We start from the raw sequence: 116,196 nt of genomic DNA on the forward strand, positions 1-116,196 counted from the left end.
GTGCGGCAGGCTGCCTGGCCGTCCCGACGCCCGCCGCCGTGCCCCGCCCCGCGCGCCGGGCCCGACCGGCGCGTCCCCACGGCCGGGGCGGGGCCTCCGCCGCAGCTCCCGCCCGCCCGGGCCCACACAAAGGCCCGGCAGCCGGCCGAGAAGGAGCGGCCCCGCCCGCCCCGGGCCCGGCCTTACCCAGCCGCTCCGCCGCCTGCAGCCCCGGCCGCGGTCACCGACCGCCGCGCCCCGCCCCGTGGCCGCCACGGCTGCTGCTATTGCTCCTCCGGCTGCGGCCGCTGCCGTCGCTCCAGCACCCGCCACCCTCACCGCCCTCACCCCTCCCGGTGCCGCCGCAAAACCAGTCCCGCGGCCGCCAAGCGAACCCGGCTCCGCACGACACTGCGTGCGCGCGCACGCGAGCGGGCGGCGGCGCTCTTTACGGCAATAGCGTCAGTGCGTGGCGCTCGAGCTTGGCCGCAATTTACACGTGGCTGTGTGGGACGCAGGTTGCTGTTGCTGCCTCTACAGTCACTGCCGGCACTGCCCTTGTCGCTACCGGAATGAAGCGACCGAGTGAGTCGGGTCGGGGAGCGGGTGTTGAGCGGCCTCTGTCTCTGATGGTCAACGAACCACCGGGGCGTTCTTCTGTGGGAATGGGTGAGCCTCCGTATAGGCCGTCGTGCTGGTCGCCAGTAGAAGCGAGGGTCGGAAGGTCCCACGCTGACCGCCGGCCTGTTTTACGAAAGGTAGACAAAAGTGAGGATCACTGGGACGCCTGGGTTGTTTAGTCTCGTAAGCGTCTTCCTTTGGCTCGGGTCATGATCCGGAGTCCTGAGATCCAGCCTTGCGTGGACTCCCTGCTCAGCGCGGAGTCTGCTTCTCCCTCTGCCCCTTACCTTTCGCCTCTTGTTCTCTGTCAAATAAATAAAATAAAGAGACAGAGGGAGTTTTTGACGAAGACAGAGAGAGTACAAGCTGGGAGAGGGAGAAGCAGGCTCCGCGGTGAGCAAGGAGCCGGATGGGGGACTCATCCCAGCATCCTGGCGTCATGACCTGAGCCGAAGGCGGACGCTTAACCGACTGAGCCACCCAAGGCGCCCAGATAAATAAAACCCTTAAAGAAGAAAAAGTGAAGATGAGGCCTGGGTCTCCTGCCTAAACAGTGTCTGAGCCAGTTGCGGCCCAGGATTTTCCTCTCTTGGGCCATGTTCAGTCTGGCACTGGCCAGGTCTGAGAGCCACTTCTGAAATCCACTGTTCTGTCCTAACTTGTGATTCAAGGTGTGTGCTAGGGGTGCCCGGGTGGCTCAGTGGGTTAAGCCTCTGCTTTCCGCTCAGGTCATGATCTCAGGGTCCTGGGATCCAGCCCCACATTGGGCTCTCTGCTCGGCAGGGAGCCTGCTTTCCTCTTTCTCTCTGCCTGCCTCTCTGCCTACTTGTGATCTCTGTCTGTCAAATAAATAAATAATCATTAAAAAAAAAAAAAAAGTGCCTGCCCTTTGGGGTCACATGCTCCTGAGTGTGATTTTAGTCTACTGTGGGAAGAGAGGGAGTAAGGAAGCTGGGCTCTGTGCCAGATATACTGAGTCAAATTGTTGGAGGTTTTAGAATGGCCTATATTTACTATCCACCACATATGATTCTTAAATTAGGTTTGAGAGTTGATTAATTGCTAAATAGGAAAAGTGATGTGACGACCCTCCCCACCCCAGCACTGTCACTAAAAACGAAAACGGATCACTTGTGTCTAATCGTTTTGTGATGGGTTTCTTTGTAGAGTTAAAGAAAGCAAGTAAACGCATGACCTGCCATAAGCGGTATAAAATCCTTAAAAAGGTAAGCCTTGTGCTTGAAAGAGCTACATTAAATACAATGCTAAACTCATTTCTGTCCCACCTCTTCTCCACTAGGAGGTTTGGATTAATAAGATTTCACCTCATGAATTTGAAGTTAAATAGACTGTGTGTGGGCACAATCTTAGACATCAGGAGTATAGCTGTAGGAAAGTGCAGTAATTTGGTGATAAGTCTGTAAACTCTGATCAACATGTTAATGTCTGCAGAGAGTCTCCTGATGACATGTTTTTGCTGCTTTATACATAAGTACATATGTTCTTTGTGTTGTTACAGTTTAACTTTTCTAGGTTATTTTATAGGTATAACCAAGTTTAGCCAGATACTGATAAGAATTTTTATAATAGGTTCGAGAGCACCATCGAAAATTGAGGAAGGAGGCTAAAAAACGGGGTCGCAAAAAGCCTAGAAAAGACCCAGGAATTCCAAACAGTGCTCCCTTTAAAGAGGCTCTTCTTCGGGAAGCTGAGCTAAGGAAACAACGAGTAAGATGTTAATTCAAACTTTGACCAAGTGATGTGTGGGTATGTGTAGCTTTTCAAAATAAAATAACACCAGGTTGCTTGGACTCACCCATTTCTCTTACGGCTTGGACACAGCTTGAAGAACTAAAACAGCAGCAGAGACTTGACAGGCAGAAGGAACAGGAAAAGAAAAGAAAACTTGAAACTAACCCTGGTGTTAAGCCATCTAACTTGGAACCTGTGAAAGAGGTACGATTAAGTGTCTTTGTGAATGAGAGTTCTGACGTAGAAGTAAAAACACATACCTATGGCAGGGGCGGCTTTGCCTCTTGAACAGAAAGACAGTTCCAACTCTTACTAAAAGAAATACCACTTGCAGTACCCCTAATTAGCCATGGAAGGTAGAGAATCAGGTTGTACCTGAAGTGCTAATTTTGTGTACTTTTTCCCCTTGTCTTTATCTTGCAGGAATTCGGGCAGGGCAAAGCTAAGGACAAACCCAAGTCCGGCAAACAAAATCCGAAGAAGTTGTATTGTCAGGAACTTAAAAAGGTATTTTAGTCTAGGTTAGTGTCTAAAAATGGTAGTGAGGTTGAGAAGACTAGAGTCGTTCTTTTTCTGACACCAGCCCTATAAGTGTGGAAGTGGAGTTCACTTGAGCTAGATGAATCCTTCAGCAAGTTGACTTATCCTGTTTTGTTTTGTTTTTGTAAAGGTTGAGAGAGAGAATGGGGAGGCAAGCAAGGGACAGAGGGAGAAGGAGAAGCAGCTTCCCCGCTGAGCAGGGAGCCCTAGTAGTAGGGTGCATCAGGGGCTCGATCCCAAGACCCTGAGATCATGACCTGAGCCAAAGGCAGATGTTTAACTGACTGAGCCACTCAGGCACCCAAGTTCTCCTGCTTTTTAGTTTGTTTGCTTATTTATTTATTGTGGTTTATTCTGATTAGGGCCTTTTTTGTTTAGCTAAAGGAAACATTCTTAAGGTTCAAAATTTTTGCACCGGAACAGTTCCCTATAAGCATGATTTACAAAAATGTTATTTTGTGTTAAAGTAACATGTTGATAGTGTGGTTTTTAAAATAGAGGAAAATACGTCCGAGCAAGCAGTGTGGAAAAAATACTCTGTTGAAACCCAAGTGAAGGAAGTCAGGAGTTAGAACTCCCATTCTCAATACCCATTTTCCCAAGGTTACTTCCCTGTGACTAGACCATGATTGCTGCTCAGCAGCTCCTGGCAGGCCAGTGGGGCCTGTCAAACTACATAATTCAGTATTAGAGGGTTATATTTTCCACTTTTCAAATCCACTTTCATGGGAGACCAGAGGCTGCCAAGCAAACCTGTATTTTACTTTGCTGTGAGAAAGGATGAACACGCTAACATTCTTCATGCCAAAGTGAAAATGTAAGACCCAACTCTGAGCTCACCCTGGTGCGAAGTGGAAGATGCCCGTATCCTTGTATGGAGGGTGTTGCCAGAGCAAGGAATCCTCCTCTGATAGTTTCTGCCTTGCCAGGTGATTGAAGCCTCAGATGTTGTGCTGGAGGTATTGGATGCCAGAGATCCTCTTGGTTGCAGGTGTCCCCAGGTAGAAGAGGCCATTATCCAGGGTGGACAGAAGAAGCTGGTACTTGTATTAAATAAATCAGGTGAGCAAAAGGGGATGCCTTTTATGTACCAGTGCACTAGTGAGGTATGAGGAAAACATGTGACCAGTCTTACTTTCACTGAAGACTGATAAGATCCAACTCTGACCTCAGTAAAGCCAGTGCATATGGTCTTGTTGCTAAAGACAGTGCTGGGCAGTGGGATGGAGGTATTTTCTATAAGCGATAATAGGTTTCTACTGGTTTTGTTTTGTTTTTTTTGGCCATTCAGTACTTACCATCTTGTCTTATTTAAGAGTCTGAGTTTCTCTACTTAGCTTACTGTGCAATGTACTGGACATAGGAAGTGATGGTAGTTTGCCATATTCCCCACATCTGCGTAATGTCCGTATATGACGATATGAAGTGCGCTTAGGAAGTACTGGTTTGAGCATCAGGGCCAGGAAAACCCAGAATGCCATCCATAGTTACTGTTGGTCACTTTCGGGTAATTACCTGGAAATGCTCAGGTAATTACCTGAGAGTACATTCTGGAAACTAATTCTAGAGTTAAGTTAGTAGGGTCATAATCTATAGGTTGACTTAATTCTGAAGGGTAAGTGTTGCAGAAGGGAATCAAATACTGAGGTGGTAGATACTGAACTTGGTTAAGGTAAGGACAGCATGGTAGGGAGTTTACCCTCTTCCCATCTTCTACTTAAATCCTTCTGAAAAAACTGTGAAGAGACAAGAGTAAAATCCAAAGTTTATCAGATAGTGCTTATTCATGTCAACAGAATGACCATATTGGGGTGTGTGTTTTATTCCTAATCCCTATTAGATTTGGTACCAAAGGAGAATTTGGAGAACTGGTTAAATTATTTGAAGAAGGAATTACCAACAGTGGTGTTCAGAGCCTCAACAAATCTGAAGGACAAGGGCAAGATAATCAAGGTACTCTTTTCGGTCCGTGGTGGGAAGTATGGTTCTTTCAGATTTTGGATGGCTGAAATATGATGAGTATACAAAATCTTGATTAAAAAATGAGAACTCATAAGATCCAACTCTGATTTCATCCAGAGATAATCTGAAAGATAATAGTGTGGTGATTTTAATAGCTGGTCTCTGGAGCCAGATTGCTTGGGTTTTATTTGGTGGGGTATCAGAAGTAGTTAAATTAATTACATGGAATTTTAGCATTTGAAGGTAAGGAAGAGAGCTCCATTCAAAAGCGAAGTCTGTGTTGGAAAAGATGGCCTTTGGAAGCTTCTCAGAGGTTTTCAGGAAGCTTATGGCAAAGCCATTCAGGTCGGAGTAATTGGTGAGTTTCAGTTCTTATCTCTTACTTGCCAAGGTTTTACTTGTGTTAACAGTGTATTGGGTTGGTGCTCAGTAAAGGGCTTGTTCAAACATTAGCTTCTTGCCCACTTCACCAAACACAAAAAATTTTTAATTGCTGCATATTTCAGTGCTGTGCACTGTAGGAGTTTGGCTTCTGAAAGCTGGTTTGTTAGAATTAATCATCTTTTCCTGCTCTGATTACTTGTGCAAGAAATGAAGATGCTAAGATTGGTCTTAGTGTTTAAGTGAAGACACTCAGATCCAACTCTGATCTTGCTGTAAACATCAGGCAAACCCAAAATAAGGCAATGGAAATTTTATAATTACCAATACATAATCCCTCTTGTCCTGTGGATTTCCCATTTATAGGTTTCCCAAACGTGGGGAAAAGCAGCATCATCAATAGCTTAAAACAAGAACGGATATGTAATGTTGGTGTATCCATGGGGCTTACAAGGTAAAGTGAGTTCTTCCAGAATTGTGATATTTCATTATAGATGAGTAAATATTATTTTGTTTTGGATAGCTCAAGGAAGACCATTTTCTATTTTTTCTTTAGAGGTGTCAGTGAAAGGAGCAGGGATAAGTCAGTGCTAGACTTAGGGAAGAACTGATTAGCGTGGAATAGCTCCCATCTAGTTGGAAAGACAAGTAGATTGAGAGAAGGGGAAACTGCCTCAGAAGAAGGGATGCTTGACCCCAACTCTGAATTGAAGTCAGCCAGGTGGAGGGGAAATTTTCATGGCAGAGCAGATAGCGTGTGAGGTCAGCATATAAGCTGTACCATATGTTTGTCTTCGGTAGGGGAGGAGCGCTGTTAGAGTTTCCGATAAACATGAAGCAGATGATGAGGAACCGGATCTGACAGACTGTGCTGAGTTTGTTCAATCCAACCCTGAGCTTCGTGTTGTCTCTCATCCTCCAGGGAAACCAGTGCTCCCGTCAGTTACCATCCCTCTTGTTCCAGGTGCGTGCAGGTTGTCAGCCTGGACAAACAAATCACCGTCCTAGACAGTCCAAGTTTCATCGTGTCTCCACTGAACTCTGCCAGCGCACTTGCTCTGCGAAGTCCAGCAAGTATTGAAGTGGTGAAACCGGTGGAGGCTGCTAGCGCCATCTTGTCCCAGGCCGATGCTCGACAGGTAGAAGAACCACCCCCCCTTCCGTTGCGCTCTTTTTCATCATAAGCATTTTAAGTAGAGGATTTTCAGGATTTTTTTTTTTACACTCTATCAGATGAATGACATTTTCAGTTTTTCTTCCTTTTTTAAAGGTGGTACTGAAATTTACTGTTCCAGATTTTAAGAATCCTCTGGAATTTTTTACATCGCTTGCTCAGAGAAGAGGACTGCACCGAAAAGGTGGAAGCCCACATTTAGAGGGTGCTGCCAAATTGATGTGGTCCGAGTGGACAGGGTAAGACTTCTTTTGGCATTTTGAGGATCACATGGAATGAAGTAACTGATTTTTGACAAACCTTGTGTTTAATACCAGTGCCTCCTTGGCTTACTATTGCCATCCCCCTACATCCTGGACTCCTTCTCCACATATTAATGAGGGCGTTGCGACCAGCATGAGACAGGGCCTTAATCTGGAAGAACTGGAAAAGAACAATGCACACAGCATACATAGTAAGTTTTGTGTTTACAGTCTTCACTGGCTGGCAGGCCAGTAAAAGGTCTCCTCTATTTACATGAGCACTTTGTTCCTTCCCTAGCTATCAGGGGCCCTCGTTTAGCCAGTAGCATCCTTTTCCAGTCTTCGGGTCTGACAAATGGAATAATTGAGGAAAAGGACATACCCGAAGAGCTGCCAAAACAGAAAGAGAAGCAGCAGCAGGAGGAGGGGGAGGACTACAGTGACCAGGACAGTGTTGAAGAAGCTGCTGTAAGTATGTTGCCTGAGTTGCTTAAACTGAAGGAAGTTTTCTAGCATTATAATTTCTAACAAATGGGAAGGGGCTGAAGGGAGAAATTAAACAGTACGTAATAGATTACAAAAAAACAAAAACCAAAACAACAACAACAAAAAACCAACCCTTAAGATTTAGGTGTTTAAAGCTTGTAATCATTAGTCTCAATTTTGTGCATCCCATTATGTGTACCTTCTGGGTCTTTTTCCAGATACGCAATTCCTTGGATTAATGGCAGACAAGGGTTACTAATCTCATACTATTTCTCTTTGTCCCACAGGAAAAGAGCTCAGACATGTGTGGGGCAGAAGAGGCCTGGGAGGCACTGCCTGAAGAGTCTCAAGCAGGTGGGGCAGCTTGGGTGGAGGGATTTACTAACAAAGCAGCATGGTATCAAATTGCCTATTTTCTTAAAATCTCTTTTCTTTTCTCTAATATAGATGAGTCAGCACTATCTTACATCTCAGATAAAATGACTGAAGAGGAAGATGATGCTTATGACTTCAGTACAGACTACATATAAGAGTCCTTTCATAAGGTGGCTTCTTAGCATTTTGAACAGACTGCTAAGCTGTTATATTGTGTGTGATGGACCAGTTTGTTTTACAGTATGATGTAAACTGTAAATTTTGTAAATATGTATCATACATTTTAAAAAATATGGCAATTAAAAAAGTGTCTAAGTTCTATAAGAAGAGAACTTCCCTCACTACAGTGAGTGAATAGAAGCATAATCAATTATCTGGAAACAAAAAATCAAGATACCTATTGAAAAATGTAGGTTTCACTTTATTAACAGCTCAGACCACAGGTTAAGGTTACAAAATTAAAACCAAGCAGCAGTGTTGAATTAGCTGTACCATCCCTGTCATCCATTCACCTCTGGTCATTCAGCATGGTAGTAAGCAAACACTTGGTAAGGCAGATGGGAAACATTTATGGTCTGTTAGCCAGGGTAGTCTGTCCTCTTTACCCAGCTGAAATGTCCTTTTTTCCATGGGCTGCCGCAGATTGGCTTGGAAGCCTTGCAGCTGTTACTTCCCACACATACTGTCTTCCAGGATTTCCTGAGAAATGCTTATAGCATAAATTACATTTTATTTTATATTTGAGATCTCCATATGTCTTCGGATCAGGCTGAATTTGCCTGTTGGGTCTGGAATATACCATTTTTCCCAGACATCAGAATAGGAAGCAGTTCTTCCCCATGGCTTAAAGTGACCATTCCAATGGAGTAACTTGGCAGCCTTTACAAACTGGGGTGAATATCGTTTTCCAGCACTGGAACCTTACATTGAGAGAAAAAGAGCCAAATGATTATACTAGTATTAGTCAGAAATAAGAATGCTACATCAAACTGGAGAAAACTTAAAGGTAACTAGGTAGATCCCGTCCCTGAGAATAGTCCTTCAATTAATTCCTTATTAGCTTAGGCCTTTTGGTGGATTTTTTTGACTTACCAAGGTGGCGGACGTTCCACATGGGGTCGATGGTAGAGTGTTGTTGATAAAATACGATCAGCAGAGGAGGTGTGGTGGTGCTACCAGCCAGCGTTCTGCTGTACAGCCCCTCTCTTGGGAGAGAGAACAAATGGAAGGTGTTAGTGGAGAATCCTGACAAATTAGTCTTAAGACTCCCCCAGAGTTGAAATAAGGGTCTTCACAGGGTGGTCAGCTATCTACTTACTCTACATTGAGTTTCATCCATTTTTCCAGCTGGTTAGTTATATTCTGTTTTCTCCATTCTGTCAGGTTTGCAACAAAAACTCCAGGATTAAATGAGCAGGTGCTGGCTTTCATGGAAAGTTTACGAATTCTTTCCTTTTTATAGTCAAGATAGCCGATGTAATTGTACTAAAACACAGATGGGATATATAGTATGTTTACTGCTTCAAACAGAATAGATATATAACCAATAGTAAAGAAAAAACCTGCTTATTTAACTACTTGGATTATCAGCAGAGGGTTCCATGTAAAGGAAAGAAAGTTGACATCTCAGATTCCAAGTTAGAGTAGGAACCTAGAATAAACATACTAAGCCAGATATTCAAGGAGAATTAGGTTGTCATGTTCACTGATCAAGCCATAGGAAAGCAGCCTTGAGTTCTGGGATGAACTGAGGAATGTAAAACAGCAAAAAGGAAAGCTCCCTGACTTTGCCGCTTCCCCCCATTACCCTGCGTTATAGAGCATGGAAGTGTCTGAACAAGATCCCCAATAAGTAACTCACTTGGTTCCCTGCTCCACGGATGACAACTTTGGTAGAGGCTGAGTCACAATCTTCTGAAAATGCAGCTGCGTGTCCTGGCTTCAGTGGTGTATTATAAAGGGCAAGAATGTCCCCTGAAATAGACAGAATTTAAGATTTACACTTCTTTGTTAAGATTTACACTTTAAGTTGCCTCAAGATGCCCACTCCTCGGGGCGCCTGGGTGGCTCAGTGGGTTGAGCCTATGCCTTCAGCTCAGGTCATGATCTCAGGGTCTTGGCATCGAGCCTGCTTCCCCCTTTCTCTGTCTCTGCCTGCCTCTCTGCCTACTTGTGATCTCTGTCAAATAAATAAATACAATCTTGAGAAAAAAAAAAAAAGATGCCCGCTCCTCCCAATTAGGATGACCTTTTAGAGGATACTAAACCACAACCGCCCACACTCTGGACAAGAAAAGCACCAATGGTGACAATCTTTGGTACCTTGCACAATTATATCATCATCCATATAAATGGCCTTCTTTGCACTGGGAACCAGAATTGGCAAGTAGAACCTAGCAAAGGTTAACTGGGAAATAAAAAGGAAAGAGGCATTGGCATAAGATGTGTCAGTGGCTGTGCGTTTATTAGAAATTCCCAGAATGCTGCTCGTGCCCATGCAGGAGACAGCAGAAGGGCTCACGAACCACCCCACCTGGGCCCCCCAGGGAGCTACTTGCAGTGCGCCCAGTTACTCGGGCATTCCAGTCCTTTTCGAATACAGCTGACCCTTGAACAATGCAGGGTTTAGGGATAACGGCCCCCTGGACAGTCAAAAATCCACATAAAACATCACTCCCCCAAAACCTGATAACCTACTATGGACTAGAAATCTTACCTAGAATATAAACAGTCAACAGTTTGTGTTACATGAATTATATACTGCATTGCAATAATGTAAGCTAGAAAAAATGTTAAAATCAGAGAAAACATTTACAGTACTGTATCCAAAAAATCCATATTGAAAAAATCTGCATGTAAGTGGACTCCTGTAGTTCAAACCTGTGTTGTTTTAGAGTCAACTAAACTCCCAAGTACAAACAAGGATGCAGAGAACTCACTGGTTTTACGGATTCCCCCTGGTCAGGATCCTCCTTTACTTTCCCTTCCAAAAGTTTAGTGTCAAAAGTCACAATTTTGTACCTGATGCTTTTCAAGGTACTGCTGCTGAGCCAGGACCTGATGAAAATAAAGCACCAAATTTCAGTTTTATATAACCATGTCCCCAAGACTATAGCCTTCTCTGTGCCTTCCAAGGGCACAACGTAAGAGGAACCCTGGTGACCAGATAGGTGTCTTACAGCCCCTTCACCTATGCAAACCTTGGTTTCTTCACCAACAGTGAGGGGATGCCCACCCACGTCCCTGCCTGAACCAAGATTCTGTGGTGATGGATAGAGCCCTTACTGGGCTGACACTTTCGATCACTAAACTCCCTGTGGAGTTGAGAACACCCCATTACCACATGTGGTCCAACTCTTGTCTCCCCACATACATGAAGAAAAGTCAGAATATGATGGCAGTGAAAGCTAATTATCAACAAAGTGGGAATCACCCCATTTTTATAGACTCATTAATTCACTGTAATGACTAATTCTTACAAGTCTAAGGTATTGTCTCTAAGAAAAGTCTATATTCTTTAAGGTAGGTACTGCACATTCTTTCTGTAGCTATTCTAATGTAGTGTTTGTTTCTACATTTTAGATGGGTTTGGAGTTTTTAAAATATGGGGGAAAAAAGTCATCACAATTTTCTCAACTAAACATGAACCATGTAGAAAGCCACAAGGATGGGAATGTTTCAGAACTTCGGCAACTGGGGCACCTGAGTGGCTCAGTTGTTAAGTAGCTGCCTTCAGCTGAGGTCATGATCCCAGGGTCCTGGGATTGATCTCCGCATCCGCATCTGGCTCCCCACTCAGTGGGGAGTCTGCTCCTCCCTCTCTCTCTGCCTGCCACTCTACCTACCTGTGCTCTCTGTCAAATAAAATCTTAAAAAGAAAAAAAAAAAAAAAAAAAGAACTTTGACAACTGTTAACCTGTTAGACAAGATGTTTCTTTGACTAAATTTCATAAATTTGAATTCAGAGCATTTTTAAGACCTAGGTGAGTTTTTGTTAATCAGCTTAGGATTCTATGATTAGTTACAGCAATTGTAGTAAGGAACATTTACTGAATGATTGTTATTAGTGTTTTTTATATATTTTCTCATTAAGTTGGGTATTTTCACCCCACACTTAGAGATGTGGAAATGGGCTCCAAGGGGTTAAATAAGTGTTCCCCGATCACTCTGGGCCAGGATCCAGATTCTGTGTCCGCTCACTTCACCACACCACCTTGCCATTGCTCCCCTGTCCCATCCCACTCTAGACTACTCAGGGTATGTCCATGAAATAAGGAAATTGTAACAGGATGTAAATTAACATACTACATCTTTCACCAAGAAACTCATTACCAAATGGTATCAGCCTGAGTCGACAATGTGTATATGGCACAGCTGATTTACATCTTGGCACAAATTCCTTGTATTGTTTCTCCTACAATGCGGAAATGTTTATGATACAATCACATGGAAAAACATGTCATGTGCAGTTCTGATGTGGCATAATCCCAGCTGTATAGAAAAAGTATATACATATAGAAAAAAAACTTCCTGGATTGGCAGCTGGCCTGTCCTAGAGCATCCTCTAGAAGCAGAATCATCAGGCAAGCAGAGCTCACCGGAGATGGTCTGCTGTACCATTGAGCGTAACAAGGTAGAACATCACATTGGAGCGAGTGTTGTGCTGAATGCTGTTTATAGCTGCAATGGCCCCCCCGAGCCTATCTTCAGATGCAGCAATGACCACAGGAATCTCCTCTTGTCTCCCGTCTACAGCTTGTCGGGGAACACTTGGGACAAAGTCTATGGGCTGAAACCCCACAATTCCTGAATCTGCAAAGAACACACACAAGGAAGGTATTGTGATATAAACAGTCTCATGAGATTTTGAATAAAGAGCCCAAGACATGAAAAGAGGTAAGGTGAGGACTATACTTACCTCATTCTCCCCTCATTGCAATTTGAGGCATATGGCCCAGAAACTTTTTCCTATGTGTAACAAGGCTTTTGGAAAAGCAGAAGCATTAAAAAAAAAAAAAAAAAAAAAATTGGTGGACTGAATTCTGATACACTACACTACTGGTGGGAATACAACAGAATCTTCCTAGAATGTATTTTAGCAATTTGTATCAAGAACCTTAAATGGGGGGGGGTGCCTGGGTGGCTCAGTGGGTTAAAGCCTCTGCCTTCGGCTCAGGTCATGATCTCAGGGTCCTGGGATTGAGCCCCACATCGGGCTCTCTGCTCGGTGGGAAGCCTGCTTCCTCCTCTCTCTCTCTCTGCCTGCCTCTCTGCCTACTTGTAATCTCTGTCAAATAAATAATAAAAATACTAAAAAAAAAAAAAAAAAGAAAACTTAAATGGGGGGTGCCTGGCTGGCTCAGTCAGGGAAACTGTGCGACTCTTGATCTCATGGTCGTGAGTTCTAGTTCCACATCAGGGGCTGAGATTACTTGTATAAATAAGCAAACCTCAAACAGGTACATGGCCTCTGAGCCAGTAATTCCCCTTGTCCTCTCTTAAGGATAAAATCTGAGAAGTTAATCAGAAGTCACAAGTTTGTTTATAATTGTGAAAACCTAGAAACAGACTAAACAGCTGTTTTTCAAACTATGAATTATGTCCCATAAATAGGCATGACATCAGTTTAGTGTGTCACAATCAGAATTTGAGTAGGAAAACAGTTCCTGAATTGGAACAGAATTAGGAACGTATCAGACTGCATCACACACAGCAACTGTAAGTACTCTTCTGTAAGGGTTCTTTTTAGCCTTTTGTAATATACATTCATTTACATTCACTGAACACCTAATATATGGAAGGCAGTACCTAGGTACTGGGGTTGTAGCCATGAATAAAACAGACGAATCTCCGCCATCATAAAGGGCAGAAAATAAGCAAGTACTCATGATTCACTTGTGTGCTCTCTGTAACACGTTTTTGTGGGGGTGCCATCAGAAAAAGTCTGAGTCATTATACCAAGACTTTTTCCTGTGGAGACAAACTACATGGCATTAAAATTATATATGAGGAGTATCTGGGGATGCCTGGGTGGTTCAGTCGGTTAAGCTACTGCCTTCAGCTCAGGTCATGATCCCAGGGTCCTGGGATCAAGTCCCACTAGGGCTCTCTGCTCAGCAAGGAGCCTGCTTCTCTCTCTGCCTGCCTCTCTGCCTACTTGTGCGCAAACTCTCGCTCGCTCTTACAAATAAATAAATAAATAAAATCTTAAAAAAAAAAAAAAGGTACCTACCACCATGGTGACTTGCTTCAGATACAATCACATGGAAAACCTGTCATGTGCAGTTTATAGAGTGCATAATCTCATAATAGAAAAAATATATACACAGGAAGAAAAACCCAGGAAGGTACTATGCCAAACTTTTAAAGACAGTTCTCTCTAGGTAATGAAATCATGTATTCAATGAAAATTTACTGAGCACCTCCTGTGTACTGCCATCATCTATATGCATGTGAGATAAAGGAGTGAACAAATTATTCTCATGGAGCCTGACTGCTTTTTTCATTTTTATAAATGTTCCCACCAGAACATACATTCCTTTATGTACATATAATATGTATATATGTAAACATACCATGTTACAAAACACGCTATCGGAGCACTCGGTGAAGTTCGGGGAAAGCTATCAGTCTTTTCTTGCTGTGGTCAACTACAGTGTGCGGCAACCCCAAAGTGATTTTTGACAAACATCCTGAAGCCTCAAACATCCCTCAGTACCAAAGCAGGAGCAGTGTGAACGACTAATTTAAAAGAACTGACAACAGAATTATACAGTAAAGTGGTTTTTCAATCAGCTGGGAGACTTGATGGTTTTGTGCTTAGTCCCAGTGACACTCTTCCACAGGTTAAAGGAAAGTAACAGATGAAGGAAAGTGACCACACTGACACTAGTAAACAGGACAGGCATCAAAGAGGAGCGTCACTCACCTGTCCCCACCTCTGAAGCCCCCTGTGACATGCCACAGTGTGAGCTGAGAGCAGTGCACAGAGGCTCCCCTAAGGCCTCTGATGTGGTGAAAAGGATCTACCCTTATCAAACCTGTAACAAACCTCCACACGACTGGTAGAAGGGGTCGGGGCGAGGCTGCAGGAGCACGATGAGTACCTCCACTCCCTTTCCCAGAGCCTAACAGCTTCTTTAAGGACAAGAAAACTTTCTTTCCCTTTGGCCTAGTGACGTAACTTGGGATGCCGGGATACAGGGAACTCCGGGCCCTCAACAGATGCCATGGCACTAGTAAGGGCTCCCGTACCTGAAGCCTCATTCCTTAGCAAACTGCTCAGGCCGAGGAAGTTATGATGCAAAACCAGTAAGAAGAGAGCAACAGCCAGGACCAGGATGATGATGTTTACTGAAACACAGGAAAAGCCTGCATTAATCTCTTTACCTTTTGAGCAGCTATAAAAACAATGTAATTTGTACAAAGAGCATACCTTTACGGAAGGACATCTTTTTCTTCTGTCTTATATAAATATTAGTTTTTAACCCTATAAGACAAAAACAAGCCCCCAAAGTCAGCAGGTACATGAGAATTACCATCAAAATGCCTCAACACTTTTATTCAGGTAGAAACAGTATTTTCTGCCAGAAACTCATTTTGAATTAACAGTTTCCAAGAACCCAAATTGAGATCTGAATTTTATATAGTAGTCATGATAATAAAATACTTGCAAATAACTTGGGAGAAACAGATAGCCTTGTACATTAAATGTCAGCAGATGAAAACCAAAATAAATTCTACCAAAAGAAATACTTGGGTGTCTAGCCACGATGAAAATGTTTTCCAAATGAATTTCTACTCAAAATTCCTAGTTAAATAAGAGATGGACTGAGTTATCTATAATCAAATAACCTGAGTTCAGCCTCAAAGGTACAAAACGTCCTTGTTCTGAGTTATATCCCACCCAGTTTTAATTGGAATTAAAGAGAAAAACATTTTCCAAAATCATTTAAAACTGTAACAGAGAGAGGCACCTGGGTGGCTCAGTCAATTAAGCATCTGCCTTCAGCTCAGGTCATGATCCCGGGACTCTGGAATGGAGCCCTGCATCGGGCACCCTGCTTGGTGGGAAGCCTGCTTCTCCCTCTTCCTCTGCCTGCTGCTCCCCCTGCTTGTGCTCTGTCAAATAAATAAATAAAATCTTGAAATAATAATAGGGGCACCTGGCTGTCTCAGTCAGTAGAGCATGGGACTCTTGATCTAGGGTTTGTGAGTTTGAGCCCCACAGCTCAAACAACATAAACAAAAATGGGGCACCTGGGTGGCTCAGTGGGTTAATCCTCTGCCTTCGGCTCAGGTCATGATCCCGGGGTCCTGGGATCGAGCCCCGCATCGGGCTCCCTGCTCATCAGGGATCCTGCTTCTACCTCTTTCTGTCTGCCTCTGTCTACTTGGGATCTCACTCTGTCAAATAAATAAATAAAATCTTAAAAAAAAAAGTAAATTGTAAAATAATCACAATCATAATTCAGTGGAAATGAAAATATGTGTGCAACTAAATTAAACGATCAGATTTCTACATCTACTCTGGATAATGTTTCCTTAAAAGATTTTATGCATCCAGGATACTATGATCTTACCCGTAAGACCTTTACCCTTTGCTACTTCATTATCCCCCATGGGAGTACCTAACATTTACATAAGGCTATTAACTTCAAAAAGCACTTTGAATTATAGCATATTTCTAAAATCAAAGTAAGTTTGAATTAATTTCACTGTAGAAGTTTGTGCCTATCAGACATTGATTTCTCAAGGCCTTTGAAAAAAAGAGAAATATATTGAAGGATTGTTTTAAAAACTGGGGATTATCAATCACACTACAAATTTGGGAGAAAATAATTCAGACTCCCAAAGAATAATAAAAAATACACACACACACTCTTTCCCTCTCTCATTTCTTTCAGAGCACTACATATAACGTACATTATACCAATGAACTTCTCTAAAGAACACACATCATTATATACCCTGAGCAGTGCGCCTCTATCACACGGTGAGCTGAGCCTTTCCTCCAGAAACTGGCTGACCAGGAGCTGCTTAGACAGAACTGTAGCATCTGCTGCTTGGAGCCAATTTCCACCAAGACTGGAAAAAACGACCTCACTTGAGTAAATGTCATTTATTTAATGGTACAAGAGACAGTGTTTTAGCTCAACAATGTCAAGTAACTGTTACTTAACAGATAATATGTGGACTGAGAGATGTATGTATCTGTGCTATTCCAGTTAGCTAGACACAAAAAACCCACAATCCTAGCAGGTACTTGATGTACTTAAGGAGATCAGCAGGGCAGAAACCACTTGCCTTGAAAACTCTTCTACAGTTATCTATATGCAAAATGCCAATTATTATGAGCACGTCTGATCCGCACTTCCTTTGCCGGTGCAGTTCTTTGTAGTGAAATTCACTGACGCCGTTAGAAAGATTTTTCAAAACTTCACAGACGGACCCTGGCATGTCTAACAGTGGCTGTATTTTTCTAAAAGGACACAGCTGTGAACGTGATCAGCCATATTCAATTTTCCCTATGGAAATTCTTTTTTTGTTTGTTTAGAAATTATAAATAAAACCTCCACATTCCCAAATCACTCACAAAACATGCACACACGCATACAGCCAGGACAGGCATATCCAGAAATACGGGTGAAGAAACCTTAAGGAGAAAGAACCCCATTTTTTTAAATTGGCTCGTCCCTGCATTAGTCCCCACATTCTCAGCAGCTGTGCATACCTTTCCACTTTCCCTCTTGTTAATATGTAGCCCTATGAGAGACCATTCCACGGATGCTCTGTAACTTAACCTCTGTTTCCTTGGTGCAGCTTCAGCAAACCCTCCCTCTCTGCTGGATTAGACCCATCAGCGTATCATGCTCTTCGATCTTCCAGTTAATTAAAAAAAAAAAAAAAAAAGCAAAAGACACCATTCCCCACACGCCAGTTGGTCCACAGACCCATTTCTCTGCTCCCTTCCTCTAAAAGCTTGGAAAAATTTCATCTCTCGTTCCACTCCCTCTCCTCTCCAGCCAGACTTCTGTCCTAGGGTTCCATTCAAACTGATCTCGTTGAGGTCACCAAAGACCAAGGCCATCTTTCTGTTGCCTTATCCATCCCCTCAGAGGCCATCAGTAAAGTTCACCACAGCCCCTCCATTATCTCGTTTGCTTTTTTATTTCTGTGTGCCCAGACTAGAAGGTGAGCTCTATGAGAACAGAAACCGCACTGAAAGTGTTTACTGATGTAGCCTCACCACCGAAAAACCATGACTGGTATTTGGCATGTGGTATTTGTTGAACAGTCTTGTAATTAGGAGCAATGGTGGTTCTCAGTGCAGAAAGGGAACACCACCTTTGATAAGTCATGAAAATACATTTCAATATAAGGACCAGCATGGATTCCAACAAAAGAGCTCTCTCCAATGGAACCTGACAGGTAATTTCCTTTTCCCATCATGTCTTATAGCTCCAACAACGTAAAGCCTTTACAGCAAATGCCACACTGTGAAGTGCGTTTAAAAAGGGATAACACAGGGTGACTGGCTGGCTTCAGTTTCAGAAGCCAGTGACTATCTCCAGGTTGTGAGTTCAAGGCCTATGTTAGGTGTAGACACTACTTAAATAAATACAACTTTAAGAGGCGGGGGAGGGATAGGTCTATTTCTACATACAATAGAAAGTCTATTAAGTCTCTGTCAGGCTGAAAGATCTGGAAAGGCACTAAGGATATATCCACTTTCTCCTACCTCTTCATCTGGCTAGCTGCTACTTGGTTTTCAGGACTCACAGGAGACTCTCCCAAACCCCACATTCGGCTGCACGTGCCCTGAGCACCAACATCCCCCAGGCCTCCCTATCCCAGAATAAATCCTGCTGTCACTTATTCCTGGGGTGATGCCGTTGTCTCCCCTGACACGTTCTGGGCTCTAGGAAGGCTAGGGCCTGGTGTTGGTCACGGCAGTATCCTAGGCCCACTGCGTGGCCCAGAAAAAGGTACAGTGAATGTGCCGAATGTGTGGATGAGGGCGGCAGTCCCGGGAGTGCTGAGAATCCCACCGTCTGTGACCACCGGACACGCAACACAGCAGAGAGGCCAGAGGCCCGGGATTCCCAGGACGGTTTCTCTCCGAAACCTAGGCACCCCACCTCGCTCATAGCGACAAGGGAGAGCCTAAGTTTGGGAGGTAAACACCAGCCCTGAGAGAGAGGCAGAGCGAACCCTTGATGGGTCTCTACTGGGAGGGCCCGATGCAGCCGGCGAACACGCAGCACCGCCAACTTAGAGACTCTCCGGGTGGAAGTATCTCTCCATTCTCCTGCAGGGAAGGCCGAGGGCGGGTCCCCTTTTCAAGGGGATACCCCTTCTCTCGAGGATGTGGTCCGAGGTAGTCCCCTCTAAATTCTAAGAGTCATTAGGGCCCCCTTACGCTTAGGGACGACGGGGGCGGTGAGACGCTCCGGAAGTTCCCCCCAGGCCCAGAGACACCCCACCCAGCTCTGTTAGGGTGCAGCCAAGCCGTTCTCTTCGGACGCTCCCCGCGGCCGCCCTTACCTGCAGCCGGAGGAGGAGGAGCCAGCGTGCGCGCCGCGGCCCGCCCCGCCAGCTCAGCGCCCGCGCCGCAGGCCCGGGGGCCCAGTTTGCCGCCGGGCCGCCGGCCTTCCCGCACTCGCGACTGAGCCCGCCCGTTCGCTAGCTCCGCGGCCGCCGCGCACTCTGCCCACCCGCAGCTGGCCCGCCACTCCGACCGCGGGAGCGTGGCGCCGAACAGGCGCCGCCGGGCAGCCCCGCCGCTGGGGTCCTCGCCGGGAAAGGCCGGTCGCCATGGAGACAGGGGGCGCGCCGGCAGCCGTTGTGCCGAGGTGGTGCCGGGGAGAGCAGTTTGTCGGGCTAGGGTCGCGGCTCCGGGCACCCGGCAGCACTGACGGCGAACCTTTCCCGGGCGCGCGATGCCTCCTTTTGGCCGTCACCACCTCAGCCCTCGAGGATAGGGCGCCGGGCTACCGCGGGCTCCGAAAGCGCAGGTGGCCTGGTGATGGCGCGGGGCGGGGCCTCGGGCCGTTCGGGTCTGCGAGAAACATCCGCTTCCGGGGCCACGGCCATCCCACTGCTCGGCTCCGTGGGCCCCCGGAGCTGCCCGTGGTATCGGATATCGGCGTGTGCGGTCCCCGAGTCCCGGCTGCCCTCGCCCGGCTGCCAGCCTTCTCAGCCAGTCATGTTGGAACATCTGAGCTCGCTGCCCACACAAATGGTGAGGGCTCGGCCCCAAGACCCCCGCACGCGGCTCCGCCGCTGCACCAACCCTGTGCGGCGAGGTTCCTGGCTCGGATGGCTGCCTTGCCGTCTCTTTCCTGAATTGTGCTTCCCGGGTCCCCATCTCTCTACCTCCGGGAGGAGCCCCCTGTCCGTGCTTTGCTAGGATGCTTCCGTTTCCCCCAGGAAACCCAGAATTTCATTCCTTGCCCAGTTTGTGGGGAGGCCCCTGACGTTGGGGTTGGCCGGTGCCAAAGCTGGGAGGCCAGGCCAGGAACCGTGCCTCTTTCCGTGGTGGAACCAATTCCCGCTTTGCTCTTCTTCACCCCTAGGATTACAAGGGCCAGAAGCTAGCCGAACAGATGTTTCAGGGAATTATTATTTTTTCTGCAGTAAGTATTGGTTTTGCATAGTATCCTTTCCTCCTTCTCCCCTAACCAGCTTGATTGCAATTAATACACTTCGTTTGTTTCAGATAGTTGGATTTATCTACGGGTACGTGGCTGAACAGTTCGGGTGGACTGTCTATATAGTTATGGCCGGATTTGCTTTTTCGTGTTTGGTAAGAAGTTTGTGGGTGTTCGGATGTTAGTGGCGTGTGAAGCGTTCTGAACTTGGTTACCCGGTTTGGTTGGACCTAGCAGTGGGAACCCGCACCGACGTTCCGAAACCTATTTTTGCCATCAGTGTTTCACCTTGCTGTCACTGGAAAAGTAGAATGCCAAAAAGTGTGAGATAAAGCTGCATATAAAAGGACACAGCTCATTTCTATTGGCAGCTGCTCCAATTAGTAATCTTAAAGTCAGAGCTAGCAGGGATTCTCTATAGTCTTCACAATGCTCCCGCCTCACCTTTTACCTCTTAAAGCCTTATGTGTAAATGGTGAGGGTTGTACCCAGTTCTTAAAATTACGTTGTCTGGGCAGAGGTACCTCGTTTTCATTGGAATGACCGTCTTGCTGCTGTTGTTTTGACCCTTTGCATAGGAGGTATTTGGGGACCAGGCATTATACCTAATGCTCTTTCAAACTTTTAATGCTTAATATTGATGGATTTTCTCTGTTCTGGCTCAGTTGACACTTCCTCCATGGCCCATTTACCGCCGGCACCCCCTCAAGTGGTTACCTGTTCAAGACTCAGGCTCAGAAGACAAGAAACCAGGGGAAAGGAAAATTAAGAGGCACGCTAAAAATAACTAATTAGGTTTTTCATGATTTAGCTTTACTCTTGCACCGGCTTTCCTTTTGCTTGAGAGGAGCTCAGTTTTCATACTCAAAACATGAGCTAAAACCCACTGCTGCTCTTTTGGCACAGCTGCGTGTAGATTTTGTTCTCCTTATAGTTCACTTCCAGCTCAGCTGGCTTTTGATTATAAATACTTCAGACCTCCTCTTCATAATATTCTTCTGAAATGAGAACAGGAAACCCAAGTATGCAAAGTTTCTTTCAGGTCTACCAAAATGATGAATAAATGCCTCTTAAATGAAAGTACAATTTAACTGTCAAAGTTTTATAGTTCACTATGAGTGATTAAATTGTTTTAATGTTTGCAATTAAAACTCAGTGCAAGTCTGTGTCTAAAGAGTCTTTTGTTCATTGCTCTGTAAGCAAACCTATGAGTAAAAGCCAAAGTTAGAAGTTTGTGGTTCTCAGAGCATCATTTCTATTTCCTGTAGCTGAAAGTTCCTAAAAGATGTCTTTCTTGACAGTAAGCACCTATGGAAAAATTTAATGTAAATTTGTGGGAAGGTAATATTTGGGTACCACTAAAATTAGGCTTTTGTTAAGCAGAAAAAATTCAATCCATGCTTTACTTGAGGTGGACCAAAGTAGAAACCTATTCTTTTTTAACTTTTCAGAGGCCTGAAGAGAAAAACGTTCTTAAAGGTTTTGTGTGTGGGAAGGGAGTGGGAGGATTTTTATAGATAATATTCTATTTCTCCATAGGAGTAAAGAAGACTTAATAAAATGTAAGTTTAAAAAACGAGCAAAGACCTTAATATATGGCAAAAGTCAGGAAGTTTAAAAAAAATAAGACAGCAGAAATAAGACTGAGCATATTATTAAGAGTAATAAATGTGATTATAAAGGAACTGCCAGGTGTGCCTGGGTGGCTCAGTGGGTTAAAGCCTCTGCGTTAGGCTCAGGTTATGATCCCAGGGTCCCGGGATTGAGCCCCACATCGGGCTGTCTGCTCAGCAGGGAGCTTGCTTCCTTTCCTCTCTCTCTGCCTGCCTCTCTGCCTACTTGTGATCTCTGTCAAATAAAGAAATAAAATCTTTAAAAAAAAAAAAAAAAAAGGAGGGGGGGAACTGCCAAAAAGCATTTAACATCAAGTTACCTTACGTTTTCATGATGACACCCAAAGGTTGAAAACAGGAACAAGGATATATTAGGCAGATGCAGGCAGAAAGGAGAGGTAATAGTGAGAAAGTCAGATACTTAACATCAGAAGGCATTAAATGGGGAAAAAGAACACTTCATAGCTGTGAAGATGTCACTGTTAAGAATCATTAGGTATTGGGGCGCCTGGGTGGCTCAGTGGGTTAAGCCTCTGCCTTTGGCTCAGGTCATGATCTCAGGGTCCTGGGATTGAGTCCCACATCTGTCTCTCTGCTTGGCAGGGAGCCTGCTTCCTCCTCTCTCTGCCTGCCTCTCTGCGTACTTGTGATTTTTCTGTCAAATAAATAAATATGAAAAAGAAACCATTAGGTATTAAATATGTGAAATTTTATAAAGAAAGAATGTTACATACTTAAGAGTTTGGCAAAGCTACACTCTTGGTAGAACAACACTACCTTTCAGATTTTGTTATATCAAGTGGACCAGTGATCAAACGGACTTCTGCACTTGTTCTCTATACTTGAAACATGTTCCCTCAGATATACATGACTTGTTCTTTCCTTTCATTCAGGTCTCTATTCAAATGTGACTATAAGGAAGCATCTGCTGACCTATCAAACCAAAGTGGTATGGAAAAAAAAAAAGTGGTATGCCTCATTATTCTATATGCACTAACATACCCCACATTATATATTTTTTCCTTGGCCCCACCCAGAATGTAAGCTTCAGGGGAACAGGGATCTCATTACTCTCTTTGCTGTTTGTGTAGTACCTATAATAAGAGTTTGTGACACTTTGTAGGTGCTCAGTAAATACTTAACTGAGTGAATCATTAAGAGCTGCCCTATCCAATAAGGTGCCATTAGTCCTATGTGTCTATTTAAATTAAAACTAAAAGATTGAGCTCCTCAAACTAGCCACATTTTGAGAGCTTAAAAGCCATATATGACCACTGGCTACCTTATCACGATGCAGATAGAGAACATTTCCATCATTACAATACTCTATTGGTCAGGTCTTATAAATAGATTTGAATAATACATAAAGGCAAGTGATTCCGTCTGTGCGTAACAGAATTCACCTGTATTAAATGCCCATAGGGTTGTTACAATAATGGATCATCTACTGAGTGACAGGGAAAACAATTCCAAGAAATTAAAGTTGGGCAGATCATATTCAGTAACACTGCAATGCAGTTGGAGCAAGGAGATAACATTTTCTTGGCTTTCAAAATACAGGTATTCCCCTGCTTTCTGAAAGCTCGTTTCATGCCACTTCACTTTTACAAAAATCTTACATTTCTATAGTGATGGCTTTTTTCATAAAAGCGAAAATCCTCTTCAAATTTCTTTCAGTTAGCAAAAACAGGTCTTACTGTAGGTCTTGCGTAAAAGCGAAGTGGCATGTCACGAACTTTCAGAAAATGGGGGATACTCTTTGCTTTTCACTGTTTCAGCTTACCAAAGGTTTCACAGGAATGCTCTACTTTTAGATAGCCAGGGAACGTTTGTATATGGAAGTTAAGGAACACTACTTTTTTTTTTCTTTAAGATTTATTAATTTGTTAGCACACATAAGAATGGGGAGCAGCAGGCAGAGGGTGAAGCAGGCTCCCACTGAGCAAGGAGCCCAATGCGGGACTCTATCGGGGACCCCGGGATCATAACCTGAACCAAAGCAGACGGTTAACTGACTGAGCCACCCAGGCATCCCTAAGGAACACTTCTTAAAGAGAAAATCAAAACAAGAATTACTATTTAAAAATTAATGTCAAAATAATATCAAAGTCTGAAATGCGGCCAAAGTTATACTGAGAAGAAAACGCATGCTGTTAAAGGTGTTTTATAATGATAGAAAATTAAAAATGATTAAGCACTCAAGACAGAAAAACCACAGAATATCCAAAGATATTGGGATGAAAACTGAATGAATGTTTAAGCAAAATAAAAATATACAGAATGGGAATAATAACATACGGGGGGAGAATTTTTCAATTCTAAGAAAATAATATGTACATTATGGCCACAAGTGAGAAAACTTATGTAAAACTGATGTCTCTCCAGAAAGATGTAGATTCATAAAACATTCAAGAAATGGTGAATAGTTCAGGGAAGATCCAGTTTGCCAAAGATTTACCTCCAAAATGGGACTAAGACTAGGTGGCTTTACCATTGAGTTCTAACAAACCCTTCAAAGTCAAGCTAAGAGGTCTCAGAAACCAGACCATGAGCACTGTGAGAATGGGAGTATTGTGTTTTACTCACTCACCACTATATCCACAGCTCCTGGCATACAGTAAAACTAAAAGTCTTGTTCAGTGACTGGGAAGGGAACATTTCATTAGAGTATTTTATGTGTAATTTTCAAAAAAGGTCAGGTAACATTTTTAATTATAAAAAGTGAAAACATTTCTGGAACAGTATTCATTTTTAAAGATCCTTGAATATAGAAGTAAAAATTTACTAATCAAGGCTTTTATAAAAACAATTTATTTCCCACATGGGAATTACCCCTTATTAAACAACTAATAAAATATGTGATACATAGTCATACATTTAAAGACAACAAATAATTTGATGTACAAGAAGACAAAACTTCAGGAGATAAGTATGTCCCAACATAACTAAAAGGAGCTGGACCTCACTTAAAAATTGCTTAACTGGAAAGGGAATTAGTGTTTTAGCAAATGTTTTCACCAATGAAAATATTACTCTTAAAAAAAGACCAGTATACAAAAACATTGATTGACAAAGCCAAAATATTTCTTAGTTTCAATTCTTATATACTGTAAATGAAGTTCATATTAAATGAAAATAAAAGGCTAAACATCCATCAATATATAAAAAAGGAATTCCGTTGCTCAAACAGTAGGTACAACTTCATATTCATATTCAAAATCTACTCCCAGAATCATGAATTGACTTAAAAAAAATAATTTATCAACTACTACCTGAAATTATTAACAATGACAATTAGTATCACTATGACATATTTACTTCTATGCATTTATCACAATAGTACAATACAAATCTTCCAATCTAATTTTATGGCCCTGTAATCAAGCTAATTAGTACCTTAAAAAAATAAAGTTCTAAGTATAAAGTTGGTGGTTTAAGGCTCAGTAAACAGTAACCAGACATCTTGTAATAGATTTTCCTCATCAAGAGAGTAAAATAGCCAAAGGTTTTCTCTTTCTTTGTGACATTGCTTCATTCCAAAAGAGAATGGCCTCCAGCCATTATTACAGGTTTCTGTTTAAGCCAAAAACCTTTAAAAATAGGTCTTCAGTTCTGGCAGATTAAATTCTCAAAAATTCACATTTTCTTCAAAAAATTTCAACTGGCGAGCTTTCACACCGTAGGTTGTGTATTTTTCACCCATGTGCTCCTGCAAACGTACCTATTTGGGAAACATAAAAAGAAAATCAGTATGTAGTAGAAGAAAACATCTGTAATCTTAGAAGAACAGCTTTAAAAAGGGGGGGGGCTTTTCTAAGTATGACCCCAGAGGTAGAAATCATATGGGAAAATACTATAATTTCTTAAAAAATTTTAAGCTTCAAGTTATCAAAAACTACAGTCATAAGAAATTAAGAGCAAACACTACACTGGGGAAAATTTGCAACATACATCCCCCCAAATTAATATCATTAATACAAAGAGCTCTTAGTAAAACACAACAATATTAGAATATTAGAATTGATAAAACAACAAAAATCCCACAGATAATTCAGCAAAGGCATTCACAAAAATACAAACAACAGAAATTTCAATCTAATAACCAAAAAAATATACTATGTGATACTCAATATATGCCTGAACTAAAATAACACCTGATAATGTGTTAAACAGATGTCACACATCTCCTGATCCAGTCAGCGCACAGAGAAGGACACAATATCACTTTTGTGGTATTCCTGCTGAAAATGCATAATCTGACTCTATTCATGAGAAAACATCAAAGAAATCCAAACCAAGGGTCATTTTATAAAACACAGGGCCTATAGTCTTCAAAAATGTCCTAACTGTCCCGAGTTAAATGAGATCTAACAAACATAAAATGTAATCCCAATTGGACCTATCTAGCATGATAGCTTGGGGAGTTCTGAAGACCCCACTTCAGTGAAATTGGTGAAAATTATTGTTACTTTTATTATTATTATTATTTTTTTTGAGAGAGAGAGAGAGATAGCATGTGGGAGAGGGAGAGAGAGAATCTCAAGCAGACTCCCCTCTGTGTGCCGAGTTTGACAACAGGGCTCAATCTCACAACCCTGAGATCATGACCTGAGCCAAAACCAAGAGTCAGGCGCCCCAGGTGAAAATCATTTTTAAAACTTACCATTTAAAGTCTCTTGAAGTCGTCCTGAGAGCGTACATAACAAATAAAGACACTTTTTCCCCCAAAAAAGATCTACTAAAAGCTACTAAGAGCAGTGAGAGTGGGTGGTATTTGAACTAAGACCAACTGCCTCCCTCCCCGGTCCCAGCTCAGTGAGACAAAAACTCCACACCAGGCCGAAGCCAACAACACAGGGCTCCCTTTCCAGCAGCTCCTAGTCCAAAGGCAATCTTCCTGGGAGGGGCAGAACAGCAGCATCTTATCCTGCCCCCAGTATCTGTTGTCAAGGATAAGTTTTGAGAACGTGCAGCCAAGAGGTGGAAATTTGTACACCAGGTTGGACTTATAAGACGGAGGCTGTACCTTGAGAGCAGGGCCGATAAAAATACTGGGGCCCCAGTCACCTTTGCCCCAGACCATAATGTGAAGACTCCATGCTGGGTGAAGCATGCCAAGAAGATGAGAGGGCCCTCACCCGCACTGAGCTTCTAAAGGAGGGGTATCACTCAGATATAAGGATGCTACTGTCTTTACTCCCAGCTATGCTCAGGATCTTGCCTGGGGTGAGAAGACCTAAAACAGGACCGAATCGTTTCCTTAATGAACTGACCTCATTTAGAACAGAGTGGAGAAATTCAAGCCTACAAGTGCTCTCAAAAACTGGAAGTAGTGGTGAATGGCAACTAGGAAGAGACAGATTCACGGCTACATAGGCTAAACTGTGGGCCACCTACTTTGATGGAGACAACTAGGAAGCTGGGAGGAGCCCCCTGGAGTCAAAACAGATTTCAAACACTGACCCTGGGAACCATCCCTTCAAAGGAGCCCAGATTTTGCTGGATCAGTCTATGGAGCAATATATGACCCAAGGCACTGTTGGAAACAGAGAGCCATCAACTGGCAACTAAGAAACCTTAACAGCTGAGTGAAGTAAGGGCAAAGGAGAGTTGAAAGAGCTCTGCCAAACCCACTGTCATTCTAAGGTGGCTATGGACACAACCAAGGCCTCGCCAACTAAGGAGCAACATCAGACTTACACTGTGGGGACAGGAAGAAGGGATAAAATAGACATCACTAAAAAATCCAGCCAATCACTAAAGAAGCAAATAATAATAGCAACACCCCTCCCTGGGGAGGCCAGTACCCAGACTTATAACAATATATTTTCTGAAATGTCCAGTTTTCAGGAGTCTGACACATACACTGGGAAAGAAGGCAGGCAAGAGAGGCACTACCTGTCAGAGTAACAAGATGCTGGAGTTAATAGGCAAAGACATCATTATAAACCCATTCAGAGAACTAAAGAAAACCATAATTAAAGAAATAAAGGAAGGTATGAGGGGAATGTCACATCAAACTGAGAATAGTGATATAGAGAAATTATAAGAAGACTAAATGGAAATTCTGGAGAGGAAAAGCACAATAACAAATGAAAAATTCACCCGAGGGGCTCAGCAGTATATTTAATCTGGCAGAAAGAAAAGTAAGTGGGCTGGGGATAGATCGATAAAGATTATGTAATCCCAGGAACAGAGAGAAAAGAAAATGAAGAAAAGTGAACATTGTCTTAGAAATGTGGAACATCATTGGGGCACCCGGCTGGCTCAGTAGGTTAAGCGTTGGACTCTTGATTTCGGCTCAAGTCATGATCTATGGATTGTGAGATCAAGGCCCATGTTGGGCTCCATGCTCAGTGGGAAGTCTGCTTCTCTCTCTCTCTCCCTCTCCCTCTGCTCCTACCCCAGCTCACGCTCTCTAAAATAAATGTTAAAAAAAAAATGTGGGACATCATTAAACACACCAACTACAAATGTAAAGGGACCATTAGAAGGATGAGAGAGAAAAGAGCAGAAAAATTATTTAGAGAAATAATAGCTGACAACTTCCGAATGTACTGAAAAACATTAATCTACATAAGAGATCCACACACAGACACGTGAAAGTAAGTGTCAAGGGGCGCCTGGGTGGCTCAGTGGGTTAAAGCCTCTGCCTTTGGCTCAGGTTGAGATCCCAGGGTCCTGCCCCGCATCAGGCTCTCTGCTCAGCGGGGAGCCTGCTTCCTCCTCTCTCTGCCTGCCACTCTGCCTACGTGTGACCTCTGTCTGTCAAATAAATAAATAATATCTCAAAAAAAAAGTGTCAAAAGACAAAGAGACAATCATGAAAGCAAGAGAAAAATGACACCACTTACATGGGATAAGTAATAACATTAACAGCTAACATAAACAAAGGAGAGTAAGGGGCAGTGGGATAATATATTCAAAGTACTGGAGGAAAAAAACTGTCAAACAGGAATCCCATTGTAAGTAAAACTACCTTTCAAAAATAAAGGTGAAGTAAAGACATTCCCAGACAAACAAAAACATAATTTGTGGCTAGCAGACAACTTTATAAAACTACTAAAGGAAGTTCAGCAAGCTGAAAGTAAGAGACCCCAGGCAACAATTTCAATTTACTTGGAAACACAAAAAGCACTGCTTTCGGAGGAGGTTATGAAGAGGATGTTACCTCTGGTTCACCTGTGAGCCTGACTCTGGCAGCTGGAGGTTCCCTATCCCCTCCTGTCCTTGGAATATGCATTCCATTTGCCTTCCCCACTCCCAAAGGAATGCTCCAAGGACAAAGCTTTCAGATTATGATGTGGTGTTGAGACCATCTGGACAGCATATGTGACTGAACCCAGTTAATATAACATATGTATATATACTACATATATAATATAGGAACTTTTGAGATTTGGCAGGTGGGTGTGGAGATCTACTCATCTTGTGGCTGCCTACACCAAGCCTCATATGTGAGTTCCCTTGCTTATTAGAACTACCACCTACCAATCTGGAGTGTTTGCCTCTTCCTTCCGTCTCTCCCTGCCCTCCTCCTACAGGGGCCAGTTTCAGATTATACCTGAGAGTAATTATGCTCAGTGGGAAGTCTGATAATAAATACAAATAAAACCCAATATAAATGCATATTGTTTCTCCTTTCTTCACTGAAATGATTTTTTTAAAAGATTTTATTTATTTATTTGACAGAAATCACAAGTAGGCAGAGAGGCAGGCAGAGAGAGAGAGAGAGAGAGGGAAGCAGGCTCCCTGCTGAGCAGAGAGCCCGATGTGGGGCTTGATCCCAGAACCCTGGGATCATGACCCGAGCCAAAGGCAGAGGCTTTAACCCACTGAGCCACCCAGGCGCCCCATTCACTGAAATGATTTTTTAAAAAATACTTAAGTAATCTCTATACCCAATGTGGGGCGTGAACTCACGACCCTGAGATCAAGAGTCACACACTCTTCTGATGAACCAGCCAGGTGCCCCTTCTCTGAACTGATTTTAAAAGTAAATATATAAGACAATATATATGAAAGATGACAGAGGAGGACCAGGACTACATCTCACATGGACAAAAACTGTGCTGCAGAATGCCTAATGTAACTATTTTGGAACTCTGCAGTCTACTCAAGGCTTGCAGTTTCTGGGGGGAGGCTTGGAGGTTAAACTGTGGTTAATTTCAGGTCCTGAGGGTGGGGGAGCCCGGGGGCAGGCAGCTGTGCAGATGTTCCTGGAGCAGGCAGCACACAGCTTGTGGGGCCAGAGAAGGCAATAAGAACCTTGCCTCCAAATACTGGGGCTCTGTGTACTGACAGATGACTGCTGCTTCTGATCAGAGAGGTGTACACACAGAAGCCACCAACCATTGTTGCAGTCCTCACTGACACAGTTACAAACCCCTCCCCCTTCAGCCGAAGCAAGTTAACGGGGGCTTTAAAGAGACCACTATATATGCACAGTGGGAGTCCCAAAGGGGAAGAAAGAGAAAGAGAGATTTGAGGAAACAGGCAAAATGCACCAAGTTTGAAGAAAGACATGAATATAAACATCCAAGAAGCTCAATGAACTCTTAAGTAGGCTGAAACTAACAGTTCCTACCCAGACACATTATAATCAAGCTGTTGAAAGCTGAAGAGAAAGGGAAAATCTTGAAAGCAGCAAGAAAGAGGTAACTCCTCACATATAAGGGATCTCCAATATGATTATCAGCAGATTTCTCTCAGAAATTTTGGAGGCCAGAAGGCGACTGGGCAGTATTTTCAAAGTGAAAGAAAGAAAGGAAGGAAGGAAGAAAGAAAGAAAAGATGTCAACCAAGAATCCTTTATCTGGCAAAAGTCCTTCAAAAGTGAGCAAGAAAAAGAAATACTGGCATTTCCAAAAACAGATGGATCTTGAAGGCATTATTCTAAGTGAAATAAGTCAAACAGAGAAAGACAAGTACTGCATGGTCTCACTTATGCAGAATCTGAAAAGACTGAACAGAGAACAGATTGGTGGCTGCCAGAGGTGGGGGTGGGGGTGGTGAGGGAAATGGGTAAAGGTGTCAAAAGGTACAAACTTTAGTTATGAGGTAAATAAATTCTGGGGAATGTAACTAACTGTACAGCATGCTGACTACAGTTAACAATACCTCATGATACATTTGAAAGTTGCTAAGAGTAGATCTTAAAAGTTCTCATCACAAGAAAAAAATGTTATAACTATGAGAGGTGATGGATGTTAACCAAACTTACTATGGTAATCATTTCACAATAAATACAAAAATCATTAGGTTGTACACCTTAAACAATGTTATATATCAATTATATCTCAATAAAACTGAGGGGGAAAAGTGAGTGAAAACTTGAGATATTACTAGATAAATAAAAGATGAAGAATTTGTTACCACCAGACCCAGTCTACAAAACTACTACAGGGAGTCCTGTTAAATTGAAATGAAAGGATACCAGACAGTACCACAAAGCTGTATGAACAAACGAAGATCTCAGTAAAGGTGATATGTTAGCAGTTATCAAAGCTAGTATTATGTAGCAGCAGTGTGTAATTCCACTTTTGTTTTCTACATGTATTGAGAGATACATTCAAAAAATTATGTCTCAAAGTTAGCACTATTGTAACTTTGTATCCTACAAAATTAAAGAGACCAATGCACTAAAAAGGCCAATTACTAGTTTATGTTTTTGTTTTTGTTTTTTAAGATTTTATTTATGACAAAGATAGCAAGAGAGGGAAGAGAAGTATGGGGGAGCTGGAGGGAGAAGTAGGCTCCCCGCTGAGCAGAGAGCCTGATATGGGCCTTGATCCCAGGACGCTGGGATCATGATCTGAGCCAAACGCAGACGCTTAACAACTGAGCCACCCAGGCACCCCTAGTTTATGTTTTTGGATTCACACAATATATAAAGATGTAATTTTGTAACATCAGTAACCGAAAAGGGTGGATACAGAGCTTTAAAGCAGCAGAGTTTTTTATCTTATTGAACATAACTGAACATAAACTGGTATAAATTCAGATTAGAGATAGTGATGTTGTTACAATGGTAAATACTTAATGCCATTGAACCAAACACTTAAAAATGGTTAAAGCGGTAAATCTGAAATTATGTGCATTTTACTACAATTAAATAAGCAACAAGTTTATAATAACACAAATTAAACAACTTAACGTTTTAAAATGATTAATTTTTTAAAACAATTTGTAAAAAGAGTGTATCATTTATTGTTGAGCCTTTAACATATAGAAATGTAATCTATTTGCCAATAACACCACAAAAGAGGTGAGTTGCAGCAAAGCTGTATTAGGCTAAGGAAATGACTCCAGATGGTAACTTGAATCCACAGGAATAAATGAAGAGACACAAAAATTAATAAATAACAAGGTTACTATAGAAAAAATTACAAACATATACTTTCCTCTCCTCTCTTTCAACTTCAAGAGACATAAAATCATATAAAGAAATAATTATAGAAAGATAGTGTTGGTTTTGTAACATTAATATGGCATGTATGATATATAAAATGATGTCAGAATAAAGGGAAAAAGGGAATAGGAATAACACTTCTATGTCTTACTGGAATTAAGTGAGTATAAAGCTGAAGTTGATTCTGATAATTTAAGATGTATATGATAAGCCTTAGAGCAACCACTAAAAAAAGGAAAGGAAAGGAAAATATACAGGAAAAAAATTATTTAGGAAGTTAAAATGCTATATTAGAAAATTTTCACTTAATGCAAAAGAAAGCAGTAAAGTAGAAATACAGGAACAAAAAAAAATGAGACATATACAAAACAAAAAGTAAAATGCAGACATAAATCCAACTGTATCAGTGCTAACATTAAATGTGAATGAATTAAACAATCTAATCAAAAGACAGAATGTTAGGGTGTATAAGAAAACAAGATCCGGGGCGCCTGGGTGGCTCAGTGGGTTAAAGCCTCTGCCTTCGGCTCAGGTCATGATCTCAGGGTCCTGGGATCGAGCCCCACATCGGGCTCTCTGCTGAGCAGGGAGTCTGTTTCCTCCTCTCTCTCTCTGCCTGCCTCTCTGCCTGCTTGTGATTTCTCTCTCTGTGTGTCAAATAAATAAAATCTTTATAAAAAAAAAAAAAAGAAAAAAGAAAAGATCCAACCATATATAGTATTTACATGAAACACATAATAGATCAAAGGTACAAACAGACTGAAAGTAAAAGGACAGAAATTAGCAACCATAAGAAAGCTTAAGTAGGAAAAAAAAAAAAAGAAAGCTTAAGTGGCTATACTAATATCAGCTAAAATAGACTTTCAAACAAAAACATGTTACTAGAGATAAAGAGGAAAATCTTATGATAAAAGTCAATTCATCAGAAAGATATTAACAATTATAAATATATAATACCTAATCAAAAAATACATATATATATACCTAATCAAAGCACCAAAATACAGAAAGCAAAAATTGATAGAAATGGAGGAGGAAAGTAGTTGGAGACATCAATGACATTGATGGAGACACAGGACTCCACTGTCAGTAATGGGAAAAACAACCAGGCAGAACATCAACAAGGAAATAAGCCATTTGGTCAATACTATAAACAAACAAGAACTAACAGACATCTAAAATATACTCCCCACAACAAGAGTTGAATATAAATATTCTTCTCAAGCACATATGGAAATTTTCCAGGTTAGACCATATGCTAGACCATAAAACAAAGCTCCTTAAATTTAAAAGGATAAAAATAATTAGTATGTTCTCCAACCACAATAAAATGCATTAGAAATAAATAACAGAATGAAATTGGGGAAACAAAAATATGTGGAAGTTAAACAGCACACTCCTAAATAACCAACCTTAACAGAAATAAAAAAGATTTAAAGGGATTGCTATTATAATTACATGCTAAGAAATGGACAAATTCTTAGTAAGACACAAAATTAGAAACAGAAGATTAGACAATCGGAGTATAACAAGACACTAAATTCATGATCAAGAAACTATCCACAAAGAGAAGCCCAGGCCCAGATGCCTTCATTGGTGAATTATATCAAACATTTAAAGAATTAATACCAATGATTCACTAACTCGTCCAAAAAAATAGATGATTAGGGAACACTCCCCAACTCATTCTATGAACCCATTATACCCCAATAACACAACCAAAGACATCACAGAAAACTAGATTATCTTGTAAGAATATGGACAAAAGAATCTACAACAAAATGTAAGAAACATGACTCCAAAGTCTTACAAGTAGTAGTATACAACATAACCAAGGGAGGTTTATCACAGGAATGCAAGGATGGTTTAACATCCCCAAATCAATGAAGGTAACACACCCTGTCAACAGAATTAAATACAAAAGCCATATAATCATCAAAATAGAAAGCATCTGACAACCCAACAGCTTTCTGTGATTTAAAAAAACACTCAACAAACCAGAAAAAGAAGGAAACTTCTTCAAGCTGATAAAGGGTGTCTATAAAAACCCACAGTCAACTAATAGTGAAAGACTGGATGCTTTCCCTCTTAGATCAGAAACAAGTCAAGGATGTCCACTTGCACCATGTCCACTCAACACTGTACTGGAGCTTCTAGCCAGGGCAATACGTAAGAAAAGAAGTAAAAGGTATCCAGACTAGAAAGTAAAACTAATTGTCTTCATAGATGACTTGATATTATACAGAGAAAATTCCAAGGAGTCCATCACCACCAAAAAAAAAAAGGAATTTAAACCCAGTAAATAAGCTTAGCAAGGTTGCAGGACACAAGGTCAAGATTTTAAAAATCAAATTTATTTCTATGCATTTTCAGGAAACAATCCCAAATGAATATATAAAATTCCAATAGCATCAAAAAAAAAATTCCAATAGCATCAAAAAGAATAAAATACTCAGGAATAAATTTGATAAGAGGGGTACGAAACTTACACTCTGAAAACTGTAAAACATTGTTTAAAGAAACTTAAGATCTAAATAAATGGAAAATTGCCTCATGTTCATGAATCAAAAGACTTAATTTTATTAAGAAGGTAATACACCACAAATTAATCAGCAGATTCCATGCGATCTCTATAAGAATCCCAGCTGGCTTCTTTGAAGAAATTGACAAGCAAATCTAAAATTCAGAGAACTGTAAGGGACCCAGAATAGCCAAACAATTCTGAAAAATAACCAAGTTGGAGGACTCATCTATCTTGATTTCAAAACTTACTACAAAGCAACAGTTAACAAAATAGTATAGGACTAGCATAAGGACAAACACAGATTAAAGAAATAGTACTGAGAGTCTAAAAATTAACAGATGTGTATATGGTCAACTTTTTTTTTTTTTACAAAGTGACAGAATAGTCTTTCCAACAAATGAGTCAGACAACGGGATAGCCACATACGTAAGAATGAAGGTGGACCTTTACTCTAAACCATATACAAAAATTAACTCAAATACATCAAAGACCTAAATGTACAGACTAAAGCTATAAACTTTTATAGTTTTATAGAGAAAAATCTACAGGTATACCTAAATGATCTTGGATTCAGCAAGGGATTCTTCGATGACACCAAAAACACAAGTAGCAAAAGAAAAATAAACTGGACTTCATCAAAACTGAAAATTTTTATGCTTCAAAGAACACTATCAAGGAAGTAAAAAGAAGAGGAAGTGGAATAGTGGCTGCACTTTCCACCTGAGGTGAACGAACTGCTGAAGGTAGAGCTGGAGAAATTCAGGGGGCAAGGCCCTGCCTAAACCCATCGCGTCCCAAAGGTGGGGGCCTACAAAGGAGAAGCTGGCCCCAAGCACCCCAGCACCCACAGGGAGAACCTGGACCTGCTCGCAGACCAATAGGATTCACCCCAACCACCCACTCCCATTGAGGCCAGCCAAGAAATAAAGGTGAGGATTTCAGGCCTTTTAAAAAAAAGGTTGGGGGGGGGGTAAAGAGACATTCTACCACTCCCACAGAATGGGAAAAATATTTACAAATCATATATTTGATAATAAGACTTCTATCTAGAATATACAGAGAATTCCATAACTCATTAAAATATAAATAACTCGATTTAAAAATCGGCAAAAATCTTGAGTAGACATATCTCCCAAGAAAATATACAAATGGAAAGTAGTACATGAAAAGATACTCAACATCATTAGTTATCTGGGAAATGCAAATCAAAATCACAATGAATACTTCATACCTGGTAGGATGGCTATAAACAAAAAGATAATAGTAATTGTTGACTAGGATGTGGAGAAATCGGAACCCTCTTACGCTGCTGGTAGAAATGTAAAATGGTGCAGCTGCTTTGGAGAGCCATTTGGGAGTTCCTCCAACATTTAAATGTAGAATTACCATACGACCCAACAATTCCACTCTTAGTTATACACCCAAGGGAACTGAATCCACACAGAAGCTTGTATACCAATGTTTACACCAAACTTAGTCACAACAGGCAAAAGGTAGAAACAACCCAAATGTCCATCAACTGACGAAAAGATTGAACAACATATTGTGTGGCATAGCCACACAATAGAATACTGTTCACCCATAAAAAGGAATGAGATATTGATACACGCTCCCATACAGATGAACCTTGAAGACATTATGCTAAGTGAAAGAAGCCAGTCACAAAAGACTACATATTTTATACCATTCTATTAAATAAAAGGTCCAGAATAGGTAAATTTATATAGAAAAGACAGATTACTGGTTCTTTAGAACTGAAAGGAGAAGATAGAGGGCCAATAGCTAGAAGTACAAGGTTTCTCTTTAAGGAGACAAACATATTTAATACTGACTGTGGTGATAGCAAATATATATTCCTGAATATATTAAAAAACCACTGAAATGTACACTTAAAATGGGTGAATTGCATGGTATGTGAATATCTTAATAAACCTATTAAAAACAGTAATCCTTATTTCATTCAACCTGATTGAATTGAATCTACTGAATCCTAGAACAGAAAGATTTTTTTCTTTTGCTATAAAGGATATCAGCATGACAATTAGTGAAATTTAAGTAAGGTCTGTAAATTAGATAACGGTATAATACTTTAAAAAAAATTTTTTTTTAGATTTTATATATTTATTTTAGACAGAAAGAAAGCACAAGTGGAGGATAGGGACAGAGAGAGGAGCAGACTCCCAACTGAGCAGAAAGCCTGAAGTGGGGCTCAATCCCAGGACCCCGGGATCACGACTTGAGCCAAAGGCAGATGCTTAACTGACTGAGCCACCCAGGCACCCCAATAATGGTATTGTGTTTATGTTAATTTTCTGAATTTGATCACTGAGCTGTAGTTATATAAGGACACAATTCTATTTATTTATTTATTTACTTACTTACTTACTTATTTTCAAGAGAGAATCCCAAGCAGACTCCGCATTCAGTGTAGAGCCCGATGCACGGCTTGATCCCAAAACCCTGAGATCATGACCTGAGCCAAAATCAAGACACCCAGCCAACTGAGCCACCCAGGCACCCACATAAGGATATATTCTTGTTTTTAGGAAATACACTGAAGAATTCTGGGGGTGGGCATTCTCACAAATGGATAGAAAAATAATTATACATATGGAGAAGAGAATAATGAAGCAAAAGTGGCAGAATAGTAATATCAGGGAATACAGATGAGGAACATTGAGGAATTCTTTATACTCTTTCTGCAGCTTTGTATTAGTCTAAAATTATTTTATTTTATTTTAAAAGATTTTATTTTTTTGACAGAGAGAGAGAGATCACAAGTAGGCAGAGAGAGAGAGGGAAGCAGGCTCCCCGCTGAGCAGAGAGCCCAATGCAGGTCTCGATCCCAGGACCCTAAGACCATGATCTAAACCGAAGGCAGAGGCTTAACCCACTGAGCCACCCAGGTGCCCCTAAAATTATTTTAAAATAAAAAATTAAAACAACACTTAGATACCATTTATTATTAAAACGCTGGAGAAGTGATATTCAGCAGCCATCCAGGATAACAGACTTTCCAACCTGGAACATGGCTCAGTTTGTCCATAACCTTGCAGGAAGACCCCAGCACTACGGCAACTTACTCAAAGCTTTGGCCACATTTTGGCAGTATGCCAAGGGTGAGCTGGTTCTTTCAACCAATCACTGCTGAGAGTCTTACAGCTATTCAGAGCTGGAAAAAAATAACCAAGAGTGTTCAAACTATTAGCTTCCAACAACTCACAGTTAAGGAAGCTCTGCTGAATGGTTTGGTGGTCACTGAGGTGTGGATGTAGTTTTATGTTGGTGAGATCATAGGCAAGTGTGACATCACTGGCTATGATGTTTAAAGACCAGTCTTTAACATCTATCGATACTTGGTTTGAGCGTTCTTGGACCATGTGTTTTTAGACTGGTATCTGAATAAAATAAGACAACGTAACAAAAACAATAAAAATAGGGCACCTGGGTGGCTCAGTCATTAAGCATCTGCCTTCTGCTCAGGTCATGATCCCAGGGTTCTGGGATCGAGCCCTGCACTGGGATCGAGCCCTGCACTGGGCTCCCTGCTTAGCGGAAAGCCTGCTTCTCCCTCTCCCACTTCCCCTGCTTGTGTTCCCTCTGTATCTCTGTCAAATAAGTAAATAAAATCTTTTAAAAAAGTAAAAAATAGGGCGCCTGGGTGGCTCAGTGGGTTAAGCCGCTGCCTTCGGCTCAGGTCATGATCTCAGGGTCCTGGGATCGAGTCCCACATCGGGCTCTCTGCTCAGCAGGGAGCCTGCTTCCTTCTCTCTCTCTGCCTGCCTCTCTGTCTACTTGTGATCTCTGTCTGTCAAATAAATAAATAAAAAAAAAAAGATTTTAAAAATAAAAAATAAAATAAAAAAATAAACTGGTGGAGAACCAACTGTATTTCCAGGAATTTAAGGCTTTACTGTTGTTGCTATTATTATCACCAAAAAACTAGAAATAAAATATTTCTGAAGTATAACCCTAGTCAAAAAATGTTTGTTCAGGCACTACTCTGAAAGTTTCCATAAGGCAGGTGCGATGTAATGCAAATGACCCAATTAGGAACTAGCCCTGGGAGAACAGGAAGAGCAGTGGTCTCAGCAGCCAGGAACAATCAAGAGAACAGATAAACAAGATGTGGTACGGCCATATAATGGAATATTATCCGACCATATAAAACAATGAAGAATGTGATCTATGCTACAACACGGATGAATCTTGAAAACATTATGCTAACTGCAAGAAGCCAATCACAAAAGACCACAGGTTCTGTATGAGTTCATTTAAATGAAATGTCCAGAACAGGCAGATCTACAGACATCGAAATATCAGTGGTTGCTTAAGGGTAGAGGACTTGGTGGACAACGGAGAGCGATGAGTACAGAGTCTCTTCTGGGAGTATCAAATGTTCTATCATTGGTTGGGGTAATGGCTGTACAACTCTGTCAACATACTTTAAATGGGTGAAATGTACAGTATGTTAATTATATTTCAAAAGTCTGTTAAAAAGAATTCCATAGTGGGGTGCCTGGGTGGCTCAGTGGGTTAAGCCTCTGCCTTTGGCTCAGGTCATGATCTCAGGGTCCTGGGATTGAGTCCTGTATCAGGCTCTCTGCTCAGTGGGGAGCCTGCTTCTCTCTCTCTCTCTCTCTGCCTGCCTCTCTGCCTACTTATGATCTCTGTCAAATAAATAAATAAATAAAAATCTTAAAAAAAAAAAAAAAGAATTCCATAGCATAAGCAGCTGATACAGCTAATGGGACACTCACCTCTCTCTCCAATTCATCCTCTTCTTCCAAAAGATCATACACCTGTTCTAAAAGCTGAATCCCCAGGCCCTGGATTACATCAGCTCTCAAAACTTCAACTATTCTTCTGATTTTTTCAGAACCTGGCATGACAGCTAAAAAGCAATTAACAAAAACAGGAAAAAATAAATACTTTCACCACTGCAGCATGAAGTTGTTTTTTTTTAAAAAAAATGTTGTCATTTTAAGATTCTTTTCACTTTGACAAGAGTTGGATTTAATAACTTCATGTATTTTTAATGATGGCAAATATATATATGAACTTATGCCTCATGTCTCATTACCACCTCCTAAATCTAAAATTCACAATTGTCTAATTTCAGGAAGAGCCACATGAAAAATCCAAATATGCATTTATATTTATTTAAAGAATGCAGCTTTTCAGGAACACAACTTGCTGCATAAAACAAGATATGCCTTTTATCGAGCTATCCAAACAATAAAATAATAAAAAAGAAAAAAATTTGGGGAGCATTATCTTCTTGGTGTGACACATTTCTCCAAAAAGCATGCTCTCCAGTTTGTTGTAAAAGAATAAACTGATCACCAGAAGGTAGCTCTTTAAAATGAAGATCCTCAGCTTCTTCTGCAACTTTCCCATGAAGTATCAGCGTATCCCGGTACTTCCGATGAAGTTTAAATTCTGACACTGGTTCTGGAACCAGGAGATCTTCATAGCTCTCTTTAGACTCCAATTTTAGGGTTTGAGTCATCAACTGCACCAAGTCACTCATTTCATTTGTATGACCTTTCCTGGGGAAAAAAATAATAATTCCCCACTCCCCTGTGATTTCATTGGCTTTATGAGAATTTTTCATTAAAAAATTAGATATAAAACATTTAGGAAGCTCTTCTTCTAAATAACTAAGTAAGCTATTACAGAGACACTTCCATTAATAAGTATAAACTCAACAAAATACAAAAATCTAGGATGTGAAGACAATGGAGAATGTACAAAACCTGTAGGCAGGTTCTGGAGGGGCATCAACATCTCAGAGCCTAAGGGCAGGCCATAGGCCGCTAAAATACAACAGAAAACCCAATCTTTCTGGCCTGCAAAACCGAAGGACAGAGTTCAAGACAACCATAGCCATTAGAAAGTGAGAGTGAAATCTTAGAAAAGAGAGACCAGAAAGTAGCCCCAGGCTCTATGTATAAATTCTGCCCAACTATTTTTTTAAAATTTTATTTATTTGACAGACAGAGATCACAAGCAGGCAGAGAGGCAGGCAAAGAGAGAGGGAAGCAGGCTCCCTGCTGAGCAGAGAGCCCGATGTGGGGCTCGATCCCAGGACCCTGGGACCATGACCTGAGCCAAAAGCAGAAGCTTTAACCCACTGAGCCACCCAGATGCCCTCCCAACTATTTTTAAGTACAAAGTTTAAGAATATTTAAAGCATGGGGCGCCTGGGTGGCTCAGTGGGTTAAAGCCTCTGCCTTCGGCTCAGGTCATGATCCCAGGGTCCTGGGATCAAGCCCCACATCGGGCTCTCTGCTCAGCGAGGAGCCTGCTTCCTCCTCTCTCTCTGCCTGCCTCTCTGCCTACTTGTGATCTCTGTCAAATAAATAAAAATAAAATCTTAAAAAAAAAAAGAATATTTAAAGCAATACAAAAAATATCTCAGCCCCCAATGAGATAAAATTGACAATGTCTGGCATCCATTCAAAAATATCAGACATGAAAGGAAGCAGGAAAACAAAACACATTTATGAAGAGGAAAAAAAAAATCAGGTAATAGAAACAGACCCAAGAGTGATACTAGTGATACAATTTGTAGATAAGGACATTAAAGTAGTTATTATAAATATATTCCACATTTCCAAGGTAGAAGAATGCATTAACATATTAAGGCGATGCACGGAAGTTACAAAAAGACCCAAATAGAACTCCTGAAAATTAAAAAATACACTGTGTTGAATACATGAGATAGGATAAGCAGACTAGATGCTGTAAAAGAAAACATTAGTGAACCCAAAGAAATGGCATTAGAATCTATGAAAAATGAAACAGAAAAGAAGTCTAAAAAACATGAACGCCATCAGTGAGCTATAGGACAACTTTAAACAATCTAATATATATGTACTTAAAATCCTCTAGAAGGCAAGAGGGAGTCCAAAAAAATTCCAAAAAGTTAACAGTCAAAATTTTTGCAAATCTGATGAAACTATAAACCATAGATCTAAGAAGATATTCCGTAAGAATTCTGAATGAAATCAGATGTGTTCATTAGTTTTAGCTCTAACATGTACCAAAACCCATTTATAATGTTATTAATGACAGCACTACAGGTCTGAATACACGTTTAAGACTAATCAAAGTAGAAATTGTTTATGAAAAGAGATAGAAAATAAGAACCTTACCGTTCCTTGGAATCCCCATCTGACTTATCAGTTGAACTTGTAGAAGAACTTAATTCATCCTCAGACAGACAGTGGATGAGTTTCCTTTCCTTTAATGTTTGGAAAAACAGAATTCCACATGACAACACAACCAGAACATAATATACGCAACATTCTTACATGCAATGTCTGGATACCATGTGCACCTGGGTCCAATTTAACCAAAGAAACTAATGATCTAAAAGTTGAAGTTACTTTACCTAAACAATGTCCCAATTCACCCATAAAGTTCACAAGTGAACCCTGAAGAACATGAAGGTAAAGTTTTACAAGGCCCTGGGAAGTCTCAGCTATGAAAAAATGTCCTTTCCAGAAGACAGCACATGAAGAGTTCTGTACTCCACTCCTAAGCAGAGGGCTAGTAACCTAAGGAATTTTAGGCTAGATAAAATGCCACCTCAATAAAAGCAGCCTCAGTTTGCTTATAACTGAGACTCTTTGTTAAAATACCTTAAAGGATTGCTTGATTTAATTACATGCAAACCTTACAACTCTGGAAAATAGAGAGGAGTATCTTGATTAGTGAAGCAACTCACTCAGAGAATACTGTTAAAGCAACAAATCTTCCTTATTTGCAAGAGCAGGAAGTTTCTATCTTTTTAAAATAATTATATGTTCCTAGAAATAATGTCAGAAACTGCAATACAGAAAAATGGATAGTTATTCCCTGGGTATCATTAGACAGAAAATGAACATGGGTTGGAAACCTTGCAACTACCCATTCAGCCACTAGATGCTGCCCTGCATCCTCCCTAGGCGAGGAACTCACACAAACAGGAAACTGGGCAAAGATAAGCAAATGAGACTCAAATTTGGCCAGGCAGGCGGGTATATTCATTGCACAGCATTATAAGCAAAATGTTGCCTAGTGGAACCCTTGGGAAGTCCTGCTGTAAAGACTGCCTAAAAAAGATAGTAACTAAGCTACCAACTGCTTATAAGAGCACCTAAAAACTCATTCCTTTAATGGAGCAAAAATAACCTTTTTAGTTATTATTCACCAGTTCTTTTCCTTATCAGGAGTGAAAAAGTGTAACTTCAGGCAGTGCTGTCCCAGAAATCAACGGAGCTGGCATTTATGAGGTTTACTGTATTAGGCTTGCCAGATGCAGACCCGTCCCCCTTTTCCATGGGACTGTGTAACGTACCTGAGCCACAGTGCAGTCAGAAGACAACCATCGGGCAGGGGCATGCTGGCCTTCTTCTTGTGGTTTCCCTGGCCCTGATGCACTCAGAGAAGCTCTCCTCACTGAAGGGCCTGAAAAAGCGGGCACCCCCAGCAGCTGTTTGTGGTGGGCTGGCCTCAGAAGAGGGCTTTACAGCAAGTGCCAGCCTAGAGGTAACTCAGCATATTCATCATTACTCCAGTGTCTGACACCTCAATTTAAACCATAGTTCTAGGTCCACCAGCACTGTGACCCTGGTCAAGTTATGTAACCTCTCCAAGCCTCAGCTTCCTCAGCTGCAAAATGCAGACAATGCTGCCTACCTTTGAGAGCTACCATAAACAGGAGATGAGATAATGCTCTTAAAGTGCTTCCCATAATGCTTGAGACAGAGTCAGCATTCAATAAATAGAATCTGCTAGTACTGTCTTTATAGTAATAAGAATGATCGCGGCCTTTGACCCAGGGCAACACCATTCTCCCAGCTTTGTTCCTCTGTTCCTGAGAAGACAGCGCTTCCTGACCAGCAGAATCTGAACACAGAAACACATTAAACACTCACTCCATTTCCTGTCTGAAATCTCTCAGGAGTTAATGCCACTCAAAGCTCTCTTGATCTCTTTTTACTATCCTCTTCCTCTGATACACAAGTTCCAGACCCAACAACCTATGCTGATTCTTTTCAGATGCCCAAGAAATTTCAAAAATTCTTCCAAAAAATCTTCCAAGATTTTCCAAAAAATCTTCAAAAATTTCCCCCATGGATCACTGATGCTGAAAATTCCTCACACCTCACAGTCAAAACCAATGTTATATCCATAAGCCAAACCAACAACCTCCAATAGATGAAGGAAAGAGAAAGCTTTACCTGAGGGAAACACCTCTTCCTGTGACTGCTTTAGTCGTCTCCTCTCTCTTGCTGATAATGGTCGATCCTTTTAAAGAGAGTAAGTTATTTTCACTCCTACTCACTATTTTTATAACAGCTGCAATGTCTGATGTCTCATCTAGCACTACAGGACAGGCCCTGCACAGGTCTTTAAAGGAGTATCTGCTTGAAACCAATTCACATCACGGTCACAACTACTAGCTAGGAATGATCACAACCCTCATTTCTGGGAAGTACTCATTTTTGGAAGGGCAAATGGAAAATTTTGCATTTCTCACATTCAGAATGTACTTAGTTTCCTTAATTAAGTGGAAGTGACCATCCCTGGAACTACAGATTCCATCCATTTCAATAAAAGCTTCTGCTGAGAATCACAAATTTGTCCTCTAAGCTGTTTGGCAAAAAGTGGGGTTAAGGTGTTTTGTTTTGTTTTGAGGATTTTATTTATTTATTTGACAGAGAGAGAGTTCACATAAGCAGGGGGAGCAGCACGCAGAGGGAGAAAAGAAGCAGGCTCCCCACTGAGCAGGAAGCCCAACTCAGGGCTCAATCCCAGGACCCTGGGAACACAACCTGACCTGAAGGCAGATACCCAACCGACTGAGCCACCCAGGTGCCCCGGCTAAGATGTTTTAATATAAAACTTCACAACATATGCAGGATTTTTACAACCAAAAAGTTTTATAAGGTTGGGAAAAAATCCAATATACACTCCCGCAAACCTTTGATGAAGACACCTCCCTGCTCCTCAAACAGTTTGCAGCAGACCCAATGGCCACTCCTCTTTGGTTTTCAGCATCTTTTTGTGTTAATGTGACATCCATTTTTCCAACAATGGGAAGAGAAGGCAAAAGTCGAGGAGCAGACTCCTGGAATTTAAATAATTAAAAAAGGAGGAAGTGGGAAATTATCAATTTCCTATACAGCCACCTCCAAAGTTCCCCCACCATTAAGCCTCCTCTGTATTTGTTAATGGTTTGTTCTCAGAAACTTCAAAACATTGAGGTTTATTGAAAAGAAACTCTGCCAAAAGTGAATGACCATCTAAGAAGCTTACAGAGAGGGTGCTCGTGAAAGTCACTTCAAAAAAGGAGGTGTCGACAGGATTTTATGTAGAGGGAGAAACTTTTCATCAGTGTAACACAGGAGGGATCAGAGATCTACTCTTGTTAGCTTGTTCCCTTAACTCTCAAGACGACCTGTCCATTTTTGCTGGGGAAGATAAAATCTTTACTCTGTTTCTAACTCACTGAGATTTGAAAACTAATAGTTAGCATCTCCCCATTGCCACCCCCTCCACATGCTCCCTGCATTTCTTTCCTTCTAAATGAAGTCTATTTCCCAAGCCGCAGAACAATGACTTACTCCACAGAGCTCTCTGCTGACCTGTCTCTCTTCCCCACTGTGCTCAGGCTGTTTTCTTTTCTTCTGTCGTCGCTGTCGAGAAAGGGAAGGCTCAGAGCCAGAGCTCTGTGGCTTTAAACCCGGTTGGGTTCTGTCTGGTTTTTCTGGAACACATTCACCAGGAACTTGATCCTTAAAAATAATAAAATGAAACAAACAAAAAAGAAAACAGAATAATGAAATAGTCTTTTGAACTTCCAAATGGCTAAACTATTATAAAATTATAACTGGAAATGAGAAGGAGGAATGTCTTTCTCAAAATGCGTGCTCATTCGCAGGGCTAACGGGCAAAAACAAAGTGCTGACGTCAGTTACCCACATATTCTGGCTTTTTTTCCTCTTCTCCCAAATAAAAATAAGTACTTACTTTTTTAAAAAGATTTTTAAAATTTATTTTAGAGAGATAGACAGAATGGGGGGTGTGGGGAATGAACAGGAGGGGCAGAGAATCCCAAGCGGGCTCCAGGCTCAGTGCAGAGCCTGAGGCAGGGCTCCAATTTACAATCGACATCTCAACCTGAGCCAAAACCAAGAGCTGGACACTTAACAAACTGCACCACACAGGTGACCCCAAATAAATAATTACATATATTTTTAAAGATTTAAAAAAGATATTTAATGAAGATTAAATAAAGACCTTTATTCATTTGAGACAAAGAGATACAGACAAAGACAGCATGAACAGGGGGAGAGGCAAAGGGAGAGGGAGAAGCAGACCCCTACTGAGCCAGGAGCCCAACCCCAGGACCTGGAGATCATGACCCGAACCAAAGGCAGACACCTAACCATCTGAGCCACCCAGGCGCCCCCCCACAACTAAATAATTAGTTTAATTAAATTACTCAGATTGTTATTAACCTGAGACTACTGATATTTTTTATTTACTTTTTTTATTTACATTTTTTAAAAAAGATTTTATTTATTTATTTGACACAGAGAGAGATCACAAGTAGGCAGAGAGGCTGACAGAGAAAGAGGGGAAGCAGGCTCCCTGCTCAGCAGAGAGCCTGATGTGGGGCTCGATCCCAGGACCCTGAGATCATGACCTGAGCTGAAGGCAGAGGCTTAATCCACTGAGCCACGAAGACACCCCATCGATTTACAGTAAAAAAAAAAAAAAAACAAACTTATTTTCTGGGGTGCCTGGGTAGCTCAGTCGATTAGGCAGCCAACTCTTGATTTTGGCTCAGGTCATGATCGCAGGGTCATGAGATGGAGTCCCATGCTCCACATGGAGTCAACTTGAGATTCTCTCTCTCTCTCCTTCTGCTCCTCCCCCAGCCTGCACACTCTCCCTTTCAAATAAATACATACATAAAATCTTAGGGGGAAAAAAGGATCTGAATAGATATTTCTTCAAAGCAGGTATACAAATGGACAATAAGCACATGAAAAGGTGCTCAACATCATTAGTCATCAGGGAACGCAAATCCAAACCAAAGTAAGATACATTTCACACTCATTAGGATAGCTAGAATCAAAAAACCAGGAAATAGGAAGTACTGGTGAGGATGTGGAGAAACTGCAACTCTCACATACTGTTGGGAAATAAAATGATGTAGTTGCTTTGGAAAACAGTCCTAGAGTTCCTCAAAAAGTTAAACATAGAGTTACCATATGACCCAGCAATTCCAATCATAGAGTATATATCCAAGAGAACTGAAAACATGTCCACACACAAGCTAGTATAAGAATGTTCATAACAGGAACAATAACAACAAAAAGAATGTTCGTAACAGCATTATCCATAGTGACTAAAAAGTGAAAACAACCCAAATGTTCACTAACTGAAGAATGGGTAAATAAAATATGGTGTACACATACAGTGAATTTATTTGGCAATTTAAGAAGGAATGCAGGGGTGCCTGGGGAGCTCAGACAGTTTAGCATCTGCTTCAGCTCAAGTCAGGATCCTAGGGTCCTGGGATTGAGTCCTGCATCAGGATCCCTATTCAGCGGAAAGTCTGCTTTGCCCTCTATCCCTCCCCCCGTTCATGTTCTCTCTTGCTCTCTAATAAACAAATAAAATCTTCAAAAAAAAAAATAAAATTCCTTAAAAAAAGTAAAAAAAAATGTAAAAGGAATGCAATACTGGTAGATGCTACAACATGAGTAAACCCTGAAAACATCATGCTAAGTAAAAGAAGCTGCCACAAAAGGCCACAAATTTCATGATTCTCTTCACAGGCATACCTCATTTTACTGTGCTCCACTTTATTATGCTTCACAGACAATTGTGTGTTTGTTTGTTTGTTTTTTACAAATGGAAAAGTTTGTGGCACCCCTGCAACGAGCAAGTCTATCAGTGCCATTTTTCCAACAGCATCTGCTGACTTTACGTCTCAGTGTCACATTTTAGTACTTCTCACAATGTTTCAAACATTTTCAGTAGTACTGCATTTGTCATGGTGATCTGTAACCAGTGATGGCTGATGTTACTATTGTAATTGTTTGGGAGAACCACAAACTGTCCATAAAAGATGGAGAACTTAATTGACAAACGTGTGTGTTCCGACGCTCTACTGACTGGCTGTTCCCCATCTCTCCATCTCTCCTCAGGCCTTCTCATTCCTTGAGACACAACAATATTAAAATTAGGCCAATTAATAATGCTACAATGGCTTCTAAGTGTTTAAGTAAAAGGAAGCGTCAACAGATGCGGCAAACTTCACTGTTGTCCTGCTGAAAGAAATTGCCTCAGCCCCCACAGCCTTCAGCAACCACCACCCCGATCAATCGGCAACAATCGACCTCAGGGCAAGACCCCCCAGCAGCACACAGATCCTGATGTACTGAAAGCTCAGGCAGTGGTTAGGCTATAGCCTTAATGTAACTTTTACATGCACTGGGAAACCAAAAATTAAATTTGATAACCTTCATTGCAATATCTGCTCTATAATGGTGACCTGGATTTGAAACTGCAGTTTCTCTGAAGTAAGCCTGTACATGACGTGCTCGGAACAGGCAAATCCATACAGACAATGGTTGCCAGGGACTGGGGGCAAGGAGCAATGGGCTATTATTAGTGGGTATGGGGTTTCTCTTTAAGTTATAGAAATGTTCTGGAATTAGACATGATGACTGTACAACCCTACAAATACACCGAAAACCACTGAATCGGTATTTTAAAAATAGAAAAATAAACAGAAAAAAATGAAAGAAGTGAATCTGAATGTAATTTGAGAGCCAAGCAGAACAAGCAGCACACACATAGTTTTATCCACAAAGTACTAAGAATTCCAGTGTCCGAAGAAAGTTTAAGACTTCAATCCAATGGCTTTACTTTGACTTTTCCATAAGAACAAAAACTTATTTAAAACATTAAAACATTTGAATATAGAACAAAAACTTATTTAAAACATTTAAAACATTTGAATATAGGTGGCTCAGCTGGTTAAGCGCCTGTCTTTGGCTCAGGCCATGATACCAGGGTCCTAGGACCGAGCCCCATGTCTGGCTCCCTACTCAGTGGGGAGCCTGCTGCTTCTTCTCCCTCTGCCTGCTGCTCCCCCTGCTTGTGTGTGCTCTCTCTCAAATAAAACCTTAAAAAATTTTTTGAATATATTTGTATAAAATAGTTTTTATATGTCTTATATAGAGATATCAAATATAAAGTTATGTTTAATATATCAAATTTAAATACTTTAGCATAGATTATAAAAATAGTTAAAATATACATCTTAAATATATTTTTAGAATATTTTACATATAAAAATGAAAAGGTCACCAAATGTTCTGGCTTTCTCTAATCCTCAGCTACTGCCATATTTCGTCTAACTTATGCTTCTTTCTAAGTTCAAGTAAAAGTTAACCTTTAAATTTACTCAGAATAGTCTCTTAGTATCAAAATCCCTTTGCTCCTTTCCTTTTCTTTTCTTCCTTCCCCTTTGGTTCCAACACATAAAATACTTTTTTTTTATTCCTTAAGAAGTAAGATCAAGCACTAACTTTCCAAGTGCAAGAAGAAATGTGATGTTACCTACTTGGTGGAACTACCCTTCCATGTGGAAGCCTAAGGAAGAGTGACAAAGAAATGGGAGAAAACATAAAAATAGCATGCTTCCACCAGATACCCTATGGGGGGGCACAAGGTGTCTAAGAATCCTGTGGGTCCTATCCTTTGGTTTCTATAATGTTTAAAATGGCACACAGACTGATTTTCCTAAAATGCCAAATAGAACCCAATGAACAACACAACTCATATCTTTGTAACTGCACTTTCCATTTTCTTTCTGAAACCGGCACCTCATGCATATCACTCACCTGGTCTTTCGGCTTCTGGTCTTTGTTGAGGGCCTGCAGACGTCTCACTGGGTCATTCCTTTCCCCAGTGACATCGTCAGAGGACCATGCAGGAGTCAGGTTTCCGGGTTGAGGACTGGGCTTAGTGCCATCCTGCAGCTTCTCCTTCACTTGAGAAATACTGCGGTTACCTTCTAGCTCATGAACAGCATCTAAGTGTCTTGGCTGACTCTCCCGAACTAAGCCGGCGCTCAGGGAATCCCTTCTTTCTGCAGGTAAGATGTCAATATTCACTTTACTGATTGTGGCTAATGATTCTGAGCTATTGCTCACATCTGGTGTGCAGGTGTGGCCTTTCAGACTTGCTGGTGTCTTCAAGGGGGCAATGACTATGGGTTTCTCCTGGGACAAACATTTGTCTTCACCCTGAGTGAAAATATGCTTCCAACTTATTATAGCACTCCTCACATCATACAAAATCAACTCAAAAAAGGTAGAGCAGGTTCCTCAGAAAGTTAAACACAGAATCACCATATGATCTGGCAATCTCACTCCTAGGTAAATATCCCTAAGAACTGAAAGTAGGGACTCAAACAGGTAATTGCTCACCAATGATTTACAGCAGCATTATTCACACTGGGCAAAAGGTGGAAATGACCTAAATGTCCATTAGCAGATGAAGGGATACACAAAATATGATATACACATAACAATGAAATATTACTCAGCCATATAAAGGAATGGAGTACTGATACATGTTACAACATGGATGAACCTTAAAAACATGCTAAATGAAATAAGCCAGACACAAAAGGACATACTGCATGATTCCACTCATCTAGAACCGGCAAACTTATAGAGACAGAAAGTAGATTAGAGGTTACCAAGGCCTGGGAACAGGAGGAATGGGGAACTGTTGCTTAATGAGTACAGAGTTTACTTGGAATGATGAAAGGGTTTTGGGAGATACTGGTGATGGCTGCACAATATTGTGAGTGTATTTAAGGCCACTAAATTATAGGCTTAGAGGTGGCTCAAAATGGCAAGTTCTGGGGCACCTCAGTGGCACAGTTGGTTAAGCATCTGACTCATGGTTTCAGCTTAGGTTGTGATCTCAGGGTTGTGGGGCTGAGCCATGCATAAGGCTCTGCACTCAGTGTGGAGCCTGCTTGAGATTCTCTCTCCCTCTGTCCCTACTGCTCATGCTCTCTCTCTCTCCAAAATAAATAAATATTTTTAAGCAAATTCTTAAAAATTAAAAGATTAATTTTAAAAATGAATTTTTAAATTCATTTTTAATTTTTAAAATGAATCAATTTTAAAATTTAAAAAATGAATCAACTACCTATATATGAGCTGAAATTATAAAACTCCTAGAAAAAAACACAGGCATACATCATTATGAACTTGGAATTGGCAAGGAATTCTTAGATATGACACCAAAAGCATAAGCAACGTAAGAAAAAACAGATAATTTGGGCTTCATCAAAATTAAAAGCTTTTGTGCATAAAAGGACATTATCAAGAAAGTGACAAGCCAACCTACAGCATGAGAAGAAATATTTGTAAATCATGTATCTGATAAGGATCTACTCTCCAGACTATAGAAAGAACTCTTAGAACTAAATGACAAAAATATAAAAAACCCAACTAAAAAATGGCCAAAGTGCTTAACAGACATTTCTCCAGAGAAGGAATACAAATGGCCAAGAAGTTTGTGGGAAGATGCTATGTTGTTAGTCATTGGGGAAATGCAAGTCAAAACTACACGAGATACCGCTTTATATCCAGCAGGATGCCTAGAATCAGAAAAGTAGAAAATGACAAAATTGGTGAGATTATAGAGAAACCAGAGCTCTTGTGCATTAGCTGGTGGGAAAGTAAAATGCAACCACTCTGGAAAGCAGTATGTTGGTTCCTCAGAAAGTAAATAGAGAACTACCACATGACCCAGCAATTCCACTCCTAGGTATATATCCCAAAAGAACTGAAAACAGGGACCCAAAGACTTGTACCCAAATTTTCATACAACAGCCAGAAGGTGGAAATAACTCAATATCCACCAATGAACAAATGGAAAAGCAAACTGTGGTGCATAGATAGTGGAGTATTAGTCAGAAATAAAAACAGATAGAGAACTGACATATGCTACCTCCGAAATGTCCTGCTCAATGAGAGCAGCCAGACATGAAAGGTCACATAATATGATTCTTTTTACATGAAATACTCAGAACAGGCAAACCCACAGAGACAGAATACACGTTGGTGGTTTCCAGAGGTCGGGTGGAGGAGACAATGAGGATGATTACTTAACGGGTCTGGGGTTTCCTTTTGCGGTGACGTGGAATGTTTTGGAACAAGATAGAGGTGATGGCTGCACAACACTGGGAAGGCACTAAACACAATGAATGGTTCACTACAAAATGGCTAACTTCATGTCATACAACCTGCTTAAGTAACCTATCGCTTTAACGGTTTTTAAAATACTTACCATTCCATATGTCTTGGAGCCCTCAGAAGAGTGTGGCTGGGGGGAAATGGCTTTATGACTCGATTCAGCATTTCCAGAGACCACTGCAGCAGTAAGCTTTGATTTAGAGTCACCATTTTTAATATTACTTTTGGAGGTTTTTCTTTATGAGGAAGAAAAGAAAAAAATTATTATCAGTATAGTGAAGATGAGAAGTTTTTACATATCTGGGAAATGCATGTGTGTATTATAAAAACTGTTCCACTTAAGAGAAAATAGTTTTCTAAAAACCAGGGGGCGTTCTGCAAAACACTTGACTAGTACTCCTCAAAATCAATCAAGGTCATGAAAAACCAAGAAAGTGAGAGACTTGGTTGATTAAGGAGGACTAAATGCAATGTGGTATCCTGGATTGGACCCTAGAAGAGAAAAAGGCCATGAGTAGAAATACCGATGAGAGCCAAATAAAGTCTGGAGTTTAGTCAACAGTCAGGTACTGATGTTGTTTCTTGGTTCTGACAAATGCACCATAGTAATGTAAGATGTCTATGATAGGAGCAGCTGGGGGAAGGGTGTACAGAAACTCTCCGTACAATCTCTGCAACTTGTCTATAAATACAAGATTATTCCACCATGAAAAACCAATGAGAAATTACCTCATGTACAGAAGAACCAGCATAATTTTCAAGTTTCACATGTTTGTAATTATACCACAACTGCTTTGCCAAGTTTGATAGCAAGAATGATGGGTGTGCTCAGCCTGAACTTACAAAATAAAAGAGTACAGGATTAATATTCCCAACTCCTTTAGTGTGATGTTTCTACAACTGAGCTAACTTATCCTCTGGAGAATTTAAGAGGAGCATGAGACCGAGGCTGTAGGAGGCCAAAGGTCTGTTTGGTGCAAACTATAGACAGTGTAAATAAAAAGATGATTTATCTTTATCCCCTGCGGCCTGTCTAGTATTACTCTTAAATCTAACATGTCACAAGGCAGAGACTGCGTCACTCTTAGATCATGGAAGAGCTGTTTAGTGAAGGTAACCCCTGCAAGTCAAAGAAATAAACTTTTCTCTTGAGAACTATAAGTGAAGAAGGAAACTTAGGGAAGCTCTCAGAAATTTGAGCGCTTGATTTTTAAATGTGACTCTCACATAGTACATAACATATAACAGGCTTCCTAGATAATTCATTTTCATGTGCTTTCTAAAACATATATCCTTTTGAAACAATCATACTTAATGTGTCTTGGAACCCTCTGAGGAATGTTAAAGTGATTCTCTAGCTGGTTTTCTAGATTCCTGATTTTACCAATTACATAAACTTCAAACATGCCCTAATCATGCAATTTTCCTTCATGTGGGGCTCGATCCCAGGACCCTGAGATCATGACCTGAGCTGAAGGCAGAGGCTTTAACCCACTGAGCCACCCAGGTGCCCCTTTCCTTCATGTTTTAAAAAAACTCACCATGGGGGAGCCTGGGTGGCTCAACCGGTTAAGCATCTGACTCTTGATTCCAGCTCAGGTCATGACTTCAGGGTCATGAGATCGAGCCCCATGTCGGGGTCTGCACTGGGTATGGAGGCTGCTTCAGGTTTTCTCTCCCTCTTCCTCTGCCCCTCCTCCCTTCTCTCTCTCTCTCTCAGAATAAATAAATAAATAAAACTTCACCATAAATTCTCATATGAGAATTATAGAAGCTACCTTTTTTTTTTGCTTCTTATAATTTAAAAAAATTTTTTTATAAATGTATAATTAGAAGCTACCTTCTTTTATTCAACTATTTAGTCATCTATTTGCAAGGAAGTATCTTACGCCTTTGTGGCCTCCAGAAACAGAGAGATCTGGCGCTTTATGTAAGGCTGCCTCAGGATGCTCCTCACGGAGGGTCTTTCTTCAGGCCTTCTGCTCAGCATTGTTCTTATCAGTTCTGCCAGCTCTGGGCTATAATCTTTTGGCATTGGTGGCAGCTACAAAGAGAAATAATATCACAATTACGACTCTGGTCTTGTGAAGCAAAGTATAAGGAAAAAGTAGATGTTCACCAATATCTCTTTAAAGTCATCATACACAGAACCAGAAAAGAGCCAGCATACAGCAATCTTGCTAATGTCCTGGTCATAGCAGCAAGTTGTGAGACTGTAAAAGCAGATCCTTCAAACCAGCAGTCCCATTTGAGGACTGTCTCCTTCAGAAATAAGACCACGAGTTCCTAAAGACTTATGTACCAGGATATTCACTGCAGCCTTGTTCTTGCAGTAGTAAACGACTGTGAACACCTTAAATGTCTACCTATAGCATAGCCCATGGTACAGCCTTCTAATAAAATCCTAGGCAGCTTCTTAAAAAATATGACAGCTAGCAAACTACAAAGATGTCCCACGTATATTAAGCAAAAAAATCAAGCTGTATACTAATATGTACTGCCTGATTCCATCTCAGTTACTCTTTAAAAGCACCTGTGTGTATATGTGCATATATACACCCAGACTGATATATATATACAGACAGGAAAACGCTAGGAAGGATACGCACGAAATTCCTAGCAATGGCGATCTCCAGAGGGGAGAAAAGAATTTTAAAAAGAGGGGAATTTACTCCTTTCTTGTTTGAGTCTTAAGTAGTAGAATTATGGGTACATTTTACTTTTTTTGTGTTTTTCAATATTTTGAAATTAAGAAAATGAGTCTTGGCATATTAAAATCAGTACGTAGTTTACAGCTTTGAAATTTAATGGCGTGTGGATGCCTAACACTGCAGAGGACAGCTAGCCTCATGGAAGTAACATATACACGTGGTTGCTCTGGTGTCTCTACCATGCACATTGCTTTGTGCAGCTCTTAACGGGCTACTTGTAATTGTGATTATCAAAGGAGCATCACCCTCAAAGAGTAGACTTATCATCATCATCATCATCATCATCATCATTATTATTTTACATCATTGCAAAGTGTCTTCCAATCACCAGGTACTAAGCAAGCTGGGAATGGAATGGGTACTTTGCCCAGAGCGGACTCCTTTTAGATGGGGCTCATTTAACCACAGTGGCTCAGGGGAAGCTACCAATATCCTCTCAGGGCACCTGAACATCCTGTGGTTAAAAGACGATGGTTTTCAAAAAGCCAATTTTTCAGAACCATTAAGCCACCTTTACAAATTAATATTGAAATACGATCAATCCCTTCTCTTTCTAGTTCAACCTTCCCCATGGAAGGAGCTTACATTCTTACCTATCTACCTGACATCAAGGATGACTCATTTTTGCCAAGAGCTACTTACAAAGCTGCATTAAATTAACCTTGCTTAAAATATTAAAAACAATTAATTTCAGAATAGTCTTTACCTTTCCTTCAATAATCCGATAAACTAAAGAATTCATGTCTTTTGCATTGAAAGCATGCTTCAGGGTGGCCATTTCATAAACACAGCATCCCAGTGCCCAAACATCAGACTAGAAAAGAAAAATAGGAAATAATCAAACGTCAGAATGCCTATGCCATTTTTCCTCTGAAAACAAAACAAAACAAAAAACATTTTCAGGGCACCTGGGTGGCTCAGGCAGTTAACATCTGCCTTCAGCTCAGGTCATGATCCCAGAGTCCTGGGATTGAGGCCCACATCGGGCTCCCTGCTCAGCTGGAGCCTGCTTCTCCCTCTCCCCATGCTGGTTCTCGCTCTCACACGCGCTCTCTCTCTCAAATAAATAAATAAATAATCACAAGAAAAACCAAAAAACAGAAAACATTTTTCTTAAGCCAAATCAAAGAGAATCCCTCTGACTTTCTATCTGATGGGTTCTGAAGTTATACTGTCCTAGAGACAGGGTGAGCTGGCATATGCAATTCAATCCTACCTTATAGTTGTAAGGTTTGTTTGAAAACAATTCGGGGCTCATGTAGTAGGGTGTGCCAATGAGGGTGCTAGCCATGTCACAGTGGTTCTCTAACACTCGAGCAATTCCTAGGTCACCCACTTTGATGATGTTTGTTCTTGTTAGGAAGACATTTTGAGTTTTCAGATCTCGGTGAAGGATGTGTTTTTCATGTAAATACTGAGGAGAGAAATAAAACTTCATTAAACATAAAAACACTTCTCTACTTACTTATTCTTGACTTCTTACACAACATCAACAATTGCACAAGTGAAAGCATCTCAGTCATCTAAATATCAAAACACTACTGTTCTATCATCTCTAAATAAAAAGTGGGATTTACAACTTTCCAAAGCAAGAAATTTAGTTCCAGGGCGCCTGGGTGGCTCAGTGGGTTAAGCCGCTGCCTTCGGCTCAGGTCATGATCTCAGGGTCCTGGGATCGAGTCCCGCATCGGGCTCTCTGCTCAGCAGGGAGCCTGCTTCCCTCTCTCTCTCTCTCTCTCTGCCTGCCTCTCTGTCTACTTGTGATCTCTCTCTGTCAAATAAATAAATAAAAATCTTAAAAAAAAAAAAAAAAAAAAAGAAATTTAGTTCCATGCATTAATTTGCACCAGTATCCTTCACAACTGTTGCTTGGTACCTTGACAATTTCACCATTTAGCATTAAATGGATCCAATTAAAAATACACTTACAAACTCCCCCTGAAGGGAGGAAGACAACTTGTACAGAGTCACATGCACAGTCCCCTCAGATTCATGAAATCTGGAGCTTAATAATATTTCCAACTATAACAAGATCACTTTTATTTAGTCAGCATATATTTTTTGAAATTATTTTTATTAACATACAATGTATTATTTGCCCCAGGAGTACAGGTCTGTGAATTGTCAGGCTTACACAGTTCACAGCACTCACCACAGCACATACCCTCCCCAGTGTCCATAATCCAGCCACCCTATCCCTATCCCCCCCATTCCCAGCAACCCCCAGTTTGTTTTGTAAGATTAATACTCTCTTATGGTTTGTCTCCCTCCCAATCCCATCTTGTTTCCTTTTTTCCTTCCCTACCCCCACAACCCCCACCCTGCCTCTCAAATTCCTCATATCAGAGAGATCATATGATAATTCTTTCTCTGATTGACTTATTTCGCTCAGCATAATACCCTCTAGTTCCATCCACATCATTGCAAATGGCAAGATTTCGTTTCTTTTGATGGCTGCATAGTATTCCATTGTATATATATACCACATCTTCTTTATCCATTCATCTGTTGATGGACATCTAGGTTCCTTCCATAGTTTGGCTATTGCAGACATTGCTGCTATAAACATTCGGGTGCACATGCCCCTTCAGATCACTACATTTGTATCTTTAGAGTAAATACTCAGTAGTGCAATTGCTGGGTCATAGGGTAGCTCTGTTTTCAAATTTTTGAGGAACCTCCACCCTGTTTTCCAGAGTGGCTGCACCAGCCTGCATTCCCACCAACAGTCAGACAGCATATCTCAAAATTTGCACAAGGTCAATCCATTCTGGACAAGTCTGCCCAGTTCCAGAGTGGTATTCCACAGACAGTCTCACATTTGAATATGTGTATATTCAAACACAGACATGTTTTGTATTTCCACTCACTCTGCCACAGTGGAGTTAAAGCCCATATCCCTACAGTTCAAGCATGTTAATTAGCCCAACCACCTTCCAGTAAGACACAGCTGACCAGTTGATAACAGACATGGTCATTTTTTGCTTTGTCAACTCAGGACCCTTAGAATTAATTTTGGTATAAATAAATGAACAGAGAACTGGCATCCCTTGCAAACTGAAATCCACATCTACTTCAATATAGACATCATTCATTCAGAAACACTCTAATGCTATAGCGAGAGGGCCTAGGTCCACTTCATAAATGGGTTTTTTAAAAATACATTTTTTTCATGTAAGCTTTGGGGAAGGATTTTCCTAAAGTCCACTTGCCATCCCCCTGTCACCCTGGAGCAAGTGGAATGCTGTGTCTGGACAGTACCTGCAGAGCCATGGCGATCTGAACAAACCATTCCACCACCTGACTCTCAGGCAGAAGCTGCCCCTTCTGTTCTTTGAGCTTTCGGTACAGATCACCTCCTTCGCAAAAGCCCATGACGATGTACAGCAGACCGTCACCTCCCTCCCATGACTCCTTGTAGGTGACAATATTAGGGTGCTTCAACTGAGACAAGAGCTGAGCTTCCTGTTCAGCGGCTCGTCGCTCTCGGCTGGAGGCATTTCGGAGGTTCAGCTTTTTGATGACATACTACAGTGAAAACACATGATTTTACAATGTGCAAATAAGCATACAGTTTTATATGTTCAGAATATTTAAGGGTTCTCCTGACTGTCCTCAAAACTACCCTCCTGGAGCCTGTCAGATAGCCTATTCATTTTGTTATTTACAAAGCACAAAACTGGGGAAAAGGTGTGTAAGTCTTTTGTAAGATTTGTAATTTGTAAAGATTTGCAAATTATAATTTACTGATATTTTCAACAGATTAGACTTACAACAGGCTGGAGGATCATAAAGAATTTATTATACTTTCCACCTGCATTTTAACATTTCATTAATGGCTAAAAAATGAGTCCATGTTAACATACAACTCTCTGTGTCAAATAAATAATAAATAAAATCTAAAAAAAATCAATATCCCCTAACACCTAATTACATTGCTCATGACCAATGAACAGTCTATGCAATCCGTTAATCAAAAGCATATATATATAAATGTGTTTTGTAAAATATAAACTACTGCTCAAGTGTGAGGGACTCTTACTACCATCAATATTCCATTCTCCACTCAAAAATTCATGGACACTCCCATCTCATCCCCTTACTGCTGTTGAATAAATCTCTTATACCTGAGCTTGTGCTCTAGGCAGAGCTACCAGCACCTGACATCAGGCAGAATAGGCTAGCAGGCCTTATACTTGGGACATCTCTTTTCATCTTATCTGGGGCACTGCCACTGTCCTGGTGTAATTATTAATAGCACCTCCTTTCAGTTTCGAAACTGCCCCAGTTGGTGCGATACATTATATGGTCACCCTACTCAAAAACCATTTTAAAGAACTGGCTCATCATCCTGAGGGTCATGGGATAAAGGGCTTTAAAGACAGGAATGACAACATTAGCTGTAAGTTTTAGAAGGATCACTGAGATGGCAATGAAAGTGATGGATTGAAGAGCGAGCCAGGCGGCAGGGAGGATCCGTGGAGGCCACCGCCCCAGCTCAGCTGAAGATGATGATGTCCTGGACTGCAGTGATACCAGTGGAGAGAGAAGAGGCCTGCTGGCTTAGTGGACAGATGAATGGGGGCAGTGGTGTGTGTCAAGAATGACCCTTGGGTGTGTCCGGTTTGGGCAAATGGACGGCTGGTGGTGCTACTCGCAGAAATGGGGACCGTGAAAGGTCTGGCGGGAAGGTGATGGGTTTTAAGTGGGTCCCGTAGTCTCCGGGTCGGATGTACGCGGCCCTTTATCCAAAGAGTAATACCTGCCAGGTGCTGCGTTAGATTGTGGAAATGGATGACCTGACAGAGTGGTCAAGAGCCGAGAAGGTGTGTAGATCAAGGGTAACAATTAATACCAAGGAAAACTACAGGGAGTTAGGGGCGCGTATTACGGTAAGGCCTGGCCTAGTCTTGGTGGCATGGGACGGTTTCCCTGAAGTGACATCCGAGGTGAGTCCCCTCCAGACCACCCGCAGCCCAGCCTTTGGACGGCGGCTTCAGCATATCGCTACCTGCCCTCCACCCCCTGCCGGGCCCCAACCCCGCCGACCTGCCTGCCGTCCCGCCGGTGCCTCACGAGCGTCACCTCCCCGTAGCTGCCCCTGCCCACGACCCGAAGGTAGCAGTAGGCGGCCAGGGGCATGTTCCCGGCGCCCGCCCAAAGCTGGGATGCGGCGGCAGCGGCGGCAGCGGCGGCCAGGGTCGCGGGCCGCGGCGGGAGACCCCGCTCATGCCCAAGAGGCCGCGGAGCAGGCGGCTGCTGAGACTGTCTGGCCCAGACGCGAGCACTGAGGATGGGCCCACAGCGACGCCGCTGCCATAGCGATCCCGGCTAGCGCAGTCCCGCGCATGCTCCCACGGACCGGAAGCATCCACCACAGAGCCGAAGCGCTGCGCGGCCAGAGTGGTTCCGCCATCCTGGAGGACCCGCCATAGAGCTTGGGCTCAGGGGGGCCAGAGCGACTCCGCTGGACTTAGGACGCGCACCTTCTGCCTCAGTTCCACCGTCGAGAACTTCCGGGTTGCCGGGAACAATGAAATAGTGGAAGCTTCCATGTATTGAGCACGTACTTGATCTCAGCGCTTTGGAAATATTCGTCATTTTACAAATTTTACATTTTACAAATAACTTTATTAACCTCCTACCATGTGCCAGACCGACAAAGTCCCTCTCCTCTTGAGGCTCCCGTTCTAATCGAGGGATGACAGACTAGAGTCTACAAGTAACATGTGTTATATTGGCTTTATCACACAATGGTTAACGTATGCATCTAGCAATCCGCATACCACTACACTTCACCCCTAAAAGCTTCAGCTTGTGCATTAAGAAATGCAGAGTACTCTCATAACCGTCCAACCCCCTGCACTATGACTTGACTGAATTCTTGCTTGATTTTTAACAGCTTAAGGTATTAAGGCAGTGTCCATAGGAGGACTCTCAAAAGACCCGTGTGTGAAAGCTCAAAGCTCCCAAAAGAGTTCATCGTTTGATCCAAATGACATTTCCCTTCCCTCTCCTAAAGCATTTACCTAAAAGACCTCACAATTGTAAATCCTTCCAATATCCCTACTAGATAGATAGGTGTGTATCTCCCAGGAACCAGATGCATCTTTCTCAAGGATCTGAAATCCATCCCTTTGAAATACAAGATTTGTCTACATCCAAGAACCAATTTTTGCCCAGTTGGGGGCAATATCGTCCCTGTTGAGAATGGAAATGTTAAAGAACAGATATTCAACCAAGTAAATTTGAAGATCTAATCGACTTTATTAAGTGATTCATGAATCCGGCAGCATCCTGGCTAGCAAGTAGAGAGATACTCTAAGGAGTTGTTCAAAATGGAAAGTTTTTACTGGAAGGAAAGCAAGGCAAGGAAATTATTACTGAAAAAAAAAAAGAGAGAAAGAGAGAAGAAATAACTTTTAGTTATTACTGAAAGTTTCAGGCCAGGGCATCTTCTTTTTTTGTGGGGAAGAGAATGGCAGCATTTTTAATTGTACAGATTATCTCACTAGTGCTGATCAGGAAATTTCAGACTGACTGTTAGAAGGTCACATTCTTGGGTTGGTTGAAACTGTAATTAAGTCTTGGTTTGCTGTTGGGGGGCTGGGTGAGGGGGGATATGTCTCCATCTGGGGCTTGTTGTTTCTTTTTTAATAATACTATTGCCCCCAGAAAGTTAATACATGTTTTTTCCCAGTTAATCCCCATTCCCCTCTTAGAGACAAGTACATTAATTTCTTTCTTTTTTAAAAAAAAAGATTTTATTTACTTATTTGACAGAGATCACAAGTAGGCAGAGAGGCAGGTAGAGAGAAAGAGGGGGAAGCAGGCTCCCTGCCGAGCAGAGAGCCCGATGTGGGGCTTGATCCCAGGACCCTGGGATCATGACCTGAGCCAAAGGCAGAGGTTTTAACCCACTGAGCCACCCAGGTGCCCCTACATTAGTTTCTTTAATCCTTACATCAACCCTGTGAAGCTGGTACTATTGTCATCCTCATTTTACAGTTAAGGAAACTGGGTCTCTGGGAAGTTTAGAAACTCATGCTAACAGAGAGAATAAATTGCAGTCAGCATTGCTAACAGGGTTCTTTAAAATGGAGCCAGGAGGACATTGAGGTGGTTGAAGAAATGGAGCTTATTCATGTTTTCTGTCTCAAATTCTCAGAATTTTTGCTGAACTCAGCTAAAAGCCAAGGCATCAGCTACATGGCAAAAGGGACATAAATGGACTTTCTGCCTAACACTAGCCCTGACAATCAATCACATATAGATTAGTACAACTAAAGCTATACCAGCAATGATCACATTCTGTTCAAAACAACTGATGTAAATGGCCTCTTTCTTCATTAAAAACTCTCAATTCCTTTGTCTCTCCAGAGCTTGTTTTTTGTTTTGGTGGAACCTGTGTCTCCCAGATTGCAATCCCTAACACCCCAAATAAACACACATATTTTGTTTTGCAGGTTGCAATTTTGTCTTTCATTGGTCAACACTCAAAACAACATTCTAGAACGCTTATGGCTCGCTACTCCTAAAACCCCTGTAGTTACTTGGCCCCACATGCCATCAAGAGAGCTTCCTGGAAAATGACTCAGATTCCCTAGATGCATTTTTAGTCTCCATCCATCCCTCTTCCCCTCGGTAGCCCTTGCCCCTCTGGTGAGTCCTCTCCTTTCTTGGTTTCTACAACTTAATTCTGGTTCTCCTGCTCCTCCTGTCTACTCCTCTTCTTTTGACTTCTCATGATTCCCTCAGGTTTGAGTTTCTCCAAGGTTTGGTACTTTGCTCCCTGCTTTTTACCTCCTGCAACTTGCTCTTCTTTAAACCTATCATTTAGTGTGAGCCTGCATAGTACAATGCTAGTGCCCTCCCCTGGAGGCACAAACTGAATAAGACAAAGTCCTTTCCCCGTAGGGCTTACAGTTGAAGAGAGAGGTGATGATTAATCAGTGAAGAATGCTAATGTGTTAACCTTGCCAACTGAGATCAGTGTCGTGCTGAAAGGTCACCAGCCCCAGCCTGGGCATCCAGGGGAGGTTGCCCGAGCAACCATTCCTTGAACTGAAGTTTGCAGGAAAACTTTTTTTCAGGTGAAGGAAGCACCATATGGTAAGGCTCAATGGACTTATTTTGTGACTTCATCTCTGCGGTTCAGGGTGAACTCAGCACTGGGCCAGCCCTGTCTACTTCAAGACCCCAACCCCAGCAGCTGACATGGTCCTGGCACACAGCAGGTGTGAATGGATGACGAAGGGGGCCTGACAAATGAATGAATGAAAGAGCACCGCCTATACAGATAGGAAAAAAGTCTGTGTAGCTGAAGTTGAGACCCAAGGGGGGCAGGCATGGCTGAGTGAGATGAGGGGTCAGCAGGAGCCAGACCACTCAGGACCTGGAAATGTGTAAGACAGGGAAAGGTCTCAAGTGGATCAACCTTTTTTAATGATGGAGGAGGGTGGAGGTAGGGGGAGGTAGGGGGAGCAGCCATGTAGGTGAGAGATGAGGATGGCTTAGACTCGGAGACTAGGGATTTGGAGAGAAGTGAATGGATTAGGAAGATATTTAGAGAAGGGTGAGGGGCAGGGAATCTAGGGGCATAAGCCACGTAGAATGCCACCCACCTTTCTGGTGTGGATGCCTGGATGGACGGTGGTGGTCTTCACTGGGGTGGACAACAAGAGGAGAAGACCAGGCTTGGTGGTGGAGTGCAAGACGGGGAGAGAAAGTCATGAGTTCAGTTTGGCCGTATCAGATGGAGAGGCTCTGAGCAAATCAAGCCAGCATTTCTCTGTATGGGAGGAGCTCCGAGCCGATCTGAGCTGTCCTCTGTCCTGAGTGCCATTCGTTTGCACCAGCAGCACAGCCCCCCTCTCAGGCCCTCAGGTGCGATCTTCCAAACCGCACCAGTTTTCTGTCCACCCATCCACCTCCTTCCTCATCCACAGGGGGAGCAGCCTCTCCTCGTCTTCTGTGACATGGGAGCAGTAACGGTATCCATCTCATGGGGGCAGTTGGGAGCAGTATCTGAGGTAGGACACAGAAGACGTCGAGAAGCTGGTCAGGCACTAGTCACTACCAGCTCTCCCCATACTCTCTCTCCTCCCCACAAGCCACACAAATGTAGTTCTTGAACCTTCTATGGACCAAGTTTGGTGCTGCCCATCTCCCAACAGTCCAATCTTGATCTTCCCACACCCCTGCTCAAAAGATCTTTAACGTTTTCCACCAAAGATGGGCCCCTTTCAGACCTCTGTGCCAGGCTGACCCCAAACCAATTCCGAGCCTCCTTCGCCACTCTCTTCATCAGGTCCGGCTTCCAGGATGCAGACAACCGCCCCTTCCCCAAGTATGCTTCACACCTACCCACCCATTTTCTCTCCCTGTCCTTCTTCCTCTCCCTGTCCAAGGGCTGCTCCATTTCCCAGGCTCCTCCTCTAGGAACCTTCCCCTAACCAACCCCTGTTGGAGTGAGCTCTGCCTCTTCCAGATTACTACAGCTCCTTCGTGCTGTTCTTAGTTTCTGACACCCCTGACCCTCACTGAGCTTCCTTTGAGTCCTCTGGCTCTTTTTCCCAATGCACCAGCTCACTGAACACAACAAGGTACTCGTGCTCATCACTGTGTCCTGGCGCCTGGCACCATGCCCAGCCCACCAAGGACTCCGTTGATACCCATGCAGGAAATCAACAGAACCTCAAAGGCAATTCCATGTTGATCCATCTCATCTTCCACGAAGGCCAGAAAACAGACCAGAAGGTCATTCTGGCCTGGGAATGATAAACTTTTTCCCAGAAGCTGTTCTGAGAGACAAAGTCCGAGACAAGCAAACAGAGATCAAAGTGGCCTCTAGGGCCCCCTCACCCCATCAGGGTCATGGCAGCCAGCACATCCCAACCAGGGCCACGGAGTGGATTGACCAGGGCCATATCTGCCCTGTGTGCTGTGGCTCATGGCAGACAAGGAGGGCTCAGGCAGAAAACTTAAGAAACTGAAAGTCCAAAAGAGGTCCCTGGGGTTTTCAACTCGGTATCTCCTTTCTTGCTAATAATGCAGAGGGCTTTTCTGTCATTACACGATAGGCTTGGGCTTTGGAGTCTGAAAGATCTCGTTTTGAAGACCTATCCTGTCACCTGCTGTGAGACCAATATCCCAGGGACACCACGAGGATAAAATGAGACAGCAAAGGGCTTGGATCAATGCGTAGCACCTACTTAGCCCTCCATTACGAAAACACAGTATTCCTCTTTGCCTCCCCGTCCCTGCCCAGGAGGAGGAGCAATGAGGCTCATTTCTATTCTTTCCAAATCCAGATGCGAAGGTCCAGAGGGATGAAGAAACTGTCCTAAAGCACGGGTTGCCCATTACGCATCTCCGGGACTGGCCAGACGGCCTCTGGCAGAACCAGCCCAAGGGCTGGCACGGCTAGAGCCATGGGCGTGGGCGGACACTTGGTAAACTCCACCATCTGCCGCCCCGGCCAGACCGTGACTGTGAAAAGGTTGCTGATGCTTGAAGAATTTTGAAAGTAACACCTAATGAACTTCAGAAGTCCACTTTGAACTGTGGCTTCTTGATGCATGTCACCATGTCCCTGGTGTTGCCTGTGCCAGACCCAGGCTTTAGATGGGCCATCCGGGGCTTCGCCATTCCTGCCGGCAGAGAGCGGCTCCGTCCAAAGGGGCTCCATCTGAGGCTGGTCAGGAGTTTACGCAGCCGGGAATCCCCCCCCCCAAGGAGAACGATTTTACTGCTAAATTTTGATCCCCCTGATTGTGATATTTGCCTTCACCTTGTCTAATGTTTAATCCATGTTTATCCAGCACTTTATTGATTAACGGTCTGAGCGAAGGGACGAGGCAGCAGGAGCCTCGAGACCATGGACGGCACCATGGGGCTACGGGCGCTACTGTGCGTGTACCTGGCCTCCCTCCTCGTCCTGCAGGCCATGCCCACTCAGGGTTCACCCACAGGCAGGCCCAAAGTCAGCAAGGTATGTGGGTAAACCCCTCAGGCCAGAAACAGGCCAGAATGGGCCCAGGAGGGACACAAGACCCTCACCCCAGGGCCCGGGGCCACCCGCAGCCACCTTGACCACCACTGCCTGGAGAGGTAATGTCCAAGCAGTGAGGGGGAGGTGAGGCCGAGGGGTAGAGGACCCAGACTGTGTCCCATTCCCACTCCTTAGCAGATAAGCTATGGTCCCCTACATGTTCCCACTTACCCTTGTCCCGGTTTTGTTTTACAGAAGCGACAGACTGTGGACACAGTGAGTGAGATTCTCTGCAAAGGGGTCTGTGGGGGGGCCATATTGCAGCCTGTTTGCCCCCCATCCTGCAGGGGGTGCCCTCCTATCAGCGCTCTGGGCAGAGGGACTCCATTTCCCAGAAATGGGGGCTTGCACGCCTCACTGCAGGGTCTCCGGCAGAGGATAGAGTGGGTCTTTCTGGGAGTTCCAGTCTGTTCTTTGGGCGCCTGGCCTCTGAGCTGGGTGCTGAGCCCCCATACAACACGGGAGTCCCCCATGGTTCAGAGGCCCCCCCTCCCCGTTCCCAGCCAGAGCCCCCTCACTTCCACTCTAGGCCGTCGATGGCGTGACCATCCGGAGTTTGAAAGTCAACTGCAAAGTCACCTCTCGCTTCGCCCACTATGTCATCACCAGCCAAGTGGTCAACAATGCCGATGAAGCCAAGGAAGTGGCCTTCGAAGTGGAAATCCCCAAGACGGCCTTCATCAGTGACTTTGCCATGTGCGTGCCCTGCCTGACTCCCACACCCAGAGCTGTCCATTCACCAGCCCCAGCCCCAAGCCATGGCTCCGGTGGCTGTACAGTGCCGACCTCCTCCTTCTTTCCGGAAAGACCATAGTCCAGCTCCGGCGCAGAGAGGATGGGCAAGCCACTTGTGTCTGTTCTGGGCTCTCATCTTGGAGAAAAAAGTGGGGGCTCTGACAATATGTTTTCAGCATAGGGCCCAAGCAGCAAAGGCCTGCACCCAAGATCTCCTGTTGGATCCTGTGGCCATGGCTGCCCCTCTCACTGCCATGGAAACCCCGAGAGATGGCAGGGGGTGCCTCCCACAAGCGCTCACCAGGACAGGGCCTTCTCCAGGGCTGGGTTGGGAGTACCTCCGATATGAAGGACCTGAGTGGTTGGGGCCGGGGGCACTTCCCCTAAGGGCTTCTTCCTCCCTGTAGCACATCAGGTGGAAACGCATTCATCGGGGACATAAAGGACAAAGTGTCCGCATGGAAGCAGTACCGGAAAGCTGCTGTTTCCGGAGAGAATGCCGGCCTTGTCAGGTGAGTTCTGGTGCCACCCTCCCCAGCAAGGATGGACCTGAGGGCTGTAAGGTGGCCTTGGCTGGGGAACAGCCCCAGGCTGATCGGAAGTGAGCAAACTGCCTGAACTCAAATGCCAGTACAGGTGCACCAGACAGGGCTGGTGCCGACCTGGCTACCTCCCAGACCAGCCTCTGGGAGAAGGGGTCCCTGTCCTTGGGCCCTGACCTTGACCCTGACCACCCAGCTAAGACAAGGGTGAAGGGCTAGGAAAACCGGGAGTAGCATGAGTGTAAGAGAAATTGATTCTGAGGGCCACGCTTTAGGTGACAAGGACCCATGTGTCACTCACCATTTGTCTCTCTGTTGTGGCCGATGGCCATATGTCCAGGGCCTCAGGGAGAACAATGGAGCAATTCACCATCCACCTCAACATTGGGCCCCGGAGCAAGGCCACGTTTCGGCTGACCTATGAGGAGGTGCTGAAGAGGAAACTCAAGCAGTATGAAATTGTCATCAAAGTCAAACCCAAGCAGCTGGTGCATCATTTCGAGGTAGACTACAGGTGACCATTTACAGGGGAGCCGTCTTGGGAGCAGGGCTCCTTCCTCTCTCTCACCATGGCTCCGAGTCCTGGCTCAGGGCACACCATGTGCCATCCCAGGACTGAGCACGCAGGAAGGGGACTGACTTCCTTGGGTAGGTTCTAGGGGGCTCTTTGTGGGCAGGGAGCTACCAACCTCCTCTTCCTCTCTGAGTCTTGGTTCGCTCATCTGTTAAATGGGGCTTCCTGCATGTCCCAGAGGTGCCACAAGGATCATGAGACATATTGAACGTCCCGGGAGTTGGTAGACCAGAAAGCCCTGGGCAGCCGAAGGGGCTGTGATTGTTGCTGGCAGCTCAGTAGCGGCCGAGTTGAGGGACCCAGGCACGCACACCTTCATTTGGCCTCTATTTTTGGAGTGGCTATGACATGCCAGGCCCTGTGCTAAGGGCTAAGTGGGTACCACACGCAGTGGGTAGCCAGGACACAGGTTGGCTCTTGACTGAGTCTTGATGGTGGCCTCAATGGAGCCTGGGGACTTCAATGACGCAGATCGACGTGGACATCTTTGAGCCTCAGGGGATCAGCAAGCTGGATGCTCAGGCCTCCTTCCTCCCCAAGGACCTAGAAAGCCAACTCATCAAGAAATCCTTCTCAGGGAAACAGGTGTGTGGGATGGCTGGGAGCGGTGGTGGGCCTTTGGGACTTCTTAGCCAGGCTTAGCCTGGGAACCAGGCAGGGGCGGCAGGCTGCCCTAGTCCTAGTGAGGACTAGTCCTGCCCTGTCCCTAGTGAGGGACGTAGGCGTTTTGTGGTTGGTGTACCAGGGAACTCGTAGCTCTTGTTCTCAGAGCAACTTAACAAAAGCCTGCGTGCCGAGGCTGGGGACATGCCCACCCTGGTTTGCATGGTCTGGGGTGAGCTGCTGACTTGCTTGAGCCTCAGTTTCCTCTTTGCTGTGTCACACCTATGCGAAAGCATTCAGGGAAATATAGGGCACATGAAGGAATCTCAGATGCTGTCACAGTTAGGATCGCAAGCTCCAGGGCTCTAGGAGACAGACCTCAGCTTGGGAAGTCCTTTGGTCTACCTCGCCACTTAACCACTTGTCACAAACCTCCCATTTGCAGAAACTCCTGAAGTCCCTGCTTGCCTCTTTCCCAGGTCCTGGCAGAGCGTGGCTTATGGGTGGGTGATACCCAGCTGGTGCCCTGCTTCCTAATTTGCCCTCAAATGGAGCCAGGAACGAACCTTCCAGTTCCCACCTCCCTTTGGTAGTGACTCCATCATAACTTATATGAAGGAAATGTTTCTTGCAGTTTTGGAGGGGTTCTTTTTTAAACAAAGTAGGACACCTAGAGTGTTAGCAAACATGCTTGCTTTTAGTAGGGGACCAAGGGGTGGGTCGGTGCCTTCCTAACCATCCTTTTCAAGTTTTGGAGGGGGTTTTTAATGAGTATATCTTAGTTTTATAATAAGCAAATAAATGAAAAGTAAAACTTAAAAAGCATTTAAAGAAAAAGTAGAAAGTTACAAGTCTAGAAAAGTATTGAGTGGCTCAGTCAGTTAAATGTCTGCCTTTGGCTCAGGACATGATCCCAGTGTCCTGGGGTCAAGCCCTGCTTTGGCCTCCTTGTTCAGTGGGAGCCTGCTTCTCCCCCTCCCTCTGCCTGCTGCTCCCCATGCTTGTGCTCTCTCTCTCTCTCTCTCTCTCTCTGTTAAATAAATAAATAAAATCTTTTTTAAAAAAGAGAGAGAGAAAAAAAAATATTGAGTAAAAACCATTCCCTGAGCACTGACACCAAGTCAGACCAGACCTTAGCTTCCAGCTTCCTCCCTGGGTCCTTCCTCCCAGCCTCTGCTCTTTGTCCACCAGAAGGAGGTGGTGGGGGATGGGGGCTCTGTTTTCCAGCACAGTGTCGTAGCCTTGCTTTTTCACTCCACAGTTTTGGGTTGACAGATGTCTCTTGTTCTCATACTGCTATTATTTTGTGCCCAAAGTGGCGACACTTGTAGAAAAGCCCAATGATTCAGAAGCATATACGCAAAGAAACAGGTCTTCTCTCCTACTGCCTTATAGGCGTGTGCTCTCAGCAGGGGGAAAGGGCCCGCCAGACTCATTTCTATGCCCACGCAACACACACACACACGCACACACACGCACGTGCGCATGCACGCCCTTTATGGTGTCTCTGAGAGCATCCAGATCGCAGCCCCACGAATCAGGAATTAGTAATGCCGCACGCCCTCCACCATTCCAGGGTCACGTCCTCTTCCACCCTACTGTGGGTCAGCAGCAGTCCTGCCCCACGTGCTCCACGTCCATGCTGAATGGGGACTTCAAGGTGACCTACGATGTCAATCGAGACCAACTCTGTGACCTCCTGGTGAGCCTGAAGCTTCCGGCCCGAGACTCAGAGACCAGGCGGGGGTGCTTGTGACAAAAGCTTCACTTGTCCCCTTGTGTTCCAGGTTGCCAACAACCATTTTGCCCACTTCTTTGCTCCCCAAAACCTGACGAACCTGAAGAAGAACGTGGTTTTTGTGATTGACATCAGCACCTCCATGGAAGGCCAGAAACTGAAACAGGTAAACGGTGGCTTGAAGCAGTTCCCCCAGCAGCAGCTTCTCCAGTCCCAGCACTCAGCCCATGCTGGTGCTGTTGCCAGAGCCTGGGCTGGGGATTTCTGCTCCTGGTCAGAGACGGGGTGATATGACAGGAAATCCCAGCAGTCAGGGGCTCAGGCATCAGCCATGTCCTCATTGTACTACCATGATGGGAGGAGCCCCTGCTCCTCAGTAGTACAGTGGGATGCCCATGGGCTCGTGGGTCTAGTGATGGGAGGGTACACTTAACGTGCCAGGGCAATCATGGCTGTCCCCAGGGAGGTGTCTGGCAGCAGGGACAACCCACTGCCTACAGTGCTCTGAGAGCCACAGCTCCACTGGCAGAGTTTTAGAAATTCTTTCTTGCTTCTGCCCCCTTCGAGCGCCCGGTCGTTTCTTCTCCCCACACGGAATCCCCTTGTCTTCTCTGTCCGCTCATCCACCCCCGGAGGACAGACCTCTCCTGGCACCACCTGGCTGTCCTGCCCGTCCCTTCCCATTTGTCCACTGTGTCCCTCTGCCCTGTGGATCTCTCAAATGCATACCTGGAATTGACAGGGGACACTCTCATGGAGCCATGTCCCTCCACCGACCGTCCTGTCATTACAGACCAAGGAAGCGCTCCTTAAAATCCTGGGGGACATGCGGCCAGGGGACTATTTCGACCTGGTCCTCTTTGGGTCTGAAGTGCAATCATGGAAGGGCTCACTGGTGCCGGCTTCCCCCGCCAATCTGCGAGCAGCTCAAGAATTCGTGCGGCGCTTCTACCTGGCTGGGGGTAAGTGCAGGGGTCTTGAGTCACTCTGGCGTCCCCTCTGTCCCCTTGGAATGAGGGCATACATTGGCCTGCTTTCCTTCCTTTGCAGCCACAAACCTGAATGGAGGTTTGCTCCGGGGAATCGAGATCTTAAACCAAGCTCACGGGAGCCTCCCCGAACTCAGCAACCATGCCTCAGTCCTCATCATGCTGACAGATGGCGAGCCCACAGAGGGTAAGCACCTCAAGGCCCGTGTTGGGAGGCAGTGATCTCTTTGTTATGGAAGGCTTTCAAGCTGTGCTTGGAAATCCCGCTACTGGAGATGTTGTAGGGGGTGAAGAATGGCTCCAGGAGAAGTCCAGCCCTGATCTTAAGACAGAGTTCAGCCCATAAAGTCTGCAGGACTTACAAGGCATATTTCTCTGCTGAGCTGGGCAATTGGGGGAAGTACCTGTATGACACAGGGTTAAGCAGATCCCAGGACAACAGGCAGGATTCCCAGGTTGATTTTAACGAACTATGTATTCAGCACCGATGGTGTGCCAAGCATGGGACTAGGGACCAAGAAGAGATACTGAGAGGACAGGATTCTCCTCTGTCCTCAAGGAGCACAGGATCCACTGGGGTGGCAGACCCAGGAGCAGCTGTTCTGTTGAGGGTCTTGAAAGAACATGGTGTCAGGAGGCTATAGGATCAGGGACATGTGGCCCAGGCAGGGTCCCAGTGAGGCTGCCTGGAAGAGGTGACTGTGAGCTCAGGCTGGAAGGAGGAGAAGGGAAGCAGGAAGGAAGGTCTGGCAGAGCGAGCAGCTTGAGCAAAACAAAAACAAAAACAAAAACAAAACACAAGTATGTACAATGGCAGGGTCTGCCTGAGAACATCAGGCACATGCAGACTAGGTAGAACAAGGGTGGGAAGGGTGGCAGGGCCTTCTGGGGGGGGGCGGTTAGAGCAGTAATCCTGTCTGCTTATGATGGATCCATATAGATGGGCATGTTCCCAAGGGGCCATCAGGAGCTATCGTAGTCACCCACTGAGTCTGTGGAAGACATTGCCTCAAGATGCTGGTGGGGACAGGAGAGAGGTGGGGGTCTGAGATAGGTTTGAGTGTGCCCCAAAGGCCCCTTGTGCCCTACGTGCTTGTGAGTCCATATCCTGGCCCTGCCTGGGTGTGCGGTTGCAGGGGTGACAGACCATTCCCAAATCCTCAAGAACGTCCGCAACGCCATTCGGGGCAAGTTCCCGCTCTACAACTTGGGCTTTGGCCACAACTTGGACTTCAACTTCCTGGAGGTCATGTCCATGGAGAACAACGGACGGGCCCAGAGAATTCATGAGGACCATGACGCCACCCAGCAGCTGCAGGTCTCCTCCCTCCCCCTTCGCCCCACAACGTAGCACCAACGGCGGGCCACGGGGAGCCCGGCCTTGGTAGCCTTTTGCCCAGCAACCCAGAGGAGCAGATAAAGCTCTAGAATGCGGTTTGAGTCAGCTGTAGGACCTGAAATTGGTTCCTTAACTCCTATGAGCCTGCAATTCTGTCTGCAGAACAGGAATCCCAACACCCCACCCGGTGAGCGGGTTTCCCAATGGGGTGCCCAGGGTGGCCCATCAGCTCTGAGGTTGTGCCCCACCTCCGCCCGCAGGGTTTCTACGACCAGGTAGCCAACCCCCTCCTGGTGGATGTGGAGCTGCTTTACCCCCAGGACACTGTCTCAGCCGTGACCCAGCACCGCCATAAACAGTACTACGAAGGCTCAGAGATCATGGTGGCGGGACGCATTGCTGACAACAAACTGGGCAGTTTCAAGGCTGACGTGCTGGCCCATGGGGTAAACGGTGGGCTGCGGACTGGGGAGAGGTCAGGCAGCACCCAGAGGTTCCAAATCCACACCTGTTCTCCACCCCATTCCCCTTACCCCAGGCACCACACCACCCCCTTCTCCCCAAGGCCTGAACATTCCCACATGCAAGCAGCCCGGGGACGGGCAGCAATGGAACCAAAATGGCCTTGATTAGGTGTAGTGCCTTGACCTAATCATCACCTGTTTGTTACTCCTTACATCATTTCCCCCCAGGCATGAAAGAGCAAGAGGCCAGCCTTTTCCTGAACACTTCCTGTGCACCCAGCTTTGTGCCACAGTGCCGTGTGTGCCTGTGTGTGTGTGCACGCGCACGTGCGCGTGTGTGCACACACACACCACCGGTGGGGGGCGGAGGTTGTCTTACAGACGCGTGAGGCCCAGACCCTGACCGCTGGGTGTGGATTCACACCTCGCTGTGTGGTCGAGGATTCAGAATCAGGACTCGGAGTCAGAAAAGCTGAGCTGCATCCTGGCTCCACTCTCACCAGCTGGGTGACCTTGAGCGAACAGGTCCAGCTCTCCAGGCCTCAGTTTCCCTCTCTGTAGTGCAGGGGAATACTGTCCTGGAGAGCTGGGTGGAAAGAATGAAAGAATCCCTGCACTGTTTGCGTGGGGCCCGGTGCACGGGATACCCTCAGTGAGGGAATCCCAGCTACCGCGGCTTAGAAGAAAGGAGCATTTGTGTGCGGGGGCGTGGTGGGCCTTAGGAGGAGTGGAATGTGGTGGAAATAGCTAGCTGCTTGCTGGCAGCCCTAGAGAGAGTGACTTGAGGAGGGCAGGGCCTGCCCCTCCCTTCCCTGGGATCCCCAGAGCCGAGGCCAGCTCGCCCGCCTCTGAAAATGCTCAGCAAATGTTTGTGGGATCAAGGGCCGAGTGAGGGGGAAGAGAGCAGTCTCAGGCCGGGCGGGTGCGGGGTACAGAGCACAGAGACCGGGCACAGTGGGGCCCCTGGAAGCCTGGAGCAGCGCCGGCCAGTGGCTGTGCTCCTCCACGGTGCTCAGCCCCCCCACCCCATCGCGACCCTCAGGAGGGCCAAGAGTTCAAGACGACTTGCCTGGTGGATGAGGAGGAGATGAAGAGACTGCTCCAGGAGCGCGGCCACATGCTGGAGAACCACGTCGAACGCCTCTGGGCCTACCTCACCATCCAGGAGCTGCTGGCCAAGCGGTAGGACCCGTGCGGTGCAGGGTGGACACCGGGGCCTCTGGACCAGTGGGGTGAACAGAGAAGGCACGCTCCTGGGCCTCTGAGGCTGGGAGCAGGTCAGAAGGACTGGCCTTTGGCTTTGCTCACCAGGTTAACACCAACCGGTTAGTCAACAGTGTGGGTGGGACACGGTTTGCTCCAGCCGCACGGCCGGGCAGGGGGGAAGCTGCCCTCTCCGTGGGGCCATGGTGTCCACACACGCTCAGGTCATCCCCACAACCTGCAGTCCAGTTTCCTCGTTGTCTCCATTTCACAGATGAGCACGCTGAGGTCCAGAGGAGCTAGACCACTCGCCCAGAATCACACAGCAGTTCCATTCCCTGTGTCTTTCTGAGGCACGTCCCCCAGCCCTGCCACATCTCCAGGTTTTCCTGGTGTGAGGGCTTTAAATCACGAGGCCCTTGGAGGCAGCCACGGGACAGGCGCCCTGCAGGTGCCCCACACATGTTTGCTGAATGAGTGAATGAGTGAACAAATGAGCAAAAAAGGGCCAGGCAGCGCGAGTCTGCTGTTGTCCAGGCTGCGGGGCTTGGAGCGGGTCTGTGTGTCTCTCAGGATGAAGTTAGAGGGGAAGGAGAAGGCCGACGTGACAGCCAAGGCCCTGCAGATGTCGCTGGCTTACCAGTTCGTGACCCCGCTGACCTCCATGACCATCAGGGGCATGACCGATGAGGACGGCCTGGAGCCCATCATTGACAAGCCCCCCGAGGGTATGTGCTCTGCCACAGGGAGCGCTGAGGCTTCTGAGGGTCGAAAACCTCCTGGGCTTTAATTCTCTTCCCCTTCTCTTCCTTCCAGATTCTCTGCCGTTGGGTGAGTTTCAAAACATGTTGGTTTTCAGAAGGGGTTTCCGGTGGCTGGCCAAGCAGCTCGTGCTCCAGCCCCCAGGCGCGGGTACCCTGCCCCGCATCCCCTCTCCCCTTCACCACAAACTAGCGGCTGCCCCTTTGTGCCTGGGGAGCCCTTGCGCAGCTTCCATCCGGGCCTCCGTGAGCCTGTGTCTGCCGAGGGGGCCCGGATGGGGGGCAGGGTGCCCAGGGGAAGAGGGTTGGCTGAGGACTGATTGGCCTCTGGGCCCAGACTGACCTTGGTGAACGAGGTGTGTGCCTCTCAGGTGGGGTGGTGAGGGTGATGCCATCCTCTGTCGTTGCCCTCTACAGAGATGCTGGGACACAGAAAGAGTAAGTGACCGCATCCCGCCGACATACGTCTCTACCTCTCTCCTTCCCACGTGCAGTCCCTCAGGCTGTGTGCCACTACTTGCCTGAGGAGGAAATGACAGACAGCCGAAGGTTTCCTCACTGCTTTCACTGGGTCCCTCAGAATGGCCCCCTGACTGGGCCTGGTGACCTCTTGTGCCACCGGCCCCACTAGGTCCCCATGGAAGGAGACAGACTGGGGGTCAGCACAGCTGGAGGCATCAGGGACTCAGGGGCTACCCTCCTCTGTGGCTTCAGGCCTGCTGCCTGGGTGGCGGGGCCTGGGAAGAGGAGCCAGCAGCCCCAGGAAAGCAGGGTACCGTCCTCCTAAATGCCATTCACTCCCCAGCGTTCGTGCTGTCGGCTTTGCAGCCTTCCCCGACTCGATCCAGTTCCAACTTTCAGCAGTTGCCAGATCAAGTGACTGGAGGTGAGTCCTGGGGAGGGTCTGAGGGACACCCCTGTCTTGCTCTCCCAGCGGGCCCCAGCCCACCTGCCCAATGCCCAATCTAACGGACTCCATGCTATGCCCCCAGTGGACACTGATCCTCACTTCCTCATCCACGTGCCTCAGAAAGAGGATACTCTGTGCTTCAATATCAACGAGGAGCCCGGTGTGGTCCTCAGCCTGGTGCAGGACCCAGACACAGGTATGGGGGACATCACTCCCTCTGTCAGACAGGGTGGCACCCGGACACCTCCACCCTCAGTGTGCAGCCGTGAACAAGACAGGCTGTGGCCTCCACATCCCACAGATTGTGTCCCACAGTCCTCTGGCTGGGCTCAAGCCAATCTGCTTCCTTCTCTCGCATCTGCCTGCCTGAGCCCTCGATGACACCTGCTTCATGGACGTGTAACCCACGCAGGCACATAGGACCCTATGCTTAGGAGGGCCCACACACAGTTTAATACTCTGCTCTAGCTGTCTTGAAATTCTTAATATTTTTTTGAACAAGGAGCCCCTCGCATTTCGTACCTAGTTCTGCAAGTTACATAGTGATCCTGTCCTGCTTCCCGGCTGGAGCCTCAGAGCGCATCCCCTAGCAGAGCTCAGGCCGTGGGAATGACTCCCTGTCCGTCTGTGGGGCCACTCTCTCTCCCTGTCTCTGGTCAGGCCATCTGCAAGGGTTTGCTGAGCACTTCCTATGGCCTACAGGTGCAGGAGGGGCTCAGCCAAAGTCCTTGTTCTTGTGCAGCTTAGTGAAGAGAGATAGGTGAACAAATTCTCAGATGACAGTTTCAGAACATGCTGTGTTGGGGTTGTGAGGACAAGGAGGGAGCTTTGGGACTGCTCAGGTCATAGGAGGCCTCTGGGACCTGCTCCTGAGTCAGGGATTAGGGCCACAGAGGAAGGACAGACACAAGTTCTGTCCTCAGGGAGGCAGGATCTCCAGCATGTCCCAGAAGCAAGGACTAAGTATCAGGTAGTTAGTGTGGTGGGAGGAGAGGGGCGGGGAGAGGTGCTGTGTGGCCTCCACTAACCCCTTGGGAGGTGAGACCCTCGAAGCCAGTGTGGCACAGGTGGAGTGCGGGTATCTCCCAGGAGGGAGGCGTGGCATGAGCAAAGGCAGGGCGGCAGGTGTCTAGGGAGAGCTGGGCCCTCCCTGACCTGGATGGCGCCTCATCCCACTGCAGGCTTCTCAGTGAATGGGCAGCTCATTGGCAACAAGGCCAGCGGCCCGGGGCAGCAAGAGGGCACCTACTTCGGACGGCTGGGGATTGCGAACCCCGCGACTGGCTTTCAGCTGGAAGTGACTCCTCACAACATTACGCTGAATCCTGGCTCAGGTGGACCCGTGTTCTCCTGGAGGGACCAGGCTTCACTGCGGCAACACGAGTAACCAGGCTGGGGCCAGGGCCTGGGTAGGGGGGCCAGAGTAGGGGTGGGGAGGGATAAGGCAGGAAGCCCCAGAGCCAGCTCAGGTGCCTGAGCTTGCCAGGCCCTTGTCCCCTGAGTCAAGTCAGTGAATGACAACCACGTGACCTCCGTGTGGGCTGGGCAGACATGTGGGACCCTATGGACGATCCCGTCCATTTCCCTCCATTTCCGGACCTGTGCTCCAGGCCCAGCTGCCTGCATGCCTAGGCTTCCATGGCGCTCTTGTCCTGCAGTCCGTTCCCATCGCCACCAAACCAAGCCAACCCACCTCCTGGGCCCAGCACAAAGGCCACCTATTCCCTGAAACCCACCTGTCTCTTCTCTGCTAAACTCCAGAGTTCACTGGGCTTCTCTTTCAGCACCTGTCTTAACGTGCCTTGGGTCGTGCTTGTTCTTTCTTCCACTCATTCATCCACCAAACTCTGCCAAGTGCCAGAGCTGACGCTCAGCAGCAGAGCTATAGGAGGAAGTGGGCAGAGTCCAGCATGGAGGACACAGATGATGAGCGGCAGGCAAAGAACACAGACTTTGATATTAGACAGGCTGGAGCCCAAGTCCCGGCTTTATTGCTTACCAGCTGTGTGACCGTGGGCAAATTCCTTACCCTCTCTGAGCCTCACAGGATCTGAGTGAGAAATGAATGATGCAGCTTGTGTGGAGGGCTTGGCACAGGGCCTAGCACACTATAAGCCCTGCCCCCCACCCCCATAGCAGCATGTGAGAAAGAGATTGTAGCAGGTAACACCCCTCCATCGGGGAGTGAGGGGGTAAGGGAGCTCTCGAAAGCTGGATCCAGGAGGATGAGGGCAGCTGAATGGAGAGGGGTGCCATCTACCTGCACCTGCCCTCATGGCCACCCGGCCCTGCAGGGTGGTAGTGACCATCAACAGGAGGAGGAACCTCGTGGTGTCTGTGGAAGATGGGGGCACTTTTGAGGTCGTCCTGCACCGGGTGTGGAAGGGGAGTGCCGTCCACCAGGACTTCCTGGGCTTCTATGTGCTGGATAGTCACCGGATGTCGGCACGGACCCACGGGCTGCTGGGTATGACCGGCCCGGCAGGCAGAGCTGGGGGTGCGTGGCGGCAGCCTGTGGGCTTGCCATGGGTCAGACTTGCGGCTGAGCACCAGGGCAGGTCCTCCTGCACCTTGGCCGTCGAGGCTCAGAGCTCCAAAGAGGGCTCGTCCCGGCGAAGGTCTTGCCCCTCAGAAAGCCTGTGATCAAACACAAGGGGAAACCAAAGCTTCAGTGGGCCTGGGGGCGAACAGGGAGAGGTCCGATTCGCAGAACAGGTGAACGAAAGGTGGCTTTCAATGCCAAAACATATGAGACATAGTCACGCCCTCAAGGAAAAACATTGCGGCAGCTCTCTGACCCTCCAGTGCGCACCCGCTGCATATGAGGGCCTCTGTGGTAACTGCTGCTCCAATGTGCCTTTCCAGGACAATTCTTCCACCCCTTGGATTATAAAGTGTCTGACCCCCACCCAGGCTCCAACCCCACAAAGACAGATGCCACCATGGTGGTAAAGAGCCACCAGCTGACGGTCACCAGGTAAGCGGACTGCTCTCCCAGTACCTCTGCCCTCGGCATCCCCATCATCGGTTGGGGCTCCAGGTGTCACAGGTGGATGGGCTTCCGGGGGTGGGGGTGCAGCCCTGTTGCTTCCAAAAGGCAACCCCAGCTTTTTGTATCTCCTCAGGGGCTTGCAAAAAGACTACAGCAAGGACCCCCGGCATGGGGCTGAGGTGACCTGCTGGTTTGTCCACAACAACGGGGCAGGGCTGATCGACGGCGTTTACACGGACTATATCGTCCCTGACATCTTCTAACCCCGCCCCCGCCAGCACACCTGTCCTTTCCTAGGACCATGGCAGCGGAGGACAGCATCTGACCTGCTTCCCATGTCACACCTCCCTGGTCAAGCTGACCCACTGTGACAAAGTCCCCATGATTTCCATTAAAGAGAGGCTATGTCTAACCCGGGCTGTCTGCTTTTTGGGAAGGAGGGTGGCCGGGAGGCCACCCGAGATACTGTCTCTCAGAGGGCTGGGGTCACGGCAGACCTGGAGGCCACGAGGGGGCCTCCACCAACTCGGCCCCACCCCACCCTGTTCTCGGCAGCTGCCCAACCCCAAGCCAGCAGAGTGCCTGGAGTGCCCCCTGCACCCAGCTCCCCTCCCAGGACACTGGCAGCTTCTACGGGCACTGTTCTGTGTATTCATGGAATTAACCAAGTGTACGTTCCCACTGATACTTGTTCCAGGCCGATTTACAGCTGAAAAAGCAGAGGTTCAGTGATTTGTCCAAAATCACTCATAAATGCCAGAGCCGGAATTTGAACCCATGCTGTCTGGTGTCAGCCTAACCCCCCATGTGGATCCTCTTGTCAGGCTGGGCAGCGGATCCCAGCCTGCTGGGATTTGGTTCTGGATATTCCAAAGCATCACTTAAAATGAGCATATGAGAGGAGCATATGAGATCGATGGGGCTCTGGAGTCCCAGAGAAGCCCAGCTGGGAGCTGGATGCTACAGCTGGTGGGCATAGGGTCTCCGCAGGCCTTCCCCCTCAGCCCCATTTCCAGCTGTGGGTTTGCAATTCCAGCTGGGGGAGCCGGGATATTCCCAAATGCAGAGACGACCACCCCCTAGAAGTGCTGATTTCAGGGAGCTAGCAACGGTGGCCCACCGGATCCTCATGCTGAGGCCTGGAATGATCCCTGTGGGGCTCCTTCCCTGGGCTCCTCCTCAGGGCCCCGTTAAAGTGCAGTGACACAGGGTGCAGGGAGATGAAGCTGTCTGTACCTCGGGGAGCCGCTGGCCCTCGGGTGGAGGTTGGTGGGCCTCTCCTTTCTGAAGGTATCTACTTTTTCTCTGCTGGCTTTCCATCCAGTTCCCACAGCAATGGAAGTCCACGAGGCCCCACATCAATCCCACAAATGCTGAGCTCCAGGACTGCCCCAGGTCCAGGGAACACAGAGCCCTTGGGGGTGGGCAGTGGCCAACGGTGTTTCAGAGACCAAGTGCCTTCGGGAGCTTCCAGGGCTTCTCAAGGGAGAAGCAGCCAGACGGCTGGTCACCAGCCCGAAGAAAGCCTTCCTGAAGAGTGGAAAAGCAGAGCCCGAAGATCTCTTGGACTCCATCTAATTCTCAACTCTGCATGTGACTCTGGGTCTCTCCAAGTGCCCAGCTGTCCCCTCCAGTGCCTACTGAGCTGCCTCAGCAGTCCTCCGAGGGCTGTGGAAGCTCCGTAGGTGGCCACGGGACCCCAAGCAACCACTGGACAATGTTGATCGGACAACTGTTCTGCCACAGTCCCCCGTCACCCCGTGGTCGGTGACCATGGGCACTGAAAAGGACCACATGAACGAGCTGTTGTGGGAACCAGGAACCTGGTGGCCGGGCTGCAGGGCTGGGTTGCGCAGCTCTGAGAGGGGTCTTCTCTCTGCTCCCGGGGGGTCAGCAGTGGGGCACGGGTCCCCGTCAGGCCCTGAGTGGGGCTCCAGCTGGCCGCAGGGCCGTGTAAGGATTCTGGAGGCCTGGGGAGCACGGGCACCCCAGCTGGCCTGCCACATGGGCGGTGGCCCCCTGTGTTGTTTCATTTGGTCGCACATCCTCCTGTCAAGTCAGCAACTCTCTGTCGTTGCTTCTGTGGCTCCTGTGGCTCCTGTCACTGCCAACCATGGGTCCCCTTCTTCCTCGTGGCTTCTGCTCCCTCATGGAGTCGTCTTTCCGCCTTCTCGCTCTCTCTCTGCTCCCAGTAGTCAATTCTCTCTGTGCAAGTCATAGTTGGGTGCGGAGTTTTTGGCTGAGCCCACAGGACACCATCACATAGCTCAGGCAGCCTCCTCAACACCATTCAGCGGTCGCCCCGTGGGAGGGTCCCTGGGCCACTTTGCTCAGAAGAGCCTGTGTATGTCCAGCCCATGGCCACCACTCTGGAAGGTCTGGGGGCAGGCAGAGCCCTCGGGTAGCCCAGGAGAGGCCTGGGCTCTGCCTCTGAAGCTCCCATAGTCCCGGAAGCCAGAGCTCCAGCCTCCCTGGAGACCCTTTGGGGAAGGACTCTCCAGGAGGTGAGGGCCACTGCGTCCCTGGCCAGGCCCTTGGGACACAGGGATGAATGTGTGACATGGCCTGGCCCTCCGGGAGCTCGGAGTCCAGGGGGATGATCAGATCCAAACATGCAAGCCTCCACGAAAGGTAGTGATGGAGCAGGTCCTCGGGCACCAGGAGCCTGAAGCAGGGCCGTCTAGAGTCAGCTAGATGACGTTTCAGCTAGAAAGCATGAAGGCTTCTGGAGGCAGGACATAGAGCTTGCAGGAAGGGAGGTGTGAGGTGCGGAGAAGGGGCAGGCACACCAGTGGGGGAAGAATGCGTTCGGAAAAGGAGGCTGGAGCCGGATCACAGGGAGGGCTGGAGCCCAGGAGCTGGGCTTTGTCCTGTCCCTCGAGCGCAAGAACCCGAGGAGTGTAATGAGCAAGGGGTGTGGCCACGGAGGTCAGAGCCTCGGGGCCATGGGCCTGGAGAAGGCTGGGGGCTTCTTTCCAGGAGGCCAGCCCCAAGGCCATGTCAGCGGTGCAGGTAACAGGCAACAGTACTGAGACGCCATTGACTTTCAGTGTGACTCCACGCCCTGTGAGCCCACACCCAGGGAGCCCCGGGCCCACGAGCCAACGCACAGCGGTCTGCTTCCCCCCGGAGCCTCCATGTCCTAACGCTGTTGACTGTTGACAATCCCTGTGGGCCCCCTTGGCACAGGCGGATCCAAGGCCTGTTACTCCACCCACGCCCCAGTTCCCCGGGGAGCCCCCCACCTCCCGCTCTTCCCGCCTGACACTGCAGGTCACTGACCCCACTCGGAAAACACCAGGCTCACCATATAAAGAGCGCAGGCTGGGCCTGCGTGCTCAGTGATGGCTTCTGCGTGGAGGCCCTGCCTCATCTTGGCCCTGCTCTCTGGCCTGGTGGTGGCCTCTGGCTTCCCAAGAATCCCCTCCCGGCCCCTGGGGGTAAGTCTGTCCCATCTTTGCCATCTGAGCCTGTCACATGGGCAGAAGCAACAGGATGGACCGTCTTCTATGTGGGGAGAGGAGGAGGCAGGAGGCTAGGCAGTGAGCTGTAGGGGACAAGGCTGGGTATTGGGCTCTTAAATCTCCCTTGGCCTCCGTTTCCCCACCTATCAAATGGGCAAGCAGCAGAAAGGGCTCACCTCACTGAGGGGCTGTGCGGGTCCACACCTGAGACAAGCACAGAGGACTCCAGGAAGGGCTGAGCTGAGCCTCGTGGAGATGCAGTGGTGGTGGTGGGGTCCTCAGAGAGGAGGCCTCAGGGCCTCAAAATCCAGAGAAAGGCAGGGTGAGTCAGAGTATGTGGGGTAGGGAGATAGCTGGTTTGGTTCTCCCAGCCCTGTTCCCCTGGAAAACCTGGAGACCTGCCCTACCTGGGCCTCGGTTTCCCCATTCTACTCAGAAGTGGCTCTGGGAGGGTCCTATGTCCAGAGGCCCCTCAAGAGGTATGTGTGTGGGAGATGATTGCTGAACCCTGGCCTCAACGCAGAGCCTGCTCCCAGGTCATAGTGGCCTTGGCCTTGGACTGATTCCCGTGTTTGTCTTTGTTGTTGCAGAAACGGAGCCTCCCGGAAGGGGTGAGAACTTTCACCAGGCATGGGGTGGGGTGTGGCGGGGCAGAATGGAGCTGGTTGCCCAATAGCAGAAGGGGTGGGCCGTAATAAAAGGTCCCTCCCAGTCGGCAGACAGCTCCCAGCCCCCTGCCCTGGCAGACTCCATGCGACTCAAGACCCCTGGGAAACAGTGCCACAAAAGCATGCTTGCGGATCTCCTGGAAACAGCCCAGGACTGCTCTTCCGCCGGCCCTGCCCCCTGTAAACACTTACCCAGCACTTGATGGTACCAGGCCCTGTATGCAGGGGATACACAGCCTCATGAGGGGACACACAGCCTCATGAAGCATCTTCACATCCTGCTCGAGCCAGATGTCTCCCTAGACTTTCCCTCAGTCCACCAGCCCCACTGGAGGGAAGGTGTTGAGACACGAAGGCCCTCCCCACACAGTCCCCTTGGCATGGGAAATTAGTGCCCGTCTGGGGACAGAATCAAGCAATTACCAAAGGAGAGGAGGAGGGCTGGGGTGCATGTGAACGCGATTTCTTTCCAAGTGGAGGTGGGCAGGAAGAGCTGGTGCAGGTGCGCCAGGGCCAGAGACACGGGGTGGCTGGAGCACAGATGATCAGAGAGACGGGACCTGCCTGGAGGACCTCGGAGCCATGGGGATGACTGTCTTGAGGGTGATGGGGAGCATAAGAGGGTTTAAGTGGGAGACAGGGTCAGGCTTGGATTTTTATAAGACCTCCCTGGCTACAGCTAGCTGCATGTACACAGATCCAGAATTAAGGAGGCAGAGCAAGTGCCCTCCCTCTCCCTGTCCCCCTTCCCCCTCCTCCCCCTCTCCCTCCTCTCTTTAAGTGGGAGATGGACAGGGACAGGGTCAGACTTGACTCTCCCTCCCCTACTCCTCCTCCCCCTCCCCCTTGCCCTATTCTTCCCCCTTCCCCTCCTCTTCTTCTTGGCACCAACACGCAATACCATCCTGAAGTTCCTTCTCATGGTGCAAAACCCTTCCCTGAGTGGCTTCTTGGTGCTGAGCTCCAAGGCAGACTGAGTTAAGGAGCCTGTGGGGCCACGGAACAAGGAGAGACAAAGGCTGAATCAGACAAGGCCCCTGCCGGCCAAGGAGCCCCTGGTCTCCGAGGGGGAGAGAGGTGTTAGAAAGGACAGGACATTCCAGAACCAAGGTGGCCGATTGAATGCAAAGATGCAGGAGGCCGCCCGGGTTTCAGTCACAGTGCCTGGGAAACTGGAGGAACTACTTACCAGACAGGGGCTCTGGGTTCTGCAGGAGGAGCCTGGGAGGACCAGCCAGGCTGAAGGCCTGGTTTCCCAGAGGCTGATCACTGTCCCCTCCTGCAGGTCGTCAATGGCATCGAGGTCTACAGCACCAAGATCAGCTGCAAGGTGACCTCCCGATTTGCTCACAATGTTGTTACCACCAGAGCGGTCAACCGTGCAGACACGGCCAAGGAGGTGTCCTTTGACGTGGAGCTGCCCAAGACAGCCTTCATCACCAACTTCACCTTGTGGGTGTCGCCATGGCCGCTGGCTCCAGGCTGGGGGTTGGGGGGGGTGGGGAGTCTGGCTCAGCCTGAACCCCCAACTCTCCCTCCTTGTAGGACCATCGACGGTGTTACCTACCCCGGGAATGTCAAGGAGAAGGAAGTCGCCAAGAAGCAGTATGAAAAGGCTGTGTCCCAGGGCAAGACAGCCGGCTTGGTCAAGTAAGAGGGTCCCCCCGCACCCTGGCCTTGGAAAGAGTGTGTGGGCTGCAGGGGCTCTCAGAGATGCAGACAACAGCGGCCCAGGTTCTCGGCACTGTTACTCTTTCATGATCATAGCAAAATGTGCCCGTGATGCTTACGACATTATCCTACTTGGAAGTGGGGGCAAACAAGTCTCAGAGAGGGGAGGGTCTCTCCATGGGGCTGGACTTGAGCCAAGGGCCCAGGCAGGCGGGCTGGCGCAGTCTGTAGGGTGGTTTTTACACCCCATGCAGGGCCTCCGGGAGGAAGCTGGAGAAATTCACAGTCTCCGTCAACGTGGCAGCGGGCAGCAAGGTCACCTTCGAGCTAACCTATGAGGAGCTGCTGAAGAGGCACAAGGGCAAATATGAGATGTTCCTTAAGGTCCAGCCCAAGCAGCTGGTCAAGCACTTTGAGGTAATCAATCACCCTGCAGACCGTGCTGAAAGGACAGGGTGAACGTGCAGGTGTGCGGGGAGGGGGGTGGGCTGCAGGGAAGGGCGCTGGGACAGAGCACTGAGCAGGGTCGAGAACGCAGAGGTCCAGTCCCACCAGGGCTGAGGAGTGTCCGAGCTGAAAGCCAAAGGAGGTGCCTTAGTGCTAGAGTCCAGGGCACTAAATGGCAGCTGGTGCAAGGGACTTGGGGTCACCGAGCTGTCTACAAGCCTTCGAGGTCCTTTTCTTGGTGGGAGACACGAGGCTTAGCCATTAGGAGTTATCGGGAGGCTGTCCCTGCTCCCTCACTGACCCTCTCCATCCCCTTGGCCTTGTCCTGGAGGCTGGCCTCTCTCTGCGCTGTCGCCGAGTGACCCCTCCTACTCTTGTACGTTCCAGATCAAGGCAGACATCTACGAGCCCCAGGGCATCAGCTCGCTGGATGCTGAGGCCTCGTTCATCACCAATGACCTCCTGGGCAGTGCCCTCACCAAGTCCTTCTCAGGGAAAAAGGTGGTGTTCTCAGGCCTGGGGGGAGGGCAGGGGCAGGAACCCTGACACTAAAGGGATAAGCGTGAAGCCCAGGGCTTGGCTGAGAAGGGGAGGGGGGAATACTCACCGCCATCACTTCTCCCTGGCCCCAGGTCGGGGGTGAAGGTGCTGGAGGCCAGCGCTAGTGCTGCTGTGATCTGGGGTCCCAGCTGCCTTGAGGATGGGGGACAGGGGAATCATTCATAAGGCCCAGTCTCATTTTACCTTGGGAAGTAGGTGGTGCAATTTATTGTCTATGTTACAGGTAAGGACACTGAGGCCAGAGGGCGTCATTTAGATCTGCTGACTGCCCTGAGGGGTGACAGATGAAAGGGAATCTCTTGGTGCTGATGGTTGGCTCCAGTTCCCAAGAACCTCAGCCATTCCAGGGGCCTTTTTCATCATGGGCAGTGGATAAATAAATGTCACCTGAATAGCAAACCTTAGTCATTCAGGAATTCCCGGTCAATGCCCGAGGAGCATGTGCTGGGAGGGCTGGTGGTTTCTGCAGGGCAGTGAGTTCGCCCTGGGCCCCCCATCTCTCCCCGAGGTGCTCAGGAAGGCCAAAGCATTTTGGATGGCAGCTGGACTGCCCAGGCACCGCCCCCCTCCCCAGCCGCCACCTTTGGTCTCCTCCTGTGGGGGCTCTGTCTCTCTCCCCAGGGAAGCACAAGGTCCACAGGCCCTGGCCAAGCTGAGCAAGGCCCTCTGTTGCCTCCCCCAGGGCCACGTGTCCTTCAAGCCCAGCATGGATCAGCAGCGTTCGTGCCCAACCTGCACAGACTCCCTGATCAACGGGGATTTTATCATCACCTACGACGTGAACAGGGAGTCCCCAGCCAACGTGCAGGTAGCTGCCTGGCAGCCCCGCTGGGCTGGCTGGTCCTCTGTCCCCCCGAGGCGGTGGGGGCCGGCACAGGAGGGGCCGCAGTGGCATCTCATGCCCAGATCCGCAGTCCTCAGCCCAAGGCCAAGTTTCCTGCACGGCCTGGGGATGACAGACGGTCCAGAGCCTTCGTGCGGCACCCCATGGTGGATATGTGCAAGGACCGTTGTTTTCTGGAGCTGGTAAATGTCTGGGCTCTGTTCGCAAGGGTCGCCAAGGGCACGTGGCCTCCTGTCTCTCTCTCCCCTTCCCAGATAGTCAACGGCTACTTCGTGCACTTCTTTGCACCTCAAGGCCTGCCAGTGGTGCCCAAGAGCGTGGTCTTCGTCATCGACGTCAGCGGCTCCATGCATGGTCGGAAAATGGAGCAGGTGTTTGCTTCACTGCAGGGGTCGGGGGGGGTGCAGAGTTGTCTGTGAGGGAACAGAGCTGATGTTTCCCGTGTTAAGAGGAAGGAGGGGACAGACGGGATTTAAAGAAAGGGCACAGAGCGTGGCAAAGAGCCCAGGCCCCTGCGCCAGCTGGGCTGGGAGGACAGACAGCTGGCTGGCCACCGGCCACTCCCTCCCAGCCTCTTGTCTGCCGCTTTCTCTCCTTCCCAGACCAAGGACGCCCTCCTCAAGATCCTGGAAGATATGAAGCAGGAGGACTACCTGAACTTCATTCTGTTCAGTGGGGATGTGACCACCTGGAAAGACAACTTAGTTCAAGCCACTCCCGAGAACATCGAGGAGGCCAGGACATTTGTGAAGAATATTCACGATCGAGGAAGTAAGATGGGAGGGAAGAGCCGATGCATCCTGCCGCGCCCCTTGGCCTCAGCCATCCACCTCCTTCGTGCCTTGGGGCAGAGTCTCCGCTGGGCTAAGCCCTGCAGAGATTAGCTGGAGCAGGGGTGGGTCTCAGGCTTGATAGTGGGGTGTCTTCTCTGTGGGCTTGGGGAGTCCCCTCTTCCTTTCTCTAACCTGTGATGCTGGCACCCTGCTAGTCCCAGCAAGATGACACCACGGACAGCCTTCATCCTGGGCTGTCTTAGGGAGAATGACAAGTGACGTCACTCCGGCTCCCCTCTCCTCCCAGGGAGCGGGTCTGGGAGTCCATCTGACAGTTTCCCAAACTGCTTTCACACCTACTTTCCGGCAGCCCCATGAGGCTGGTCCTTTCGTCCCCATTGAAAGAGTGAGTCATTCAGCCACCACTCACTGGGTCACTCAGTCAATACCTACTGAACACCGCCATGCATTGGCCAACAGCACCCTGGGGTCCAAGAGCGGGGCCTGCTGTCCCGACCTCCTCCACCCTGGTCCCCCGAGGACACTCTCTCACGGCGCTGTCTGTGTCTGTGTGCCAGTGACCAACATCAACGATGCGCTGCTGCGGGCCATCAGCATGCTGAACAAGGCCTGGGAAGAGCACAGAGTCCCAGAGAGGAGCACCTCCATTGTCATCATGCTGACGGATGGGGACGCCAACGTTGGTGAGGCAGGCGGCTCCGGAGCCTGCGTGTGGCGAGATCTCGGGTGGCTCTCCCAGTGGCCTGGGAGCCCTTCAAAGGCAGTGTCCTGTCTCCCCCTGCTGAGGACTACCCCCTTGCCCAGACACGGGCTCGTGGCTGTGACCCCACCAGCTCTGCGTGGGCAGGAGTCTGATACCTCCAGACAGAGCTGAGCCAGCTCACTGCTGGGCTGTGGCCGGAGTGAGAACACCCCTTTCTCCTGCAGGGGAAAGCAGACCTGAAAAAATCCAAGAGAATGTACGCAACGCCATTGGGGGCAAGTTCCCCTTGTATAACCTGGGCTTTGGCAACAATCTGAATTACAACTTCCTGGAGAGCATGGCTCTGGAGAACCATGGGCTGGCCCGGCGCATTTATGAGGATTCCGATGCCAACCTGCAGTTGCAGGTATGCCTTGTCTTGCACACCTCCAGGGGCGGGGAGCTCATTATCTCTTCAGGCAGCTGTTCCACCGAGTGACACATTTACTTGTTAGAAAGTGTCTCCTCTTGGGCTCACATGGACCTCTAGCTACCTCTTAGCCATCAGTGGTGGTTGATTTTGTCCTCGGGCTACACAGAATAGACTTGCTTCCTCCGTGGGATGGTCAAACGAAATAAGGGGTCGACTATGAATGTCCTATAAATTGAAAAATTCTGTAGTGTAAGCATGCCCTCAGGGCGGCCTGGCGTGCTGTATATTTGCTCGGCTGCTATAACAAGGTACCACAGACTCGGGGGGCTCCCACCACAGAAATGGACTGCGTCGATGTTCTAGAGGCTACAAGTCCGAGATCCAGGTGTGAGCAGGGCTTCTCCCCTCCGGGGGCTGTGAAGGCAGCGTCTGCTCCAGGCGTCTCTCCTTGGCTCATGGATGGCCACCTTCTCCCTGTCCCTCCACATCATCGGCCCTGCGTGGGTGTCTGTCTCTGGATCCGAATTGCTCCCTGTTCAGAAGGATACCAGATATATTGACTGGGACCTGCTCCAAAGGCATTTTTTTAAACTTTTATTTTTTTAAAATATTTTATTTACTTATTTGACAGAGAGAGATCACAAGAAGGCAGAGAGGCAGGCAGAGAGAGAGGAAGGGAAGCAGGCTCCCTGCTGAGCAGAGAGCCTGATGTGGGGCTCGATCCCAGGACCCTGAGATCATGACCTGAGCCGAAGGCAGAGGCCTCAACCCACTGAGCCACCGAGGCGCCCCTCAAAGGTCTCATTTTAACTCGATTACCTCTGTAACCTCCCTAATCCCAAAAAAGGTTACATCTTGAGATCCTGCGGGGAAGGATCTTAACATATGGACTTTGAGGATATGCAATTCATCCCCTGACAGACATACTTCCACTTAAACTGAATTTGCTGTCTACCTGACGTTCAAATTCAATGGCACATCCTGTATTTTCATTTGCTAAGTCTGCTGACCCTATCCTCCCCCGTGTCTACACCTCTGCAGTAGACCAACCCCTCATGCCTTCGCCTCATCTCTCTTGACCCTTGTGCTCACGCCCATGTCACCTTCTCTTCTCAGCTTCTCCTCCTTAGCTTTCTCTTTCTTACTTTCTTTCCAGCAAAAGTTTCTCAAGTACTTTCTATGTGCCAAGAACTCTGTGCTTACCCTCTGTTCTTCCCAGGCTCTTCCTAGTTGCGGGGTGGGGGGGACTGGGGGGGTTAGGGGAGTCTCCCACAAACTGAAGGGCACTGTCAGGGCCACAAGGAAGTGGAGATCAGGACCCGGAACTGGCTCAGCCTGGGGGATCGACACCTGGGGAGGCAGCAGGGGGCACCTGCCCAGCCTGTCCTCTCCATGCCCACCCTTGGACCTGAGATGACCAGGTCCCCCTTCTGGACTCCAGGGTTTCTATGAGGAGGTGGCCAACCCGCTGCTGACAGGCGTGGAGGTAGAGTACCCTGAGAACGCCATCCAGGACCTCACCCAGAATGCTTACCAGCACTTCTACGACGGCTCTGAGATTGTGGTGGCTGGGCGCCTGCTGGACGAGGACATGAACAACTTTAAGGCAGACGTTAAGGGCCATGGGGTGAGCTGGGCCAGGGCCAGAATGTGTGCTGTGGACGGGGGATCGGCACCGAAGGGGCTCTGGCCTCCTGGCTGACGGTCCAGCAGTGGTAGCCCTCGAAATGGGGCCACCTAGTCCAGGCCTCCAGCCCTCAAGCCTCTGGCCTCCTCTCACCCCCACCTCAGGCCACCAATGATCTGACCTTCACAGAGGAGGTGGACATGAAGGAAATGGAAAAGGCTCTGAAGGAGCAGGACTACATTTTTGGGAACTACATCGAGCGGCTCTGGGCCTACCTCACCATTGAGCAGCTGCTGGAGAAGCGGTGATGCCAATAACCCCTCCCATAGCCAGACCCCACCCCCGCGCCCCTGATACTACCCCACGCCCTGCCTGTGCTTGCCCCTGTGCTGGCTGTGCTCTGGGGGAGCCCAAGAGGAAGAAGCCGCAGCCACTCCCCGGGATGTGCCCCTCCACGTGCTGTCCCAGCTGCCTTCCCCTCTTCTCAGCCCAGGCTCACAGGATGGTTTCCCCAGGGCAGAGCCCAGCCTGACATCTGGCCTCAGCACTCTGTAGCCCACAGCCAGTGTGGGCCCACAAGCATGGCGAGGCTGAACACAACTGAAGGCTGGGACCTTGCCCTCAGCCCCCAGAAGGCGGAGCTTGGGCCCATAGGAGAGCGCTGTCAGCCTTCCTTTAGGGGGCATGGGCCTATAAAGTCCCTGGAGCAGAGGCTGGGACGGGCTGAGCACTCAGCACAGGGACACTGTCATGAGTGATTATTGTAATGCCATGTCAAGCCTCTTTAATCTTATAGTGGAGAAACTGAGGCCTGGCCTCAGACACAGCCTGTCCTTCTGTCCCAAGGAGCTGGTGAACCAGTCTTTTCTGAGCACTTGAGGGTTCTACCCTGGGAAAAGGCACTCTCGGGTTGCCTCTGGGGCTCTTGGCCTGGTTCTGGGAGCCAGAGCAGAGGAGGTCAGGCAGGGAACTCTTCTCCGGCTGACACTCCTGTCCCTCCCCACAGCAAGAATGCCCACGGCGAGGAGAAGGAGAACCTCACTGCCCAGGCCCTGGACCTGTCCCTCAAGTACCACTTTGTGACTCCACTGACCTCCATGGTGGTGACCAAGCCCGAGGACAACGAAGACCAGACCGCCATCGCTGACAAGCCTGGAGAAGGTGGGCATGGAGAGTACAGGCCAGAACTCGCAGGCCTTCCAGACCCGGGGCCTTGGGTGCCTAGAAGAGGAACAAGCCAGGCTGGCGAGACCCAGCCTTGCTCCAGAGGGGCAGGTCCAGGGGCGTAGAAGGAAACCTGGCTAAGGTTTGGGGAGGGTTTTGTGGAGGGAGTGAAGCCATCAGCATGGACAGTGCGTGGGGGGTGAACAGAGAGGCCTCTGCATCTCTAAAGGGATATGAGTCAAGGGACACCTTGCCCAGGGGGATTTCAAAGAAAGAGGCTTTGGCTGCAGCATGGAGGTGCTCAGTTAGGCAGGAAGAACTTCCAGCTTGAAAGTTGGGCCCAGAGCCGTGCCTGGGGATTGTGAGAGGAAAAGGCCTTGAGTGCTGGAGGCTTGACAGGCCTGCTCAACCAGGCTCCAAGAGGGGACTCCTAAGCACCCTGTACCTGGGTGTGGGGATGGGGGTTTGGCCGGGGGAGACGCAGAAGGCAAAGATCTGGCCCAGGCCAGGCCCCTGGCCTCCAGGAGCTCCTGGCTCCAGGCGATATGCCCTTGGGGGTGGGGTGTCGTTGTCTGCTGGGAGGCCCACAGCCTGGGGCGGGGCGGACGGGCAGCAAGTCGGCAGCACTGGGGTCGACACCAGGAGTCTGTGGATCCTAACACATTTCTCCCCTTTCTCCCTCACAGGGCCTGTGGACACAGAAGGTGAGCTTCTACCAGCGGCTGGGTGGGTATCCCAGGATGGGGACAAGAGAGAACCAAGGAGGCCTTTCCAAGTGCCGAGGCCAGGGAGGGGCCCTTAGGACACCTGCACCCAGGTCCCAGTGCTGTTGCTACCCAAGAGCCACTGCGGTCTGGGCTCTGCCCTCTCTGAGCCTCAGCAGGTCCTCGTGGGCAGTTTGGAGGTGGCTTTCCCCGACTAGTGAGGGACAATCAGCACGAGCGCTTTCCGTGACCTGCAGAAATGAGCCAATTCTCACGTCAGGCACTGACATTCCATTGATTCCACAGCGATCCTCTTCAGAGTCCTCTCGTGGTTCCCGTTTTATAGCGAGGAAACCGAGGCATGGAGAGCCTAAGTCTATTAGTTAGAGGACTTAGTCAGCAGGTGGCCAAGCTGGGACTTCAGCCCAGGCCCCTCACCGGGATTCACAGCATTCTCTCGTTATCAGATCGCATCCTCGACCCCAGCAAGCCACCCTCCCCCACCAGGCAGGGCCTCCCAGCCCCCACCTGCCAGCTCCACTGCCATTGACAGGCAGAGTCATCTGAGCGGTGCCTCTGGCCTGGCTGCCTGCTCTGCCGTTAGCGTGGGGCTGTCAGAGGCTGTCACTGGTGGGCAGACATGGACACAGGAGTGTGCATTGGCGGGGAGGGGTTCAGTACCAAGCACAACAGACAGCGGTGAGCTTCTGGGGAGAGGGACTTCAGGGGTGTGGGATGGCTTCTGCTGTGTACATTGTTCATGACAGAGAAGCAGACGATCTCGTGGCTTACATTTTAGCCGCGTCACATTCTGCCTCAACCTAGAAATGACAGCCGTATTTCCACCGGTCCTCGAAAGGAGTTCCCTGGGCATGCTCCCATTTCTAAAGCCTACCTTAGGAATCACATCCCAATCCTCCACCTGTCAGGGTTGGGGTTCCCCTGGAGACTTGTGGCCCTAGGACAGGCAGAGGCATGGGGCTAGGGGAGAGGGCACCCTCTGAACCCACTCACAACTGCCCTTTGGTCTCCTTCCTCAGTGGCGCGCTCCATGGCTTACCTGAGTGAGTACAGGCCCGTGGCCACAGCCCCTGCCCCTCCTGAACCCCCCATCCCGCCCAGAGGGCACTGCCCAGAGACTGGCCCTGTGTCATATTCCCTTCTGGAGTCTTTGTGAGTCAGCTCTCTGGAACAGGCAGATGGTTGGGGGCCTGAGGAGATGGGGGTGGTTTGAGAGCCTAGGGAAGCAGGAAGGGGAGGGGCCGAACCAAAACCTGGTTGGGGGTCCTGGCGCCTCCCCCCGGCCTGCATGTTTAGCTCAGCCTCTCTCCCTCTGCATCCACAGCCAGCTACCAGCCTCCTCAGACACCTTACTACTACGGTGAGTGCCCCCTGCTCCTCCTGGGGTGAGACCCGGGCCCTAGGGCCCAGCAACTCCTACCTGTTAGGAGTCTACCCACTGGGGCCAAGATGGGAGGGGAGGTTCCTCCTGGAACGGTGATCCAGTCCTTTCTCTGATGCGCCTTCAGTGGACGGGGACCCCCACTTCATCATCCAAGTCCCACAGAAAGACGACGCCATCTGCTTCAACATCAATGAAGACCCAGGCACGGTGCTGCGTCTCATTCAGGACCCTGTCACAGGTGGGGGCTGGGGCTGTGGCTGTGGCCAGTGCCTCACTCTGCCCATAAGGCATCCTCTTTATGTGTAGCTTACACCGTGAGGGCGCTGTCCAGAGCCACAGGCTCACCAAGGACCCCACTGTGTTGGAGAGATGGTCAGGGTTGAGGGTGCTCGGGGGCAGCCTGTGTCTGGGAGATAGTTTTTCTCTGAACGCCACTCCTGGTCCAGATGGGTCAAGTCTGCAGCGTGGGCCCTCGGCCACCAGCGTAACCCAGGAGTGTCCAGACCAGAGAGGGCTGGCTCTGAAGGCCTGGTCTCACTTTGGGGACCCCATGCTGTTCCCCATCAGCAACGCTGGCTGGAGGACTCAGAAGGTCTCGCTGGTCCCTCACTGCCCCGTCTCTCCGGCAGGCCTCACAGTTAACGGGCAGATCATTGGCGATAAGGGAGGCAACTCTGACCCCAAGACCAGAAAGACTTACTTTGGCAAACTGGGCATTGCCAGTGCTCACATGGACTTCCGGATGGAGGTGACACCAGAGAAGGTCACCCTATGGAATGGAGCTGCACAGAGCACCTTCAGCTGGCTGGACACGGTCGCAATCTCACAGGATGGGTAAGGCCTCCCATCAGGTCTCTGAGGAGCACTTCAGGCCGAGGGCCTGAGGAGCCTTTGAGGGATCCCAGAAGATCTGCAGGGGTCACAGGTGAGACCAGTGGCCTCAGAGCTCAGCCCCTGCCCAGGGAAGGGTGACCGCATGGCCTCAGCCAGGTATGGTAGCTGGCCAGTTCACAGGACAGATCTTGAAGGAAGGGCTGTGCAGATGTAAGCATTAGTTGGACCTACACACTGAATACACACTAATCCCCATTTTCTCCTTCTCTCGCTGAGCTCGTTAACCGGAACCTTCTCAGACTGCTCAGCCTCTCTCCTCAAGTCACCCAGAGCCTAGTGGGCGGGACAGGGCTGTCACTCCCGGGGAAGCTCTGAGAGGGGTGGAACCTACCCCAGGTCACACAGGAAGCCAGTGGCTGAGCTGAGGCTCAATCCCTGGTCTCCAGACTCCCTGGACAGCCCTGTTCCTACTTATGGGGGAAAAAGGATGAAGCATCTCCTAGTACAGTGCAGAGTCAACACACACGAGGCACCTGCTTTCCAGCGCCTCTGAGATAGTTTCCAGAGTCTGTGTGCCCTTAGGTGCCGTGTACGGAAAAGGCCCTCCCGAGACGCCCTGGACGCAGATGCCCAGTGTCATGGCCACCACCGGTCCCACCTGCTGAGCTCCTCTTCTCTCCTAGGCTGTCCGTGACAATCAACAGGAAGAAGAACATGGTGGTCTCCTTCGGAGATGGGGTTACTTTTGTGGTCATCCTGCACCAGGTGTGGAAGAAGCATCCTGTACACCAGGACTTTCTGGGTTTCTACGTGGTGGACAGTCACCGGATGTCGGCACAGACGCATGGACTGCTGGGTATGGAATGTTCGAGCTTCAGATTGTTCAGGACACATGGCAGAGGGGAGACGACCCAGGAAAGATTGTCCCAGTCACTCCAGACCCAGCATCCGACACCCTGTCAGCCTTTGCGTCAACCCCGGAAGGCTGGGGCCATGTTCCCTCTGGTGTTGGCAGGGGCTCACAGTGTGCAGGGGCCGACAGTGTGAATGTTTTTTGTTCCCAGGACAATTCTTCCATCCCTTTGACTTTGAAGTGTCTGACATCCACCCAGGCTCTGACCCCACAAAGCCAGATGCCACCATGGTGGTGAAGAGCCATCGGCTGACGGTCACCAGGTGACGGGACTCCTCTGGAGAGCCCTCTCTGCCCACACCCGTGGGTCTGGTAGGCTCTTGTCTCCTGTGGGGCACCTACCCTTGTTTCTCTCCAGGATCCTGACCCCCCCTAGGCCCCTCCTAATCAGGAAAAGGCCAAACTCAGCTCCCTAGAAGGAGCTAATCATTTGATTTCCTTCTTGTCCAAAGAGTTCTAGAGTCTTAGAATGAGCAAATTCACACCCTTTTCCTGCTTGAAGTCCATGAGCCTAGCAGCTATGTGGTCCACACTGCATCACAGTGTCTCTTTCCTTTTTCCCAGGGGCTCCCAGAAAGACTACAGGAAGGATGTCAGCGTCGGCACCAAGGTCGCCTGCTGGTTTGTCCACAACAACGGGGAAGGGCTGATCGATGGTGTCCACAGTGACTACATCATCCCCGAGTTGTTCTGAGCAGACGTGCCAGCTCCCGTTCCGCTGAGACGGCTGGCCCAGCCTGCCTGGCATTGGGAACCGGCCCAGAGCAGGGCCCGAGGGAAGGCTGTGACAATAAAGCCCAAGGGGACGCTGCCACCAGCCTCTGCATGCCTCTGTGAGTCCCTGCTCCAGAAACAGACCATTAGGCCCCGAGGTGGCTCCAAGGAGGGGCTGGGGGCTAGAAAAGTAACTCTCTGGGCCTCTCCTCTGATGCCGGTGAAAGATGGGGTGGGTTGGGACCGTGCTTTGGGGAGCCAAATGTCTGACGGTTTGGGAAGGAAAAAACCAAGAACTGACTCTGGTGCGAAGGGGCTCTGAGAAGTCGAGAAGGGTTGAGTGCTTCCCAGAGTGCAGGAGGGTAATAAGGAAAGTCGGGGGTCATGGCTCAGTGGCTCCTATCAGGCCCCCCAGGCCACCCCCTCTAGCCAGCCACCCCCACCATCCACCAGCTAGCCCCCATCCACTAGCTATCCACACCCCTCACCCATCCACTAGCCGGCCAGCCCCCCACCATCCATTAGCCACCCTGCATCCACTAGCTACTTACCCCCCCTCATGCATCCACCAGCCAACCCCCACCCACTAGCTAACCATCCAGCCATCCAGCCAGCAGATAAACCCAGCATTCTGATTCTGGGCCAGAATCTGGGGGCACACAGCCCCCAGTAACCCGGTTCCTCTTTGCATGGGTGCCCCACGTTCGCTGGCAGCTAGGCTGGGAATCCCTTCGATCTTCAATCACCACTCATGGTCACCACCCGCTCCACCCCCATAGTAAGTCCTGGGGGTGCCAGGGGTCAGACAGAGAGTCCCAGAGGTGGGGCTCTGAGGGCTCTCAGTCAGGACAACCCCCTCCCACCAGGACAACTGCAACACCCCTTCCTGGGTCTCCCTTCTTCCACAAATTGATTTTGTAGAGCAGAACTGACCGTCAGTCTCTGCCTAAAACCCTCTAAATAATACTTCCCACCGACTGATCTTGGGACAAAGGCCAAAGTCTTACCTATGGTCTCTCTCGCGTCACCAACCCCACACACCAGGTGGTTCCCTCACTTTTGGGGTTCCAGTCACACGGACTGCTTCCAGTTCTGCAAACCTAACCCCTCCTGCCCCGGATCCTTTGGCTTTGCTGTTCTCTCTGCCCGAGGGGCTCTGGGCGCACTGTGCGGAGGGCACCCAGGGTAGGAAGCTGCGGGCAGCTTTGCTTGACAGCAGAGCACGGCCACAACCTCCTGGAAGAGGCGGGGTTAGGTTGGGAACGGCCACAAATGCCAGCGGGGGTGGGGGTGGGATCTGACGATGGGTCACCAGGATGTTCCCCTACCTCCCACTCCAGGGGCTCATCTGCCTGAGCCAGAACAGGGTTCCCCAGGACCTGGGGGCCAGGAGGAGGGTCCTGGGAAGGCCGGTCCAGGAGAATACATATGCGGCCAGGCCCTGCCACCCATTTGGTCTCAGGTGGACTGAGGAACACGTAACTTTAAACCAGTCAGTTTTCACACCTGTAAAATGGGGAGAAAGAGCTTGCCAGAGGGGGGAAGACATCATGATCATGATGTTTCTGATCCTCTTGAGGCGCCTGTCTTTGTCCCATACCCCAGCGAGCCCCCCAGCCCCAGTGAGTTGGGAGAAAGGCAGGAGGAGTTCCCCAGGCACAATTCCGCCCCTTTCCCCCAATACACAGTCTGGGAGGCCCTCCATGCAGGCAAAAATCTGGTGGACTGTGTCCTCTTCCCAGTCCCACATCACCCTGGTTATGCCTGTCCCTGCTTATAGCCTCTGATACCTCCCCCAGCTTTCAGGAGAGAAGCCATACTCCATGGCGAGGTGCACACAGCCAGGGCTGGGCTGGTCCAGCTTCTCCACCTCTCCAGCGTCCACTTCCACCTGACCCCGTGGCACTGCTCTCCTCCACCTTCCCTGAATTCAATGCACAGCGTTCTGGCTCTAGGCCTAGTGTCCTTGCCCTCCATTTCCACTGGGCTAATCTCTCTTTATTCTTCAAAATGCAACCCCAACCATGCCACTTCCAGGAAGCCTTCCCTGATATTCCCCAGGTTGGACAAAATGTCTCCCCGTGGGCTCTTTGGTCTCTGGGCGGCAGCTCTGTCAATAGACGCCGTGTCTCCTGTGGTACCCAATGTACCTGCCGCTCCTGGCCCAGGGGCTGGCCTAAGTGAGGAGCTGGAAAGCACTCAGGGAACAAAACAGCGAAGGGCACGGAGCTCCCTTCAATTGCTCACAGAGAACACTGGGCCAGAAAGTCACCCATGACCCCTCCCCTGGTGTGCCAGTTCCACAGCCCAGCCCAGGCGGAAGGGTCCCAGAGTGGGGAGCTTGGGGTGGGCACGCGTCTCATTGCGGGATGTTAGCACTAGCACCACAGCAAGTCGGGCAGAACCCCTGAGGCTGCTCCCTTCTCTCAGGGCGCTGGCCTGAGCCCCTCTGAGCAGCCTTCACAAGGTGATTCAACCCATGACCCTGGCCCTCCGACCAGGCTGGATGGGGAGGCAGTAGGGCGGCGGAGGGTCCCCTGATGCTGGAGACCCCTCCCACTGGCCTCTCCGCTGACCCTTCTAGCAAGAGTCACTCTGCAAACATTCTGTGAAGCCCTACAGCTGAGAAAAGAACATTTTCCCTGGTGATCTCGTTTGCTTCCTCCCAGAGAGCTGCCGAGCTCATTTCCTGCTTCACCCCGGCTGCCAGGACGCCCGGAGTGCACGCGGGGTTCTGTGGCTCCCTGCCCGGACCTGCCAGCGGGGTGGGATCAGACCTGCCTCTGATCCGACTTTCTCCCCTGCCTGCCTCTCCTCTTTGATCTCAGCCTCCTGGTTTTGTTTTGTTCTCTTGATGCTTTTTATCTGTAAGCCAAAGACGTGTGTCATTTTTGAAGAAGTGGGGAGAGTCATGTCAATGGTTGTTTAAGTATGCTTTGCCTATGCAAGGGTTGGGGCCCTCTCTGGGGTGCCTAACCCCGGGGCACGGATGGCAGAGCAGACCCTGGGCAGCCTGGGATCCGGGAGCACCCCCATGAGACTAGAGGCTCCTGGGGGCAGACCCTGGCTTCCTTCCTGGGGCCGGGGCCTCCCCTCTGTATCATCTCTGCCGGGACCGGCCCCTCAACAGGGCAGTGAGCAGACAGGCCTGAGCCTGAGCACAGGGGTGGAAATCAGACTGTGTCACACAAATCCTGTCACCAAGGGGCCCCAGAGCTTGCTGAGAACCTCGGGGAGTTGGCCTCTAAAGAATTTCTGCCCAGTCTGTGCCCACCTGGGGACATATGTTTCTAACCAGAACTTCTTACACACTTCTTTTTTTTTTTTTCTGGTCAAAACCGGTTTCCACAGATTGAGTGACCATAAGGCTTAGGACTAAACCTTTGTTCCCAGAGTATGTTCTCCTCTCCTAGATCCCCAGCTGGGTGCTGGAGCAGTATTTTATTTTATTTTATTTATACTTATTTAAATTCAACTAGCCAACACAGAGTGCTTCGTTAGTGTTCGATGTGGTGTTTCATAACTCATTAGGTGTGTATAACGCACAGTGCAGGGCAAGATTTTAAATGAGTGGCTGAATCTCTAAATCGTAGCTCCTCTGCTTGTAAAAAGAAGAGACTGCACTGAAAGTTTGCCGTGGGGCTTACTGGTCACAGGCCTTTGAGGGGCTCATGGTAGAAGATTCTAAGATTCTAAGATTCTAATTCAAATGTGGGATTTAGCCAGAGGCAAACAGAGATGCTCATTGCCTGGGCTTATGGCCCGGTGTTTATTTGTAATGAGTCAAAAATATCCTCCCCATCGTAGCCCAGGCCCCACAGGCCACCCTCCGGTCACAGGGTGGCTGTCCTCTGTACACCTCTGCGGGGATTGGGGGGGTACGCTTGACCCCTCCATAACTACAGCTCCACAGACCAGCAGGAAATCTCTGTTCCTGGGGACCCCTCTTGGTAATCCAGTTTGAGCAATCTGGGATGGGAAAACGACAGACAGAAAGACAGATGGTCAGCAAATCTCAGGTGTGATGGGAAGAGACGGAGATAACTAGGGTTAGGAACGGGGAGGGTGAAGAGTCTCAGGGCCCTTAGAATTTCCGCCAGTACCCGCTGGCAAGGCCGGTCACCCAAGTGGGCGCAGCTGTGTGTGGTCCTCGGGGTCTGGGGCTCTGACACTTTGGGAGGAGTTTCCTACTGCCCCCCCACCCTCACCCGAGTGATCTCTGGACTGGGGTGTTCTCTGTCATTTTTGGGGTCGCTGAGAGCTGGGTCAGACATATCTAAAGCATCAGCCTTTGCCCTGTCTCTCTTTGCCAGGCAAGGACAGAGGAATAGGGGCCCAGCTCGCAGCCTCCTGGCCTCCACCCCTGGCCAGGCTCAGCGGCCTGCTAGCACAGAGTCACCTGGTGGCGGTGTACTCAAGGTCGCCAACTGTCAGTGTTCTCTGGCTGTCCCTGGCCGCTGCTGGCGGCCCCCAGACCACGTCCTGGTAAAACTGGCCTGGGATACAAAGGGCGGGTCAGAAAGGAATAAGGACAGAGAGAGAGGCTGGGAGACACACAGAGGGGGAGGGCACTGCCTGTTCACGGCAGAGGTGGCTCCTGAGGGCACCTAGAGCCATGGGCAGCATACCGAGGACCCCGCCAACACGGCTGGAGAAGCGGTCTGTATCCCGCAGAAGAAGCCGGAGCCCCTCCCCAGGGCCATCCCAGGGTAGCAGGCCGATGGTCACTCTGTCTGGGCTGCTGAGAAGCAGGAGCCCCGCCTTGTCCATGGTCATCTTGAGGCTGTGGGGAAACCCGGGGTCTTGAGCAGTTGGGCTGGGAGCCGGCAGGGGTTCCCCTCTTGTCCTCAGGAATTCCTACTGTGGCCTCGGGGGCCAAGATCCTTCAGTCTCGCGGGCTTCCCTCTCCTCGTGGTAAACTGGGACCAATGTTAACTTTATCAGATAAAACAACAGCTCCTTTCCCTCCCTGGTTCTCTTAGATTTGGTTTCTCATAAGTTAGTCTGATGGGATTTCAGCGGGTGTTGGTATATTTACTCAGTCCCTTTCGCTCTTATGACCACTGCCACTTTCCTCGGAGGACCAGTGACACTTGGGTCTAGAAGAGCAAGTCCCTTTTTGTTCCAGCCTGTCCTTTTTTTTACTTAAGATAATCTTTGAAATTCTTACTTTTTTGTTTCCTTAGGAATGTTAGATTCTTTTAAGCATGTTGAATAGGGTCCTGCTGTTACTCTGAGTTTATTTTAAATGGAATTGCCCTAAACTGACACTGTCTTCGAGGCAACGTACAAAATGTGGTCTGTTTTCCCTATGTGTATCTTCTGTACCTCGTGAAAATATTTGGACTTTTCCTCACTGCTGGTGATAGGAATTCTTTATTCTACCTTCTAGCGTGTATGTCCAAGGCACAGAAATGCTGTCATTCTCTGTGCGTTTATCAGATAAACAGAAACTAAGATCTCTTACGAAACTGGGCGTTTTTCAGGTGAAGCCCTTGGATTTTCTAGGCACGCACTCATTTGTCAAGTGGAAACCAGTGTCTGCTGTGGGGCAGGGAGAGGGCAGCGGGCAAGGCTCTCTGCGCCTGGTACAGGCTGGGGGGGTGGCAGGGCACGGCTCAAAGAGGGTCAGGCTTCTCTGCCCCACTCCCAGCACCCCCAGAGCTGGAGAGCTGCCTCTGGAAGGCTCTGCGGTGGGACAGCCTCACCCAGAAGAGGTCTCCATCCACTTGCATTACCCACCAGCAGCCCAGGGTTTGATGGTGGGCCAGGAGCATGCTCAGGATGACATTCCTAAACTCCCCTGGGGGACAGTGCTCTGCAGCTCCTAATTATTGTCATTACCTTGCCACACTGACAGCACTGCCCTCCACAGCACCCCGTGGGCACCGCGCTGTCTAAGGGGCAAAGTGCCCAGGGACCACGTCCTCTCACTGGATCTTCTGACTCAGGGCTGGGTGATTATCTCTGGTGATGGGTGAGGAAACAGGCTCAGAGCGGGTGAGCAGACTCCCCAGGGTCACACAGGATTAGCAGCAGAGCTAGCTCCAAACCACACCGTGCCTGGTCTGGGACAGTGGCCTGGGTTGGGTATGAGGCCAGCTAGGCCCCAGCCTAGCTGCTCGGTGCCCCCTGGAGTGCTCGGCGTCTCTGCTCCTCCCGCGGGCACAGCCCGCTGCAGAAGACTCATGCCCAGCCAACCCCATCTGCAGGCTGGTGGGCTCAGGTCACCTGTTGACACTGTCCCCAGCTAACTCCTGTGGCCAGAGAGGGACCCAGGCCGGACGTACCCAGGTATCACTGAGAACAGCGTCTCCTTCCACTTGTAGGCAGAGTTTCTTCGATTCCGGGTCACCACCACGTGCTCAGAGAAGGCACAAACCTGCAGCTCGGGGTTCTTGAAGGTCACCTTGATCCACGAGAACTGGGCCTTTTCTGTCTTGTACTGGGCAGTCACCTCAATCCCTGAGAGAGCCGGGGGCAGAGAGGTCAAGACCATGGCCCCAGCTGGGCACTGGCCTGAGCGGGAGGTACACCCAGACCCCTTCTCACCAGCTGACCTCCCTGCCTCCCTCTCTCCCACACTCCCTCCCACGGGGGGCTGGTTCCCACAGTCTCTCCCCTCATCCCTTGGTTTCAGATGGCTGTGCGAGGACCCCTGAATCCTCAGTGATGGCCAGCTTCAGATGGGCCTTTGAGAAGGGAGACGGTGTCGGAAATCCACGAATGTTCGTAAGGCCCCTGGGGCGTGCTTGGCCTGATGAGGCGCCATGGCCAAGGGCAAGATGGAAAAGGGGTGGTGCCCCCCCTCCTCTGTGAGCAGACTATAGGCCAGGCGGGAAGAGGGGGCGGACTGTGTGGGCGTGGGAGGAACAAGGGAGCCGTCTGTGCTAATGGACTCTGGCCTGCTCTGCAGGTGAGCGTAGGGCATCCCCGAGCACTGGGCCTCCTGGTATCCAACCCAACACTCAGTTCAAGCAGTAAGACCGTTCACCACCTCCACACACCCTCCATAGTCCCACCAGCACCCTCTAGCGCTCTGCTTCTACCTTCCCCTTCCTCTGCCTAGTGGACCCCTACTTGTCTGCCAAGGCCCAGTCACTCCTTTATGACCCTGTGTAGCCACCCCTGCCCCTCCACCCCCGCATTCCCGATAGCTCCTGTTCCCTCCTCTGGGTTTGCTTCTATGTCGCTCTGGGCACTGACTCAAGGCCATGGAGCTCATCTGTGCCCAAGTCTGTCTCCCCACCCCTGAAGTATGGCAGGGCCTGGGGGGCAAGTCCACATCTCGTCATCCTGGAGTGCCCAGGCCACCCAGACCTGCATAGGGGTGCTCAGGGGTGGCAGTGCCGGGATCTGGGACAGGCCTGCATGGGGCGGGGTGTGTGTCTTCACAAGCAGGTTTCCCATCCGAGTCTCTGGGGTAGTATGCCGGGAGTGAGAGGTGTCTGGGCTTCTCTGGGTGGATGATGGGATGTGCCCCTCTCACCTTGCTCAGGGTCTGAGAGCAGGTTCATCGGCCCCTGAGAGTGCTTGATGTCCACACAGAGACGGTCCACACTCTGTCCGGGCAGCGTCAGGATGACAGGCGGTGCCTGGATGGGGGCTGGGACAGCAGCTATGGTTCCTAGAGTAGGTAGAGAAGGCTGGGAGACAAGGACAAGAGGGGGGCCAGGCCTGAGGGAGGCTGGCAACTTACCTGGGAATGAGGTTGTCTTGGGTGGCTCTGAAAGAAGGAAAAGTCTAGGTTTAGGGAGCCCCTTCCCAAAGAATGGGGGGAGGGGGGGACAGAGACATGGGTATATGTAGCCAGGGCACTTTCTCAACCTCAACACTGGGGAACCCACGTGGTAAGTCTGTAGAGCGACCCGAGGCTTTCCTCTCCCAGAGTCTCCCTGTCACAGGGCCAGAAGCTACTGCAGGGAGTCTGGCCAGGAAGGTATCTCTGGCTCTTAAATCCACACTCCGGAATGCTCCATCAGGAATGGAGGGGGCTGACGGCGCCAAAGCAGGCATCAGGGCAGGGCCAGCCGGAAACAGAAAGGAAGAGGGCAGTCAGGACTGAGAGCAATCAGCACGCAACCCCCAGCCATCATCACGGCTGCCCGCCCCCTACCCAGCCCCGCAACCCCTGCCACACCTATGCAGGACTTAGAAGAGCCTTTGCCATGGGATTTGCAAATAGGAGAGCATGCTCTCAGGGAAAATGGAGAGGAGGTCTAGCCTGGCTCAGTGCTGTTTTTGAGTCCAGACCTGGAGATCAGAAACAGCTCAAGGGTCCACCGCTGGCTTTGAAAGGGAGGAAGACTTCCCTTTCTAGAAGGTTCCATCCTGAGCCAGACTCCAGAGTGTAATGAATCCAATTCCGTGAAAATAAAGGACACATTACATCATGTCATGCCCCACAGCAGCTCTCCCAGGGTTGTGCCCCGCCCTGTCCTGTGTGCTTTACCTCTCCAACTCTATGGCCATGTTCAACGATCATCTTGAAGAAATTAGACCCTCAGAAGGTCAGAAAGTGGCTAACCTAACAACGTGTCCGGTAGCAGTGATTCTCCAGCAATCTGGTAGAGTGGATAATAATGAGGCACGTCAGGAGGTCCTGGTGGTCCGGCTCTCCCTAGGTCACTAGGTCTTTTCCTGGTAGTTCCAGCTTTGGAAAAGTTGACACATGCAGCCTTCTCTCAAGCAGTGTCATGGCTCCCCGAAGCCAGGGCTCAGGGACCCAGGCCAGGAGAGGTATGAGGAAAGGGCAGATGGTTCCCGCCCCCACATTAATCACTCTGGGAGCTAACTCCCCATGGCCAGGAGAAATTCAGCGTGGGAATGATGGACCTTTCTTGAGCAACCCCCACCCTGCCCCTGGGATATGAGCCCCCATCCCCCGCCCCCGACTCAAACCACCTTGTCCTCTATAGCCTCTTGTTTCCGTGAGGACAGAGTCTGCATAGAAGCCTCCTGATCAGATATCATGACCTGAGTCCCAGCCCCACCAGCCAGCCAAGGGAGCCAGGCAAGTCACGCCCCCAACAACCAGGGCAGAACCCAGTCTGGGGTCAAGGTCCTGTTAATCTCCCCCACCCCTTCCCCTTTCCTCCTCTGCCACCTGTTATTCTGGACCTTCTGTATCCTGTAGTAGGAAATCTAGAGAGTGGATAATCTGGAAATCAGAGGGACCTGGGTTTGCTTCTTGGTTATACCTTTCTGGGGTCCCTCGCTGACCAGGGATTGTGTCCCTAAGTGCGCAGGACAGGGCGTGAGTGGCAGACAACACCCACTCCTGGCAGCAGGGCTGAGCTGGCAACCTCGTGGGGCTGATGCCTCAGGCTCTGTGTCAGCCGACTGTCCCCCAGCCCAGCCTTTGAGGGAATTAGGCCCTTACCTGAGTGGAAGTTCTTGTGTTTGTTTTCTGGATAAAACAAAAAGAGACAGAAAAGGAAGTAACGCTGTTAGGATGCTTTCGACAAGTTCAAAGTGCTTCTGTTTAACCCTATTTCCCAACCCCAGCACTGAATAGGTGCGGTGAACTCTGGGGTCAGCAGACCTAGCCTCAGCTTTCTCATTTGTGAGATGGGAGCAGTGTCCCGAGGCTCCTGGGAGATTAGGGGTGGCTAGGTCAGGGACTTAGTGGGGACGCGGGGGGGAAAGGCTCTGGAGAATGCTGAGTCAAAACTGTGTTGCCGAGAAGGCTGGGGTCCTACTCTCACACCTACCGGTTTCCATAGGCTTCTCAGCAACTTCAGACTGTTCTTTGCCTTCAGGTTTGGTGACCACCATAGATGTGAGAGGAGTGACAAAGCAGTAGTGGAGTGACAAGTTCAGAGCTTGGGTCTCGAGGGCCTGCTTCTCAGCATTGGACGCTGAAACCCTGCAGGTGGGGGACATCAGAGGCTTGGCGTGTCCTCCCCAGATGCTGGGTTAGAGTCTCCCTCCCTTCCAGACCCTTCTGGGAGGTTCCACCTGGGAGAGCCTAGAGCTCACCCACAATGCCACCACTGCCTCTCTCTATGCCTGGGAGATACCCCGTGCCAGTTGCAGCTGCCCCCCACCCCAGGGGAAAGCTTGGGAAGGTGCTTGGGCTGTGTGTGGTGGCCCCAGCAGGCCCTCGAGGGTACAGGCCACCCACATTTTCTCCAGCAGTTGCTGGATGGTCAGGTATGCCCAGAGTCTCTCCATGAAGCTGTGGAAGATGTACTTGGGGCTCTGGAACTCCTTCTCCTGCTCCACCACACTGGACTCCGTTTGGAAGGTGATGTTCTGCATGTGCTGGAAAGAGGGGCCCAGCCCAGACAGGAGCAGTGAGGGCCTTGCCAAGGCCGACATGGCAGGCCCAGAGCCAGGAGCTCAGGTCAGACTGACCCTTCCAGAGAAAGGGAAATGAGAATGGGATCCAAACCCCAGGCCAGGGTAGAAACAGCAGCAGGAAGGACGTGCGACTGCAGTGTGGGGGGGCAGAAAGGGGCCCCACAGGCACTCCACACTCACCTCAAAGATGGAGACTCTGGGGACCAAGAGAGAAGAGCCTTCTCTGACAGTCAGAGGCAGAGTTGAGAAGAGAACTCAGGTGTCACGGCCCTGATAGGCCTCGGGGCCCCCCAACCAGCTGTCCCCTGCCCAAGCTGGTGCCCTCTGCTGGAGCTGGGTGCGATGGGATGTGGCAATACAGCAGGTGCCAAGCTCTGGGAGACTGCTGCTTCCTTCCTCAGGGCCGGGCCTCCTGCTCTTGGGCTGCCCTGCCCGCAGTCTGGGAAGTGGGGTCCAGGGACAGAGGAAACCTGCCCTCTCTCACCACTGCTCCAAACAACAGCTGAAGACCTTATCATGGATCAAATCCCACTACCCCTGCTGGGACCACCTTCTCCATCTCACCCACAACCTCGTTTCCTAAAACCGTGTCACATAGGCCACCAACATGAATTTCGCCCTGTCCATACACACAGCAATTTGTTTGATCGTTTTCCTTAAATGAACTTTAAATAGATGAATACTATTTATCTGGCTTTGTCCCAAACAATCACACCTGCGAAAATCTTAGGCCTGGCGTTCAGTTCTATTTTGCAGGAGACACATTAAAATACATACACAGGGGTGTCTGGGTGGCTCAGTCATTAAGCCGCTGCGTTCGGCTCAGGTCATGATCCCAGGGTCCTGGGATGGAACCCCGGCATTGGGCTCCCTGCTCAGCGGGAAGCCTGCTTCTCCCTTTCCCACTCCCCCTGCTTGTGTTCCCTCTCTTGCTGTGTCTTCTATCAAATAAATAAATAAAATCTTTTAAAAAAATAAAATAAATACACAACTACTGAAAAAAAGACATGTTTATAAACTCCCCTGAGTCACCCTGAGTTCTGCACTTTGGGAACCCCTGCCCTTCAGGTTATTTTAGCAGCTAACGTGAATGGAGTGTTTAAACTGGGGCCAGACATTAATCCCCACAGCAGCCTTACAAGGTGGGTAGGGTGACTGATCTATTCTGATTTTCACACCTAAGGAAACTGAGGCACAGGAAGGTTAAATGATCTGCCCCTGGCCTCACCTCTGGGAGGTGGCAGAGCTGGGTTTGAACCCAGACAGGTGGGCCACAGGGCAGGCAACGCCCATCACAATACTTGGCTACTTCCTCCAAGGCAAGGCCTTGCCCCCCCCGCCCTGCCTCCCCCCGCCGCTCCCCGCCCACCCCCTCTGTGTCCCCTGACTCACTCACTTGCTGTTCTTCCCACACAGGCTGTCTTCTTGCCATGCAAGCCCAGAATGTTCCTCTACCATTCCACATCTCTATTGTCTCCCACTCGTCCTTCAGCCTCAGCTGGGCCTCCTTCAGGTAGCTCCCCCTGATTCCCAGATCAGGTTTGGGTTCCCAGGGCTGCTCCCCTGAGTCTTCGAGTCTCTCCTGTTGGCAACCTCCCCACCTGTAGCTCCCTTTTTGTGTGATGATTTCCCTGCACTGCTTTTCCTGGGATGACAGGATCTGTAGGGCCTGGAGGACTTAGCACAGAGCAGATGCTGTTTCTCCCCGTGGAATGAGAAGGCTTCCCGTGGCAGAGGCAGGAAAGGTGGCCAGAGTTGGGGCACCGCGTGGGGACCCGGGCTCTTGACCTGGCTACACTGGGGCCCGAGGCAAGTTGCCTGCCCTGTCTGGATCTCAGCCTGCTCGTCTGCAAAATGGGAGCAGTCACCCCTGCCTGAACGCAACCTCCGAGCGCCGGTGCGAGGGCAGGAGGGCGTGCCAAGCCCCTGGTGCTCTCAGGACCAGCAGCAGCGCAGACGGACCACACCACTGGGTGTCCCCTCTAAGCAGCCGAGAGCACCGTGGGACTTGCGCAAGGCCGGTGGCTGGAGCCCGGCTGGGTAGGGTTGGAAGCCAGCCCCTCTGACTGCCTGCCCCGGCGGCCCTCGCCTGTAGAGTGGCTGCCCACACTCACCATCTTCCCCTTGACTTTGGCTGAGAGCACATCAGGGCTCTGGTCCCTGATCTTCCCGGCCACGACAATCTCAGAGCCTTTGAAGAGCAGTCGGAAGTTGTCCTGCGAGACGTCCTCCACGGCGTTGCTAGGGTACTCAAAGGTCACTGCTGTCAGCAATGGGTTGGCCACTTCTTGGTAGAAGTCCTGCACGGCAGCGGGGGGCAGTGTCACGAGTGCTGGACTGGGCTCTGCCTGCCTCACCCGTGCAGCCCGCCGGGGGCCCTCTGGCACCTGGAGCTGCAGGGCAGAGTCCGAGTCCTCATAGATGCGCCGAGCCAGGCCGCCATTGTCTAGAGCCAGCTTCTCCAGGAAGGCATAGCTGACGTCAAAGCCAAAGCCCAGGGAGAAGATGCTGTGCTGGCCACCTACAGCTTCCTTCACATTCTTCTGGATCCTTGCAGGGTTGGTCTCCCCTGGACCCAGCGGGTTGAGAAGGGGGAGTGAGGAAACAGTGATTTGTTCAAAGATCTTTCTGGAATCTCAGAGCCAGAGGGGTCTCAGATACGCCCCCCACCCCTGCCTGGGGTCCCACGGCACAGCTGTCCGTGCCCCCAGGGCTGTGTGCCCTGGAGTTGCTGGCGGTGCCCTCACCCATGGTGGGGTCGCCATCGGTGAGCAGGATGATGAGGGAGACACTCCCCTCCGGCAGCAGCTCCTGCTGGTTGGCACTGTCCAACAGCTGCACGGCCATCAGCATCGCGTCATTGATGTTGGTCCCTGGGGGGCACGTACTCTCAGGGTGGCAGCTTCCAGCCCAGCTCCCCAGGCTGGGCTTGCTGCACTGGAAGCCCCCTACATGGCAGGGGCCCGGAGGTGCTCACCTCCTTGGGCCTGGATTCCGGTCGCGTAGCTCCTGGCCTGGTTCACGTTCTCAGCTGAGGCCGGCACCAGCGAGGGCTTCCACTGGGCTGCACCCCCGCTGAAGCTGACAAGATTGAACTGGTCGTTGGGGCTGAGGTCATCCAGGATCTTGATTAAGGCTTCCCGGGTCTGGGCAGGGGGGTGGGAGACTCAGGAGGGTGTCTGAGTAGGGCTTCTCTGGGGCTCAAGTGGACTTGGGGGGCATCCCTGGGCTCCCATGGCCAATGCTCTAGGGGCAGACCCTGCCCACACTCTGGCCCATCTCAACCCCTGGGTGCCCCCTACCCAGGAAGATGGAGGAAGGAGAGTGCCTCCTGGACCAGAGCTAATGGTGTGAGGCATGTGTGAGATTCCAGGGCCATGCCCTGAGCCAGGGGGACCCACCTGCTGGATCTTCCTGCCCCTCATGGAGCCGCTTTTGTCAATGACGAAGATCACATTCTTGGGTATCGTGGGTAGGCCCTCGGGGGCAAAGTAGTGCACAAAGTAGCCACCCTCGATCTGTGATCACAGTGAAACAAACCCAGGTAAAAAGAGCTGCATGCAGCCTGCCCTGCCCCGGAAGCAGCCTTCTCATCCTAATCCTTGGGTTCCTCTCTACATGCAGCCCCCTCTCTCTGTGTCCCACTGCTGTCTTCCCCAAGTCTTCACCATCTTCGATGGCTCAGTCCAGCCCCTCCCCTACCTCCCCTGCTCACACATGGCCCACGACAACTGTAGTCCCACTTCATCACCTATCTGTTTTAGTATTTGAGGCAACTTACCTTAAAAAGTTTAGACATAATTACCCTGAAATCCATCAAAAGAGTAAAGACTTTAAAACAAGATCCAATAAAGATGAAAAGGGAAAGCACAATGATGCCAGAGACTTGTATGAAAGAAGCTACTGCCATTGAGTATAAAACTGAACTGTAAGCCTCCTGGCAGGCAAGGCAATAAGGGAAATCCTGCAGGGCATCTCTCTAGCAGAGTTGAAACTTTTGTGCCTCCAAAAGAAAATTATTTCAGGGACAGCATAATAAAATTATTTGTTTTCAGTCTGTTCTGCTACTGGTTCACCCTGATAAGTAGGGGCGGTTATTCTGCCTTTCTTTCTAGAGCATGCAAGATCAGGCCCTTTTCCGGTTGTCCTACTCTCACCTTAAAGCTCACCACACACCTGAATGGAGCCGCCGGAGACGGTCCTGTTCACATCGTAGCGGACGATGAAGTTGCCATTCAGGACTGTGTCCTGCTGCCCTGATGACTTTTGCTGGGAGAGCGTGGGCTTGAATTGGATGTGAGCCTGGGGAGGGAGAGGCTGGAGTTGGGGGGGATCCTCATGGTCACCCACACCCCCTCTGAAGCAAGAATTCTAGGATGCTGTCTTGGGCCACAGTCCAGGGAATATTCTCTGAGGCCAAGCTGTTGGAGAGACTGCCTCCATACAGAGAAGTGGGAGCCGTGTGAGCAGAGGCTGGGCTCAGGTTGTGCAGGATCCAGCTGTTGGCCCCTCCCTGCTGTGGGGGCCTCACTCTGGCTCCTCCCCATGGCCTTCTCCCCCATCTTGGACTTCACACCAGCACCCAGCAGCCTTCTTTAGGCCTTGTCCTCCACCTCTGCCAAATGCCAGTATGGACACAGACCTCCAAAGTCCCTCCAGCTCAGAGTCTGCCCACTTGTCCTGCTCTTTGGACACACCCATAAGGCTGGCCTGACAACAGGCCCCTGGGACCCTTGCCTGCCAATTGTGGCCGACCCACCTTGGTCTTGTTCTGTGAGACGGTGAGGGCGTCTACCAGTTCGTTGGTCATGAAGGTGCTCTCTGTCTCCAGAAAGCTGATACCTTGAGGCTCGAAGATATGAATGTCCATCTGGAGGCAAGAAGTGGGGATCACTGGGTCAGTGGGGAGTTGGGGTTGGGCCTCACAGGACGCAGAGGGGAAGGACGGGCTGCCCTCAGCAGAGCACATGTCTTCCTAGAGGCCCCCCGGGAGCAGGCAGTGCCAGTACCTGCAGGTGCTTGACCAGCTGCTGAGGCTGGACTTTCAGCAGCAGCTCATACACTCCCAGATGCCGCTTGAGCAGCTCCTCATACACCAGCTCAAAGGTGACCTTGGCAGAGGGAGCCACACTGACCGACACCTGGAACTGCTCCGTCTTTCTTCCGGTGGCCCTGCGGGAGGAGAGCATCAGATCTGTCCCTCCAGGCCAGGCAGGGGGCTGGAGAGGGTGTACAGGGCTGAAGGCAGGGGCAGCCTCTGTGCCAACCCCCTGGGGTCCCTCCCACCGCCATCTTTGGCTCACTTGACGAGGCCAGCACTCTCTCCTCTGGCCACAGCCTGGCTGTACCGCTCCTGGGCTGCAGCCTTCTCCTTGATATTGCCTGGGTAGGTCACACCTTCGATGATCCTGGGGCAGGACAATGGGAGTCATGGAGGGCCTGACAGGAGATGCCCACTCCAATCCCACCTCCTCCAGGGAACCTCTCTGGACTTGGAGTGCCTCTTAACAGATTGACTCCTGTCTTTGCCTGAGCCTACCTGTTTGTCTTTCTTTCTTTCTTTCAAAGATTTATTTATTTATTTGGCACAGAGAAAGAAAGAGAGCGCAGCAGAGGCAAAGGGAGAAGGAGGCCCCCCCTGAGCAGGGAGCCAGCCGCAGGACTCGATCCCAGGACCCCGGGCATATGACCTGGGCCGAAGGCAGGCGCTTAACCGACTGAGCCACCCAGGCGCCCAGCCCACCCATTCATTATGTACTTACTGTATACGAGAGTCTGTGCAGGGCCCCGGATGAGGGCAGCGGGCCTCTGCAAGCTATCAGGCTTGCCATGCCGGTACACATGCATTTACTGAACAGACCTCGGAGGAGGTTGTAGAGGAGGCGGGATGGAGATAAATAAATCCTGGCCTCCACCCTTGCAGTCTGGCCCCACGTGCCAGCATGCCTGGTCTACCTCACGGCCTGCTCCCAGAGGAACTGGTCGGTCACCAGCAAGCACTTTATGGGGCGCAAGTGTGCCCAGCCTTGTGTGTGGCTGTGTGGGGCAGACGGAGGAGACGGAGGGGTGCCGGGCTCCCAGCCCAGTGGGAAATGCAGGTCTGAAAGTCTCTGCTCCCTCTCCCTTGCAGCTGTCCCCGTTTCCTGCTGGCACAGCGCAGGGCCCCCTGCACAGAGGATGGCCTCTGGGGAAGTAGGTTTTTGACAATTGGTGGATGAGACCCCCAGGGGTATGGACACAATCCTAACGGCTGTTCTTCGGGACTAGAAAGACCTGCCAGGGCTTTTCCTTTGGAAGGAGAACGGCTCCAGACTGTCCTGGTGAGGTGAGCTGGGGTGTGTCCACAAACCTTTGCCTGCCCCACCTGGGGTCGTGTGAAAGGGTAAGAGCATGCGGACGGGCAGGGCGCCTGTCACCAGGGCATTAGGACCCAGTGTCCCTCCTCCCCACCTTCCTGACCTTCCTGGTCATAATTTAACTCTGGGCCAGGGCTGCTGAGTGGGCCACAGGGCTCCTCCTCCCAGATGCCCAGCTGGGACTCCCCATCAGGTCAGAGCACAGGACATCTTGCCCCCTGCTTCCCCATCTGCTGCAGCAACACCATCTGGACCCAGAGGGGGGTGCCGGCCCAGGGCTCTCAGCATAGGCCATGTGCCCAGAAGCTGTTCACCTGCTGGCCTTGGCCCTCCAGTGGGAAGCTGGGAGTATCCAGCTGCGCTCCCACTGTAGGCCTGGCTCCAGGGTCGGGAGAAGCAAGGGCTGCTGACAGGGTGGCAGGGAGTGAGGGAGAAGCTGACCACAGGGACCCAGGCCCCACTGCAGCTTTTCAGAGGTCTCAGGGTAGTTTGGGAACCCTGGCTGGGAGAAGCTTGCTCTCAGCACCATTCAGCGCCCTCCCTGAGTTTCTGGGATCAGCATCTCTCTGGCCGGCCTTCAATCCCTGCCTCTCCTGTGAGGCCAGGACAGACGGGGAGGGTTCTCCTGCACTCAGCAAACATTGCAAAAGAGTCAGGAAGGGTAGGGGAGGATGGTAGAGGACAAGGTGAGGGTCAGCCCTGAGCCACAGAGTCCACAGAAACTCCATGGGCTCCCTATTTCGGCCTCTGGCCCAGAGGAGACACACCGTCTGCAGTGTCCCCGGTGGGAGGAAGGGGATGAGCCTGGCTTAGAACTTCCTGTGACAGAGATCCCCCTCCTCGAGGCATTGCCCCACTGTGGGGCAGCTCAGGAGTTAGGAAGTTGTATTCTGAGCTGGACTCCGTCTTTTGTGACTCCCTCCTGCCTGGGCCTGACCTCAGGATGCTCCAACTCTGTACTCTTCAGAGGCAAACACACCAAGAAGCTGTGGTGCTCCATCCGTCAACTGGGCAGGTGGGTGGGAAGCATAAATGGAAAGATGGATGATGGGATGGATGACGGGAGGCAGGAAGGGAGGGAGAGAGGGATGCAGGGTGGTAGAGAAGGATGAAAGGAGAGAGCAAGGGAGGCGGGACTGATGGCAGGAGGGATGGGTGGAGGACGGAGGGATGGAACATCTCTGAGAATACATGGAGTTCCGGGGTTAAGCCTCTGGTTCCTCGTATTGCCTACAGGCAGAGCACACACGCCTGAGGCGTCCATCCTGGCTCATCTCACATCAGGAAGAGGGTCACTCTTCCTGACAGGGTGTCACCAGGGAAGATGGCGACATCACGCTGGGTTGGGGAGGGTGTCAGGGAGGAGGGCAGGGGGGCACCTACATGGAGAAGTTGGTGATGAAGGCTCTCTTGGGCAGCTCCACCTGGAATGTAGCCTCCTGCGCGGTATCGGCCCTGTTGACCACCCTGCTGGTGATGACTGTGTGGGCAAATCTGGACGAGACCTTAGAGTCCACGGTGAGGCTGTAGATGTCGATGTCATTCTGGACCAGCGAAGAGGAGGGGTGGGATGCTTTCTATGCCACTCCAGCTTGAGACAGCACTCGTGGAGGGGGCCCTGCCCTTGGTCCCCAACCCCGACTGAACCACTGGCCACACCTCTGGCCAAACCCCAGGAGGCATTGCACATGTGAACACCGGTCTCATGGCAGAGGGAGCTGTGTGCCCTGTCCCTCACCCTTCAGGGCTGTGTTGCTGGAGCCTGAGCCCCAGTGTGTCTGGGAGGTGACTCTCACTTCCTCCTCGGGGAGGGGACCCTAGCGGGGTCAGGCAGCTTCACATTTGATCTTAGCTCTGCCCATGAAAGGGTAATGAACAAGTTCTGTGATTTCTGGTGACCTCAGCCTCCATGGAAACTGGGAGACGCAGCTCTTGCCTGTCTCCCACCAGGTGCTTATAGGAGCTGGGAGGACTTGGAGGAGACAAGGACCCAGTCTCTAACCACTAGGAGCCTTCCTCTTTGCTCCCTTCACCCTGCAGCCCTGGACCCTCCCTGGGCCCACACTCTTCCCCTCCAGGTCTGCAGTTCCCCAGGAAGGACCTGGGCACACCTGCGGCCTTGCACACCTGCTCTCTGCACATGGCGTGTTCAGGTGCACGCGTGGCTTAACACCGAGGCGCGTGACTGGCTGGGTGGCTTATCGGGTGTCTGCTCGGTGGCAGGCCCTGTACAGAGTTCTTTCTGGATATTACAGGTCTGATCTTCCCAACAAAGCTCTGAAAAGCTTTTCTTTTTACCATTTTACAGATGAGGAAACAGACACAGAGAGCATAAATAACTCCTTCACGGCCACTCAGCCAGGGAGAGAGAGAGCAGGGCTCATGAAGCCCATTCTCACCCACCGAACGCACTGCCTCAGCAGTAGCTCGCTGGGCTACAGCACCTCCTTGCAAAATGGAAATAGGGTCTCCCTGCTGTTCAACAGGAGAGCAGCCATACAGCCCTAGGTTAGTGCCTGGGGATGGTCGGCACCACATCTTTGCACCCTGATCCTTTGCGGCACCACACCCTTTGCACACCCTGATCCACGCTCCCTTGTCCACACATGCTTGCACACGCGGAGGCTCTCCTTGCTCATCAGTCCACAGCACTCGCGCTCAGGCGCCCAGACACCCATTACCTTTTGGGCGGTGGTTGTGCAGAGGGCAGCCAGCAGCGAGAGCAGCACCAGTGCGATGCCACGGGTGCAGCCGGGGCCCGAAGTCTTCATTTTGGCTCTGGTGCCTGCCAGGTGGCTTCTGAACTTGAGAGGATGTGGGGAGTGAATTAGTAATATGCTCGCTGTCCCGCCCCTCCGGGGGCGGCTTCTGGGAAGTTGGGATCTCCAAGCCAAAAACGGCAGTAGCCTCGGCTAAGCAAACTGAATGTCCTGTGGACCTTGGCTGGGGACAGGAACACGTACCAAGGAGAGGCAGGCTCAGGTGGGAACTGGGTATGGCACTCCTTCTGAAAGATCCAGAATCATCCCAGGCCACTACCAAACCCTCGCGCCAACCCTTTCACCAGCAGGCTTCCTAGATCTGGGAGATACAACAATGAACCAGCCTGCTCTCCATATGCCCAGCCTGGGAGAAACGGATGGCCCAGAATGGGGGGGCTAGGGAATGGCTCCCCAGAGGAAGGCAGCCTGGAGGTCAGCTCCGTGTGACTGGGCGGTGCGGGGGCCCTTAAGGTACTGAGAAGGCACTGGGGTGTCTGACCGGGGGCAAGATCTGCTGGGGCCAGGGCAGGACGGAGACCTCTCATTTCTGGGGTGAGAGGGGCTGGGCCCAGGAGTCCCCTTCTCTGCCCTTAGGTCCCAGGCTGCTGTCGGGCCCCATTAATCTACCTAGGGCTCTTGGTTCAACTCCAGCAAGGCCCTCAGAATGAGACCCACACTTTGCCAATACAAATTGAGAGCCATAAATACTCCTGCACTTTGTGGCCCAGAGGTCTCCCTCCAGGGAATTTATTGAGAGGAAAGCAAGGAACAGACCCCTTGCGGGGCGGCCGTGGGGGTCAGTCATGCCGAGGGAGCCCACAGGTCACAGCTTGCGTGAGAATGCCGAGCCATCCGCACACCCAGGCGGTGCCGCTGTCCTGAGCCCAGACCGGTGGGAATGTACCGGAGGGCCTGGGGTAGGATTACCGGTAACTTTTTTCCATTTTCCTTTAATAAACTTGAAATGCTTTTGTAACGAATAGCAATGAAGTGAATAAATATTGAGTGTCGGGATACAGCTGGTGCTGGTGTCCCTGGTGGTTCTGGGAAAGCCCAGCTCCTGAGTCTGGCCACGGGTCAGGCAGGTTGCTTCCGCAGTACGGCCAGGTGCCAAACCCTGGGTTGGGGGAGGAGGACGGCTTGGTGACACTGGTTGGGGTGCGGGGGTGGGGTGGAGTGGAGCAGCCATGCTGGGGCCCACGCAAGGTTCTGAGGTGGTGACCG

General features: G+C 48.8%; 7 protein-coding genes across 13 annotated transcripts; 4 read left to right on the top strand and 3 right to left on the bottom strand.

Annotated features, from left to right (window-relative positions):
• The first annotated feature begins 377 nt into the window (after positions 1 to 377).
• Positions 378 to 7,833, top strand: LOC111143887 (G protein nucleolar 3). Of its 2 annotated transcripts, none has more exons than XM_022497928.1 (15): positions 378 to 564; positions 1,768 to 1,826; positions 2,191 to 2,328; positions 2,443 to 2,556; positions 2,776 to 2,859; positions 3,822 to 3,954; positions 4,733 to 4,845; positions 5,089 to 5,212; positions 5,602 to 5,689; positions 6,200 to 6,374; positions 6,506 to 6,648; positions 6,727 to 6,863; positions 6,950 to 7,119; positions 7,425 to 7,499; positions 7,590 to 7,833. In XM_022497928.1, exons 1-15 carry the CDS (start codon positions 552 to 554, stop codon positions 7,665 to 7,667), a joined length of 1,644 nt encoding a protein of 547 aa, XP_022353636.1. In that variant the 5' UTR covers positions 378 to 551; the 3' UTR covers positions 7,668 to 7,833. The 2 variants fall into 2 exon arrangements, with proteins under 2 accessions (XP_022353636.1, XP_022353635.1); XM_022497927.1 differs by having other exon boundaries at positions 7,425 to 7,491; positions 7,585 to 7,833.
• Positions 7,834 to 7,900: 67 nt separating this feature from the next.
• On the bottom strand, positions 7,901 to 14,973 carry LOC111143888 (glycosyltransferase 8 domain containing 1). Its single transcript, XM_022497929.1, has 9 exons — positions 14,948 to 14,973; positions 14,767 to 14,865; positions 12,111 to 12,324; positions 10,452 to 10,569; positions 9,835 to 9,919; positions 9,374 to 9,486; positions 8,831 to 8,997; positions 8,605 to 8,717; positions 7,901 to 8,432 (listed from the first exon to the last, which is right to left on the bottom strand). The coding sequence occupies exons 1-9, from the start codon at positions 14,961 to 14,963 to the stop codon at positions 8,242 to 8,244; spliced, it is 1,116 nt and encodes a 371-aa protein (XP_022353637.1). The 5' UTR covers positions 14,964 to 14,973; the 3' UTR covers positions 7,901 to 8,241.
• Positions 14,974 to 19,334: 4,361 nt separating this feature from the next.
• LOC111143835 (signal peptidase complex subunit 1) lies at positions 19,335 to 21,395 on the top strand. The gene is made up of 4 exons (XM_022497770.1): positions 19,335 to 19,756; positions 20,091 to 20,150; positions 20,234 to 20,320; positions 20,831 to 21,395. Exons 1-4 carry the CDS (start codon positions 19,541 to 19,543, stop codon positions 20,954 to 20,956), a joined length of 489 nt encoding a protein of 162 aa, XP_022353478.1. The 5' UTR covers positions 19,335 to 19,540; the 3' UTR covers positions 20,957 to 21,395.
• A 3,163-nt stretch (positions 21,396 to 24,558) lies between these two features.
• Positions 24,559 to 60,044, bottom strand: LOC111143833 (NIMA related kinase 4). 4 transcript variants are annotated; one of them, XM_022497768.1, is made up of 15 exons: positions 59,771 to 60,044; positions 57,983 to 58,249; positions 55,938 to 56,135; positions 55,428 to 55,535; positions 53,900 to 54,054; positions 52,105 to 52,246; positions 49,635 to 50,039; positions 45,354 to 45,503; positions 44,690 to 44,836; positions 43,947 to 44,013; positions 43,061 to 43,170; positions 41,874 to 41,962; positions 40,060 to 40,265; positions 39,474 to 39,607; positions 24,559 to 25,499 (listed from the first exon to the last, which is right to left on the bottom strand). In XM_022497768.1, exons 1-15 carry the CDS (start codon positions 59,861 to 59,863, stop codon positions 25,407 to 25,409), a joined length of 2,364 nt encoding a protein of 787 aa, XP_022353476.1. In that variant the 5' UTR covers positions 59,864 to 60,044; the 3' UTR covers positions 24,559 to 25,406. The 4 variants fall into 4 exon arrangements, with proteins under 4 accessions (XP_022353476.1, XP_022353475.1, XP_022353474.1 ...); XM_022497767.1 differs by having other exon boundaries at positions 44,690 to 44,853; positions 45,344 to 45,503; XM_022497766.1 differs by having other exon boundaries at positions 45,333 to 45,503.
• Positions 60,045 to 65,588: 5,544 nt separating this feature from the next.
• Positions 65,589 to 79,036, top strand: LOC111143858 (inter-alpha-trypsin inhibitor heavy chain 1). 2 transcript variants are annotated; one of them, XM_022497817.1, is made up of 22 exons: positions 65,589 to 65,714; positions 65,970 to 65,990; positions 66,304 to 66,470; positions 66,917 to 67,021; positions 67,392 to 67,554; positions 68,097 to 68,210; positions 69,805 to 69,930; positions 70,016 to 70,132; positions 70,760 to 70,928; positions 71,017 to 71,142; positions 72,092 to 72,273; positions 72,555 to 72,740; positions 73,801 to 73,940; positions 74,535 to 74,689; positions 74,778 to 74,792; positions 75,140 to 75,160; positions 75,528 to 75,608; positions 75,715 to 75,828; positions 76,814 to 77,015; positions 77,927 to 78,099; positions 78,498 to 78,609; positions 78,758 to 79,036. In XM_022497817.1, the coding sequence occupies exons 1-22, from the start codon at positions 65,601 to 65,603 to the stop codon at positions 78,885 to 78,887; spliced, it is 2,733 nt and encodes a 910-aa protein (XP_022353525.1). In that variant the 5' UTR covers positions 65,589 to 65,600; the 3' UTR covers positions 78,888 to 79,036. The 2 variants fall into 2 exon arrangements, with proteins under 2 accessions (XP_022353525.1, XP_022353526.1); XM_022497818.1 differs by lacking the exon at positions 65,970 to 65,990 and having other exon boundaries at positions 65,601 to 65,714; positions 73,804 to 73,940.
• Positions 79,037 to 81,966: 2,930 nt separating this feature from the next.
• On the top strand, positions 81,967 to 95,649 carry LOC111143892 (inter-alpha-trypsin inhibitor heavy chain 3). 2 transcript variants are annotated; one of them, XM_022497938.1, is made up of 22 exons: positions 81,967 to 82,064; positions 82,679 to 82,699; positions 84,042 to 84,208; positions 84,302 to 84,406; positions 84,682 to 84,844; positions 85,262 to 85,375; positions 86,118 to 86,243; positions 86,534 to 86,650; positions 86,882 to 87,050; positions 87,631 to 87,756; positions 88,001 to 88,182; positions 89,630 to 89,815; positions 89,980 to 90,119; positions 90,822 to 90,976; positions 91,666 to 91,683; positions 92,724 to 92,747; positions 93,029 to 93,064; positions 93,213 to 93,326; positions 93,718 to 93,922; positions 94,606 to 94,778; positions 94,987 to 95,098; positions 95,400 to 95,649. In XM_022497938.1, the coding sequence occupies exons 1-22, from the start codon at positions 81,969 to 81,971 to the stop codon at positions 95,527 to 95,529; spliced, it is 2,679 nt and encodes an 892-aa protein (XP_022353646.1). In that variant the 5' UTR covers positions 81,967 to 81,968; the 3' UTR covers positions 95,530 to 95,649. The 2 variants fall into 2 exon arrangements, with proteins under 2 accessions (XP_022353646.1, XP_022353647.1); XM_022497939.1 differs by lacking the exons at positions 91,666 to 91,683; positions 92,724 to 92,747 and adding an exon at positions 91,458 to 91,466.
• A 3,655-nt stretch (positions 95,650 to 99,304) lies between these two features.
• LOC111144156 (inter-alpha-trypsin inhibitor heavy chain family member 4) lies at positions 99,305 to 114,999 on the bottom strand. Its single transcript, XM_022498329.1, has 23 exons — positions 114,892 to 114,999; positions 113,594 to 113,754; positions 111,158 to 111,262; positions 110,864 to 111,026; positions 110,614 to 110,724; positions 110,031 to 110,156; positions 109,256 to 109,372; positions 108,832 to 109,000; positions 108,602 to 108,727; positions 108,242 to 108,423; positions 107,969 to 108,154; positions 105,676 to 105,815; positions 105,263 to 105,417; positions 104,932 to 104,958; positions 104,656 to 104,709; positions 104,077 to 104,202; positions 103,397 to 103,543; positions 103,249 to 103,275; positions 103,039 to 103,176; positions 101,840 to 102,014; positions 100,178 to 100,332; positions 99,949 to 100,045; positions 99,305 to 99,518 (listed from the first exon to the last, which is right to left on the bottom strand). The coding sequence occupies exons 1-23, from the start codon at positions 114,979 to 114,981 to the stop codon at positions 99,449 to 99,451; spliced, it is 2,847 nt and encodes a 948-aa protein (XP_022354037.1). The 5' UTR covers positions 114,982 to 114,999; the 3' UTR covers positions 99,305 to 99,448.
• Positions 115,000 to 116,196: the final 1,197 nt, after the last annotated feature.

This window comes from Enhydra lutris, unplaced genomic scaffold, assembly GCF_002288905.1.
Source record: "Enhydra lutris kenyoni isolate GAN:26980312 unplaced genomic scaffold, ASM228890v2 scaffoldscaffold10, whole genome shotgun sequence".
Lineage (NCBI taxonomy): Eukaryota > Metazoa > Chordata > Mammalia > Carnivora > Mustelidae > Enhydra > Enhydra lutris.

Coding starts and splice junctions, on each gene's coding strand:
- LOC111143888 (XM_022497929.1), bottom strand. Junction 10,570..12,110: donor GGTACAGCAGACCATCTCCG/GTGAGCTCTGCT, acceptor TATTTTCATCAG/GTCCTGGCTCAGCAGCAGTA. Junction 9,920..10,451: donor AGGGGGAATCCGTAAAACCA/GTGAGTTCTCTG, acceptor TTTATTTCCCAG/TTAACCTTTGCTAGGTTCTA.
- LOC111143887 (XM_022497928.1), top strand. Junction 5,690..6,199: donor GTATCCATGGGGCTTACAAG/GTAAAGTGAGTT, acceptor CTCTTGTTCCAG/GTGCGTGCAGGTTGTCAGCC. Junction 6,375..6,505: donor CCCAGGCCGATGCTCGACAG/GTAGAAGAACCA, acceptor CCTTTTTTAAAG/GTGGTACTGAAATTTACTGT.
- LOC111143833 (XM_022497767.1), bottom strand. CDS start 59,863: ATGCCCCTGGCCGCCTACTGCTACCTTCGGGTCGTGGGCAGGGGCAGC. Junction 54,055..55,427: donor ATCGGATTATTGAAGGAAAG/GTAAAGACTATT, acceptor TTCTCTTTGTAG/CTGCCACCAATGCCAAAAGA. Junction 52,247..53,899: donor TTTCTGGAGGCCACAAAGGC/GTAAGATACTTC, acceptor TTCCTCATAAAG/AAAAACCTCCAAAAGTAATA.
- LOC111143835 (XM_022497770.1), top strand. CDS start 19,541: ATGGCGCGGGGCGGGGCCTCGGGCCGTTCGGGTCTGCGAGAAACATCC. Junction 19,757..20,090: donor GCTCGCTGCCCACACAAATG/GTGAGGGCTCGG, acceptor CTTCACCCCTAG/GATTACAAGGGCCAGAAGCT. Junction 20,151..20,233: donor GAATTATTATTTTTTCTGCA/GTAAGTATTGGT, acceptor CGTTTGTTTCAG/ATAGTTGGATTTATCTACGG.
- LOC111144156 (XM_022498329.1), bottom strand. CDS start 114,981: ATGAAGACTTCGGGCCCCGGCTGCACCCGTGGCATCGCACTGGTGCTG. Junction 105,418..105,675: donor CAGCAACTGCTGGAGAAAAT/GTGGGTGGCCTG, acceptor CCCCACCTGCAG/GGTTTCAGCGTCCAATGCTG. Junction 103,177..103,248: donor CAAGACAACCTCATTCCCAG/GTAAGTTGCCAG, acceptor TACCTACTCTAG/GAACCATAGCTGCTGTCCCA.
- LOC111143858 (XM_022497817.1), top strand. CDS start 65,601: ATGGACGGCACCATGGGGCTACGGGCGCTACTGTGCGTGTACCTGGCC. Junction 71,143..72,091: donor AGATGGCGAGCCCACAGAGG/GTAAGCACCTCA, acceptor GTGCGGTTGCAG/GGGTGACAGACCATTCCCAA. Junction 75,609..75,714: donor GCCAGATCAAGTGACTGGAG/GTGAGTCCTGGG, acceptor CTATGCCCCCAG/TGGACACTGATCCTCACTTC.
- LOC111143892 (XM_022497938.1), top strand. CDS start 81,969: ATGGCTTCTGCGTGGAGGCCCTGCCTCATCTTGGCCCTGCTCTCTGGC. Junction 90,120..90,821: donor GAGCAGCTGCTGGAGAAGCG/GTGATGCCAATA, acceptor CCCTCCCCACAG/CAAGAATGCCCACGGCGAGG. Junction 93,065..93,212: donor TCAGACACCTTACTACTACG/GTGAGTGCCCCC, acceptor ATGCGCCTTCAG/TGGACGGGGACCCCCACTTC.